Here is a 109,752-nt window from a genome sequence, read left to right as displayed (position 1 = left end):
AAATTGTAATAAACGCAAATTGACTTATTTCTGTGCAATTATGTTCCAGTTTTATTGCGTGTTTCCTCGCTTTAGTGAGGTGAAAAGTTATGTGTTACACACGGGATGCAAAGTTATTTTAACTCGTGTGTATTGCAACTCGCTTCGCTCATGATTCTATTTTCGAACCACTCGCTTCGCTCGTGGTTCAACCATAGAATTCATTCGCTCGCTCGTAGTTCAACCCTAGAATCCATTCGCTAGTTCGTGTTGCAATTCCACACTCGGTTAAAATACAACTTTGCTCCCTTGTATAACAAATAACTATTGCACCCGAGTGTAACACAAAACTTTTCCCCTCACTATAGCGAGGAAACTACAACGCAAAAATGCATTTATCACTGCTTCCAGTAGTTCCGCAGGTGGTAAATCATCTTTATTACTAGATTCACCTACTTTTATCAATTTTAAAGCAGTTAATTTTACTTTATTCAAGGTCAAATTACTTTACCCACTAGTGGATAAAATGCGTTTTTACCCGCTGTTATTAAAGGACAAAACACGTGTTTCCGAGCTAGTGAGGGGAAAATATTTTCTTAACATTGTCTTCAGTTACCGCAATAGTTACTCATGAAATAAAACTAATTAAAATTTTGAAAAACCTCCGATATAGTGGACCGATTACCATCAAACATGGCTAAGAACACTCCCGACTAATTCAGCTTTCAAACAAAAAAAACTAAATCAAAATCGGTTCATCCGTTCGAGAGCTACGATGCCACAGACAGACACACACACAGACAAACAGACAGACAGACAGACAGACAGACAGACAGACAGACAGACAGACAGACAGGCAGACAGACAGACAGACAGACACGTCAAACTTATAACCCCGTCGTTTTTGCGTCGGGGGTTACAAACTATGGAAACGGATTAAATCGCGTATAATGAATTTACAATTCATCCCGACGACGCTTCGAACACTTTGCAGCATTCGTGGTCAACGGGTGACTGAGGAAAATTACAATGTGCAAAAGCTACCCACATACAAGAAATATTAACGAACCATGACCATAAATAATATAGATTTTTAAGGCAGGTTCACACACTATTAATAAAGTTAGTTATACAATATTCAGTATGGGTTGTAAGAGTAATTATTTATTAATGCCTTATATTTTGATTTATCTTACTGTTATTTATGATGAAAGTATTAAATAATATCAATTGACTCATACTAGTCACTGGTTTCCGCCATGTTGGATTGTTATAAAAATGGCGGACATACAGTGACGGTGCCCAGTTCGAGTACAGACGAGTCGTAGTGAAGAAGTCTTGAATTATTTATTGTAAATTGGTTGTTAATATGTTTGTTATAAGCGAATAAAGTAAAGTGATGGTACAAGTAATAGTTTTCATCATCAACCCGGTAATGTCCCCAACAGGTCAGAAATGGGACGAAACAAGAATCTGTAAAGATTTTTGCCACGCCACACGAACGTAAGGTTTTCTTTCCTTTGGTTTTTTTTTGTGGAAGTACCATTATCTTACTTTACGAAACGTGCACTGAAATTGTTATGGTAAGTGAGACATTTATTTTTCTTTCTTTGGCGTTGTAGAACTGGTTTGATAATCTACCGTCATGACTATATTGCAAAATCTGATGGAATAAAATAATTGTGGTAAATTATATCAATAGATCAATAATACGCATAAAACAAAAGTATAATTATTGATAAAACGTGCAGTAGTCAATCACTTCTCATTATTTAACATTATTGTTAAAAAAAAAGATGTCATCATTACATTTACTTACCCTCAGTACTGTGTATTATTAAAAGTTATAACGATTTCTTATTTTTATGAATCCAAAATGGAACACAACTTGTTCAGAAAATTGCATATTATTTTACACATTAAGCGCTACGATATGCTGCAGCGGTCAATTTGTGACAGTATGTCTTTAAGAAATCGTGGAGTTATGAGTAAACTGGCACTTTGTCAATAGGAATAAACTCTTGATTAAACGATTTTTCCTTTGTATTAGCAATGCCTCGAGTTGTTAAAAACGGCTAACAAAATTTTGCTTCAAATTCACATCTCGGTTTTTGAAAAGTGGTGACATTTATTATACCAGTAAGAAAATAATCATGGGTCAAATACTTGTTACTTAATTATGATACGTATTCGAACTAATCAGGTTATACAGATCTGGAATACAATTTAAAATAAATATTTAATTATATAAGCTGTGTAAAAATATGTAATCATAAAATATTCTAATATTGCAATTTCTTGAGTCAAGGGACACAATATTGGTAAAAAAAAATATGTAGGTATACATATTATGACATGTTGATTTTAGTTCAAATTGAAAATTATAATACAGGGTTACTTGATATTTGATGCGTTAAGTACGATATTGATCATAGTATTTTTAATGTATACAAAAGTCATTTCCATCTGACACGTGGCATAATGCCGGACCGTGCCCAAATCCTGGACTAAGTTTTTAAATACTTTGTGTGAATCGAATCCATTACATTAATCGTTAAATCGAAGTTGTGTCACTGTCATTCAATTCTGTCACTGAATTTAAAATTTAATGAGATTAACTTTATTGTATTAAAATGCCGGATTGTATATCCATCTGTTTTAATAATGTGACTTCTTATTGTAAAAAGGAAGTCTTAAGCTTAATTATTTAACATTATTGTTAAAAAAAAAAGATGTCATCATTACATTTACTTACCCTCAGTACTGTGTATTATTAAAAGTTATAACGATTTCTTATTTTTATGAATCCAAAATGGAACACAACTTGTTCAGAAAATTGCATATTATTTTACACATTAAGCGCTACGATATGCTGCAGCGGTCAATTTGTGACAGTATGTCTTTAAGAAATCGTGGAGTTATGAGTAAACTGGCACTTTGTCAATAGGAATAAACTCTTGATTAAACGATTTTTCCTTTGTATTAGCAATGCCTCGAGTTGTTAAAAACGGCTAACAAAATTTTGCTTCAAATTCACATCTCGGTTTTTGAAAAGTGGTGACATTTATTATACCAGTAAGAAAATAATCATGGGTCAAATACTTGTTACTTAATTATGATACGTATTCGAACTAATCAGGTTATACAGATCTGGAATACAATTTAAAATAAATATTTAATTATATAAGCTGTGTAAAAATATGTAATCATAAAATATTCTAATATTGCAATTTCTTGAGTCAAGGGACACAATATTGGTAAAAAAAAATATGTAGGTATACATATTATGACATGTTGATTTTAGTTCAAATTGAAAATTATAATACAGGGTTACTTGATATTTGATGCGTTAAGTACGATATTGATCATAGTATTTTTAATGTATACAAAAGTCATTTCCATCTGACACGTGGCATAATGCCGGACCGTGCCCAAATCCTGGACTAAGTTTTTAAATACTTTGTGTGAATCGAATCCATTACATTAATCGTTAAATCGAAGTTGTGTCACTGTCATTCAATTCTGTCACTGAATTTAAAATTTAATGAGATTAACTTTATTGTATTAAAATGCCGGATTGTATATCCATCTGTTTTAATAATGTGACTTCTTATTGTAAAAAGGAAGTCTTAAGCTTAACCGTAACTAGAAAATTAAAGTTTTGCTATGTTTAATCTGATTGGCAAGAACATGATTGAATGTTACCATATAACGTTAATTTCCAATCAAACTAAGTTCTAAATCTTCATCTGTGAAGCATATGTTGTACGTCAAGTCGTTTTAAAAAACATGTTTATCGTTATAGCAGTGGTATCGTTACAGCAGTTGTCAATCTATAACAACAATCTAATAATATGATCGTTATCATTTCTTTTAAAAAGTTTGGTCACCTCTGGTTGTTCGTGAAATCATTTTCGGATATACGAGTAGTAACTCGTTATAAAACAAAACTGTTTTTCCTTATAAATCTCAAATATTTTAACTGTGTTATAGATTTTACAAAGTTTAATTCCATGAAAATTGAAGTGCTTGGTCTCCTCTTGCTTGTTGACGGCAGGCAAAAGGTTACATTTATTATTACTATTCTACAATGGCCAGTGATGGCGCAAGTATCTGATCAATGTATATCAAATCATTCTTCGTATATTACCATGATGATCATGGGTATGTATTCGATGGGAAATCGACAACTAACGTATAATGCTGTGAATTTAATCAATGATATCATTGTTTGTTTCTGAAATAACACTAATTCAATATTAATTGCAATGATGATTTATATATTGCAATGGTGATAATTCAGGCAAATATGTAGAGTCATATGTAGAGTCATATGTAGAGTCATATGTAGAGTCATATGTAGAGTCATATGTAGAGTCATATGTAGAGTCATATGTAGAGTCATAGATGTAGAGTCAGATGTAGAGTCAGATGTAGAGTCAGATGTAGAGTCAGATGTAAAGTCAGATGTAGAGTCAGATGTAGAGTCAGATGTAGAGTCAGATGTAGAGTCAGATGTAGAGTCAGATGTAGAGTCAGATGTAGAGTCAGATGTAGAGTCAGATGTAGAGTCAGATGTAGAGTCAGATGTAGAGTCAGATGTAGAGTCAGATGTAGAGTCAGATGTAGAGTCAGATGTAGAGTCAGATGTAGAGTCAGATGTAGAGTCAGATGTAGAGTCAGATGTAGAGTCAGATGTAGAGTCAGTCATTATCAAGAGTTATATTAATAGGTGTATTAATCATGTCGGTCAATATGTAGAGTTGGTCAAAATCATGTAAAAGAACGGTCAATATGTAGAGTTGGTGATACTCATGTAACAGAACGGTCAATATGTCGAGTTGGTCATAATCATGTAAAAGAACGGTCAATATGTAAGTTGGTCATAATCATGTAAAAGAACGGTTAATATGTAGAGTTGGTCATGATCAATTGATCATGTAATAAGTAATAACGCGTGAATAATAAAATTCGTCCGTAGTTACAGTACACTTTTTGTACGTTTGACTATTTTGATCACAGTACAAGGTATAATATGTAGATTTGGTCATAACTCATAATCATGTAATAAGTAATAACGCGTGAATAATAAAATATTTTGATCGTAGTACAAGGTATACAATTAACGCTATTATGGTACTTATTGGTAGATATCAACAAGGAGGATACCTATGGCACAATGTAACATGTATCTTATGGAATCAATGTTTGATGCACGTGGACGGACGTGTTAGTGTAAAGCACGTGGATGAACGTGCGAGTCTTTTAAGCGCGTGGATGGACGTGCGAGTATTTTAAGCGCGTGGATGAACGTGCGACTTTTGAAGCGCGTAGATGTACGTGCGAAGCTTTTAATTTTAATACACGATGATGAACGTGCTAACGTTTAATTTTAATCTTAATAAATAATACATTAAACAATAATATAAGTAGTAGAATTCTTACTGATATAAGCAATCGATTCAAAATAATCAACCAAAAATAATATTCTAATATTTCATTACATGCCTTACGTTAACAATCGGGATATGTAGTTGAGAAAACTTAAATAAAATGTTAGTCAATTACAGATAATTTGAGGCGCAATGCCATGTTCATGAGTGCTTTTATTATTTGAGTTAAAAATTTTACTATGTTCATAAATACCTACAAAAGCATCTAAAAAAAATTGTTTTATCAATGACATTATGAGAGTATATGCGTTATGTGATTTTAGTAACACGGGAAACCAACCTATTATTAGACGGACACGTAATCTCGCTTGCCCGTATTATATAAAAATTATTACCTTAATGATATGATAGATCATTTTGTCGACTTCTAATGAAAAAAAGATCTCCGTAAGTTCGATATTATTCAAGGCGATATAATGTGTTATTTAATTAAAAAAAAATAAAGGGTAACTATATATAATATTAATTGAACACAAGTACATCTCTATAATGCATGCATAAATTCTGGTCTCATGGCTTATAATATATATGCAGTTCTTGGTTTTTCTTCAGAAAGCTTAAATCGCTCAAACTACATTGCGATGATGTTTCATAAAGCGGTTATTAATTAGTTTTATTCACATTATACCGCGAATATCGCTGCATTAGATAAGTTTTGATTTATTTATTTCATTAATATAAAAGTACACTTCAATCTTTAATAATTTATATTATGATCGACAATGTCAAATATTACAATTATGGCGACTTTGTGATTGGTTAAGTAGTACAGTAATTACATTTTTCTCTTTTGGCTACCCGTATCTAGTTCTTTATGTGTAATATAACCTTGGGTGCTCATTCTCAAAAATAAAGTAACAAAGAACATTATGTTTTAAATTATTATGCTTGAATCAGAAGTAACAATAAATTTGAATAACATACGCAACTTATACTTATTACTTAGCATATTTTGTTGGTGATATATTTGGTACATACTAAAAGTCAAGTACATATACCTCGTATCGGTTATGAAGAGACCTATCCAAGTATCTGTTATGACTCTTCGTAAGACAAATATTCTGCGATATACTTACATTCGTTAAGAATAATATAAAAGGTTCAATGTATAAACCCATTTCATAGATATCAGGAATAAAACTAAAATGTAGAAACCCAACATAATATTCATTGTCTAAATTCGCAATAGCCTTTCATGGAAAATAAAGTTATACTTGATGTATATGTGGATAGACCTCTTGATAATTATATGAAAACCCCACAGCTTGAAAGCAGTACGAATAATGATTATTCATATACCTTATCTATGTCATTGCAGCCACATTGCTTATGTATATAATATCTAACGGCTGTCGCTATAATAAATAGCAATTCGAATAGCAATAGAAACATGTGACAATCATATTAACTTGTTGACAAAAATGAATTTCAAAAGTTCTTTGACAAAACCTTATTTTTACTACACCGTGTTTCACTTAACACTAAAAACCTGAAAACAGTTTGTTCAGAATCGAGAGTAGAATCGATTGAGCTATATCTTGATGGGGGTAATATTTTTATTTAAATTAGTATTATTAGTTATTTTTTACGTGCCCATTCTATTGTACTCGTAATACAACATTGTGTATATCGCATTGCTAGAGGTTGTTTATTTTTTTCAGTATTTAGGGGTATTAATACTGGCTGGTTACATGGACGATTATTTTTTCCGCTACTAGTTTGACGTTGTTTGTCAGTTCAATCTTAATGTTTATCATAAGACATAACAAATTCAACTCTTACCTAATTACAACCTTGTCATTTTGAATATTGAGTTTATTTGCTTACTGCGATTACCTGTCCAATTTGAAGTTTACTGTGACAAAGCTTTAAAGTGTTTTACAGTGACATCTTAGCTGTCTATTGGTAAACCTTATGTCGTTGCAGTAACGTACACAAATAAATAGTCTTATGGTTTATGATGGTAGTTAGCAATTATTTTATTGACTGTAGAGCTAAAAGTCAAGTAGAGCTGTACATAAATCTAAAAATTCAATTAAAAAAAAAGTAACCATCAGAATAAAACATGAATACTCTAGATGAGTTTAAAAAAATAAAAATCAGTTGGGGTGTCTGAGGTTTTGAGTGATACCGGAAACATCGTGTATAATCAGAAATACAGATCAATTTAATTCCACTTATATGGGCCTATAACCTAAATAAAATAACTTGGAATTAACTTACATTAATTATATCCCCAATATATAAAGAAGTTTTCTATTTCGACATACTATTGCATCAATCTTAACTAGAACCTAAAAAAAGTAATAATGATAACAGAATAAAAAATAAATAAAGACGTACACCGTGCACCATAGTCGTATTTGCGATGGTGCTTAAATAGTTGTTAAATATAATATGTATAATACGTTACAAATGGTAAATAAATAATTAGGCACGATATTTCATTAATCACGGGTTATTTGAGTATTTAAAGATTCTGCAGATGTGTATACTGCATAAATCAGAAAAATCTTAAATATAATTACTCAGTATAGCGATATATTAATAAGTGACGACAATAATTTATTTAATCATCACATTGGCATCACGACTATCAATACATTGTGACTTATTAAATTGATTACCGAACCATAATACTTTTACCATAATTTCGAAGACAGTCGAAATTTTATGTTTCTAAAGAAAGTGTTGCAAGTTTCAGATCAAGGACCCAGGAGCGTCCAGGTGAAAGGGCCAGGGTCTGGTATTCATTTACCACCCAGGAGTGCCCAGGTAGAGGGTCGGGGTGTAGATTCACTTCCGACCCAGGAGTGCCCAGGAGAGAGGGTCAGGGTAAAGATACCTCTTTCGATCGTCGACTGAGTCCTTAAATGCTGGCATGGTATGCGAGCTTGCGTCTGGCGGCGCAATATCCAGCGTCCATGATGAGCAGCTGCGGCAGCAGGCTGACAGAGCTTGGGTGGCCCATGATGCTATTGCCCCGTAGCGGCACGGGAATTCCGTTCAATCATGTGATGAGGTGGTGATATCATAAAATCGTGTAAATATGTTCTTTTTGCTTATGTTTCGCGAGTGAAGTGTGCAGTGAAGTGTTGCATTGTTTACTGAAATATGTTTATAACTTGTGAATGCCTTCTAATTAATTTAATCATCATAATTTAATTGGATGTAATGAATTCAATTGGATGTAATGAATTTAATTAAATGTAATGAATTTAATTGGATCTCAATAATTTAAATCGAAGTAAATCTTATTCATATATTTATTTTTCACAGGCCTATGTCTGATTAATGCTCTTTCTTTACACTTAATAAGGTTTATAGAAATATTTAAAAATCCATTTTTAGTATACGTAAGTTATAGTTTTATTATAATTGAGAATTACTTTTCCATAAATAAATAATATTCTGCTAACAGCATATCGTAATTATGTGGTAAAGGTATCGGTATGAAGTGTTATATGTTTTGTATTTCTATTGTTTAAGAATTATTTCAAATGCATATTATACTACACTTTTTTTGTTGTATAAACTGGTATTGTCTTTCTTTTGAATTATTTCACATTAAGCTTTGGCGAAGGGTCTCGCCTCGAACAGGATGGCCGAGCTGTAAGAGTAATTATTTATTAATGCCTTATATTTTGATTTATCTTACTGTTATTTATGATGAAAGTATTAAATAATATCAATTGACTCATACTAGTCACTGGTTTCCGCCATGTTGGATTGTTATAAAAATGGCGGACATACAGTGACGGTGCCCAGTTCGAGTACAGACGAGTCGTAGTGAAGAAGTCTTGAATTATTTATTGTAAATTGGTTGTTAATATGTTTGTTATAAGCGAATAAAGTAAAGTGATGGTACAAGTAATAGTTTTCATCATCAACCCGGTAATGTCCCCAACAGGGTGTCCCAATAGGCCCCGCCGGAAGTTTTTATTTTTATTTTTTCTTCCTTCCAAACTTTAAACTCACAATAATTATTAACAAGCACTAAACCGCCTGTCATAGCCAGATAGTTGTTAAATACCTACATAGTTATTACAGAATGTAATACAACCTCTTAAGTACCTACAGGAAGTTTGATATAAAATTTAAAAGATCCACCTACCTACCTAAATACTTTTACCGATACCCATATTGGACCTTGAATAAAAGGATTAAGTACTGAACATTTTATAAAATGTGTTGTGTACAACTGTTTAACTATATAGTTAGGTATAGGTAGGTACCTAAATTAAGTACATAGGTACCATTGACACCTTCGTCCACTCTTTTAAGAGGGGGCTAAAGCACAATCGCAGCAGCAATTATATTGAATTACTACCTACACGTTTTAATCGAGAGCAAATTCTATTAAACACCCGCGCGATTTAAATCTTACGCCACAAGTTCCACAGCTGTATCTTTGTTTTCCATTTAATTTCCTGCCCGCTTAGCTGATTATTATAATTCATAATTTTCATAAACCTTATTGCAATTTTAAGTTTATATGTTATATGCAGTGTCTAAAACAGCATGCACAATGTAACTATATTAGTCACACAACTAATAACTTTGCTACTAAGTATGGCTAACCGCAACGCCACCTTAAGTTCCTTTAAACCTTGCCTACGAAGAAAAGAATCTACATTAGTCAGATTTGTAAGTACTTTCTAGGCAAAAAGCACTTAGATATTGATGATCTAGGTCGTCGGTGGGTTTACGTTTACGACTGTTTTATTACAATATTTACTCATCTATACGTGCGAAGTAAACGCAGAAATATCTGCATTTTTATGTGCACAAACACGCGAAACTCTTGATTCCCAAATACAAACTTGAATGTGAAGTCGTGTCAGCTTCATCCCCAGTATTACTGGCTCCTGAAGCTTTTTAATCACGTTCATTGCCAAGGAGAAAGCCCTAATAACACAACAACTTTTGGTCGTATTGGTTTTGCAAGATTTATTTGGGAGCAAATCCCACGGTGATGAAAATCATCACCACACCACCTGCGCAGCGCGCTTTGGGTATCTTCAGGTCGTGTCGTAACCGTAACAGATATGCAATTGGTAGGTAGGTAGGTACTAAGTAAGCCTGTAACTACTATTTTACTTTCTGTTGTTTTTATACATTGTATGTTATGGTCCATAAGTACCCAAAGCCAATAGGTACATTAGAACTCTTCCCTATTCCCGCGAATCTAGGTTATATTGTGTAAGATTTTCCCATAATTTTATTTTAATTAAGGAATCGGACGGATCGCCTGATAAGATACACTTAGCAGCAGCATTGACAATAACAACCCAGTAATTTGTTAGCTATCGACTTCGGCTGAGTACTCCATGATATAATCTACTTACTACCCACAGTTACTACCGGTATTTATGTACCTACACTGTGGCATTGTGAAGTATTCGCTTGAGATCTGGTTAATAACTTTAATAACACGGTGCAAGTCGTAATTAATCGATCGAGCAACTAGGTATGCAGTGTTTATATCTACTTACATACAAATAGTATGTCGTACGTACATGTACCTACACCGTTGAACCATGATACATTTGTGTACTTCATTCATCATGCGAGATACATTATATTTTCAATGTTGTTTACTACCACGCAGTCAGTTAGACATATTTATCAAGTGCCACTCCCAACAAATCATAAGAATTTTATACGAACATCGATTATGACCCATAAAAAACAATTGCCCATTAACTTGATTAAATATTAAAAAAAAAAAAAACGACACCTAAGGTCAAATGCAGATGTTCTAAATTATTTCGAATCCAGTAGGTATAATTTGAATATGTCTACCTTGATCCTTTACCTACCACAAAATACAAGCCAGTTCTACAACTTTTGTCAAATTTTGTCGACTTTTAAGCTTACGTAACATACCTGCATTTTAAAAGTTCACGGATATTATAGAAAAGAACTATTCAAAGGCTTCAAGTGCCATTTTAGGGTTCCGTTGTCAACTAGGAACCCTTATAGTTTCGCCATGTCTGTCTGTCCGTCCGTCCGTCCGTCCGTCCGCGGATAATCTCAGTGACCGTTAGCACTAGAAAGCTGAAATTTGGTACCAATATGTATAGGTATCAATCACGCCGACAAAGTGCTAAAATAAAAAGTGAAAAAAAAAAAATGTTTTGTTAGGGTACCCCCCCTACATGGGGACTGATTTTTTTTTTCATTCCAACCCCAAAGTGTGATATATTGTTGGATAGGTATTTAAAAATGAATAAGGGTTTACTAAAATCGTTTTTTGATAATATTAACATTTTCGGAAATAATCGCTCCTAAAGGAAAAAAACCGGCCAAGAGCGTGTCGGGCCACGCTCAGTGTAGGGTTCCGTAGTTTTCCGTATTTTTCTCAAAAACTACTGAACCTATCAAGTTCAAAACAATTTTCCTAGAAAGTCTTTATAAAGTTCTACTTTTGTGATTTTTTTCATATTTTTTAAACATATGGTTCAAAAGTTAGAGGGGGGGGACGCACTTTTTTTTCCTTTAGGAGCGATTATTTCCGAAATTATTAATATTATCAGAAAACGATCTTAGTAAACCCTTATTCATTTTTAAATACCTATCCAACAATATATCACACGTTGGGGTTGGAGTGAAAACAAATATCAGCCCCCACTTTACATGTAGGGGGTGTACCCTAATAAAACATTTTTTTCCATTTTTTTATTTTTGCACTTTGTTTGCGTGATTGATATACATATTGGTACCAAATTTCAGATTTCTATTGCTAACGGTTACTGAGATTATCCGCGGACGGACGGACGGACGGACGGACGGACGGACGGACGGACGGACGGACGGACGGACGGACGGACGGACAGACAGACATGGCGAAACTATAAGGGTTCCTAGTTGACTACGGAACCCCAAAAAAGTGTCCCCCCCCCCCTCTAACTTTTGAACCATATATTTAAAAAATATGAAAAAAATCACAAAAGTAAAACTTTATACATACTTTCTAGGAAAATTATTTTGAACTTGATAGGTTTAGTAGTTTTTGAGAAAAATACAGAAAACTGCGGAACCCTACACTGAGCGTGGCCCGACACGCTCTTGGCCGGTTTTTATAAAAAAAAATATTAAACTAAAATAATAAGTAACGCTTGACCAAACTGACACACTTTTTATTTCAGTGGGTGTCCATGTCAATATAATATCTATTTCAGTTAATAAATTTGTATCAACATGGTATCAACCACCCTTAAGCTAGGAACATATTACGCGGACGTCCGCCGTCGCGCGACCGCAGACGCGGATCTAGACAATGAATATACACTTAACCGTGCAAACTATCGGTCGTCGGTCGTGGACGTGGCCTTGAGCGCACGGACGTCTGATCGAAATCTGGCTCTCTGGATGTTTTGGTCAGCCGAAGCCACGTCCCGAAGACCGTGCACACTGATCTGTCGCGGTCGCGCGACCGCGGACATCCGCGTAGTATGTTCCTAGCTTTAACGACCTGTTACCCGTGCGAGTCCAAATTACACTGGTTTGTCAAATTATGAACTGTCAGCAATATAATTTTTAAGAAAAAAAACCGCCGCTTTTGGGGTTCTGGTGAAAGGTACTTGCGAATCTTGAATTATGTAGAAATGTGTAGGTAATTTTTAAAAATGATTTTAATATAAATCTTTGATTATTTGATAGAAACACAAATTCCTTGAATATACGTATATCGTTAAGTTTTGAGAAGTTTCCTCAATTCCTCATGAATCTGATAACTGATTACATATAAGAAATCGAGCTTGACAGAATTTGACTTGAAAACTCAATATGTAATTGTAAGCATAACAAAGAGAACAAACCTCCTAACAAATAATTGTCACTAATCTGAACTTAAATGCATGCTGTTATTGTAAAAATACGAAAGTCACTATAAGTGTGCCGTTCAGATTTGAGGAGTTCCGTTCTGATCATCATCAGAAGTAGTTCAACTGCACCAAATGTCACTGTTCTGAAAGTAAATCACTATAATTAAGTGTGCCGTTCAGATTTGAGGAGTTCCGTTCTGACCATCATCAGCAGTTCCACTGCACCAAATGTCACTGTTCCGAACGTAAATGCATGCTGTTCTTATAAAAACACAAAAATCACTATATGTACCTATGCCTTTCAGATTTGAGGAGTTCCCTCGATTTCTCCAGGATACCATCATCAGACCTAGATTCTGAAATGGAACCAATCTGTATGCATACACATTCGATCAAAAAAAAATTCAAAATCGATCCGGTAACGAAGGAGATATCGTGAAACAAACATAAAAAAATACAGACGAATTGAGAACCACCTTCCTTGAGATTTGGGTGCGGCGGTTAAAAAAAAAGTAAATCTTCTGGTCTTGAGTACGGTCAGTCACACTATCCCTGAAGTTCGTATTTGCAAGGGTAGGTATACCGACCCACGAGGTATTAATAGCAGAGACCTTTAGTACACCGGTTTAATATTACCCTTCAAGGAGTAGGTCCTACATATACATATATAATTTAAGGACCCGGCAGGCAAGTATGGTCGCGCGATAAATGATAAAACATCAGGCCGTCCCTATCGCACCATTTGTAAGTGCGATAGGGACGGCTAGATGTTAGATGCGACCGCGACCATGCCTGCCTAAACAGCCTGTATAAACATACAGGTCCACGTGATCCCCACTATCCACGTGAAACCCCACTCGTTCAACTCACAGAAATAGGAACGCATGGAATATTTCTTTTTAGAATAATAAGTTAACTCTTGAGGATAACGGCCCGGCCACGACATTGGTCTACGCGACAGTACAGTAGTTGGAGGGAGACGCAGCGATGAGACCTTTCGTTCGCACCTATGGTCGCCTGACCAGTATCGGCGCCGGTCATGGGCGGGCAGTAAAATATTGCAGCCACAGACTACTAAGAAGATACAGTGCAATATATAATCAGGATTATCAGGAACACCCTCATTGTTGGTACAAAAGGCGGTAAATTTTAAAAAAAAGCTCGTGCACATTTTTGAACTCCTCCTGTAATAAAAACTATTTAAATTTTAGTTCCCTTTTCTGCTGAAGAACTATTTGTTTGTGTGTGCCAGAGTACGTACCTACAGTAGGTACCTAAGTTTTTTTTTTATTATGATGATACAGATGAACAACAGAAATAAATTTATAGGAACACTTGATAGGTACCAAACTTGACCACAAATGAAATCCCATTATCGTTTGTCGTCTTAGAACTGTAATAAAATTCGAAAACAGGATGCGCCTGACTAGGTACCTACCTTTTATTTATTTTACCAGTACCAGACGTGCTTGGAAAAAAATATTTGAAATCACAAGCGCGGATCCAGCTTCGTGCCCAGGGGGGGGGGTCACGTGGTAAAGGCCCGGGACCCCAGGGGCGGGTCACGTGGTCTATTTGTATGGCCAACTTAGGCTCCAGGGGGGGTCATGAGTGTCATGACCCCCATGACACCCCAGAGTGTAGCCAGAATTTTGTAATCTAATGTACCAAAATTATCGTTCGGGTCTCAATTATTGCTTTAGAAGTGGAACAACAGATTTTCTCAAACATTCAAAAAAAGTTCTAAGGGAAATTCAACAACAGTTACAAAATTAAATAGGTAGATGAGTAGGTATGCCACTTATCCACTAACACCCGAACCTGTTTAACGACTTCATTCATCAATTCTATTCAAACTAAATAAAACATAATCATGTAGTAGACATCTTACTACTTTTATGCAAATAGACTTACTTACATAAATATTTACATTGTTTTATGTAAATCGTAATCGTACCTGTTTTGGACTCATTTATGGCTTCCCGGTAGGCAGTTGTCAACGGGGTTTCCCGAAACGTTATACCCACAGAATATTTCTGCGAAAAAGTCGAACGTCAGTTCAGTTGTTATCAATTCAAGAGTCGCCTTAAGCGAAATTCCGCTATACTACGTCAATGGTGTTTGTTTAATATCCTAGACGGATTGGAAGAAAAGCTATTAGTCTGCGTCGGAAAGAAAAGTTGCCAAATATATACCTATAAGGGCATCATACATTTCACTTCGAGACTCTAACCATGACATTTTCATTGACGTCGAATTCGCTTGATGGCTAATAAGATGTCCTATCACCCTTTTCGTTTTAGGGACACCCCGGTATATTTTGTATAGCTATGGCTAGTATGGCTATTCACTTCGTGCACGACTGGTGCTGCCCCCATCGACTTTTCCATTTTAAATACTGTACGGTGTCAAAATTAGTTCCAACAACCGCCGCTAGCATTAAGTCCAAGTGGTCCAATGTTAATGCCATTAACATTGGACCACTTGGACATTTGTATGGCGGCCGAGCGTGTCAGATTGTGTACTGAAGTTGTTACTTGCCTGTGATTTTAAATATCTCTCAGGCCCTTGGAAGTGTTTATAATTTTTGTGATTTTGCAATTAAATATCACGTAACGAGGCATTTTTAATGTTCTTGTTGACTTCAACTTACAAAAATTGACGCCCGAAAGCTGCGAGCCTGCGATTATAGTCTGCCAACTCAGTGGATTTTATCGAGGTCATTTGACACGCTAAGTACCTACGTATTAGATACGTTTGCTTAATCTATGGTATATATGACATCTGGATGCTGGTACGCAATAATGTGTTATCCCACATGCATTTTGCAATAGATAGGATAGAATAGAGATGCAGTTTACGCCTAAAACTGAGGGTATCGAGCCCGACCATACCTGCTACAAAAAGTGACGGATACAGAAAAGGATAGTACCCGTACTGCTTTTTGTAGAGATGTCGAGCAAATTTTTTCAGCACTCTTTCAAGCAGAAGTTTATTCTGCTCAACCGGGTCCCATATTATTGAACAGTATTCGAGCTTACTTCGGACGTAGGCATTATAGAGAACTAATGGAACTAATGGAACGGTACGCATTACAAATCCTAGCATTTTATTTGCACTCTTTACTACTGAGTTTATATGGCTATGGAAGTCTAGTGCGGTGTCAAGCTCAAGACCTAAGTCACGAATAGTTTGGACGTGGTCAGTATCCTCTCCACCAAGCTGGTAGTTGTAGGCTAGTGCGGATTTACTTCTACTAAACGAGATTGTCTTGCACTTCTTACCATTAAACAACAAGTGGTTGGCCTGACTCCATTCCATAACTGCGTTAATGTCGCGCTGCAATGTCTCACAATCCGAAATGGAGTTAACAGAATGGAACAGTTTGAGGTCGTCAGCAAATAACAAGCATTTTAAGAACATTGCTGACAGCTAAAGGCAGGTCATTAATCATCACCAGGAAAAGCGTAGGCCCCAGCGTGCTATCCTGGCTCACTCCAGACCTGGTGAAATAATCCTCAATTGGTGGCCTGAAAGCTGCACGTACTGCCTGAGATCTCTCAAATAGCTTGCAAATAAAGTCAGTAAATTTGGCGAGAAACCAAATGCTGAAAGTTTGCTGAGGAGCATATCGTTATCAACTAGATTAGATCAAACGCTTTCTGGAAGTCGAAGTAGGTAACATCAACTTGTCGAGATTGATCCATTATGGTAAAGGGCGTAATCAACGAAGTTGACGTTGTTAGTTGCTGTTGACCTATTGATGCGACAGGCTCTGTTTCTCCATAAGATAATAAAATAAAACTACTAAAATAAACAGTCAACTACTTTATTACTCATGCTTCCATAGGCTGCACTTGTTTTGCCATCTTGGCCTGCTTTTTCTTCAAGTCCCTCATCTGCTTCCTTTCCTCCGGAGTCTTCTTCAAGCCCTTCATCTTGCGAGTCTGCAGGCGGTTGATGTCCTGCTTGCCCATATGGATGCGACCCAGTTTTGAACCAAAGGCATCTCTGGAAATGTTTTTCTTAGTGAGAGTCTTGGCTTCTCTGGGAACTCGGCAAGCTTCTTTGTATAAATCATCGGCTGCTAGCTTGGTTCTTCTTAGCTTGAAATCTATTGAAGGCCCTGAAATGAAACAATATTGATTATGTTTTAGTTATGTATAAAAGTTTAGATTCTATTTGTAAATGATACTTAAATACAGTGTAAACTCTATATAACGGCACTGAAGGGACTGTGCATATTATGGCGTTATAGGGAGTTGCCGTTAAGTGGAGAGAAGAAAAATCGGAATTAGAAAAAGAAAAAGTTTATTTCAGAAGTGTTAGTAGTAATATACGTTAGTCATGGTCAAAAACGGCCTACACATGGAAGCAATCCCAATTTGTAAACAAAAGAACCAATTTTTTAGAAAGTTCGGGACGCTTGATGCCGACGTCGAGTTTATTGCCGGCTAGGATAACAAAGCGACAAAAGAACGTACACAGCTGCGCAGTTTTTACTAATTTTAGCAACTTTAAAGGTACTTTTTATTACTTAATTGTTGCCGTTATTGCCGTTATTGAGAGTGGGTGTGATGCTATGTAGAGTGTATCATTGTATGGTAGACAAGCTAAACCAACCTAAGTCAATTGGTTTCGACGCTTTAGTAGTTAATCAAGTGATACCTACTAACAGTAGTATAATTTATCATGTTGAATGTTAGCTCTCAAATACACACCTAATTAAGTAAAGAGTAATAGACACAACAATAAAATTGAAATTTATTATAGCATACTTACTCTGTCTATTTTATTTATCCCAATAAAGGCAAAATTAGATTAACAGAGAAAGATGCTCACAAAACCGCAAATTGCAATCTTCGGTGTTTGCAATATGTATGTCAATATAAACTTCAAAGAAAATTAAGGCAGTAAAAGTGGACATAGAATTACCTGAACCCCTATTTTAGAGCTAGATTTCTCGGAAATGGGTACACTAACAATTGTCAAGATTGCTGCACGTATTTTACCACAACTAGTATAATTAAGTAACTTATAGACTAACCTATTTCTTCCAGCTCAATCCTAGGTGTGCGCTGGCCACTCTTCTTGAGCAGTATCCTGTAGGATCGCATGTAAATGTTGCCTTCGTCTGTGGCCGTGAAACTGATGGTATGTTCCAAACCCTGGAGCCTTATCGATTCAACCTGTAAATTACAAATACATTTTTCATACAAAACAAAATAATGAAAATGTATCCCAAGATTGAAGATATGTAGAAGATGCCTAATATTGTAATTGAATTGACATGTGAAAGTGAAATATATTATATGGCATGAGATGTAATGTATTTTTGAGTACTTTAATAATTCCAGATTAAGAAAAATCTCAACTGGGCCTTTCAAGGGTTAATAATCATTGTCACCTTCGCTGTGGCAATTAAGCTAATTCGTAAATAACCATACTTGTAAAAGGTCTAAAGATACAGCAGTGAATGCGTTAATGAAAATCACATGCAACAGATTCACTATTCCATTCCCTCAGATATTGATCACATCAAGCCTCTATTCCAAACACTCAAAGTAGGCAATCCAGTTAGGATAGTTAATAGTTTAAGGAGTATAAAAGTAACTTAGAATTTTCTCACCTTCTCTCTGTGAAAGAAGTCTGTCAGCAAAGACTTCAATCTTTTAAGCTCATCATTGAGTTCCCACCCTGGCCCATTGAATAGCAGGCATGGCTTTAACCCTGCCAGTACTTTCATGTTTTGGAACTCTGACATTGCTTTGAAGTTCTCGGCACCAAGTTCTATCATGTCCAATATACCATAGTCAAATGTTCTGCCTAGGATGATGTTGTGAGGACGCTTTTTATTGTGAGATCCTACGCCAAACAGTGATGCATCCTTCTTGTAGCACATTCTGAAAGAAATATATAAATTACATTTAAATATATGGTAGGAACACCTGTGTGCAGCACATCGCATTCTTTGTGTCACAAATGCATGAGAATATGTGACTCGTTAAAAAATTTTGATTATAAAATAGCATCACTATAAAAGATGTGAAATAAACTTACTTTTCAATGAGTGTAGCATCTTCAAAGGGAACGAAATCATTCTTGCGACGAAGATAAGCACCATCGGGTTTTTTCAAGTCGTATATATCTTTCAATAGTTGTTTTGTGCGCTCCGAGGGATTCCTCCCCTGCAGGAAAATGCATTGTTTGGGGCCTTCAGTGGGTTTTGGCTCCTTTGATTGCAAAACCTTCTTGCCTTTCCTGGTAGTCGGTTTTCTGAAAAATTACAATAAAACAACTAAATAAAAGTTACTGACATCTTTGAAAAGAACAAGGCATTATAAAAATATGGTTTCTTACTTTATTCTTTGCATTACAGCCATTATAATGTTAAAAACTATTTGATTTCGTCCACCACAAAATAAACACGTGGGGAAAGGGAATTAAGTGACAGTGGCACTGACAATAGTGACAATACTGACATTGACAATTAAAGTGACAGTCGTGACAGCGCATGGTACGTTCAGAAATCAGTAACAATATCGAACGAATTCGGTGATTCACTACTTGTTTTTCAATTATTTTTTTCTAGATTTCCATCATAACTAGACATTATAATTTGAACGTACTCTTACTTATGGAAAGGGCTTTACACATTTGCTACATTTTGGCCCAAAAGAAAAAGTGATGTCAAATAAGGCCCCCCCACAGACGGGAGACAAAACTGTTTTGTCTCCGTCGTCGTATTTGTATGAAAAGTTGCGTCGCCTCGTGTGCGCACCTTCATACTAGCCCATAGACCGAGCGACGGAGACAAAACAGTTTTGTCGCCCGTGTGCGCGGAGCCTAAGACAAAGCGTTTGTTAGGCCGGCAACAGACAGTCTTAATTTTCATAATCTTAAAAAATCATAATCCTATAAAATAAGATTGACTGCCTTGCCACACACATTCTTAAAATTCAAATTATTCGCAATATGTCAGATCAATCTGAAAAAAATCATAATCTTAAAAAATAAGACTGTGTGTGGACAGTTGCGAAATTGTATGGGAATTCGTGCACTCGATCTGATTTCATAAGATTATGATTTTTTAAGATTATGAAATTTAAGACTGTCTGTTGCCGGCCTTAGGCTCCCCACAGACAGTCTTAAAAATTCATAATCTTAAAAAAAACTTGTATGCAATCTGACAGTTCAGATCTGTCAGTGTCTTGTCAGTGTCAGTTTGAACTGTCAGATTGCATACAAGTTTTTTTTAAGATTATGAATTTTTAAGACTGTCTGTGGGGAGCCTTAGAATGAGAACACGTATCTCAGTCTATGCCTCCCCACAGACGAGTCTTAATTTTCATAATCTTAAAAAAAACTTGTATGCAATCTGACAGTTCAAACTGACACTGACAAGACACTGACAGATTTGAACTGTCAGATTGCATACAAGTTTTTTTTAAGATTATGAATTTTTAAGACTGTCTGTGGGAAGCCTATATGTCTGAAGTAAAAATCTATTGACCTAGAAAGAGGCACAAATTCCAATTCTGGCCATTTCTCAAAACTGATTGTTACAAGTTACAAGCAGGGGCCCGTTTCTCGAAAGGTACAGGCCTTGTATTACAAGTGCGTTAACTGTCAAATCGTATGGGTTGTCATGGAAACACACTTGTAATACAAGGCTGTACCTTTCGAGAAACGGGCCCCTCAGGAGTCTCTTTTCAACTTGTCACATTAGACAGCGACTTGTAACTTGTAGCTTCGAGAAATGGACCACAAATCTTGGCACTAAAAAATAACGCGAAATTCAAATTTTCTGTGGAATTAGACCTTCGCTCCTACCTGGCTCCTACATTTTTAATCAATATGGGGTTCGTTCTCAAAAAAGTGGCACCGTCAGGGTAAAGTGAATGAAAAAAAATGAAAATGGTTTTTTGTACCTTTTTGGATTTAAATATGTTTTTGAGTGCATCAATGATACGGAATTTGCAGGAGGGAACGAAATAGTCGTAAAAACGTAGAACTTATAGCGAGTTGAAATTTTAGACATACAGGAGAAAGTGAATAGACAGGGTAGCAGGGAAAACGTGGCAGGATAAAGAGAGTTTGAATAAAAAAACAAGTTTACCACTAATAATTCAACGGATATCGACTATTATGATTTCGTTGGGATTCGAATTTTTTTCTTTAAGTAGAAACAAAAGCAAAAAAAAGTCTTTTTTTAAACAATATCCATTATTTTTTATTCAAAACAGTTGAAGTACAGTAAGTGATATCTGAATATTATTTTCAGTCACGATGCCTGCAGTGTTTGACTGGTAGAGAATGCCTTAAGGCATTATGTACACCATTTTGTACTTTTTTATGTGCAATAAAGAATAAATAAATAAGTACCTACAATCACAGTCTTGTAAAACAACAAAGCACATATCATGATTCACAATGTGAGTTGTACTTGTGCATGTAATGCCTGCAATGGCTGCCCCAGTGGAAGAGTTGGTTCGTCTCCTTGATGTCTCCTTGGTAACAGATGTCGAGATAATGAGGTCAGTATTTAAAATGAGGGCCACTCTAGGGCCGGACGGTGTGCCTTTTGGCTCTTTAAACATCTTGGAAGTAGATTACGTGGCCACATTGACGACTGCCTCCGAGAGGGTATAAATTCTCGTTGGAAGGTGGGCAGACTGTGCCTTTCGAAAAAAGGGTAGTCCAGCTGACTGTCCCTTAGGTTACCGTCCCATTGCCCTCCTAGATGAAACTGGCACGATGTTGAGCGCATCATCGTAAGTCTCATCTACTGCTGTGCACGCATTTCGAAAGACACGTGCCCAAACATCAGAGATCGGGTTCTGGGAGGAGCGATAGACGCAATTGATGCGATGCATAAATACAGCGGTCTGGTAGCAGAGAAAAGGCAGGGAGCTATCGCAGTATCTCTTGACATTGCCAATTACTTCGGCTTTCTTCCTTATGTGGTAATAAAATAGGCGCATTGCTTCCACGATGCGCCTTTCTATTTGAAGATCATCATTCACCATAGGGCATTACCTTGCAGATAGAGTACTGCTCAATGAATCAGGAGGAAGATGCCTAGAAAGACGAATGGAGTGTGGTGTTCCTACCGGCTGCGCCATATAAACGTATAGGGACAGGTCAATGAGACTACGTGCTCAAATCAAGACTGACTTCTTTATTCTTCTTCTTACCCACATGCATATTCATAATAATCATAACCTACCCACAGTTTTCCACAGGGGTCGGTACTGGGCGCCTGCTCTGGAGCATTGGCTTTGACTTGGCTATCAGAGTAGTCCAACTTCTCCGCATGATCACCATTTGTTATGCCGATGACACAATAGTAGCCGTGAGGGGAAGAAAGTACCAGGATAATAAGGAGAGCCACAGTGGCAACTGAGCTCACAGTTAGGCGCATTAATTTGTTTGGGCTTGCGGTGTTACTTGCCACGACCGATGACGTGGTTTTCGAAGGAAAGGTTGGCTTCTGCCCGAAGAAAGTGATTGCTGCCGACCTAGCCAAAATGATAATCGTTGACGCTATACGCCGATCGAAATGCAATCTGGTTCTGTAATGCCTATATGCAAGAGCGATAGGGATGTTGCCTTGCCTATTGGCGGTGAGGCGGTCCCTCTTACGCCCCAAATTAAGTACTTGGGCTTAAATTCAAACCAAAATTGGTACTCCGAGGAACATTTTATCAAATTGGTTCCTAGCCTCGTCGGGACTGCTTCGGCGCTGAGCAGACTATTGCCCAATATCGCAGGACCCAATGCCCCATATCGACGCTTATATGCGAACGTCATCCGCAGCGTGTATACAAAATTTCAGCTGTCGGTTGAATATTTCTGCTTCAAATTGGGTTGCAAGATTTGACCTCAACATACATACAAACATACATACATACATACATTGCAAGTTAGTAAAAACCATGTCAAAATAGCTTTTTTTTACTTGTGTTTCTTTATCCTGTCAACAGTCACTTTACCCTGCAGAGTGATGGCAGGATAAAGTTACACAGGGTGTAGTGAAAATCCGATTAACTAGATATTATCTCCGAAACTGTTGATAATACAACTGTCATAATTTTAATATACATAGTTATACTTCAATACAACATTAAAATGTTATTGTTAAAAAAACTGCCGTATTAATATTTTAAAATAATCATGCCAGAATAAAGTGGACATACCTGTTACAAACTCCGGACGTCACACTTTGAAAACTTCTAACCACAAGACCGCAGCACCTCACACACAAACCTTTACACCGGTGGCTAGAACCATACTGGCTACGTGTTTTACGTATATTAGGGCCTCAATAAGACTTTCTGTGTGTGAGTGAGGTGCAATACCGCGGACGCACAGGATATGGAGAAAATATCGCTGGACAAACTTTGAAGGTGAAAATTAGTGTTCAAAAGTAATCGAAACATCCCGTGCATCGTATATTTAAGAATATAGTAGTCTATTCTCTACAAAAAACGATATTCTATTATCATAAAACTGCAATTTAATAATCTGTAGAGCGAAAACTTGAGCAGTGTCGCGTTGTGACAAGGCAGGGTACAGTAGAAAACGGTCTTCTTTATTTTTTTTTTACAAAAGTATTATATTTATAGAAAAAATATGTGTTGGCCTCGATGTGTCACGTTAATGCCTACTTACTAAAATTTTAATTATATGTGAAAATTATATATTTCGCATACTTTCTATTCAAAAACGTGATGGCAGGGTACGATGCCACTATTTTGAGAATTACCCACGGTTATGATGGCTCGTCGATGATACCGTCAAAGTCAAATTTTAGGAAAGCACGCGGTTTATGAAGACAATTCTGCCGTCCTAAGGTAAAAGGCAGCTATTCGACATTTTGCCGAAATTGACTTATTGTAATATTCGTAATGTACAGGTTAAGCTGCATCGACCACTTTTTTCCGTTTTTCGATATGTTGCCTAGTTTCCGAGAAAATTTCTTTAAAAAGGCAGTATTTGCACTAATTTTCCAAGATTTCCTAGCCAAAAAAGCAGCTATTTAACAAAACTAAGCTAAATCAACGTATATGCAGATATACGTTTTTTTACGCTCTGGTTAGGTTGACATGTTATCCAGTATTACTAGCCTAAAAGTATGTAAAAGTGAAAAACTAGGCTAAAAATACGTACAAGACGTTATACGTAGTTTTAGCGTAGGATTTTGATAAATTTTTTAAACTGATACTAGTCTAAAAAAGCGTATATACATTTTTTCTATAAAAAATGTCAAATACGCCATTTAAGCCTAGTATCGCTCGATTGTTTTACAACACAATATTAGTCTATAAAAACGAATAAGTGTTATACGTTCTTCTTATTTTGTATGGGTGTCATATTAAACGTAAAAAAACTTTTAAAATGGGTGAAAGTGCTGCAAACTAGCCTATAAAACAGTATATGCTCCAACCTTTGTCAATCCACCCGCCAGCCGAAAGATACTTTATGCTATGGAAAAGCCATCAGTGACGAGCTGCGAGCACCGGCGCAGCTTGTGACTGACAGTACGAGAGCGCAGCTGGCTTTTTTCGCGCGAAATATTGATCGAAACCAAACGAAGTTAGGAAAAATACTGAATGATTGCATTTTTGATACGTTTTAACAATAATAACTATTGTTTACATTTCCTACATCATTTCTATTGTCATTTTTATTCGAGATACAAACAATTTACTCGATTTTCAGATATTATTGCTCGAAAGCAAATACGTCTTTTTAGCGTAGTTTGCGGTGGGAAAGTTGTTCGTATGTAGTTTTTTTTGCCGCAAACACTATATGACGTATATTAATATTCCACGGTTTAAGTATTTAACGTTATCCTTTTTGGTTTAATTTACAGTAAAACAAGTAAATAATTTGCAATGAGAACGTTAGAGATGAATGTTGATATAGAGAGGGAGGGGTAAATCCAAACAACGATGAATGGATTATGTGAAATAGGATATTAGAGAGAAAGATATGAGTGTTGAGATGACGAAAGAGGAGAATGAAAGAGGAGAATGAAAGAGGAAGACCTGTTCTACCTACCCCACATAAAATGAGATAAGGGTATGAGGAATAAGAAGGAGAAGTATTGGCAGTAGTCTACATTTTCAACTATGTTTTATTTTACAAACATGGAATATTAATATGAATATAATAGGAAATTGAATATGAAAATAACCATATTTTTGATAACCAGTATCAAAAAGCATAGGCATGGTCGTGTGAAAGTTAGGCCTATATAATAAACTTACGGGGTCATCTGCCACTGTTTCCAGAAAATCCATTAAATGACTATTTTGTTGTAGTCGAATTCAATTTATAACTAATTATTTTGATTGACTTTGATTTTGATACTCACTACAAACTTTTGGATCGCAATTTTTGTATTGTAACATTGTTGAAGATTTTTATGGTTACTAATCCAGTCATTTCTGAATTGCTCGATGTTATCTGTTTCTTAGCTTAATTCATTTCAGGGTAGTTCGACGGATTTAATGTTTTCGCAACAAACTCGACATCATTCTTTTGATACCAGACCGGTACTTGGCGAGCGTAGTGAAAAGCAGCTTAATCGTACCAGAAGAATATTTGATCCCTGTACTTTCATATACTTAAGCAGAACCTGCTTATGAAGGCATTCCTTCTTGTAAATCTAGGAATGTAAGTTTCCTTAAACAAAAACGAATGGACAAATTAAATAAAAAATCATTTTATCGTAGGTATTTGAAACCTATCAGAGGATGAGGTACCTCTTGGTCGTTTAACTTCCGAGCTCGAGTTTTGACGGGTGATTCCTGAGTTTGGATGCGTTTTGGATGTATTTGTTTCATGTATATAACCAGCCGCAGTGAATGACGCTCTTTAGCTTACTGAACTATTGCTACATATTCGCACAATCTCTACTAGAAATTGGTAAAATTGTTTTTTGTTTGCAAACTGTTCGTCACATAATAATTATATTATCTTTTTCTCTAAATTTTTTTATAGAAAAGAGCCGGGTTTTTTAGAGCGACCATGAAATTCTTCTAAACTGTATGTATAATTCATGCGAAACCATTTGGTAGTAAGTAGTGTAAACTGCTTTCTAACTCACATCTTGTGCGGCCAATTTCATAGTCATCCAAATCCTTTGCAGACAGATTGGTCACAATTAAAACCCGTTGTTGTTTTACCTCTCATCTTGGCATTAAAATTACATAATTATAATTTATTTTGCCTCCAATTCTCAGAAGTGACGCGATAGATTGACATATGACATATGATATAAAAATTGACCTTTTTTTCAAAGCAAAATAACAAATTGACCTTTTTTATCATTACTTACTAACTTGTTTCCATTAGCAACGTAAGAAAGTTTCCACAAAACTCCGAATTAGTACACGTATGTTTAGTATACAGACGGCACTCTTATCATCTAGGCTTTGAGGAAAAATGACGATTAGATACTAATAATTGACTACTTACTGACTAACTTAAAAGAGCAGGTATTATTGTGTACTGTAAAAGTTTATTATATTATATTTATCACTATCCAAAAAGAATCGATAGATCTAGTTTTTTTTTAAGTAAATTGGCGGGTGAGCACTGGTGAGCTCTATTACGTGCCATTGTTGACCGTCGAGTGACCGTCTATATTTTTATATTTGCTGCCATTATCTACTGATAAGGTTGCTGCTCGGGTCGCTGTGTCACAGTATAGTGGACAAACGGAATCGTTATGGTTTCACGTGGTCAGTCAGTCAGGCGCGTGCAGACGCCTTTACAAGTTTTTGTAAACCTGTGTATGCAAAAATGTAACATTATAAAATAAACTTGAGAGTTCCATCATTTTATAGTTTGAGGATGGGTACAATTTGGCTTTGTCGTAGGTAAGTTTTTAAGTAGAGTAGGTAATACTACATAGGCTTAAAGAGTTTTTACGTATGGTGTTTTATTTTTCACACTAGTTCGCAAAGTAGTATATTACTTGTCATGTCGAAACTTTTAAAGGGCTATTATTTACTATAATGTACTCTAAACCGTCCTACGATACTTGTGCAAAGAGGAAGTTCGTAACTCGTATCGATCGTGTTTTAATCACCTCTCGTTTCGAATTTTGTTTTTCCGCACTTGTATCGTATGTACTATTACAAGTTTAAGTATAGTGTGATATGATAAATGAGAAATTAGGTAAGTAGGTATGCCTACTGAAAACATTTGCGTAGTAGGTACAATGACAACGCTTTATAACTGATAGTAAAAGTTTTTCAGTCGATAGGGTTCGAATTGTGATTTAATATTTTTTCTAGTTAATTATACGTTTTATACACATTTAATTTAATAACGAGAATGACCACTTTAAAACAATATCAACTGTATTCATAAGTTTATCTATAGTTATGTACGGTACCTTTAGTTACTTATTGATAGTCTTGAAAAATGGTGATTTAGTACTTCCTACAATTTTCAAATGATCATTATAAACCCAGATTAGATACGGTAATGGCCGAATGTCATGGTCAAGAAAACCCTTTGAATCATTGAGGAAAATTGTTCAAATAATATTTAATGGATTCAAACGCTCAGTTCACAAGATGCTTGGTTACCTATAATGCGTATGTAGGTACAGAACCGGTACAAAGCGGAACACGGACGATTGCAGAAACCCTACTCGTATGGGGAAAATCCCTTCGAATGCAATATCGTCACTTCGTATTTATAACTAATGTGCACATTTATTATGTTATGGGATACAAGAACATTGAATATACATATATGTATATGCAAAGGTATGCTCTGAGTATATATGTATTATATTGAGGTGTGTTGTGATAGTAGGTACGTGTGCGGAGGTAGGTACTACGTTCGTGCGGCAAGAAGGTGCGACTTAGAGCGACTGGCGATTATACAATTCACAGATGTAGTGCAAAAAGATTTGCCTTCGTATTGTCACGAAAACGTACGAACGTGTCATGCTATTTCAGTCAGTCTCAGTACAAGATGTATCCGGATCGCGCGGATCCAGCTTCGACCCCGGGTGGGAGGGGGGGCACTTGGTAAAGGCCCAGGCTCCAGGGGAGGGGTCATATGGTCTATTTGTATGGGCCAACCTAGGCTTCAGGGGGGGGGGTCATGTCCCCACTGGATCCGCGCATGCATAAATATAAATAACGTTTCCGGAAAAATACGAAAGAAACCCTTTTCGCACTACATCTGTACCTACCGATATTTACAAGTATTAGGTACTAGGAAATTGATGGTAGGTAATTGAATTGAGTAAATAGGAAAAATAAGTTATCTATTTATAATAATTATTGATATAAAGTGTTGAGCCAATCGAAGTGAGGCAAAAGGAAATTCATAATTTGCAGAATAACTCATTTGCATCACGAACTATTTTTAGATGTATATTATGGTATACTCGTAGATTAAAGTTAAGTGTTTGCTATCTTTGAGTACCTGCTCATAAATGTTTATGTACTATATTTACTTCAAATTACTTTCTATTTATGTCTCTACGCGTCCCAAACAAATGGCGTTCTTGAGATTTGCATGAAACCGCGGAACTGTATAGCTGGCACCAAGAGCACCAAAGAAGAAGTGTCGAAATCCTGGTAAAGCCTATTTACAGTAAATCTCAGATTAATTGTAATTAATTATTATAAGCTATCAATTTGTGTCTCAGTTAATAATTTAGTTAATGATATGTAGTATAGGTACTTACCTACTTAAATAGTAGTAGTTAGGTACCTATGAGGCAGATCAGAGTTAGTTCAAGCTAAGTTAGCAAACGATTTTCATAGCCCAGATAATGCAAGTTGTTATTTGGTGATTAAATTAAATATCTAAATCTATTTTCTTGCGTAAGACGACAGCAGATCACAGTGTAGATTTACAAACAAATAACATCTGTTCAACTCTAAACCCCTAACGTCACAGCAAAATACGTCTTCTAAGTTCGCGTATAAGTAAACTGCTTATAACTTAATATTAAGATAAGTCCGGTTTTTGGCGAATTTGCCGGAGGATATATACGTCGCTGCAGCCGCCGTCCCCTCAATGCGTATAGACACGCCGAGCCGCGCGACCACTTGCTGCCGACGTGTATTTTCGCATTTGTGAAGTTTTATTTTATTTAAAGTGAAGTGAAAATTTTTAAAAAGTAAGTGTGGGTTTTGGCTATCCTAGTTATTTAAATAAGTTGTGAGGTACCTACGCCATAGAAGTCCGGTTCTTAAGCTTGCTCATGCACTTTCAAAATTTTAAACTGCGTTTTAAATGCGTGTATGCGTGGATTCAAAATGACGTAGTACCTCCATCCATGTAGACTATGTGTTCATAAAAGTCTCCTTAATTAGTGTAAGAAAACGTAACAATTTTACTAGTTTTCTTTGGTACGGATACCTTACCTAAACAAACTAGGTATACGACCTACAAAATTCTAAATAATTTTAGTAGTTACTTATAAATACTTATTTTAACACTTTAGATATCTCAGTTAGTTTAATTAAAATAATTTTTAATATACAAAATTATAATTTGCGAATAGATAATTGAAAAAATTGTAAGAGGCCGGTAACTATTTTTCCTTTATAAATGCCAGGTAAGTTCATAATAAGTAGGTATTGAAATGTGTTTTTATGTAAATGAAAAATGCGTAAAATTAGGTTAGTCACCGGCAATAACATCGCACAAAAAGAACGCCGCAAAAATATCGGACACAATCTAATTTCTAGAGCCATACCTAATTAGCGTGTCAGATAAGTACCTAGCTTCTTTTTATACAATGGTTTTGCCGGCGACGGTACCTATTACTTTTAGATTAGGCACAACAGTGAGTAAACACTAGCTTTACCCTTAAAATTAGCTTCATGGGGCACGTATTTGAAACTTTAAAAAAAAAAATACTTTTTTTAAATTGCAAAAGGACTCCGGAGGATAAACATGAAGTTAAGTTTCAAATTCAAATTTTTTAAATTTGAAACTTAAATTCATGTTTATCCTCCGGAGTCCTTTTGCAATTTGAAAAAGTATTTGGTTTGTTACACCGCGCACCGGTCAAATCTTACACGAAAATCTGCTAAAAAAACAAAGTGTAATGTAAAGCTGTATTTTTAGTATATTATTTAGGGTTCTTGGAGGAATGTGAAACTATGTTTTGCAAGCAAAAAAAGGTGTGTTTTTTTTTTAATTTGCAAAAAACTGCAAAAAAATCGGACTTTTTTTAGTTTTCGCAATGTCATTTAAAAACTGGAGATTTTAGGCAATAAGTTGCTTTACAAAGTTGAAATTACATTAAATTTAAAATCATTTGAGTCTACTCGCAATGCCGTATCTCAAACAGTTTTTGAGATATGACCCTTCAAAAAAGGGTATTTTTTGTCCTCTCTATGAAAATTTTCGTTTTGCTAATATTTTGAGACTGATAAGAGCAATTATATACATTTTGCAAAATAAAGTTGCAGCAAATTTAATTAGCTTTCATTTAAGACTATGAGAGAGCCAGTTAGTCAAATAGTCAAATTTTAAACCTAAAAATAAAAGATTATATAGTATAAATCTAGTATAACTGGATCAGAAATGAGTGGTGGAGGTTAATGGCCAAACGGGATAGTTATCAAGATATATCTTTCAGGAAACGTAGCATAAAAAGCGTTATTATTATTTGAGGCCTGTTCAGAAATTACGTAACCCTATAGAGGGGGACATGGAGGGTGGGGGTCCAGGCGATGATTACGTAATCGTACAACTGGGCTTACCTTTGCTGACAGTGCCAATGGGAATGTGGGGAGGGTACTTATTATAAATCTTGTCTTTTATTTATTTTACTATACATGTTCGTACTTAATACTTGAACGGCCCCTTGTCCTTGACATACTCCCACTTGCTACTTCCCGCTATACATTTTGTATGGGGCATGGTATGTACAACAATTTATCAATATTATATTTGGTATGTTGCGTGGACAGTCAGGTATCTTAAAATATGTTTTTTTTTTATTTGTGTGTATTGCCTATGGTGTGTATATTCTGTCACGTATGCTTATTAAGTCTATATTAAATTTTAGGTGACTGCTGTATAGTGTGTGTACTCTCAAAAAAAGACCACGAACACAAGCGTCACAAAATATCAGTCATGCTTCGCCACTGAAATAGTGGAACTAAATAAAATTAAAGTGTCGATTTAATAATATTGCTAGATTTTGAATTTTGATGTCAGAGAGACCTGGCATATCGGTATCGCCGCCTGGCGAAAAAACGACTCAGGAAAACATCATTAGTATGATTAACACCCACACCAATGTGGCTCGACTATTTCAGTGTCACCACTCTCTCACTACTCAATTCTCATACAGTTATGCTAGATTTATGCTAAAATCTAATTTTTTTTAGGTTTAAAATTTGACTATTCGACTAACTGGCTCTCTCATGATCTTGAATGAAAGCTACTTAAATTTGCTACATCTTTATTTCGCAAAATATATAATACCTTGATATGTTTTGCTGAAATCTGTCTCAAAATATTGGCAAAACGAAAATTTTCATAAAGAGGGGAAAAAATACCCTTTTCTGAAGGGTCATATCTCAAAAACTGTTTGAGATACGGCTTTGCAAGTAGGCTCAAATGATTTTAAATTAAATGTACTTTCAACTTTGTAAAGCAACTTATTGCCTAAAACCTCCAGTTTTTAAATGACATTGCAAAAACTAAAAAAAGTAAGTACATTTTTTGTGCAGTTTTTTGCAAATAAAAAAAATTGCACACCTTTTTTTTGCTTGCAAAACATAGTGTCACATACCTCCAAGGACCCTAAATAATATATCAAAAATGCAGCTTTACATCACACTTTGTTTTTTTTTATTTCTTTTTTTGACCAGTCTACAGGTTAATACTCTATACTTAAAAGTTCAAAATACCTACAAGACATTGTACGAGGACTTAGAGGACTATAGCAGATCATTATAATTATTTATTTGTTTTGACATGGCTAACGATTCTAAATAATAAGCAAAACCTTATCAGAGTCCGAGTGGTCCGAGGCTGTCGCCTTGCACTCGCGGCGCGGGCTTCCGCACTCGGCTATCAGTACGTTCATGTCACCCTCTGGCATTGCCTTTTTGAGAAGCGCCTTGTATATGCCACAAGCAGTGTTGATTGATGCCTACGTGATTAGGTAATTTAGTTATAGGTTGCGTTGCGTTCCATTCCTAAAGGGTGTATGTTCCTTGTGCAAGAACCATTAGACCATACGAACCATAAGAACCATTTAGACGTGGAAAGTCACATTTTATCTTGCCTAACTTTGTTCATAAAACATGCTAAAGTATGTATGATGAATGGGTACCTATAGGTGAGAAAGAAATAAGCCATAGAATTCGCTTCACACTTATTTATATGTAAATGCGACAGAATTAGATGCAGAGTATATTGCAATCGGTTTCCAAAAAACTGATGTCTGATTTTTGAGATTAGGTCGCCGAACTCCTATGGATTATATATCTAACTAGTCGGCTATCATCAGCCTCATGCTTTATTATAATTATTATCTCCGTAATCGCGTGAATTGTTTAATTTCAATTTTCCTTGAAATAGTTGGGGCAAATTTCATCATGTTGACTTTTCTTTATCTCTTCCCATTTACATATATTCTACTTTTGAAAACAATAAAGTTTTTGTGCGCATCTCTACATATGCCTGCTTACCATGAGCATAAAGCATGAGCAATAAATGTTTATCTATAGAGATACATAAAAAATAAAAAAAGTACAATTAGTAAAATCTCTAAGGTCCACTTGCACCAAGTAGGTGCCACGCAAGTGGCCCTAAAAGTAGCACTTTCCATCATATTTACTTATGTACCTAATTAGGTACCTACTTAGGTAATTGGGGTTGACTGTATCTCTCTATTGTATATTAAAAACGATTTTCTGTTGGCATCATTAAATAATAGGCGGTGTCACTAAGTTTATGATTGATTAAACATTAGTAGGTCTGTATATTTTTAACCTAAGTATTCTTATTGCGACTCGTCTCGTCTTTGTGACTTTAATCGGTTAATAACGACTCTTTAATACATATTCGCGGCTACCCGATTTACGTCTACTTATGAGATAGTTCCTGATCCTTAATAAGAGTAGGGAGTAATATAATAGCCATTAAAACGTTAATTAATTGCATGAGCAACCGCACGAGTTCATACGTCTTCTTATGATCCTTTAATTACTAGTATACACAATGTCAATTAGTACATACTTACTAAGTCCATGGTTTCACATACGCCTCATACATTTACGCAGTAGGTATACTTATAAGTAATTAAATTTATCAACTTAGATTTTCTCCAATTTCACCCGAATTATCAGTTCGCCGCGCTCCGCTGGCATAAAATTGCTTTTGCGTTATCGTTAGCGTAAAATAATGCATAAATTCCAAGCATAATTTAATAAAACTTCTAATGAATACACCAAAAATTAGGTGCTTTATACTATACCAGCTTTTGCCCGCGACTTCGCTCGCGTTAGAAAGAGACAATAAAACCGGCCAAGAGCGTGTCGGGCCACGCTCAGTGTAGGGTTCCGTAGTTTTCCGTATTTTTCTCAAAAACTACTGAACCTATCAAGTTCAAAACAATTTTCCTAGTTCTACTTTTGTGATTTTTTTTCATATTTTTTAAACATATGGTTCAAAAGTTAGAGGTGGGGCGCACTTTTTTTTCCTTTAGGAGCGATTATTTCGGAAAATATTAATATTATCAAAAAACTATCTTAAGAAACCCTTATTCATTTTTAAATACGTATCCAACAATATATCACACGTTGGGGTTGGAATGAAAAAAAATATCAGCCCCCACTTTACATGTAGGGGGGGTACCCAAATAAAACATTTTTTTTCCATTTTTTATTTCTGCACTTTGTTGGCGTGATTGATATACATATTGGTACCAAATTTCAGTTTTCTAGTGCTAACGGTTACGCCGTGGCTTGCGTGGGCGACGGTCGCGCGATGGTCGCGCGACGGCGATGCGACGCACACGAAATCAAACCTTATCGATATGGAAGTATGAGACGCGACGGCGACGGTCGCGCGACGGTGCGACCGTCGCCCACGCAAGACACGGCGTTACTGAGATCATCCGCGGACGGACGGACAGACAGACATGGCGAAACTTTATAAGGGTTCCTAGTTGACTACGGAACCCTAAAAAGTAGCCTATGTCACTCTCCATCCCTTAAACTATCTCCACTTAAAAAAATCACGTCAATTCGTCGCTCCGTTTTGCCGTGATAGACGGACAAACAAACAGACACACACACTTTCCCATTTATAATATTAGTATGGATTAGTATGGATTTAATAATAATACGAGACGTTCTTCCCAAATATGTCAAGGCGCTTAAGGGTGAAAGAACTCTTAATGTAATTTTCCATCCGACTCAGAACTTGTTGCTGACATTCCGATAAGTAAAAATTTTTTTTTTCAAAATCGGTCCGGTCGGTAACGACGGAGATATCGAGTAACAAACATAAAAAAAAATACAGATGAATCGAGAATTGAGATCCCGTTCCTTGAGATTTTGGGCAGCGCGGTTAAAAAGTTGACTCCGGCTAGTTCAAAGTAAATACCCACCCACGTTAGCACAACATTTATAATAAAAACAAAAGCTAAATGGTGTCTCTATACTTGCTGGAGGAAAGCTAGAGGAGAAACAAATTAAACAATATCACATTTTATAACTTTATTAATTATAAATAAACTCTTGCCTTACAGAAAGGTTTTATTTAATGTTTCCCAAAATATTAGTATTTTGGGAAACATTAAATAAAACCTTCATATTTTATATGGTGTCGAATTTAGATTCGACACCATATAAAATATGAACTACGCTCAGTGGTAAAGCTGGGCCGCTTTAAGAGGGTCCAGGAAAAGGTTTCTTACAACCATTTATTCTACAAAAACTAAATATGAATTTATCTAAAGTTATGCACCAGAATTCTCAAAATAAATGAAATCAGAAATTACTTTACACAGAAATTAAAACCTGAATTACACAGCACTACCGGCAGGAAACGGGCAGGAGACACACCTTGTCAGGGATGAGCCGGCTGCTCCCCGGACTCCGGTGCTGACGCCCCCTCGCCACGTGGACAGGGCTGACCCTTCCATACGAAAACAAGGTCCAAAGACACCTTGCGCCAGTACGCCAAAGAAGTTTCCTTGCACATCAAAATTGTTAAAAGCTTTTACTTCTTTAATTCTCTACTTCTTTCCAATCAAACTCTCGTAAAAGCTGTTAAACCAGGGGCGGCTCACTCCGCGTTTCTTCCGTACATTTCGACGGCCGCGAGTTCGCGGCCCATAAAGTTTGACAACCTTCACGCTGCGCAATATAACCCAATGTCGCATGCAGTCCGTTGACAAGTTGTTGAGAGTGAGCCTTCTGTACTTGTACTTTTATAATATATTCTGTGGTTAAATAATGTTAAGAAACTGTCAGCTTAAATATATATATTTCGCAAATGGCTACTTTTTTGTTTGGTTTCTTTAAATAACTTTATTTTATTGTTGACAATAAAACACGCGGTTAGGGAAAAATTACATAAAAATACACTTAGCGAAACACGGTGCGAAAGTGTATTTTTGACGTAGATTTTCCCTAAACATTTAATAAAAAACCTAATCGCCGTAAAATATAATTTTATATCAATCAATAAGTGGAAATAACCTTCGTAAGTGAAAACCTATTATCGCGTTTATACGGTGTGGGTGGTTCACCACCCCGTATCTGGGGCTATAATGGATTAGTTGAAACTACCTACCTGTCATCAAAAGTTACTTAGTATTTAAGCCTGAAGCTTTATAGGTTCATTGTTATTAAGGCGTGATATAATAGTGTTGATATATAATATACATAGTGTTGATATATAATATACACCGTGTTTTTTTTTGTTTCCGTTAAATTCGACACCCAGTTAGGTTCATCATCAGGAACCACCCTGTATATCGCTTTTTGTTAAAGTCGAAAAAAAATTTGTTTTCGTTTCCATACATGATGAATAAATTAATTAGTGTGAGAAGACCTTAATCATAACATAATAAGTCATTTTCAAGTGTCTAACGGCACATGTCAAAACAAATAACATTAGGAATTGGTTAAGGATGCCATACACGTGTTCAGTAATATATATATTTTTAAATAATTCGATAACCGTAAGAGTTAAGATGCTAGTTTCTTAGAGAAATTGATTGTATTTGAACTAAAGAATCTTCCCTTAAATTTAACGGAATTCATTAAAAACAGGGTGTACTCGTATAGCAAACTTTATCTGCTATACAGTTGGCATCGGTAGGTAGGTACCTACCGTAGGTATACCGGTATCGGTAGGTAGGTATTTCAATCACAAGTGGGTACATGTGATTGAAATACCTACCTAATATATATAGGTCATAGTTAGGGTCAGTGTGCTACTTAGTTTCTGTTCACATACTCTAATTGTTATTATCCACACAGGAAACAGCAAAGAAGCAATTATTTTTAAAAAGTGCTACTAGAGCCATATATTGTATATTGTATATGTAGATAGTTATATATTGTTTAATATTATTGTTTCGACAACGCAGATATAAAGAAGCGCGGAATTAATTTTATTTGATATCGTTATGTAAATCATAGTAAATAATAGGTACAATGTAAAAAGCAAAAAAACAATCATATGCAATCGATTTTCATGATCTTGGAGTACCTACTTACATAAGTCTACACTACAATCTCTCTCTCTCTCTCTCTCTCTCTCTCTCTCTCTCTCTCTCTCTCTCTCTCTCTCTCTCTCTCTCTCTCTCTCTCTCTCTCTCTCTCTCTCTCTCTCTCTCTCTCTCTCTCTCTCTCTCTCTTTCTCTGTCTACACTACAATCATTAGAAAATATTAAATCATCACAAAACAACAACAAAAAAAAAAATTCTCTATTTTATATATGTATGTATATTTAGTTTATCTATGTGAAATGCATCGATTTAAACTTTCCTAGATACACTATCACCTACAAATTCGACACTCAAAAGTGTCCGATCGCTAAGTTGCAAATGTGTGCGTCTAGTTGACAAACGAAAACTTCGCAATGTAGTAAAAACTACTTTCATTTTTTTACAAAAACAACGTTATTTCTTAGTACTTAAAGTTCAATTTCAAATGCAAGCAATTGGCGGTTATGACATTAATGAATGTGATCATCGCGAAAGCCATAAAATTTTATTACCACAGATCGCAGGTGTGCATATTTTTAAACAAATCTACGTCTTATTGCAACCAACATAAGTTTAATTTCGTTCGCGCTGCAACAATCTAAACGCCATTTTTACATTGGGAACGAGGATGGACAGAGGCATCATGGGAGTCGCGCTATGAGATGAAAGGCGAGAATGAGGAAATTTGCGGTATTTTTGCGAAAAACTGTTTTAAAAAATCCTATTAGATAGAAAATTTCTTAAGGAACAAAACGTTTGGTATAACATTTTTCGAGATTTTGCGTATTTTAAGCAAAAAAAAATGAGTTTTTACTGTATGATATTTTTATTGATATTATCTCAAACAAAAAAATATATAAGGTACGGCGGGACAATTTGGACTGGGGGAAAATTGCAACTGATCAATATCTCCACGTTTTGCAATGTTTGCATTATTAAATAGAGTCAACTGAGGTATATACAGGGTGTCCCACGGCGATGCCACATGGAGGGAAAGTACCTTAAATATCGTAGATAGCATATTTTGCTGAAAGGAGACTTCATTTTATTTTCAAAACTTAGTAAAAGTGCATTCAATTTTTTTTTATTTTTACTATGAGGACTTATACAGGGTGCATTTTGATAGCGGGTCAGTAAGGCCGGTATGAGATCCCGTAGTCCTACATGAAAATAGTCTAAGGGGACCATCCATCAATTTCAAATTTATGAAAAATGGCATTTACAGATTTTGGAAAAAACATACAGGGTGCTAGAAAAAGGGCATTTTTGACAAACTTTTTTTTTGACGCCAATCGATCCCATTCCTATCCAGTATCAAAAGCTTGTATGGGACCAAAAAAAAATGTCTGGCTAGAAAAGTCACAAATCACGAAAAACTTTTCCCATACAATTTGTATGATTTTTTTTTTCCACATGGTATTTTTATGATGCCAATCGATTCCACTCCTATTCAGTATTAATAATTGCTTAGGAGTCAACTCAAGACAATGCACCAAAAAAAAAGTTTGTTAAAATGCCCTTTTTCTCGCCCCCTGTATATTTTTTCCAAAATCTGTAAATGCCATTTTTCATCAATTTGAAATTGATGGATGGTCCCCTTAGATTATTTTCATGTAGGACTACGGGATCTCATACCGGCTTTACTGACCCGCTATCAAAATACACCCTGTATAAGGCCTCATAGTAAAAATTAAAAAAAATTTGAATGCACTTTTACTAAGTTTTGAAAATAAAATAAAGTCTCCTTTCAGCAAAATATGCTATCTTAAGGTACTTTCCCTCCATGTGGCATCACCGTGGGACACCCTGTATATATATATATATATATATATATATATAAATACGTGTGTGTGTGTGTGTGTGTGCGTGTAGTGAGTGTATGTGTAGCGATTATGTGAAGGTAAACAGTTGAGGGATTGTATGTGGTGTGTGTGAGGGATGGTGCACTTGGAGAATATGAATTAAGTAGCTATTAAAACAAAGAAGAATTGAATGATGACATTAATTTATTATTCTACGTAATTTCTTTCAAAGATTTGTGTGGGTAAATCTTCTCTCCGCTCCTCAGCTATAATCTTGCGCCATTTTTCCCTTTCAACGTCTTGTTTTGGGAATCTGGAATAAAAACCTTTTTTATTACTTAAAAACGAATTTGCTATTCCCGGGTTGTTTCTTTTTATAATTAAAGTAATTTATAACATATGTATTAATGTTATTGAATTGAAATCATTTATTTCAGACTGATTGGTCCATAATAATAAATAAATACATACATTATTAATATGAAATAGGCTTCTTTTACAAAAAATATAAATTAGCGACTCCATCATTCCATTTTTAACTATGTTCCACTTCAATCATCTTTTGTCGCCGTCCGCTCATTACTAGTATAGCGCGAGAGAAAGAGACAAACTGCGTAAGACCAAATCAAGGAATTTACTTCAATTATTCTAGAAAATAAATGTTTTTAGTAAGTTAGGAAGCCATTTTGGCCACAAATGCATAACATTATAAAATTATTAACAATTACTTACCTGAAATACGATACGTCATCCTTTTTTAACGTATATAAGGTGTTATTTTTGCACTTTTTTACGGAGCACTTAGGCATGTTGCCGACACGGCGGATGAAGCGCTACTGACCGCACAATTGTGCTTAGAACATTTTCAAGCACAATTTGCTGCGGACACATTCTAAGCCGTGATGGTGCATCTAGGTAGTTTAGATCGATGGTGAAATGCTACGACGACTCGTATTCCATGTAAGTATTTATTTATATTAGAGTCAGAAGTGCTATAATTGGGCAGTCTCACGGATGTTTAATAAAGAGGTCATCGTGTGTTCTTTGCAGACGGCATTATTGCTGATAACTATTTGGAATCATTCCATACACATGTATTATCACAAGTATTTTTTAACAATAGTGTCATAGATTGCCATTATTATTACAACCTACTTCAATTTGCTATTGTTTGTTACATATTTTAGGTGAATCAAAACAAACATAAGTAATAAATAAATATTTTTCACCACACCAACTGCTAAAGGCTTTCTTTGCTATTCGAAAACAGATAGCAAAATTGCATTTTATCCACAAGGGGGCAAAGTAATTTCATACAAATTTTAACTCGATGTCTTAATCTGGCTGCTAGATTTTACCTATAAATGATGATTTTAAATCATTGATATTGAATAAATTGATGGATTTGATTTATTTTGATGTTTTATAGTCAATATTTTGCTCGTGTTGGTGTGGTGAAAAATTTTGTTTTACTCGGTGGCAAAGTATGTTTAACCTTCGTGCCTTGATACGAGGGTTCGTAACGCTTAAGATTCCACTTTTTGAACCACTCGCTACGCTCGCGGTTCAATATTGGAATCATTCGCTGGGTGCGTAGCCGAATGGCACAAACGCTCACGAAACGCTCACGAAACGAAACGTGTCAATATTGGCACGTGCGATTAAACAACTGCTTTGTGTTAATATTGGCACGTGCGATTAAACAACTCCTTTGCCCCCTTGTAAAAACAAATAACTATTTAACACATGTAGGTAGTACAGTCGACTACAAAGAAATGTATCCGTTTTTTCACTTTATTGCATTGTAACAATGTGAAAAAGTGGATACAACAATTCTGATAGCCGACCATTTTCCACAACAATATGGGACTTTTGACTACTAGCCATAATAAGCTTAAAGCCCCATACACACCGTTAGATCTTCGTTCAACGACGTCTATTCTATTATTTTATAGTGGTAGGTTACTTGTTTCTCTGCTGAATACCTAAAAACGCTGGTTGGACGCAGAAAAATCTAGCTAAATCTGGGACTCCGTCGAAACAGAGATAACATAGGCACATGTAAATCACATTACCTCGTGTAACGGTTCATGAAACTCTGGCATGTTGTCCATACTCGGAATTGATAAGCAGTATTAAGCACCTATTCGCTTTACAGAACAAAATAAACTTCTCAAACATACTTAATGAAAAACACTATATTGAATGCAACTAACGGTCCGTGACATAACTGTAATATTTTATTATCTCGTCGTTTTCTAGTGATAATCAGAAAGTCGTTTAATAATAATAAATTACATAGTTGCCAAACCACAATTTGTGCAATAGTTTAAGACGAAAGTAGACAACCTCTTCGAAACCATTTTCCATATAATAGTTATTTGTTATACAAGGGGGCAAAGTTGTATTTTAACGCCGAGTGTGGAATTGAAAAACGAGCAAGTGAAAGGATTCTATAGTTGAACCACGAGCGAAGCGAGTGGTTCGAGAATAGAATCCTGAAGTTGTGTGTTTTTTAACACACGAGAAGTAACATACATTCGCACCCGAGTGTAACACAAAACTTTTCCCCTCACTATTATCCTTTTCCCACTAGTTTCCTTGCTATAATAGCAAGGAAACTACAACGCAAAAAATGCGTTTATCACTGCTTCCAGTAGTTCACAGGTGAGAAATCATCTTTATTACTAGATTCACCTACTTTTATCAATTTTAAAGCAGGTAATTTGACTTTATTCAAAGTCAAATTACTTTACCCACTAGTGGATAAAATGCGTTTTTACCCGCTGGTATTAAAGGATAAAACACGTGTTTTCGAGCTAGTGAGGGGAAAACATAATTCCCGTTTCCTATCTGGATACCTATTAGTGCGTTTTCACATTATCCGATCCGATATCGGATGTAGGACCGATATCCCGTACAGTGCCCATACATTACAGGCGCCATTTTAGATTTTTTCCATTGAAATCCTTCCGACATCCGATATCGGTTCGGATAATGTGAAAACGGACTTATGGTCGTAGGTACTTTTCTAAGTATGATGAATCCATATCAATTGCAGACGGAGACGTGTCCATTTGTAAGATTCTAAATTAATATACCTACTTACAAATACTAATCATCCAAGAGTTCCATGACTCAGAAACAAATATTCTCATCACATCACGCAAAGAAATGCCTTTACCTGGATTCGAACCCATTACTATCGGCTGCATATGAAATGAAAGTCATCCCCACTAGGCCGGTCTGGCCTAATAGTCGTCAACTGTTATTATGTCCAAATATATCATAGCCATCATAGGATTGGTTTCGGAGGCTCGGCCCGCTATCTCACCGCCGCGACGTGCTGGCTCGACGTCTGACGACCTTATCGGGAGGTCACGACCCTTTCTTTAATTCTTGCTACACATCAATTATTTGAAGAGCAAAGTTCGTGCGATAATATGGCCATCGCCTAATTTTGATAACCTTAATTACTTTAAATGACGGTTGGTTAATTTAAGTTTGGTGTCGGTTTCTGGTTATAAGGAAAAGGTTTCTTAAAACAGTAACTATCCAACAACTCTGAACACTATTTGGCCTCCAGTCCTATTATAAAATTATAAAAGCATCGACTTGTACCTACCAGCAGTGTACTCGCAATGAACTTGATTTACCGAGCGAGCATGAAACATCTCCGTTTCAGCTTGGCCAAAAATGGTTTCCTAAAATTATCTCTATCAGCATCAGCTGTCCTGGTATTATTCTCTACGAGTTGAGGTTTTCATCATATTTTTCACTCGTAGTATTTATTAGAGGCTACAGCTACACTGTTTAGAATAACCGATGAGATGAGAGAGAAATAAACTATAACTTTAAATTCACGCTCCTATTCAATGACGTCAAAGGTTATCTCGCGGAAGCATTGAAGTCGGTTTTAATGTAAGAACAAGTGTCACTCTTATGAATGCACACATCATTTTATTGACGTGTGTATAACCAATGGCATTGCACCGCCAAGTTTGTAAATATTCCGTGGAACATCCCCGGTCGGCCGAGAAAACGTGCAACTGCCCTACTGACCTATATCGGTTCAGCTAAATGATAGCAAACTGATTACTCTAATTGCGAGAAGCTTCTTAGCAATTATAAAAAGGATTCCTTTAAGAGGTGCAACATGTACTGCTTTCATTTAGAGTTGGTCAAAGACGCAAAAGAAGACGTATTGAAGAGGCTAGGAACATTTTCGTCATGATGAAGTAGGTAGCCTAGGGGTTTATGGCATCCAGCGTTTCCATCCTTCGTCTTCCTTCGTGGTCTTCGACACGCTTTCTTCAATACCTCTAAAAAGGTGACGATGACGATACCTTTTTAAATTTGGCATACTTAGACTTCAAAAAACTATATCTCTAATCACCTCTTGTAATTTTCTGATGTCCAAGAATAGCAATGTTTGGTACTATAGTGTTAAATTTAACGCTCGCGCCCAGAATCACCAAGAGGTCGTTATCCAATTTTTAGTCAAACATTATCCAATATAGTGTGTTAGAGGGGGCACCCCTGCCACAAGAAAACACCTCCGTTCTTCAATTACTCCACTACGGAACTCGGTCCCGGACGGTCGGGCGCGGGGACCTTTTAAAATAAATGATTTAAAAATATCAGTCCAAGATGCCATCTAAAAGTGAGCCTGAGAAGATAAGTGAAATGAGTAAGTGAATATTATAAACTGAAAATGATAACTACTTATAGCTAGATATTTTTCTGCCATGAACGTCAAGTTGTTAGTGCTTGACAAAATAAAAACATCGACAGTCCTTTTATCGATAAATAGCCTTACATAAGGTTATTAATTAGCCCTAATAAGAATCTCTAAAATCTTGAATAATCATGTAAGAAATTATGTAATGTAAAATACCCTATAATGGACGGTGATGCCATTATGGACAAAAAAACACAAATCCTTAAAAATAAGTATCTAAAATTAGTTTCTAAAAACTGACGGCAATGTACCATAAACTAGAGTTGTAGAGCTGTTTAATTTTGAAGTTTCAATTAATTCGGTTATTTCTGAAGGATTTGGCGGCAAGGTAAAATTCACCAGTTTACTGAAAAAAATATCAAGACGAATTCTTAGTAATGTTGCTAAGAGAGTTGAGTTCATGTAAAAACTAATAAAAAAATAATACTCGGTGTAAACTTGAATAACTTTTACTTACTGCATTAAGCATGAGATAAGGTATAAAACATACTAGTTTGTTGCTCCAAAGATATAAAGAAATAGCGTTATTTTGCGAGTGTCCATTACTGGAACCGGAAAACTGCGTACCTCCTATGATGGACAAGGAACAATTTACAAAACCAAAATTTACAAGAAACAATCCTATGTTAAAATAACCCAAACTAATTTTATTAATGGCATATAAAATTGACTCATTGAGTATCAGTTGGCTTTAAAAGTAAAACTTTAAACTTATTTCACTATCCATAATGGGGGATCCATTACTGGAGAACTGCCGTCCATAATTGGAGAAAAAATACCTAGTTTTATTTGTTAACTATGAAGAAACCAATAGGAGTATTTATTCTGTAATATGCTTGAAATGTAAAAGAAGGATAGGACATTCAAGATTTAACACGCTTAGCGGTAGAATTTTTACATTTATCAGTGAAATATCAAAAACAATTTTTTCTTAAACTTACCATGATTGGGTCCGTTACCTTACCTCTATTACAATAGAGGTATAGTTCGTTTTATTATTATTGTCGACTTATTTTAAAACATGTGACATTTGTATAAAATATTAATGTTATATACACATAAATTCACGCTTATATTCCCTAAACGGGGTGGGCAGAGCACACGAAATTACTCAAAATGTAGTGCCAGTGCCACGACATAATTATAAGTTATCGATGAACTAAATATCGGAAGGAGTCGTGCTAGTGTCACTTAGTGTGCCAGATAAATATCTAGGTATAATGATAACAAATTGTAACTTTTTTTCAAAGTCACTTACGGTTCGATCACCATTAAGTAACATAACATTATTTATTTTTACGTTTAGGTATAATAGTAGGTACCTATATAGTAAAACAACCGACAGATTTAATCACTTCTTCAGGAATATATTTAAATTTTTATTTTAGTCGTTGCAGTGTTTTTTTTAATAGAAATATTAAAAATAGAAGTCCAATTTTCTTTCGGGAAATTTCTTTTTACTTAACCTAAATGTAATATAATAAAGATGACATGACAAACCACTGGAGATTCTTGAGAGAACGTTGCTCAATAATTGTATACTAGGTACTAGACGTGAGTAGGTAACTATAGAGAAAAAAAAACAGCTCTCAATCTGAAGCACAGAATACATATTAGTACAAGTATTAGGGGTCCATATTGGCTCATATAAAATTATTTGTTATAAAATTATTGCTTATACCGATTTGTGCTCCGAATGATCATTTCTCATAATTTTACTTATCATAATTTTGTTTTATTATTATCAATAGTACTAATATCACTGTTCATAATAATTATTTAGCCGAAAATTTTTAATCATAAATTCTATACAAATATTTAATAACATTCATAATTTTGTGTTTAAGAAAATCATTCATCATAAAATTATTTAAAAAGTTTTGGGGAAGTTCTATCAAAAAACTTGTGCCATTTATAGAAGTGCGCTTGGAGCTTTTACAGTGACGTCTACAATCTACATTGAAAAGTCGTTTCTGGTTTGCTCACGGTCAACTCGGACTACCAATAATCTATATACCAATTTTATATGAACTTTGGCGCACCCAAGTATTAGAATACTTATTAGTGTCTGAAGGGCGTTTTTTTTTTCTTCCCTTATCTTGCTAGCTTGCTCTTTGGCGTGATTCAAGACACGCAAGTTAAAATTGGCTTAAACACAAAATGTTTACTAGTAGGTACCTATGTACATTGTAGTACAGCAACTCATTTGTTTACAGGTAATATATGACAGTTTGTGTTCTAAAAAATAAAAAATAAATGATTTGCACCACACCATCTCCATAAAAATTGTAACTGAAATAGGTAATAGGTACCTATACAGCAAATAAAATCAAAAGAAATCAAACCGAAATAAACGTCTAGAAATATTTTGCATTCAAACCAAATTCATCATTTTAAGGTCAATTCTGCCTGTGAACTTGGAAACGTTAATAAGTTTTAGTTCTAGTAAATAACCGCTTGGGGGTGCTTTTTACTTTCTCTACAGGATGACTGGTAATTTGACCTATTCCTTCAAAGGGGTTATGAATGTCGTTTTCTGTGTCACTTACCCTATAAGGGCCACTTGCACCACCCGCTTATCACAAGGTTAGTGGGCTGTCAACTGTCAAATTCCATATAAAATGATGAGTTAACCTCGCCTTGGGTTAATCCTCCATTTTCGGTGGTGCAAGTGACCCTAATAGACATTGTTTCTGATGATATTTCAAGTGCACTGGATGCATAGTCTGAAATAGGAAGTGTTACTCCAATTGTTGAACGACTCCCAAGTAATAATAAAAATACCTATAACTAAATTGCATATACGTATTTCTATTTCAGTGGTGGAGAATGACGCCGAAAGTCAGAAGACGGGGCAAGACCCGCTAGAACGAGCTATCGGCGCCATCGGCAAATGGCAGATATGGGTCTGCTTCGTCGTGTTTCTCGTCAAATTCCCGGTGGCCTGGCACCAGATGAGCATCATCTTCCTCGCGCCCCCCATGAACTTCACCTGCGCCGAGGAATCTACCACTTTCGACAATGTTTGCCACGCCAACTGCACCAGCTACAAATACGACCACTCTACCTTCGAAGACACCATCGTCTCGCAATGGGATCTTGTCTGCGGACGACAATGGCTAAAAGATCTTACGCAAACCTTTTTCATGCTCGGCATCCTTGTTGGCAACATGGTCTTCGGCCACCTATCCGATCGGTGAGTTTCACGTGGGTGCCATAAGACTCATATGTGATATTTTAACAAGAAGTTATGTTCGTAGTTTTGCATAAATTGGCACATCCTGCTTCGGATTGGGCTCCGGAAACTATTACTTGGCATGCTGCAGTCTGCTGATTACCAGCCATTGACCTACTTTAAAAATTTATAGGTGCGAAATACAACAATCAGTTGATCCATATTACATCATACATGACATACATGTGTTATGCTAATGTGTTGGTATAATTGAATTATAATTGTATGTACGAGTATATCCAACTTTATCAATCTTTGAAATCATGTCTGTAGCTTTCATTGGGTAAAATATGAAAAGGACGTCTATGCGTATCTACTTATCTTGTGTTGATTTCCTTGACTTGAACTTAATTTTAATTACGTCAAACAATCACGTGAAAAACCAAACAGTTTAGATTGGTTACAATACATTAGACATACATAATATAAATATGACTCGAATATATATAAGTATGTACATTTGAGACTTCAGACTTAAAGAGTATAAAACAAACATTTGTGTGTAACTAGTGTAAGTGTATTTAAAACAAATACCTATGTAACTCCTTATACTTAGACGGATAAAATCTAAGAAAAAAACGTAGGTACCTCAAATCCATAGAGAAAAAGGTACGGTGGCCTAGATGGCGTTACACCTTTGGGGAACGCTTGGCTAGATGGCGCTAATATTAATATTTGACATTTTCACACATATCAAGCTAATAATATGGGCCGAATTGTCAAAACTGAGGCTTAAAAGTTTTAGGCCTGTGTCGAGAGATGGCAGTCTATGCACTGTGATTACACATTTTACTTTGACAGTAACTCTCTATAATACTCGATCCTCTTTGATGTAAACCAAGCAAAAGTTCAACGTGATCCTTTTCATATTCACGTCAAAGCAATCAGTAACAGCGACTCTTTAATAATCAATTTATCTTTGAAGTTGTTCAAACTATAAGCAAAGTGAAATAGGTATCGATGATTGTAATAAAGTAAGATTTTTATTGCGATGATGTAAGGTTTTAAAATAATTCCTTCATCGGTTACACAAACAAATGGTGCTTATGAAAATATTATATCATATGTACGAGTAATAGGATAGTCGCAATAACGAGTGAGTTATTTACCAGCTGGTAGTTTAGTTCTATAAGCGGAACTTATATGAATCTTTTCTATAGTACTAAAATACTACAATTACATTTTCCAGGTTCGGACGAAGAATGCCGTTCCTAGCAGCAGTGTTCCTGCAGCTGATATCAGGCGTAGCGACGGCATATTCCGTGAACTGGTACATGTTCACAGCGCTCCGCTTCATGCTGGCCGTGGCCACCGGCGGCACCATGGTCACCAGCTTCGTCCTCACCATGGAGCTCATCGGCGCCAGATACAGAGACACCGTCGGCATCATCTACCAGATACCCTTCAACCTTGGACACCTATCTCTAGCGGCCTTCGGCTACTACCTCAGAGACTGGGACAAATTCCAACTGGCTATCTCGCTGCCGTCGCTCATATTCCTGAGCTATTATTATTTGTTGCCTGAATCGCCTAGGTGGCTTATCACTGCTGGAAGGACTGATGAAGCTGTGAAGATTATGACTGGCGCTGCTAAAAGGTAAACTAAACGCGGTTTTTAAAACTAGAAATATAATAAATAAATTGTAAAATCGACGTAGTCCCGGCTTCTTGGAAGTCAGCTTTGGTGCACCCGATCCCTAAAAAAGGCGACCGCTCAAATCCGTCCAACTATAGGCCAATAGCTATAACTTCCCTCTTCTCGAAGATAATGGAATCCATCATCAACTGCCAGCTCTTACGGTACCTAGAGGACCACCAGCTGCTTAGTGACCAACAATATGGTTTCCGTAGAGGCCGCTCGCGCGGCTGGTGATCTTCTAGTTAACCTGACACATCGTTGGGCACAGGCAATCGAGATGAAGGGTGAGACATTGGCCGTTAGTTTGGACATCGCGAAAGCGTTTGATTGCGTTTGGCACAAAGCACTTCTTTCGAAGTTACCATCCTACGGGCTTCCCGAGAGATTATGTGTTTGGTTGGGTAGCTTCCTGGCAATCCTGGCAGACAGAAGCATAAAGGTGTTAGTTGACGGTAAATGCTTTGACTCCATGCCTGTGAAAGCTGGTGTTCCCCAAGGCTGTGTGCTATCACCTACGCTATTCCTTTTGCATATCAATGACATGCTGCAAACCAGCGGCATTCATTGTTATGCGGATGATAGTACGGTTGATGCTACTTACACCGACCGCACCAATATCTCTCAGGAAAACATTATCGAGATCCGGAACAAACTTGTGTCTGAAATTGAGACCTCCTTGAAAGAAGTCTCTGAATGGGGTCGACTTAACTTAGTCCGATTTAACCCCACCAAGACACAGGTTTGCGCGTTTACCACAAAAAAGTTAGTAGAGTTTGTCGCATCACCCTTTTTTGAGAGCACTCCCCTCACTGCCACAGCCAGTAAAGAAAGCCAGCCAGCCAGTCTTGCCGTTGACATTTCGAGTGCAGTCCAGTTTCGCGGTCATTTAGAAGGTAAGGCCAAACTAGCCTCAAAAAAGCTGTAGCAACAGATCGAGACAGAATTTCACACCGGCCCACCGCCTTCAGCTCTATAAGGCGCAGGTTCACCCACACATGGAGTACTGTTCTCATCTATGGGCAGGGGCACCTCAGTACCAGCTTCTCACCGTATCCAACGACGAGCGACTCGAATTGTCAACTGCCAGCATATCTTTGATCGGCTTGACCCCTTGGCGCTGCGTAGAGATGTGGCCTCGCTCTGCATTTTCTATCGCATGTATAACGGGGAGTGCTCCGAGGAATTGTTCGGATTAATCCCTACCGCTTCTTTCCGCCATCGCCCTACGCGACAACATATCCATCTCCATCATTTAGATGGCTGGCAGATGGCAGTCCTCAACTGTGCGTTTCTCCAGAAACTTCCTGCCCCGCACAGCTAAAGTGTGGAATGAATTGTCGCCTGCGGTATTTCCGGACCGATACGACCTTCAAATTTTCAAGAAAAGAGCGTACACCCATCTTAAAGGCCGGCAACGCACCTCCAACACCTCTGGTGTTTCGGGTGTCCATGGGCGGCAGTGATCGCTTAACATCAGGCGACCTGTCTGCTCGTTTGCCTCCTAACCCATAAAAAGAAACGTTACGCGAAATATTATGATGCTAAAATATACCTATATATCATGTCCGCGATTATGAGTGATTCTCCGCTCGTTTTTCCATTCATCAACGTTTCATTGTAACTTAAAAAGACCATACTGCAATTTAGATAAACATAATGTGTTCCTTACAAATTTTACAATAGCAATAAGATACAGCGGGTCAAGTCTCGACTGGGGGACAATTGTAACAAATCCATTTTTTCCATTATTACAGTATGATGATGAGTTCTACACGTGGAGACTCTATTTAATAATGCAAACATCGTAAAACATGGAAAAAATAGACCAGCTACATGTGCCCCCCAGTCGAGATATTATAGTAATAATTATGTGGGCTTGCTAAAGCTAATGACACCGGTTTAATTCCCAATTTATTTCAATTTGTATGTATGTCAAATAAAAAATTATCTTTCACGAGTCAAACGCTTCGAGCTTATTGAGTACTTTTAAGCAAGGAACAACTCGTGGGGACTCTCTTAACTTTGTTTTTAGAAGATACGAGTACCTGTCAGTTTTTAAATCAATTTATATCAAAATTTCCAGAAACGGCCGGCCAACAGAGAACATCGCCTCGACCACGCAGAAGCTAAGCGTGGACGTGAGCAAGCCGGAGCGCGCGTCGTTCCTGGCGCTGTTCGCGCACCCGCGCCTGCGCGTGCGCACGCTCGCCATCTGCTTCAACTGGTTCGTGTGCGGGCTCTGCTTCTTCGGCGTGTCCCAGTACATCGGACATGTCGGCGGGAATATATTCACTAATGTCGCTATATCTGCTGCTATACAGGTGAGCGCTGAAGAACTAAACTGTATAAGTACAGTCACGCACCAGGATTGTGGTGTCGTTTAAGGTTCTAAATTCAAGGGCTAGCTAGGGCATCTATATTTATATATTCATAAATATTTTGATTTATTGATTGATTGCATCTACCATCGCGTTGCATGATGGTACCTACAATCCACCTAGCGTTATATCGGCATTTAAGCCCGATTTCCAACATGGTCCAAAATTATTCGTAGCAAACAAAAATACCACTAAATATCAGAAATATCAGAATCATGGCGAGAGAATCATGGCGTATAACGTATTTATTTAAATATAACGTCTATATTGCCAAACATTAGATAGTTAAATAACGAAGTTTCTTTGTACAATAAAGTGTATTACTACTACTACTACTACAGTTAAATAACGAAGTTTCGGGTAAATTATCCCGAGGCGCCTAACGGATTGAGCGTTCGTTGAGATTACTTGAGATCTTGCCGCCATGCATGTTACTTCATTTCAGGCGTTTGAATATTTACGACCTGTGTAACGTCACATTACCAACATGCAAAAAAGGTTAGGTACCTTTTTTGCATGTTACTTTAAAAGTCCAACACCGAACTGTAAAACTTACCTAACATGAGGAGAAACTAACTAACTATAAATCACATCGAAAATATCACATATTAGTTTATGCTAACCTCAACTTTATTTTTAAATTACTTTATGCTTCTCGTATGGTGTACTACGTCGGACACCTAGGTATTAAATAGAGTAGGTATCTGCTTATGGGTACTTACAATCAGGGCCGGATTAAGGGTAGAGCGAGTGGAGCGGCCGCTCTAGGCGCCACATGGTAAGGGGGCGCCAAAATCGAGGATGTGGAAAAATCCATACAAAAAATAATACACTGTGTGGGCGCGCACATATCACAAAATGACGAGAGGAGTCGAGAATGAATCCAGATATTGAAAATCTAGATTTGGTTTCAGATTAAGTGGAAAGTTGGGCCACATTGCCAACATATACCAACATTCATAAGGGCGCTGTTGTTAGGGCGCCGTAAAAGCAGGATTCTAGCATTTCCAGCCCTTGACGAACCACATTGTTGTGCGGCCGATCGACAAAGTTACGTCGCTATCCAAATGCAAAAATATGAGTCTATCCGATAGTCCAAAGCATAGTTCCTCATAAAGCCAAAGGCGCAAAACGTCCCAGAGAGGCGCAATTTTGTGAGTCACATGCAGAAGATGATGAGCGAACTTCAAAACGCTAATAAGATCCCGAAGGGAACTTAGTGGCAAAATACCGAAATGGGCACCCCGACGGTGACGACCGAGTCCGGAGTAAATCTCTTAATTAACTCTTAATATATAAAAATAATAGTGATGGAGAAATATATGGCCTAAAAACCGGGAACATGCCGCCCTGTGAAGTCAAAATACCCCAAAATATGCCAACGACCGCAGCTTTGCAGGAGGTCAAAGCTTGGAAGTTCGGAAAAAAATCGCGCTCGCTTCGCTCGCGCTTACTATTATTCCACACTCGCGGCGGTCGCGTTTTCATTTCAAGTCTGCTTTCCTGACTTGGGCATTATAGTACTCCATTATTTTTTTTTTACACATTTTGTTATTTTATGTACATGTTGTGTGTCCATTTTGTTTGTTACATTATGTGGATTCACGTTCAACCCCACGTAACTATACTAGGGTGCAACTGAGAAAGTTCAACCTTTTGTCACATTCGTACTTTGTATGATGAAATCCCACAGGTGTGAAATCTACATGAAATTCATAAATTCTGTATTACGTTAATCTTCAAATTACGGCGTTACGGTGAAAAAAATTCCGCGCTCGCTACGCTCGCGATTTTTTTTCCTCCGTAGTGAAACTTCTTCCCAAGGGCGCTGAAACTCAAACTCGCTCTACCCTGATCGAGAGCACGGGCCGGCGCTGCTTACAATATTAGATTTTAGAATGCTGGTATTAGTAATTAGGTAGAGGTACATACAAAGAGTCTACAGCTTAAGTACTGCGCCGTAGGAACTGACAATACTACTGTCAGTTTATCTACACGTGCAAAACACGGCTTGATTGAAAGTTATCTATTTTTTAAAACTCCTTTAATAATAAGAAAACGCCTCGACACATTGGCCTACGAGAATTTTATTATTGACATTGTCTAAAGTTGTTACTATTTAAATGTGGAATTCTGTGGTACTTGACAAGTTGAAAACTTATCTCTCATTCAATACTAAATACACCTGACCCTTTAGCACAACTTCACTTGCCTTGTCGCGCGCGAGTCCATACATCAACCGCGACTTCAAGTATGGACTCGTGCGCGACAAGGCAAGTTGTGCTAGAGGGGCAGTTTAAATAAATAATCCCGGGAGCTAAGTACTGGATTAGAATTGTTAGTCATCACAACCATATCACATCTGTTATCGTCGTCATATACGAGAAGAACCATAAACTGTGGGTCTAGTGAAAAAGGGTATAACTCAAATTGACTCGGTGAAAAAGGGCACAAGTCCCACCTCGGACTTGTGACCTTTTTCAGCTAGTCAATTTGAGTTATATCCTTTTTCACTAGACCCACAGCATTACACGTGTGTGTAACTTTTTTTAGCTCAGTAGTTCACAAGTGCCTCGGCATCGTAGCAATTTGATCCCATTCATTCCTTGTTTAGACGTCGTATCTTAAACACCGTTGAACTGAACATTTTTGTAACAAGAAGCCTATAAAAATATCATGGTCACGTGACAAGCCCATTCATCGAATAATTACCTATTTAGATATTTGATATCAAGCGCAGTCAGCAGTCAAATGTTTTTCTATGCATTAGTAATAACAGTGTTGTTTATTTATTTCCAGGTCCCAGGCACTTTGATATCTATCTACGCGAACAGAGTTCTCGGACGGAAGATAACGCTTATCAGTTCCAACTGTATCACGGGGCTCAGCTGTCTACTCATAACCGTCGTCCCTCACTCGGGGGCTGGCCATCTCGCCCTCGGCTGCATTGGCCTCTGGGGCATGAGCATATCCTTCTCCACAGTATACTTGTACGCCGGGGAAATATTCCCCACAGTCGTCAGAAACTCCGGAGTAGGATTGTCGTCGACTGTAGCTAGAGTAGGTTCCATGGTGGCTCCGTTTGTAGCGACGATGTCTTCAGCCAGCCCCTGGTTGCCGCCTCTAGTGTTCGGCATCACGCCGCTCATCGGTGCTGGACTTTGTATACTTTTACCCGACACTAGGGGACGAAAATTGCCTGACACTATAGAAGAAGGTGAAGCGTGAGATGGATAACAATTTAATATCGATGAGTATTCTCTTCCTTCGTGCCTTTTATTTATACATATTATTATTGTTAGATAATCGTTTAGTGACGTACTCGTAAATAAGAGGCTTATATTGATTTTTGTACGGAAGTAATACAAGGTTGTATTGATGAGGACATTGTGAGATGGCAGGCGGGTAAGCTGATGACAGGTGACTGCAGGTGCAAATGGAAACATTTAAGAGTACTGACACTAGTCTGCTACAAGACTAAAGGTCTATTCTTTCATAGGCTGTGATAATTTGTGAAATGATGTGCATTATATTAAAGATTAAAAGAAAAACTTTATACTTTTATTATTTAGTATCCATTACATATATGTATTTCCTTTCTGTAATACATTTTTCTCCTCACTGGCTCGGAAACACGTGTTTTATCCTTTAATATCAACGGGTAAAAACGCATTTTATCCACTAGTGGATAAAGTAATTTGACCATGAATATAGTCAAATTTTGTACTTTAAAATTAATAAAAGTGGGTGAATCTAGTGATGAAGATGATTTACCACCTGTGGAACTACTGGAAGCAGTGATAAACGCGTTTTTTGCGTTGTACTTTCCTCGTACTTTAAAATTAATAAAAGTGATCTTAGTGATGAAATGATTTTGTGGAACTACTGGAAGCAGTTAAACGCGTTTTTTGCGTTGTACTTTCCTCGCTATAGTGAGGGGAAATGTTTTGTGTTACACACGGGTGCAAATGTATTTTACTTCTCGTGTGTTTAAAAACTCGGAAGTTCAGGATTCTATTCTGCTCTCTTCAACTATAGAATCCTTTCACTTGCTCGTTTTTCAATTTCACACTCAGCGTTAAAATACAACTTTGCACCCTTGTATAACAAATAACTATTTCAGTATAGATGGCGCTTTATTTACGCACTAGTGCGAGAAGTGGTTCGTTTAGTTCCTACTTACTTTTTAACCGACTTCAAAAAAGGAGGAGGTTCTCAATTCGACTGAATGTTTTTTTTTTTTTTTTTTTTTGTATGTATGTTCCTCGATATCTCCGAGAATTGTGGACCGATTTTCAAATTTTTTTTTTTGATCGAACGGGTATAACCCCGAGATGGTCCCATTGGCACCAAGTCAGGGTCTGATGATGGGATCCTGGAGAAATCGAGGGAACTCTTCAAATGTTATAGGCACATGTAATGTTTTTAGTGTATTTTTCAAAGGTAAACCAGTATTTACGCCTGATGGTAATAATTTTATGTGGCTGAGCTGATGATGGAAGGTCAACTCCTCAATGGTTAGGAGTTAAAGGATAATTCTTTCACTAGTGTACATGTATTCGGACTGATACGTATAATATCAATAGGAACCACTAAAAATCAACAAATAAATAAACTTTTTAACAAAAAATAAAACCGCCTTCAAAAATAAGCGCGTTACAAAACACGGAGAAACTAAAAAGCAAAAAATAATAAACCTTTGAATTCAGATTTCTTATCGTATTGCAATAATCTAAACATCCAAATTATAAACAAATCAATTATTTTTGGAGTCGGTGCCAGCCTGCGTATGGTTGGGTGGGGCAAACAGGCAATAGCAAGGCGACGAACAGGTCTGGTACCGACTGCAAAAATAATTGATTTGTTTATAATTTGGATGTTTAGATTATTGCAATACGATAAGAAATCTGAATTCAAAGGTTTATTATTTTTTGCTTTTTAGTTTCTCCGTGTTTTGTAACGCGCTTATTTTTGAAGGCGGTTTTATTTTTTGTTAATCTTCATTCTTAATTTATTCAGTACTACATATCTTCTAGTCTGCACTATAGTTCACAAAGTATAGTAGGTACGAGTGCATTACTTGTCATGTCGAAATTTTATATGTACCTCTACTGTAAAACTTCGTACGATACAATACGACGTGCGAAGAGGAGATTTGTAACTCGTGTCGATTTTAAAACTTTCTGGACTTGTATCGTAATACCCTACTATATAACTACCTAATTCGCAACTCGAGTCTATTTAAAACACTCTATTTGTTCGTGTTTTAATTTCCTGACTCCGTACCTGTAACCTAATATTGTAGTACCTACCTATCAAATCCAGCTGGCAATATTCACCACCTCAACGCTCACACTAAATTGTACAGAATCAATGTGTAAAGGTAAACCAGTTTATGTTGAGGTAGTGCCATTGTTGCAGAAGTTGGTAATGTTGGTATGTCCCTGAAACACGACATTACATTTTATGTCAGCGAATACTATGTGGGAGCACCCTTATAGAAAACATATAATAATACCTCAATCTGAGTGCATGACAATGTACTATTCCTATCCTATCTATAGTAATACCTACTGTCTCAAAATTGATAAGTATAAGTACAGAGTCAAGTGCAATCTAGAGACAGCCTCACTCGGTCAGCAGAGATAATAGAAAGGAACGCGCCTCTTTATAAGTCGATGTCCGAGATGTGGTAAATTCTGTCTCAAAATTGAACACTGCAACTAGATTGACAGCCTCACTCGGTCAACCAGAGCCCGTTTAATAAAGAAAATAAAGTGATGGTTAAATTTGCAAATAACACTAGTGATTGTGCCTACAACCTGCACTTACAAATAGTGCGATAGGGACGGCCTGCTATTTTATCGTCTATCGCGCGACCATGCTTCCCCTGGGCTCATAAAAATATAACTTCATAACAAGGACCATATATTATAATACCGAGACAGACAAAGCCCATACAAAAAAGAATACCCCTGAAATGTATGGGCCTTTTAGGCTTAAAACTAGATGGCGCTGTTTCGCAGCCTACAAGTGGCCAAAATCATATTTTCCAATGACATGCTTCTTTATTAAAATATCATGATATCACGTAGATACACATTTTGAAAAAAAAATTGTAGGCATCATCAGTGCAGTTATGATAGTATTTAATAGATGGCGCTAAAAAATGGAGGCACGATTCTTAGTATGAAGATTGTAATAAATCCTTGCTACATAATAACAAAGTTTTACAGTCGTCACCGCTCATGTATCCCTGCAAGCATTCGAGTAGAGTAGGTAGGTATGCTGCTCACAGACCCTCCTTGTCTGAATTGATATAATTGAATTCGAGTTAATCTGAAATACCAACAACTCACAGTCAAAAATGAGACTGCACATATATAAGATGATTAGTGATTATCACTCGACACTTACTTAAGCACCTAATACCTAACTAAGACACGTGAGGTATTAATTACGCTATTCCATACACAAACCACAAATTATATTATTACTAACAAATAGACATACATAGGTATATCTCTATTTACTTGTATACGTTACGTACATGATGCATCAAACACCTTTTATATGGTCAGATTACATTTAAGTATAGGTAGGTACAATAATTATAATCTGAAGTAGATTGTAAAGTTGGAGTGCACTCAGTACATTTGGCATTCAACCATCAATACGAGCGAGTCGCATAGTAAATAAAAACATTATTTACCAACAACATTTAGATTTTCATAAACTAGTTTTTCTTAGTAAATCCTTTCTTCTCTCAATACTTAAGTGAACTATGCATTTACCAAGTTATAATATAATACCCTACTCGACATTTATTTTATTTTACTAAAGTCTTAATGGCGCGCGGCCGCTCGTGGTCAGCAAAGGGTGCGTGATGCGCCGTAATTCTCCTTGGTTACTGGAGGGGGACTATCCCACAACATTTCGTGGTAAGCATACGTATACCTGAGCCGTACTATAATGAATGATACATTCTTCCATTCCGTCGTCTCGATGCTCGATAACAGTGTGCAGTGGGTCGGGCGAAGACGGTTGTTAGTTCGCTTCGCTTAACTATTTATCGCAATCGCGAACCCAGAATAAAAATATTCAGTTCTTTTCTACATAGCATACTTTTTGTATCACACGTGTTCCAAACCGTTGACGCATATGGAAAAACTTTGGTTAAAAATATTCAACTGTACCATAGTACAAACATTAAAAATAAATCATACTTAGGAAGTTTCAGTAAGTATTTTGCCATGTGTTTATTTAACGTGTATCACAGTGATGTTATTGTGTAGGCAAAGTGTTTTTGTGCGAACGATATTTTAATGGGACATTGAAAACCACATTTATAAAACGTAACGTAAATTAACAATTTCAGTTTGTATCCAAACCTTGTTCAATGACGAACTCTGTCGTTTTTACATATCAAAAGACCGTGTAATTACCTCCAAAATAATACCGTATTGTTGACTTTAAATTGCTGTAGTTATTTAAATGTATAATATTTAAATTTCAGCTGAAAAATGTCGTTCACCGAGGACCGCATTGAGCAAATTATTGGCAGATTTGGCAAATACCAAGTGTGGATATTATTTCTGGTGACTCTGGGACGGTATCCCGCCGAATTCCAGCTCGTGAACGTGGTGTTCATAGTTCCTGGCGTGGAGTTCGTGTGTAAAGACGCAGACGCCTTCAACGTGACCAACCACTGCCCTTGCCAACAACCGGAGTATGAACAGAGCACCATCCTCAGCTCGGTGACGACCGAATGGAACCTCATATGCAACAGGAGCCACCTCGCGAGTTTAGCGCAGTCTATACTCCAGATTGGTATTCTGGCTGGTAGTTTGGCATTTGGACACATTTCTGACAGGTTAGTTGAAATAGTTATTCGGAAACACGTGTTTTGTTATACAAGGGGGCAAAGTTGTATTTTAACGCCGAGTGTGGAATTCAAACCACACAAGGGGGCAAAAAACGCCGACGAGCAAGTGAAAGGATTCTATAGTTGAACCACGAGCGAAGCGAGTGGTTCGAGAATAGAATCCTGAACTTGCGAGTTTTTTAACACACGAGAAGTAAAATACATTTGCGCCCGAGTGTAACACAAAACTTTTCCCCTCACTATAGCGAGGAAACTACAACGCAAAAAATGCGTTTATCACTGCTTCCAGTAGTTTCACAGGTGGTAAATCATCTTTATTACTAGATTCACCTACTTTTATCAATTTTAAAGCAGTTATTTTGACTTTATTCAAGGCCAAATTACTTTACCCACTAGTGGATAAAATGCGTTTTTACCCGCTGGTATTAAACGACAAAACACGTGTTTCCGAGCTAGTGAGGGGAAAAATACTATTCTTATCCAGTATCTATATGGTATTGAGTGCTTAATGCTTATTGCAAGAAAAAGGTATATCGATTGTTCTGTTCGGCCTTGTATTTATAAACGCATATTTTCATGTTCATGGTCTAACCCTGCACATTCTATCAATCAATAATCATTAGGTATTATGTACATATATTATGGAACTCAGGCAGATTAGTAAATAAGTACTAAATACCATAAGATATGTATTTTATCTAAATAGCTACGTAAATACTTGTAGGTACTAGGCCTTTCACAGCAACTAAGTAAGATCATTTATAAGTAAATAACTAAGTACTTATTGTATATTCGCAATTGCGTCAAACTAAAGATAGTCTTCATCTGTATTCTGATATCAATTACCTATTTAAAATAATTTACCCGTAACATAATTGGAAAAAATATATAAAAATTGCGCGTTAGCACTTAGGTCCTTGTCATCTTAACTTTTCTTGCCAGAGTCTTCTTATTGCTGGCTCCACATAAGTTATCATATGTAATGAAACTATGGCTTTTACTTTATAAAATATATAATAGCCTCTAAGTTGACCTGAAGAATGTCTATTTAATATCTCCATTGACCGTCCAAAGTGAGTCCAAACCAATCGAACCTAACCCTGACTTTTAACTTGATTTACATAACATCATAAATATAGACAATATTATGCAAGATTATAATTCATTAAGAGAAAGTAATTTATTATATAATGGCCGTCTTAATATGTTAACAAATATTTTTTTAGATACGGACGTAAAATCGCTGTCGTGCTTGCACTGTTTCTTGAAGCAGTATTTGTCACACTTTCAGCGTTTGTGACCGATTACTGGATGTTCATGGTCAGCCGGTTCTTGATCGGCACAGCGCTCGGCGGGACCATGCTCTGCTGTTTTGTGCTCCTGGTTGAGCTGAGCGGGCGCACGATGAGGCCCTACATCATGGGGCTGTGCGAGGTTCCCTACGTGTCGGGGTACGTGGCGCTGCCGATAATAGCGTACTTCGTGAGGGAATGGCGGCCCCTGCAGCTGGTGACGGGCGCGCCCTGGTTGCTCACGCTCGCCTTCTACTGGATGCTGCCGGAGTCTCCCCGCTGGCTCATTACCGTCGGAAGGAAAAAGGAAGCCATAGAACTTCTTACTTATATAGCCAAAAAGTAAGCAATCAAAAATAAGTTCATGAATAAGTAGTTTAATTTGAAAACAAAATTAATGAGTCGTTCTATTTCAGAAACAATCGCCCGACTGACAATATCGAAACCATTGTTAATGAAGTGGAGAAGGAATCAATGTCGACAAATGAGAATAAACATGGCAGTTACATCGACCTCTTCAAAACCCCAAAGATCAGAAAATACACTATAATTTCTGCGTTAGTCTGGATGTGCTGCTCCCACACCTTTTTCGGGATAAACCAGTACGTGGGTTATCTTCAGGGCAATCTGTACGTAAACGTGATAGTGACAGCCGCCAGTAACGCCCCTGGAGTGATCATAGTAGTGATTGCTACAGTGTACTTCAAAAGAAGAGCGACTCTCATAGCGAGCTTCGCTATCGCTGGAGCATCGTTTGTAGTTTTCGTCTTAGTCCCGAGCCACTTACAGTGGGTCACCCTAATGTTTGCCATCATTGGCCAAATGGGTGTTTACACTGCGTTCATGCAAATATACATGTATTCATCGGAAATGTTTCCTACTGTAGTGAGAAACTCTGCACTGGGTTTCTCATCAGTATTCGCCAGACTTGGTGGATTCATAGCGCCATATGTGGTCAATATTGGCATAGAATGGGCGTCAATACTCATATTCAGTGCAGCGGCATTTGGAGCAGCGATCTTGTGTTGCTTCTTCCCAGAAACTAAAGGAGTTGTTTTGTCGAACGCAATAGATCAGGTGGAAGACAAAGACAAAAGCTCAACTGAAAAAATGTATCTTGCACCTCCATCACCAAATACGTAATATCTGATTACTCATAGTTAGCATAATAAATTATCAACGTAAGTATAATTTGACTTTAATCTCATATCATTTTATTGTGTGCCACCAAACCACCACACCATGCACATAACCTTAATATGAATGTAGGCTACAGTCGAGTTCGTCTACATCTACACATTTCGCTAAGATATTTTTGCTCTCGCAAGTGTGTAAATGTGAACGAACCCGACTGTCTATTGTACTTGGATACCCGCATATTCCTTCCAAGCGATTGAAATCAATTGTAAAGAATGAGGCGATTGTTATCATGCCAGTGATACCGGGAACTGGAATGATGCTTCAACTGGTTCTCTGTATGCCGACATTGCCGACGCTACGTTTTGTTTTATCACCTAAAGTGCAATCTCAGAAATTCAGGATAAAAACAGAATAAGCCTTTCTTTGATTATACGCAGAGGAACAAAGGAGGCAAATTTGTACGCTTTTCCAACAAACTCTGAGAAAGCAAAGGTTACCAGAAATTCGGGTAAGCTTAAAGTTTCTTCCTGTAGACTAGTAAAAACGAAAAAGTCCTTCTTGGGAAACTGTACAAAGTTCTACAATAAAATTCCACTAGAAATTTGTAATCTTACCGACGCAAAGTTTAAAGCCGTTGTAAAAGGGGCGCTCATTGCTAGGGCATACTATAAAGTTAAGGACTATATCACAGACCGGGATATATGGAAAATGTACTTAAGTGACAAACCAAAATAATGTATTTTGCTTTATATGCATAATTATTTAATTTAAATTGTATTTTCAGTTAGGATAATTCAGTGAGGCACACAAACAGGCGAATGTGATATCTAATTTTAGTGCCTTTGTAATCTTAAAATACGTAAGTAATAATAGAAATGATGATGTATACTCCTAAATAGTAGGTACAATCTTTGGCATTTTATGAGAATTCACAGAATATAATTTACCTACTTACAAGACTTTTCTTAATTTACATTACAAATATTTTAATACTTAGGTAGGTACCTAACGAAACTAGCTAGATTGATACCAAACTAAGTTGGCAGCAAGTTCCATAACGCCGCCGTTTTTATACAAATTTTAAAGTATAAGGTAACGGACCCAATTATGGACAGTTTAAGAAAAATTTCCACCTATTTTTGATATTTCACTCATAAATGTAAAAATTCTACCGCTAAGCTTGTTAATATTGAATGTCCTATCCTTCTTTTACATTTCAAGCGTATTGCAGAATGGATACTCCTATTAGTTTCTTCATAGTTAACAAATTAAAACTAGGTGTTTTTTCTCCAATTATGGACGGCAGTTCTCCAGTAATGGATCCCCCATTATGGACAGTGAAATAAGTTTAAAATTGTACTTTTAAAGCCAACTGATACTCAATGAGTCAATTTTATATACCATAAATACAATTAGTTTGAGTTATTTTAACATTGGATTGTTTCTTGTAAATTTTGGTTTTGTAAATTGTTCCATAGGAGGTAGGCAGTTTTTCGGTTCCAGTAATGGACACTCTCAAAATAACGCCATTTCTTTTATATCTTTGGAGCAACAAACTAGTATGTTTTATACCTTATCTAATGCTTAATGCAGTAAGTAAAACGCTTTGAAGTTTACACCGAGTATTATTTTTTTATTATTTTATACATGAACTCAACTCTCTTAGCAACATTACTAAGAATTCGTCTTGATATTTTTCAGTAAACTGATGAATTTTATCTTGTCGCCAGATCCTTCAGAAATAACCGAATTAATTGAAACTTCAAAATGAAACAGCTCTACAACTCTAGTTTATGGTACATAGCCGTCAGTTTTTAGAAACTAATTTTAGATACTTATTTTTAAGGATTTGTGTTTTTTTATCCATAATGGCATCACCGTCCATTTTGGGGTATTTCACGTTATGTAACAATGTTACATTGTAACATCTGCATCGGCGCGGCGGGGCTGTCAAAAACGTTGCCTACTTAGCTTGGCAAGACTACACGTTTAGACTCTCGGATAGTTTATATTGAATGTTCTGAAACCCGCCGAAGTACCACGTGACGAATATGAAGAGTAGTGTGTGGTAGAGGACCCAGAATCGGAAGAGGAGGCTGGTGAGAAGGGCGTAGGTGAACAGACAGTCGACCAGCAGCCAGAGGGTCAGCGCCAATAGCGCCTCGTGCAGGGACCGCGGCGGCCGCTCTGGGGGCGGCCTCTTGGTCGAACTGTCCACGAACTGCCCTGAAAATATAGCGAATTTACAGAAACTATACGAGAACAGTTAGACATAAAGGTAAGTATTCATCTTCGCGGCTAGGCGATAGCTAAGGGCTGATTTACACTTGTGGCTTTTGATCGGTCGGCTGAATTGGATGTAGGTGACCTCAATAGCCCGCAAAACGCTAGTAGAACGCTGCGTACGGCTTTGACCGCCGCGGTCAGACTGCCCGCTGTGTGCGTTGTTGCTATAGGTAGTCTCGGTACATTCTAAAGAACGCAGAACTCTGAACGTGAAACGCAGAACTCCAGACCGCTTTCTGTCTGCGCACGCTCCAAAATCGCATATGAGTTTGAGTTCTCCGTCTAAATGAGCCTTTTAAACTAATGCGAATGAATGAATGAATGAATGCTTTATTCATAAATGATACATTTACAAGTCAGGTCGTGGTGTGGTGTGGTGGTGCAGGATTCCAAATATGTAATAGTAGGTAATAGATTACATAAACCAAGGTGTATACTGTGTGTATACTATTTTTCTGTTCGACGGAGCCGAAAAGCGGTAACGGTAGCGGCAGCTGCAGCGTCCTGAAATTTAACGGCCGGAGGACAGAAAATAAACTTTACTTGGTTTTCTAACGACTGCGCCAGTAAGTAAATCGATTTTGTACCATAAATAACTTGTAAAGTGTGTATTACCTTTGCCTGAAGTAAAACTAGCTATTTATTATTGCTACAAAATTGAACTTGATCGCGTAATCAGGTTCATTGATTATTAAAATGACAAGGCCAGCGATCAGAAACAGATTACTGTAATAAGTGTAATAACACATGCGGAATAATAGATTATCTAGGTTCACTCAGTGAACATCGGGTGTTGCTGTAGTCGGTGTAGTAGGTACTCGATAATGCCTACTAGTAAAAGTCGACTCCTGATGTGGGACACCCAAGAGTTTAGATTAGATTAGATTAAGTAGATTTCTTTATTTCATGATAAAAATTACACTATAAATTTGTTACTGTATGCCAAAGTTATGTTTATCTTTTCATCATGATCGACGAAAGGATCATCCATAAATTACGTCACACTAAAAATCATGATTTTTGACCCCTCCCCCCTCCTTGTCACAGCTGGTCACATTTGTTAGACTCCCCCCTCCCTAGTGTGACGTCACATATTTACACGTAGCAATTATTGAATAAAAACAGCGGTTAGAAATCAATCTTATTTCCATTTATGTGCTTGAATTATTCTTTACCACACCAACAGGTAAAGGCTCTCTTGATACTTCAAAAAACGAATGACAAAGTTTCATTTTATCTACAAGAGTGCAAAGTAATTTCATAGTCATTTTAACTTGATGTCCACGGGTATGGCTAGTAGAATAAACGTTTAAATGATGATTTTGACTCTTAAATGTTAAAAAAATGAATCAAGCTAAATTGTTTGATGTTTTGCAGTTAATATTTTCCACCTGTTGGTGTGTGTGTGTGTGTGTGACAAATTTATATAACCTACGTGCTTTGAAACCCCTGCAAAACAATTGGTATCTTTTATAACAGGATGCGAAGCCGAAAATAGGTGATAGTCTAGTCCATTTAGATCATTTTTTAGCTATATGGTAGCTTAGACAAATTTTAGTTTATTTATCGACCCAAGTAATCACTCCAATCATTTTTTTTATGTTATTCAATTTTTAAATCACTGTAGTTTGTTTTTCTTTAGACACATATATTTCAAATTTATTTTATGGTATACGATAGACATTTTACAATACGAAATAAAACCAAAACAACTTAATACAGTAACAAGAGTACGCTTATCGATTTAGTCTGAAATTTTGGAGTTTTCACCGAAAAGTTAAAAAAAAAACGACGAATCAAATTTTGTCCAAGACATTTATAGCTAAAGAATGTTCTAAATGGCCTAGACTATCGCCTACTTTCGGCTTTTCATCCGGTTAACGAACTTCCTGTATTTGTAATTTTGTATATATGCTTATGAGGTTTTCATAAAGTAACAGTTTAAAGTTCGTGTTTTAACCCTTAGATTATGATAGATTTTGAAATGTGACGTCACGAACTTTAGGACCCCTCCCACCCCCATGTCACACATTGTCACACTTCGCCGACCCCCTCCCTCCCCCTTAACGTGTGACGTAATTTATGGATGATCCCTGTTCGTAGTAAAGTAGGGCCGATGACACGGGTTCTTTCTTGAAAGTGCCATGCGACGGGGGACTGTTCTCAACGGCCTGTAGCTCGAAGCTGTTTGCCCGGACAGGCAACGCGAGCAAATTGAGATATGTTTTGCCTAACAAATAACAGTATATCAAACATATATTGTGCGTAGTGCGTCATTATACGTTGAGAAATAAAGAGCTCTCTGCAAGGGTGCCTGTCTCTTACTCCAGCAAGTATACGTATTGCACGTTTCTGCATTATAAGGACTCTTATTGTATCTGATGAGTTTCCCCAGAGCAGCGATCCGTATGCCATGATAGAGTGGAAATGCGCAAAGTACACCTGCTTTAATGCTTTGCTTCTGCGGAGATAAGAGGCTTCAGCTTCCTCAACGCAAACGACGCACCACCCAATCGATCACATCACAAAGATTGTCAACATGGCACTTCCAATTCAGAGTGTTGTCTATCAGGAACCCTAAAAACTTACTCTGTTCGCACACGGGCATCGGAAAATTAGCCATGCATGATGGTGGTTGTACCTTTCGACCGGAAAATAACATTATATTTGATTTAGAAAAATTGAGTAAGAGACCATTTGCTGAAAACCATGCCTGCAATTGGTGGCAAGCATCATTAATTTTTAAAGCCAACTGGTCATAAGTACTTGCACCAACTATTACATTCGTGTCATCCGCAAACAATACAGGCAAGCCAGCTCCAATATTCGATGGTAGGTCGTTCACAAATAACAAAAACAAGGTATTTCCGAGGGACGAACCCTGATGAATACCAATATTTATGCATCCCACATCAGACTGGATTGACTTGCCGTCATTGAGTAATTTCACGACTTGCTTGCGGTCTGACAGGAATGAGGTATACAGTTCATGGGCAGTGCCTGTGATTCCATACATTTTCAATTTTTCCAGGAGTAATTCGTGGCTAATGACGTCAAATGCCTTTGACAAGTCGCACAGTATTGCGGCAATCTTATCCTTATCGTCTAACCCTGTCATTATAGAATCGAATATCTTATACGTCGCGGTGGTTGTTGTCATTTTTTGTCGGTATGCAAATTGGTTTTCCGTAAGTAGGTTATTCGATTCTATATGACTCATAAGGTGAGACGACAGGACCGATTCTACCATTTTAGAGATTGTGGGTACTATTTTAATAGGCCTATAGTTGTTTATTATATGTTATGACGTACCTAGGTATATTAAAATCAGTAACAAGGCGTGAAGGAAACTAGGTTTAATAAAAACCTTCATTTTCGAGGTAGCACTTCATGAATCAAAAACGTGACAGAATATACAGAATATTGCCGAGTAATTAAACCCATACTGATAACTCATATTTATTTTACGATAATAATAAACCTGTTGTCTCCTTCGGGCAATAAAGATTACTGCAATCATATCATTACAAAGATGTCTAGACTTAGCCACTTGATCCTTAAAATTATAAATCAAAGATTAAACAGGGTTCCTACCGTTTTTATGGAATTTCCGTAAACTGGTTTCCTTTTCGCGCCAACGATCATTCAGCCATGACTTGAGCATATCGTCTTCGAGCGGAAGATCTTCTATGGGATAACTGGAAATAAATATTTGTAAGTATTTTTAGGTTTATGCATGAGTACGTAATGTAAGGACAATCATTTCCGACATTCGAGGTTCTAATAGTAAGCTTATCTAGTGTCCTACTTAAACTGCTAGTTTTGAATTCCACTGTGCTGCGTGCCCCCAACGCAACGAGTGCATGTTAATTTGAAATTAATGCTTAACAATAAAGAATTAGGTACCTAGCCTATATGCGTTGAAGGCACTATAGGCTACTAGAAGCATACATAAGTCATAAGCATTTATTGCATACATATTAAGTCTTAATTAGGTACATATATATGGACCCTGCAAGGGCACAGCAATCTTAACCTAGGTACTTAACTACTACTATTAGGTACAATAGTTTAATTACTTAACTACTACTAGGTACAATAGCGAGATCGGATTATTTATCACATTACAATTGAATAGACAAATTGTGGTAGGTATATATTGTAATATGTATTTATAGACTATTGATGGATAGGTATGTCATCAAAAAATCCTAATACACCATTATTGTGATCACACAGATGCATTCTAGGTAGGTATTTACCGGCCTAAGGTACCGGCAGTGAGTACGACAATAGCTGATATCAGGTAAAGTTATTCGACCGATAAATAAAAAATAATAATGCTATTTACTAACAATGACTTTAACCTTTTCGCCGCCACTTCATTGAAATCATAAAAGTGTCATCAATATTATATTATATGTATGAAAATCATGACCTAAACAACAATATAACATGCATGCATATCAAGTATCGCGTGGGCCACGATAAGTGCTGACGCTATATCAAATGAACATCGGCGAAAAGGTTACGATGAAGGCGGGACTGTGAGCACGTGAGCAGCACAGTCCTTAGAACCAGGTTAGAACAAGTAGGCATCCTGACATACCGTTTAAAGTGGAAGTAGATGTGTCTGGGCATATGCCCTCGGAGCAGATCGGCTTCGGTCTGCGCGGGAACATCGTACGCCACGGTGGCGTCATACACCGACGCAAGCCCGGCGCCGCGGAGCCGTGAGCACAGCGCCGCGAACCCTGTGGTGCGGGGGTGGAGCACATACTCGTACAACTACAATAAAAATAACAAAGCAATCGTCATTCACAATGTATCTACTGAAAATATCAGGCCCCGTAACCGAATGGCATCTCTGCGACGCCAAACGCCGCAGGAATCAGGAATCAGGAATCTATTGCTCTTGCGTATCGGCGTGACAGAGCCACTACATTTCTGCGGCGTTTGGCGTCACAGAAATGCCATTTGGCTACGGGGCCAGAACTGAGAGTGGTTATTTGTTTGTGCAGTTTGCGGTATAACATTGTGAAATAAAACAAGATAATGTACTTAAGTATAGCAACAGTAAGGAAAACGAGTAAGTAGGTAGCACCTTTGTATTTACCGTATGCATCTGAAGGTTAGTTATCACGTTAAGCAGATGATGCAGGTCCAGGTTCAGGCAGACCATAAAAAGAGATGGCGGGATGCCCCACTTTTAGAAGCTACCTACAAATTACAAGTGTCGCTGTTTAATACGACAAGTTAAAAACAGAGTTTTTCTTGTAACTTGTGACTTTTAGCTTAGAGAAATGTGTCAATGGATGCAATTTATCCGAATTTGCAGGAATATACATTGAGCTGCAAAAGTGCATGGCGAATCTATCAATGAATTAATTCATAATTTCTCCATGTGGAAGAAGCGAGGGGAGGCCTTCGTTCAACAGTGGGATGTTGATATTAGGCCAATAGGCTTAACTGGACAATCAACTTGAAGTAATCAAACAGGACTCACTAGTAAGTTATGTGTAGTAGCGAATCTCTCGCTCCGTCTTTTGTTCTCCTCGCTCAAGTCCGTTCCCTCTGGGAACAGCACTACTCGACAGGGGCAGCCGAGTCTCTTGTAGTAGTCGACGAACTGCGCCAGGCTGAGCTGGTCCTCGCGCCAATTCCTCTTCACGTATAGGAAGAAGTTCAGCTGCATTATCCAGCCTAGAACAAGATAACTTGTAAGGTATTCGCTATGTGCACGACTGGTGGTGTCATCACTCATCACTTTGCAGGCTTGAATGTTAAATCTTATGGAGTCAAATTAGTTCCAACCTTTTCGGACGTTTCACATGCCCATAAGATTATGTGTATTAGTAACTAGCTTTTGCCCGCGGCTTCGCACGAGTTAGAAAGAGACAAAAAGTAGCCTATGTCACTCTCCATCTCTTCAACTATCTCCACTTAAAAAATCACGTCAATTCGTCGCTCCGTTTGGCCGTGAAAGACGAACAAACAAACAGAAACACACACTTTCCCTTTTCTGTAGTCATTAGTTGTCTGTAGATAACTACCATGCGCGGATCCCGGGGGGGGGGGGGGGGGGGGGGGTTCATGGCGGTCATGACCCCCCTGGAGCCTAAGTTGGCCATACAAATATACCACGTGACCCCCCCCTGGGCACGAAGCTGGATCCGCGCTTGATAACTACCTATACAAAATTACAGCGCGCCTTGTACAAAACATAAAGCAAAGAGACATATTGCACAGTTGCACACGTACTACTTCCACAATATGTATAACACTTATACTTACACTGGTTTCGCAGCGTCATATCCTTCCAATTATATTAATTATATGTATACCAACATCGCGTGGTAGAACTTATCTCCCATAACATTATTTATTTTTATTTTTACTTTTCATTTGGTTTAAATAAATCAGAATCTTAAAAGAGTAGACCCTTTAGCACAGCTTGCCTTGACGCGCACGAGTTCATACTTACTTAAAGTCGCGCTTAAAGTATGGACTTGGACTCGCGCGAGTCGCGCGCGACAACGCAAGTTGTGCTAAAGGGGCAGGATTGTTTTAGTGCAAGTATTGATTTTAATTCCTGAACATGCCCTACAGTTAAATAAAACACAAGCGGGTGTAATTTTAAATTTTTAACGTGGGACTCTAAGAATTATCATTCGTAATCCACTTATGAACCTACCCATGCCTGGAACTGCTTTCAGCTCATCCTTTAAAACGAACTTGGTCTTGGACCGTCCACCGACATCCAGTAGATGGCTCTCTGTAGTCTCTGCGTTAGGTTTCTTCTTACATACACATTCGACGCCGCTTTGAGTGGCATGGTACAACGCTATCCACACATAGTTCCAGTCCACTCGAGTACGATGGTTCATTACAATGATGGTCCTTTCATCCGGATTTACATAATCACCGTAGTGATGCATTTCCGCGTTAGAGCACCATTGGAAAAGCGCCTGAAAAATAAAATTAAATGTCTTGAAATTGTCTATAACTATATACAAGTCATACAATTTAAAAAAAATCACTGTCTTACCACTGGAAACAATTCCCATAACGCAAAAAGAACATCAACAAGCTTCCTATATAGTTTGTGATTGAAGAACATTAGATACATAACGGGACAGTACAAGATATAAAATCCTGAAACAAAGGGAACTAAACATTTTTTATACATCCGGAGATTCCGGAGGAATTCGCGATCTCTTGGAACACTACCGGATTAATTGCTTTTGTCAACTGAAACATGAAAATTTAAACAAATTTTCTCTTAATGCTTAAACTCTTAATGCTTATAAATATATGTATTTTATACCAACTCATTACACAACTTATGACTTACCAGCAAGTATGGTGTAATACCATGCCGCACAGAGTAGCAGTCCGGGCGCCATGGCGCCGCGAACTGGCTGTCCCGAACAGCCTATCCATTCATAGATGATCTCCTACCCAGGCCTTGCTTTCCAATATAACGAGATCCCGAAATCCGTCAACAATAGATAATATTAATAGATCAAACAGTTACGGACAAGTTGGTGAGTATGGGGTGCGTGAGCGTTGTTAATAAGGCCAGAAGCCCTGTCGGTGCATGTATTAGAACCCCTACATGACCCACTAAACCGTATTAGAAGACACCTCTTAAAAAACTTTAATCACTTGCACTGAGGCTGAAATAAGGATATATAATTGTATAGTTATAGTGTAACCGTTTTCAAAATTACAGAAGGGTCTTAAGTAATTTTTACCTTTTCTACGTTGATAATATATATCGTGGGCTAGAATGACCCGATATATTTTAAAGGCTTAGGTATTCTTGGCAGCATTTAAGTATTTTTCCCAACCCGTTATTTGCAAATAATGACCCTGTAACTTAAACAGCAGAAGTAGGTTTTTGGGAATACATGCAGGCTTCAAATTTAAATATGTAAATGTTTAGGTATATTCATTATTCATTGATTGTAATAGAACGGTTGAAATAAATACAATGACTTAATGGTCATCTAAAACTTTTGTAATCGTTATTATATGGCATCTGCAGGCCTAGGCCGCTGTGATGTACCTAGTGCTTCACCTTCTTCTATCGTTGTGAGTAACTCGCAGTTTTTTGTTTCTGGCAGTAGAAGACAGAGCCCGGCAGCTAACAGTGGTAGCACTCCAAACGCCACAGGGGCAGCCCACTTGTCGAACATCCTAAGGTTACACACGAACGGCGCGATCATTGCACCGAGCCGGGCCATCATCGACGAGATGCCGAGCGCAGCGTTACGCACAACAGTCGGAAACATCTCCGTGCAGTACAAGTAAACCACGATGAAAACAACGAAGGTAAAGAGAACTCCGATACATGCAAGCACCACGCTTATTATGCCCTGCGGTATACCCGCCAGCAAAAGCAAACTGATACCGCTTATGGCATTACTTATAACTACAATCGTCCTCCTCTTCATATATCGCATCATCGGAATCGCAAGAAAACAGCTGACAAGACAGAAAAATCCACTGAGGGCCACGTTCACAAATATGTCTTTAGTAAGCTGACTGATGTACTGAGCGATTCCGTAAAAACAATAACTGCAGGTGAACCAGGCGAACGACATCACCAGTATATTCCTGCGCAGATTTGGCGTACGAAACAGGTCAAGCGTAGATCCCTTTTTTGGCAAGTTCGTCCTGTGTTCCAATTCGTACAATTCCACCTTATCTTTAATGTCTTCCGTTGGCATGTTATTACTGAAAACAATTATTGGTAACTATAAGGTAGCTCGCTACAGCAGATTTTGTAAGCAGGTTGCATATTACCATCGGTCTTAAAGTTATTTTGCCTACGAATAAACTATGAATCTAACTGTCTTCTCCATAAAATAAGAAAGGTTCATGATTACAATCAGTCAGATCAGAGTCAGTTTGCATAAATATTTCTAAATACCTACATATCACATACCAATCGGCATATTCAACTCGAGAAATGACAACCGGTAATAACGCTGTCAATTGTACAACGCGAGAATGCTCTAAAGTACCTACTGGCGCCTACTAAGGTGCTGGCCCATAAGCTTTACCACTTTCAAAATTGTAAATCTTGAGAAATGAGTGCATTCACGTTAATACGATAAAGAAAACTGCAAGTTTATAAGGTATAAACTATTGATAGGCCATTTTAGACGCCACCGGCACCTTATTAGTACGCGACTATCGATTATATATGGAAAAAGTCGTCTATGTATAATACTTGTGTCGATTAACTTCAAAACTGGGTAAATCCATTCTGCTATAAGGTTGATTATTTTTCAGATCATATTATATTTTTTATATATTCAACCTTGAAGCAGAATGGATTTACCCAGGTTTGAAGTTAAGCGACACACTTATGAACCCAAATATTTTTTCCCCTCACTAGCTCGGAAACACGTGTTTTGTCCTTTAATACCAGCGGGTAAAAACGCATTTTATCCACTAGTGGGTAAACTAATTTGACCTTGAATAAAATCAAAATTAACTGCTTTAAAATTGATAAAAGTAGGTGAATCTAGTAATAAAGATGATTTACCACCTGTGGAACTACTGGAAGCAGTGATAAACGCATTTTTTGCGTTGTAGTTTCCTCGCTATAGTGAGGGGAAAAGTTTTGTGTTACACTCGGATGCAAATGTATTTTACTTCTCGTGTGTTAAAAAACTCGCAAGTTCCGGATTCTATCACTTGGATTCTAATGGATTCTAATCCTTTCACTTGCTCGTTTTTCAATTCCACACTCGGCGTTAAAATACAACTTTGCCCCCTTGTATAACAAATAACTATTGTCTTCTCATCGGCTGACATCTAGCTAACCTAAATGGCAATGTCATCAAGTCATCATGGTAATAGTTGAACTTACATCTTAGCAACGCATGTCAGTAACATAACTGCTTCGTCCGTCTTATTCTTAGCCATTAACCATCTCGGTGTTTCAGGTAGAAGGCATATATAAAGTAATAAATACACATTTGCTAATGAAATCGCCAGCTGAAAATGCGTGTAATCACGCAAATAATAACCAAAAGCGGCTAAAAGAATGTGGCCAAGTGTGAACGGAACTTGGTAAAGTGCCGATACCACGGCTCGTTTTTCATTTCCGACAAACTCCATGATTATGACGAATCCGACTACCATCACTCCTCCGATAGAAAACCCGAGAATCATCCGAATAATGGTGAAACTCCAGTAGTCAGGGACAAATGATGCTATCACACCCATAAATACTTCCAGTACAACGGAGGAAATCATCGCTTTTTTTCGTCCATACCTATGACAAAATCAAATATCTAATTATGATCAGATTAATCAAAGTAGATCAGAGCAGGCACTTAAGTATTTGTATTTATAAATTAGCACACTAACCTATCAGATGCCATACCGAACAATAAACTTCCCACAAGAACACCAAATTGAAATAGAGTTTGAGTAAAGTCCTTCAACCAAGAGTTCTCACAGATAAGATTCCATTCCATTACAATCGTGTTCTTAAAGATCGAGGTATCGTAGATCGGGTCTTCACAACAAGTGTTGTTCTGTGGACACCGATATGCCACTGGAGGAGCAAGAAATATGATCGCCATCTGATGCCATGCGATGCCAAATTTGTTAACGTATATTATAAAACATATCCACCACTGATACTTTCTGAATGTTCCGATAATATCGTTTATTAACACCATTATGTCTGACTACTATAGAAATATTTAATAGTGAAAGCTATATAAATCATTAGTAAAAGTAGACATTTATAAATATTTTTTGTGATGATACAACATAATTAATATCAAATTACATAATCAGGTTGGCTTTGATTTTAGTAAACGAATATTAGGTCGTGACACTAATTCATGAGGTAAGGTTAGGATAAAGTCACATTCACATCACAAAAGTTTGTAAAATACAAAATACTCAAATTGTAAGTTCTTCCTCTGTGTAGCAAAGCAAAAGTCGTAGGTGTGTATAAGTACAGTACTTACATTATTTTATTGAAAAAGCAAGTTAAAATTAAATATTGGAGAATGTCGGAGAACCTCAGATCTAGTGTGAACGGAACTTGGTAAAGTGCTGTTACCCATATATGCCCATAGGGTCGTTAAAATAAGTATGTATAATATGTAGTATTAAAATAATGAGACGGTCACCTCAAGGAGTAAATAAGGTAAAAAAAATAAGTGTAAGGTACCGGCCACATCAGAGCGTCGCGTGTCTCGGGGCGCGCAACGGACGTCCGCGCCACGCCACCTGAGTGTAATTCAAAAAACGTCTCCTCAGTACATTTTGTATAGGAAGGACGTAAGACGCGCCCCAGGTGGCGTGGCGGCGGCGTGGCGCGCCCCGAGACACGCGACGCTCTGATGTGGCCGGTCACTTAGGTAGACACATATGGGTTAAGAAGCTAAAGCCGACGGGTGTCTTGAATCTTGAGGAGAATGCAGAAGTAATACCTACCGAATTCGTACAGTTTTTGGCAACATATGAACGATGCCCAAAGAGACTCTTCCAAGACGCAGGGATAACCTCTATGTCCTCTATACCAAAGTGACGCGATCAGTTGGCTACGTGGTCTGCATGCAGACTTATGTTAAATATAATCTGTTAAAAGTATATTATACAAACGCGTATTGTAATAGCTACGACAAAATGTGAAAGAGGTTGACACAATTCACCCCGCCACTAAACGATTTGTTTACTTATAACAGGAACTGGCATGATAACAATTACAACATTCACAACGTGAATGTGAACAATAAGTACGGTGGCGTGTAGTGTAGGAATGGGAAGTCATTCTCTATCTATATTATTACGAAAATCGTTCTCACTTAACTCGTTGATAACAGTAAATGCGCCTGAAAGTATTTCTATAACAATAGAGTCACGTTCAGTTAAGTTTGCAACGATCTTGATAGCCTCGCCTGTGAAGGGTTGAGTAAATGTCATAATTACATCGAAGATTGACGTTTAATAGTTATTTGTTATACAAGGGAGCAAAGTTGTATTTTAACCATAACCGAGTGTGGAATTGCAACACGAACTAGCGAATGGATTCTAGGGTTGAACTACGAGCTAGCGAATGGATTCTATGGTTCGAAAATAGAATCCTGAGCGAAGCGAGTAGTTCAAAAATAGAATCCTGAGCGTAGAGAGTGTTGCAATACACACGAGGTAAAATAACTTTGCATCCCGTGTCACCCGTGTGTAACACATAACTTTTCACCTCACTAAAACGAGGAAACACGCAATAAAAACAACTGGAACATAATTGCACAGAAATTAGTCAATTTGCGTTTATTACAATTTCCACGATGCACCCACCCACGCACCCACCGACACCACAAAAGTTTCAAATTAAAGCTAGGAACACACTACGCGGACGTCCGTCGTAAGTCGACCGCGGACGGGAAGTACACATTCTATCGGTCGACGGACGCGGACGTGGCCTTGAGCGCACGGACGTCCGATCGAAATAGCTAGAATCAAGAAGAAAAATCTATTTGGGTGCGTTCCGTTTCACGCGTTTTGAGATTGCAATGTTACTTAAGGTGCGTTCTGAATAAGTACAGTGGAAAAGTCAAAAATACAATTGTACGATTTCAAGTGTTTTATGGTAAAATCATGTTATAAAATTGTATAAATTTAATGTTTTTAGTCGGATACAATTCGATATGAAATTATTTTTACGTTCAAATCACACGATTTGTTAAGACAATTTAAGCACAAGGAGAAAATTGTCTTGTCTGGGACATGCCTTTACAAGAAATTATATTTAAAAAAGTAACTAATGACACGTTCGGATTTCAAATATTCTTTGCACTCTTGTGGATAAAATTCGATTTTGCTATCTGTTTTTAACCCTTAATTTGGCAGAGACTCTGGTGACATAAATTTTCCGATTTTACTTAATATATTGAATAACGGGTGTTTTTAAAGCGTCCGAAAAATATTTAAAAAAATCTAGATTTATTAGTTTTGGAAAAAAAATATGTCCGCCACAGCGGACTCTGCCAAATATTGGGATAAATTAATATGTCCGCTGAGGCGGACACTGCCAAACATACGGTCATTTAAAATAAACAAGTATTTCTTAACATATATTTATTTTAAAAATTAACAAATATAATAATTTTGTATGAAAATCAAACTGACACATATTTATAGTCAAATATCATTATTTTAACTTTTTCCGACTTTTTGGCCAGGTTGCACAGGCCGTGATCATGACAGACTGATGTGACAGTGATGTCCCAGCAAAATGTCGTCGAAGATGTAAACAACACAAAACTACCCGAAATTAATTATATCAATGTTCGGGGCAGACAAAGAAATTATAAATTTTGATCTAACCGGTTTTCTTTAATGTTTATTGCCCATCGCGCGACATGTAACATTCACAATATCCGCGCACTACGTATACCTAAAAGTGCCAAAATTTTAACTGCTTGGTCCAGCACCACACGCTGTTGGATTAAATAAAAAATCTAAGCATAAAAGCAGGCCACCAAAACAAGAAAATCAAAATAATAAACAAAACAATATAATAATTTGTTACAACACGAGTCACCGCAACATTGGCATAGTCCGCCACGGCGGACAAATCGTATTTAGTATATATTTGGCACTGTCCGGTGCGGCGGACAACTTGTTTAGATGATGATTATGAGTATTAGAAATTGAGAAATAAATTGAAAACATAACCACTTGCAACTATTATGTAATACATTTTATTATTTATACAGCAGAAATACCCTGTTCTTACAAAAACCAAAAGAAAAACGCATAAATATTTTGCTAAAAACAGTTGACTTCTGATGCGGTGCCATCTTGAAGAGTAACTGTCAAACGAGTGTTGACAGTGGTCAAATATTATTTTTATACAAAGCATGTATCATAAAAGAGTCTCTTTCCATATGTTAAATTAAATAAAATTCTACCTAAAAAGCGAAATATTTTTTTTATCACCTGTCCGTCCCACCGGACTTTGCCAAATTAAGGGTTAAAGAATTTAGTCCTTTCCGAGCTAGTGAGGTGAAAAATTACATTTGCAGTGGTCCACCCTGCTAAAATCATTGCCTTCTTGGACTGATCCTACATACCTAGTACCTACTCTTATTACTCGTTCTTATTATATTGTTATAACCTCCTAGGTCCTCGTGTACCTTTTTTTTGACAAAGGTACCTATTCCAAAATTTATTTTGAACTTTTATTGGGTAACAAAGAGCTTCCAAATTCAAAAACAAAACACGGGTGCTTTCAAATATGGTTAAGCGTCAGACTGGACCGTAGTTTTATCTGGTACGCCAAAAATATATTTGAAAATACACAAATATTTTAACAAATTTTAACTCTCTAAATGAAGTCTATTAATACACTTCAAGGTCTGTAGTTTGAAGCTACTACATTTTTCTTTAAAAATGCTACACTTTGAAATTTATCATCATATGCTCTGCAAGCTCTTCTGATGAAACCGCAGACCGAACCGGAACAATAAGTAAAGAGCAGCCGATATTATTGCTGTAACGTAGGTGTCTAACAGATAATTCAAACAAATGAAGATATCTTCATTCCATGAATTTGTTAAATAATTTATACCTCTTATCAGCATACAGCTACAAGAATAATCTGCTTCAGCTAAAGTAAATAATCTCAAGGAAATTCTTTTATATTTTACCTAGGATTTTTGTTTGTAAGTATTGTAATTGTATCTCCTCCCTGCCTATTTGTTGTCATTTCCATATTAGTTTTAGGCTTCAATAACACTAAAGGAAAGTATTTCAATAAGCTTAGGGTACCTACCTTACATTTCATGATAATGCATGTAATGACCCTTAATCATCCAAGGCTCCAAGAGCGAGTACCTAATCGATGAGCTTTCTGCGACAGGCACGAAAGACAGTCGCTCCCGTGTAAATATTTCATTTCATTTCATTTATTCATAACAAAAAAATTGTGTTGAACATTAGCTTAAGATTAGAACTAGTACTAGTACATATAAATACAAATACAAGAGAGAACGAGCGATTTATACCTACAGCTCAACTAGGTATACTTTATTTACACAGAACAGGCAGACAATTATGGTCGTGCGATAAATGATAAAATAGCAGGCCGTCCCTATCGCACTATTAGTAAGTGCGATAGGGACGGCCTGATATTTTATCGTCTATCGCGCGACCATGCTTCCCGTGCAGAAGCGACTATCTTTTATTCGTTTCTATCGCCGATGCCCCGGCCCCGATCGCTGAATGCATTTCTGCGACGCGGAACGCCACCGAAACGCCGCAGAAATGTAGTCTGGCTTTGTCCCGCCAATATGCAAGAGTGATAGAGATAGATAGCTACGCTACGAAAGAGATATTTTCGTGAGCGTTTCGTGAGTGTTTGGGCTACGCACACAGGGTCCGGAACAGGTTACCAATAAAAGGGTATATTTTGATATAACTGTTTTGTCTAACGTCATTAAGACCATAAAGATCAGACGCCGCGATGGGCCACGTATGTACCAGGCCAGAGTACCCAAACGCCTTTGCCCGACCGGAGGGCAGCAGAGGTAAAGGCAAGCCCAAGTTTAGATGGCTAGACGGCCATCAGTACCACCACAATCATATCTGGGTGGCTAGCCGAATGGCACAATCGGTCACGAAACGCTCACGAAACGAAGCGCTAGTAGATATCTATCTCTATCGCGCTTGCGTATTGGCGCGACAGAGCCAGCGGCGTATCGCTTTCGTTTGGCGTCGGAGAAATGCCATTCGGCTACGGGGCCAGGACCTTAGGAGTGAGAAGTTGGAGAAAAAAGGCCACAAATAGATCGGACTGGAGAGACCTGCTTCACCCTGTCACATATTACTATGTGGGTAGATTTGTATGTAGGGTAGGCGGTAACGGCATGCAAGCGAAAATAATAAATCAGTCTATAATCAGCTGAGGTGGTTTCATTGTGTGTACCCAAATACTTTACATGGCGCAGTCGGAAAAAAGACTTATATAATGTAAAATTACGGATAAAGTGTAAAACTATGTACGGACTGTAATAAAATTGTGTGTCGCTACTTATTAATAAATACGTACTGAGTGATAGTGAGAATCGTGTATCGCTATAATGGAGTCAGTGCTGCAGCCGCCATTGCCGTTCAAATTCGAGAACAATCTAGTAAACGTTACATCGGGAAATTTATGTAAAGAATGGGAAAAATGGAAAAAAGCTTTTCTAATTTATTACGAAGCTTGCGAAATTTCGAAAAAATCACAAAAGGTCCAGATTAATATTTTACTTCATATAATAGGTGATAAATGCCGCGAGGTATATGACCAGTTTTCAGAAGAATCAAAGACAGTTGATGAGTTGTTAAAGAAATTTGACGTATTTTTTGAACCCAAAAAGAACCTCGCCGTAGAAAGGCACAGATTCTTCACACGGAACCAGCAGGAATTTGAATCTATTGAACAATATGTTTTTGAATTAAATGTTATGGCGGCAAAGTGTGACTTTAAAGATCTCTGCAGTGACCTCGTGAGGGATAGGTTAATATGTGGTATTCAGGAGACAACCTTACGAGAACGACTTTTACGAGAAAATGATTTGACGCTGCAAAAAGCTATAGAAATATGTAGGCTAGCCGAGATATCCCGTGCTCAAGCCGGTCATATAAAGCAGGAGAATGCGGAACATCATGTGCATGAAATCAACTCCAAACACAAAATCGCGATGGAACGCCAAGGTCGTCCGAGCTGTTGTAGACAAGAATATGAGGATACAGATGAGGATAAGGCGGTGCATGCGCTCAGCGCCAGAGGGCGCGGGCGGCGCCGTGGAGCGCGGCGAGGCGGGCGCCCCGCGCCGGCGCCGGCGCACGCGGCTCCCGGGCACGACAACCAGCCAGCGCGCGGCAGGTGGCAGCGGTCGTCACAGGTCAACAGGACTGGCGGCCATAGCTGTTCGAGATGTGGCTCCACACATAGAAGATTCCAGTGTCCGGCATTTGGTCAGCTGTGTGACAGGTGCCATGGACGAAATCACTACTCGAGAATGTGTCGCGTGTATGAAATAAGAGGGGAATCCACCGATGAGGTAAATAATAAACATAATTATGATAATGAATGGTCTGTCAATTTATCCATTAATAATAAGAATATTACGTTTGGACTGGACACGGGAGCTGAGGTAAATGTCTTGCCTGAGAGGTACTTGAAATTATTAGGTATAGACAAGCATTCGCTTAACACAACCTCATTAAGGATTTATGGTTATTCGAAAACCTTGATACCTATAGCGGGAAAGTGCAATTTAAAAGTTGTGTATAAAAATAATACTTACATTTTAGAGTTTATTATAGCCGACGTTGATTCGAATCCAGTAATAGGTAGGTACTCTTGTAGAGAAATGCGCTTAGTAAAAAGAGTCCATGAGCTATCGATAGGTAAACCAAATAATGTTGCCTCTGTACTAGATGAGTACCTTGATGTTTTTGATGGCATAGGGTGCCTACCGGGAGAATATAAAATACAATTACAAGACCATGCTCAACCGGTAATTCACGCCTAGAGTTTGCATTATCCGACGGATTTTTAATATTCGAATAATTCGGATAATACAATTTTTATTATTCGAATATTCGAATAATTCGGATAATTTCGGATAATTTATTAAATGGAACAAAATTAATGTTACAGGTGCGTATAAGCGTGGAATTGATAACGGCTGAGATAGATGAGCGCCATAATGCAAAATTTACCTACATTTTTATTCATTTTTTGCGTAAATCAGCAAACTGTAGAAATTAAAACACACCTAGCTCTCTATCTTTAGTTCTATGACTAGAATCTTGCAATAGTGAGCTGTCGATATAAGACAGTTAGTAGTAGTGATTAGTTAGGTGTTAGGTATAACGAGAAGTTTTTCTGACAACACCTTTACCTTGGAAATGGATGGTAGAGAGGATGGCTTGTGTAGAGTGGAACGTGAGACAACATCATTGGATATGATGATGGTTATAGGCGATACAGCGTTGTCATATTATCCGTTCCGATATCGGATATAGGAAGGATGTCAAAGGCAAAAATCAAAGATGGCGCCTTGAATGATTTCGAGAATGTGTAGGAGTTGGTCCTTCGCTCGATCGGATCGGATACTCATCTTATCTTAAATCTGCGGGGCCCTTCCGGATACACTTCGACCCATCGGGATCTTTTGTGCAATTACCCCCTTAGATCTTAAGATCCTTCAGCTATTCAGGATCTTCTCGACGATCTCCACGTATCGGATGATGAGGCTCATGGGTAGCTCTCTGATGTCCTTTGGTACTAGGTAGCCTGCTCCAAAGTTCTTCATTCTTTGTCTGGCGAGGGCGTGACATTCACACATTAGATGTCTGACGGTCTCTTCCTCTTCGCCGCACATGCGACAATCTGTGTAGTCAGCGTGTCCCATCTTGGCCAACATTCCTTTGATCCCGTAATGGCCTGTGAACACCCCCGTTATAATTTGGAGTTGTCTTTTGCCTAGCTTTCCTAGCTTTTTGCTCCATCCAGATTCTACCCTCCGCATAAAGAGCTTTGAATGCTTCAGACCTACCAGGGCATCCCACTCTTTTTGGTGATTAGCCTTTGTATGGTCCTTCATAGCCGTTTTAATGGTTCCTTGTGACGTTGTCTTCAGACCTGGCCTTGGCAAGTTCATCAGCATTTTCATTGCCAATGAAGCCTTCGTGCCCCGGTATCCATACCAGTTGCATCTTGTTTTGCCTTCCAAGCTTGTTAAGAGCTTGGATGCCGTTTAATACCAGTCAAGAGTCACCTCTGGGCGATGTGAAGGCTTTGAGTGCCGCCTGACTGTCGCTGAGTATAGATATCCTTTCCTTGGGTTTGTCTAACTATATTCTTATGTACACAGGTAATTATTGCGTATGTCTCGGCTTTAAACTTACTTTGACGACCGGTCTGGCTCAGTCGGTAGTGACCCTGCCTGCTGAGCCGCGGTCCCAGGTTCGAATCCCGGTAAGGGCATTTATTTGTGTGATGAGCACAGATATTTGTTCCTGAGTCATGGATGTTTTCTATGTATATAAGTATGTATTTATCTATTTAAGTATGTATATCGTCGCTTAGCACCTATAGTACAAGCTTTGCTTAGTTTGGGGCTAAGTTGATCTGTGTAAGATGTCCCCCAATATTTATTATTTTTATTATTTTATTAAAAAACAATGGCATAATTGCCCATGCCGATACTACCACTGTAGTCACTAGTCATTTGCATAAATGCCTACGCCCATACCAGATGCCATCTTAAACCGGATCGGATACTTAATATAAAAAGTTGAAAACTCTTTTCGTAGGCTCTAAACAAAAGCGTCCTGGTTAGGGTCTTAGAACAGGAATAAGCAACTGAGCATAGGTACTCGTTCAAAACAGAATAACCAAAAAAAGAGAAGACCAATTAGTCGAAGACACTTCCTATCCAGGTGTGGATCATTTTAGACCTTAGTTGCACAGTGGCTGGTACCAAAGTACCAATGGAAGGGGAGAGGCGATAAATAAGTATTGTACCACCAACATAAAATATACAAGACATAAAATTTAAAAAAATGAAGAAGGAGGAGGTACAAAGGCGAACTTATTTAAATATTCAAATCCAAAACGCCTCAAATTGCTCGGCAGTAATTTGATGGGTTTTAGTTTCCAAGCTGATCAGTAGATCGACTAAGATTTCAAAGTATAAGTAGTAATTAGACCGATTTTTGTGTATGAATGTAACTAAGGACTTAAAAGGAAAATGCCTTATATTTCTTAGTGAAGTGGAGGGAATTCTGGCGTACTAAATTGCCATGGAACTGATAACAGCTAAATTCGGAGTGAGGCGCTAAATTTCAATTTCAAAAAAACAAGGGACCAGGAAATCTAGGTATAAATCTCCCTTATTAAGTACGGTTTTACAGATAATCGTTACGTTACTTCACGTTAGCTATTAGCAGTAATGAAAGTAGGTTGGGGTAACGTTTTCATACTATAAAATAATACTTGAACGTTTTTCTGTTTTTTTAAATCATCCAATTAATCGAATATTTGATAAGAACTGAGTGCGTGGGGTGAGGCATTCTGCTTACTTCTTGTCCACGAATGCTTTCTTTGTTTTGTAAATATTAGTTTGATTTTGAAGATAAATAGGTGTTGACTTGTTAGCAATAACATTGTCCGTATTAAGAATTGATCGAAATTGGTTTCAGTGACGTCTATCTATTAAATATATTACTTATAAATAAAAAATAATGTTTATAGAAATTATCCGTTTATCCGGATAATTTCACTTGGATTATTCGAATATTTTCGGATAAAAATATTGGCGGATATTCGAATAATTCGGATATTCGAATATCCGGATTGCAAACCCTATTCACGCCCCTAGAAAATTGCCCCTTGTGTTAGTCGAACAAGTTAAGAATAAATTGAAAGAGATGCAGGATCAAGGCATCATCGTTAAGGTCGAAGGGCCTACCGACTGGGTAAACAGCATGACTGTCGTCAAAAAGCCGAACGGAGACCTTCGAATATGCCTTGATCCGAAAGATTTAAATAAAGTAATTAAGCGAGAGCATTTTAAGTTGCCCACTCTAGATGAAATTACTTCGAGTCTAGCGGGGGCAAAGTACTTTAGCACTCTTGATGCTAAGCAAGGGTTTTGGCAAGTTAAGTTGAGCCCAGCTAGTAGTGACCTTTGCACTTTCAACTCTGCCTTTGGTAGGTATAAATTTCTACGCATGCCGTATGGAATTTCCTCGGCGTCTGAAATTTTCCATAGGAAATTATATGAACATTTTGACGATATAGAAGGGGTAAAATTATTCATAGATGATCTGTTGATTTACGCCGACACCAAAGAATTACACGACATTAGACTAAGAAAAGTGTTACAAAGATGTAGGGAAATAAATATAAAACTAAACAGAGAGAAGTGCAAAATAGGCTTATCGGAGATAAAATATTTGGGTCACAAGATTACGCAACACGGAGTGAGTCCCGATGACTCACGCACTCGCGCTATAATGAACATGCCTACCCCTGCAAGTGTCAAAGACTTAGAAAGGTTTCTCGGATTAATAACATATGTAGGGAATTTTATACCTAACCTCTCCGAGAAAACTCATATTTTACGCGAGTTGTTAAAGAAAGACGTACACTGGCACTGGGACTCGAGGCATGATATTTGTTTTAATACTTTAAAAAAATGTTTGTGTAGTCCTCCTGTTCTGCAGTATTACGATGTTAAAAAACCAGTTACGATTTCGGTAGACGCAAGCAAGAATGGATTAGGTGGATGCCTACTGCAAGATGGATTACCTGTTTGTTATGTATCTAAATCGCTGACAAAAACAGAACAAGCCTACGCACAGATCGAAAAGGAATTATACGCTTGTGTTTTCGCCTGTGAAAGGTTTTATACATATATATATGGAAAAAATGATGTTACGATCGAAACCGATCACAAGCCTTTAGTAAGCATAATTAAAAAACCGTTAGTTAACACTCCCGCTCGATTACAAAGGATGTTGTTGAGATTACAGCCATACACATTTAATCTAGTATACAAGCCTGGCAGATACTTATATATAGCGGATGCGTTATCTCGTGCAGTACAGGTGGGCGTGCGCGACGATGAAAACACACGGGAGTGCGATCTCGACGTGCGCGCGCAGGTGTGTGCGATATCAGCAAGTAACCCGCTCACTGATACGCACTTCTTACAAATACAAAAATGTACTCAAGATGATGACGAATTAAAAGAACTAACTAAAACTATAAAAAGAGGATGGCCTAATCACAAAAAAGACGTTAATGATATATTAAAACCTTACTTTGCATATCAAAACGAACTATCAGTTGCTTATGGAATTGTTTGGAGAGGGGATCGTGTGGTCATACCTAAATGTATGCGGCCAGAAATGATGAAACGTGCACACAGTAGCCACTTAGGAATAGAAAAATGCATGCTACGAGCGCGCGACATCATGTTTTGGCCCCATATGAACTCACAGCTGCAAGATTACCTTTCGCATTGTCAAGCATGTTTGACGTTCAGAAAACAAAACGTTAAACAAACTTTAATGCAGCATGAACCTCCAAAAAGAGCCTGGTCAAAATTAGGTATAGATATATTTCATTTTAATGGGAAATCTTATCTGATAGTAATTGACTACTATAGCAAATTTGTAGAAGTAATGAAAGTGAAATCCCTCTGTTCTAGTGTGGTCATTAAGAAATTAAAAGAAGTGTTTAGACGTCAAGGCATACCGGAAATTATAGTTTCGGATAATGGGCCTGAATTTGCATCAACTGAATTTAAAACTTTTTCTAGAGAGTGGTTCTTCCAACATGTCACTTCCTCCCCCCACTACCCCCAGTCTAACGGTCAAGTTGAACGGTCAATTCAGACAATAAAAAAAATGTTAAAGAAAACCACATTCAACAAATCTGATTTTAACATAGCTTTTTTAGAATTTTTGAATACTCCGCTTGACAAAAATTTACCTTCACCCGCTGAATTATTGAATAATAGGAAACTACGCAGTTTTTTACCATGTTCTCCAAGATTACTAGCTCCTAAAATCCCGCAAAATGTCGAACACTACCTAAAATCGCGTCAAAGTAAACAAAAACATTATTACGATAAAGGAGCTAAGCACCTGCGAGAACTCCAAGCAGGCGAAAAAGTTAAAGTAAGATTAAACAATGAATGGAATAATGGAACTATACATGGAACTGTAGGTACGAGGTCTTATCTTATAAAAATGACATCTGGTAGAATTCTAAGACGTAATCGCAGACAGCTGATAATTGACTCACCTCAGCGCTCTGATCTACCTAGCGTACGTACTTACGATGATATAAATGTAACTATGTCCCGTCTGCCTGTGCCGCAAAGTCCCGTCGGCTCCCGGGGCCCAAGTCCAAACCGCGAACAAATGAATAATACTAATTATTATGTTACTCGCTTTGGCAGGATGGTGAGACCTCCTGATCGGTGGACCTACCCCGTTCCCGAATCTCGTCGAAATTAGATTAAGTACCTACTTACCAACTAACTTACCTTCCCAGATTGTAAACAATAAAAATATGAATGGATGTTATAAATATAATACATAAATCTCCTTAATGAACGCACATTATATACAATGTTTATATAATTGTCATAAATAAATTAAATAGTTTAAAAATAAAAAACCTGTCTATGTCATGTAATAGGTACGGTAAATAAGTGAATTATGTAATTAATTGCAAAATGCATGTATTCATATAATGTAATTAAATAATTATGCTTGTGATGTTATGAATGTAAGATAAAAACAAAAATGAGATCAATATATACTAGATATTAGATACACTTGCATGCGTTAGTTTATTCTTATCTAGACGAAAATAGAAAATTAAATAATTATATAAATGGTAAAATTGTTAAAATTAATTGGGTAAGAAATTTATCAAAGAAATATTTTTTGTAAGGAAGGAAAATGTGTGTAATTTGCATGGGTAAACTTACTATATTTTTGTTTTCTTTTTTCAAAGGGGAGTTGTCACATATTACTATGTGGGTAGATTTGTATGTAGGGTAGGCGGTAACGGCATGCAAGCGAAAATAATAAATCAGTCTATAATCAGCTGAGGTGGTTTCATTGTGTGTACCCAAATACTTTACACACCCTAAGCGCGTTTTCACATTATCCGATCCGATATCGGATGTCGGACCGATATCCTATACAAAACAGGCGCTATCTTGGATTTTTTCTATTGAAATCCTTCCGACATCCGATATCGGATCGGATAATGTGAAAACGGACTTAGGCCCACCCGCAGCAGTAATACCTCAGATTATGATGATGATGATCAATTCAGTAAGCATAATCTGTAATCTCACACCCAAACGAAAGTAACTAAACGAATACAGTTAGGTAATACTGGTAAGCGCTTACCATAATCAAAAACCCTGAATAGGGTTTCACTAATTTCACTATCAAGTGTTTTATTAAATGCGCCTAAGCTATTTTCAACTTTGTAACCCAATCATAGGGTTTATTACTGTGTAGTACCTTACGAGCGAATGGGTAATTAATTAACATTGCGGCTCTATAGTAATAAGGGAACCGTAACTTACCTAAGACTTTTTTGGGGTAACCGTATCGATTCAACACGTTAAAAACTCATGCTAGAGGCACAGTATAATAAAGGGTACTATCGTACAGTATGGCCTCCGTGGCCTGAAAGTGCCGCCCACCCGCTCTCGGTTACCTCACAGTTACCGCCTGTCAAAAACGCGAACAGTCGAGTCGAGTCGAATATCTCACTCATACAAGCACGGTACCTACACGAGCTTGTGTTCTAGGAACGCGCCTCTTTCATGTATTTGATCGCCAGTGTCCGAGATAGAGTGTGGTAGAGGGCTAGAGGCTCAGTTAGGTCAAAGTATGTTAGGTAGGGTAAATCGCCAGTAACTAACCCCCTTCCAGTTACTGGCCACCTTGTACTTGTTTTTGTGGTAAAAATAAACTCTGTATACCGATAAACATAATTTTAGCATAACGTGGTCAGTTACTGAAAGGTGGCCAGTAATAGAAATCCATACCCATATTATAAGGGTAAGTGTGCGTGTCTGTTTGTTTGTCCGTCTTTCACGGCAAAACGGAGCGACAAACTGACGTGATTTTTTAAGTCGAGATAGTTGAAGGGATGGAGAGTGACATATTAGGCTATACTTTTTGTCTCTGTCTAACGCGAGCGAAGCCGCGGACAAAAGCTAGTTTTATATAAAAAAAATTAGCTCTATTTATCATCATCATCATCCTCCTCAGGGTTATTAGGCACGTAGGTTAAACATAAACAATTTTCTACTCGTCGACTTTAATCAGTCAATTAGGACACCACGGACTAAACTATAATTAAGTGCTGACTTTTCAGTGTTGGATAATCTTTGACACTTAGTCAACTATAATATTTCATTACACTTCACTTTAGTTAACTGAAAAAAATTCAAAAATAGAACTTCATACAAGTTCTATACTAAACTCTGTCAAACAAGTCTGTCAGTAAATAAGAACAAAGAAAACTATAGGTATCCTTTTCTCTAGCACCCTAAAGAAAGAGATGAATATAGTTTTCTTTGTTCTTATTTACTGACAGACTTGTTTGACAGAGTATAATTTCCGATACCTGGCAAATTTTTCTGCATCTGAATTTCTGAAACACGTTTTTTTTAACACGCTTTTATTAGGTCGTCGTGTATGTAACTAACTATGTAATGGAATCTGCGGAGGCTAATTTAACCATCTTCCAAGGATCGTATCGTAATAGTGGGGACGTTTATCGACAAAAAGAGGCCAAACCTTTTTTTTCTTGACCAAAGCATGAAACTTTGCACAGTTGTTCCTTATATCAAAATAAGCCGATTAAGATCGGGAGCCTTCGGGAGCCTCCCCCCTGGGGCTCGGGAGGGGGGGTCAAAGTACCGCTTCACCCGGCTTGCTTTGAAAAATTCTAACATAGCCCGTTTAGTTCATAAGTCATGTTTGGTATCGTTTTCAAGTAAATCAATAACGTAGAATTAATTTTTGGTACTAAAATTATAATTTAATGGTAAAAAAAATTAAATAAAATAAAAGTTTTAAATTTTCATCTATGATTTACAAATTCAAGTCATCATAAATGTCAAACTGTTTGCTTTTTCTACAAATAAAAAATATGATATGAAAGCCTTTTTAATATAGATTATGAATAATATAACTTTTACCCACCTTTACTAACGTTAAGTTTCATAAAAAAAACATTAAGCCGCGCGGCGTCGAGACGCCGCGAGCGTAATTTTAAAATGCCTTTATTTTAAAAAACTCTATTAGAACCCGTTTAGCTATTAGGTCGTGTTTAGTATCGTTTTCGAGTAAATTAATAACGTGGAATTTAATTTTGGTACTAAAATTACCATTTAATGTTAAATGAAATTAAAAAAAAAAAAATCTGTGAGTTGCAAATTCAAGTCACCATAAATGTCAAACGGTTTGCTTTTTCTATAAATATAAAAATATGATATTAAAGCCTATTCACGAAGGATAGTACGCGTTCACCTACGCGAGCTTAGACTGTGTGCGGGGAACGTGCCTCTTTCATATATTTGATCGCCAGTGTCAGAGGTGTGTTAATGCATAAATAGAAAGACTCGGGTCGGACCACACGATCTAAAGACCGACTGTACCTGTTATTTATTCATTGTAGTGAATCCTGAAAGAAATTTATATAATAGTATTTTATACAATCGTGATATAATACAAAACTTTTCAGTCGAGTACCATGTGTAGTACGGTACGAGAGTGAAAAGCTTAATTATATCACTATTGTATACAATACTTTTTCTACGAGTCATCATCTTCATCATCAATGGACGGAAATATCACATGCAAGTTAAAATTAATGTCAATAGAGTCGTTCACCGTTGTATCAACATCGAATTACCTAGCAACCAATTGTTTGTAATAACCGTCTCTGATTGGTCGATAACGCGACAGATAAAAAAAATGTGTTTCAGGTGCAGGAAAATTTGCCAGGTATCGCAAATTAGTATAGAAATTGTACGAAGTTCTATTTTTGAAATTATTATAGTTAACTAAAGTCAATTATAATGAGCTTATTATAATTGAGTCGGAACTGCCATAGAGTATCCAACACTGAAAAGTTAGCAATTATAGTTTAGTCTGTGGTGTCCTAATTGACAGATTACTCATACTCATACTATACATTCCCTTCACAGAGACATAGCTGGGTACATATGGAACTTCATAAAGAAGACTCTACCCTCTTTATGCAGTTGCATCGGTTTTTGCAACCTGATTTACATTTACATCTTGTAACTTCTAAGCATATACTGGCCACTTCAGTGTTGTCTGACCAGTGTGGTACCCATTCGTCTCCTTCTTCCTTCCATCCCCAACAAGACGGACTTGGCAAATTTTGGTGTGGCACCAACGCCTGACTCCAAACAAGAACGCCCTGAGTTCCATTTCTCAAAACTGAAAGTTACAAGTTACAAGCGACATCGACAACCAGTTGAAAATTGTAACTTGTAGCTTCGAGAAATGGGCCCCTGGTACACTGTGCGCAGTATATGCTGATGCAAGGCAGCCTCTGAAGGAGGTATGTTCTCCAATTGTCGATCTTTTCTGGTACCTAAAGAGGTAGGTACTTCGACCACTCATTCACCGTTGCGCAACGACTTGGTCTGAAACAATATGTGCATTATCATTTTAGAGTCTACAACTATCAAATTTCAATTTTTTGGTGGATCACGTAACCTTCAGTATTACCCACTTATGTTACGTATCATACAAAATTATTACAAACTTTAGTAGAATCTGATTTGCCTCTGATATTGCTCCATCTTGGAATAGTTTGACACCTTGAGTGGCCTGGCTAAGCTTCAAAGCCAAAAGAAAACGTTTCTAGATTAGACATAGTATGGGATAGGTACGATAAACGCAGCTTGAAACGATCAACAAGGGAGAAACATGGCCACCCAAGGCTTCAAACTATTACGAGATGGAGCAATATCATAGATAGGCTAATCAGATTCTACTAAAGTTTGTAATTATTTTGCATGATAGGTAAGTGTGTAATAGTGAAGGTGATCCACCAAAATGTTGTAATTTGATAGTAGCAGAATCTGTTTAAATAAAATGACAATGCACATATTGTTTCAGATCAAGGGTCCTTACGCAACAGTGAATGAGTGCCGGAAGAACCTCTTTACTAGAAAAGATCGACACTTGGAGAACATACCTCCTTCCGAGGCTGCCTTATTTCATCATATACTGCCATTTGTCTAAGACGGGCTAAAGACATGCCAACCACACCCTTGCTGCCGACGCATTAGGACACCACGGACTCCACTGCCAGTTTATTGCTGGCCGAAGATTGTGACACGCTGCACTTAACGATTTAATCCGCAAGGCTCTAGGCACAGCGAACATACCGACAACCCTCGAACCTGTCGGCTTGTCAGCAGCAGACGGAAAGCGGCCTGATGGTTGCTCGCTTTTGCCTTGGTTTCTGGGACGCCCCTTGGCGTGGGGCGTGACCTGTGTGGATACCTTGGCTCCGTGCAACGTCTAACGCTCGGCCCAGAAACCAGGGACTGCTGCTGCAAAACGCCCAGTTTAAACGGGCAAATATGCATTTTTAAAAAACAACTACATATTTGCGGCAATTGCATTTGAAACATTTGGACCATGGTCATCAGACACCAAGCAGTTCGTGAAGGAAGTTTTCACCAAACTTGTCTGGGTGTTTGGTGACATACGCATAGGCTTTTAGAGTTTTTAAAATAGAGGTATTTTAAAATTACGCTCGCGGCGTCAAGACGCCGCGCGTTTTAAAGTAATTTGTTTGTGGAACTTAACGTTTGTGAAGGTGGATAAAAGTTATATTTTTTATAATCTATATTAAATAGGCTTTCATATCATATTTTTTATTTATAGAAAAAGCTAACAGTTTGTCATTTATGATGACTTGAATTTGTAAATCATGGATGAAAATTTGAAATTTTTAATTTTTTTTAAATTTTACTTACCATTAAATTATAATTTTAGTACCAAAAATGAATTCTACGTTATTGATTTACTCGAAAACGATATCAAACATGACCTAATAGCTAAACGGGGTCTAATAGAGTTTCTAAAATAAAGGCATTTTAAAATTACGCTCGCGGCGTACCGACGCCGCGCGTCTTAAAGTAATTTTTTTGTGGAACTTAACGTTAGTAAAGGTGGATAAAAGTTATATTTTTTATAATCTATATTAAATAGGCTATCATGTCATATTTTTTATTTATAGAAAAAGCAAACAGTTTATCATTTATGATGACTTGAATATGTAAATCATGGATGAAAATTTCAAATTTTTTATTTTTTTTTATTTTATTTACCATTAAATGACAATTTTAGTACTAAAAACGAATTCTACGTTATTGGTTTACTCGAAAACGATACCAAACATGACCTATTAACTAAACGGGGTAAGTTAGAATTTTTAAAACCAAGCCGGGTGAAGCGGTACTTTGACCCCCCCTCCCGGGCCCCAGGGGGGAGGCTCCCGAAGGCTCCCGATCTTAATCGGCTTATTTTGATATAAGGAACAACTGTTCCAAGTTTCATGCTTTGGTCAAAAAATTTAAGGTTTTTCAATAAACTCCCCAGCTATAATGAAAATTGGCAGCTATATGTAGTTCCGATGACAATACAATAATATGATACTGTTGAGCTGATCTGATGATGGAGTCGGAAGATATGAACTGGAACTACATGATGGAACATCGTATCATAGCCGTTTTTGGGTTTCTTAGAAAAGGCTTGTAATGAACTTTGACTACAATTAGGTTTCAAGGTCTGATGATGAAGCCGAAAGATATGAACTGGAACTACATGATGGAACATCGTATCATAGCTGTTTTTGGGTTTCTTAGAAAAGTCTTGTAATGAACTTTGACTACGATTAGGTTTCAAGGTCTGATGATGGAGCCGGAAGATATGAACTGGAACTACATGATGGAACATCGTATCATAGCTGTTTTTGGGCTTCTTAGGAAAGCCTTGTAATGAACTTTGACTACAATTAGGTTTCAAGGTCTGATGATGGAGCCGGAAGATATGAACTGGAACTACATGATGGAACATCGTGTCATAGCTGTTTTTGGGCTTCTTAGAAAAGTCTTGTAATGAATTTTGACTACGATTAGGTTTCAAGGTCTGATGATGGAGCCGGAAGGTATGAACTGGAACTACATGATGGAACATCGTATCATAGCTGTTTTTGGGCTTCTTAGAAAAGTCTTGTAATGAACTTTGACTACGATTAGGTTTCAAGGTCTGATAATGGAGCCGGAAGATATGAACTGGAACTACATGATGGAACATCGTATCATAGCTGTTTTTGGGCTTCTTAGAAAAGTCTTGTAATGAACTATAACTACGATTAGGTTTCAAGGCCTGATGATGGTGCCGGAAGATAAGAACAGAAAAAGGGGGGGGCTCGAGGGGGGAAGCATGAAAGAAAGATCAACGTAGTATTTAAAAAAAGTTGGGTTAGCGTTTTCTTGTGACCTTTCAAAGCAAACAAAGGGGGGCTCGGGGGGCGAAACCCCCCGCATGAAAGAAAGATCAACGTAGTATTTAAGATAAGTTGGGTAGGCGTTTTCTTGTGACCTTTAAGAGCAAACAAAGGGGGGCTCGGGGGGCGAAGCCCCCCGCATAAAAGAAAGATTAACGTAATATTTAAAATAAGTTGGGATAGCGTTTTCTTGTGACCTTTCAGAGCAAACAAAGGGGGCTCGGGGGCGAAGCCCCCGCATGAAAGAAAGATCAACGTAGTATTTAAGATAAGTTGGGTTAGCGTTTTCTTGTGACCTTTAAGAGTAAACAAAGGGGGGTTCGAGGGGCGAAGCCCCCCGCATAAAAGAAAGATTAACGTAGTATTTAAAATAAGTTGGGATAGCGTTTTCTTGTGACTTCAGAGCAAACAAAGAGGGGCTCGGGGGGCGAAGCCCACCGCATGAAAGAAAGATCAACGTAGTATTTAAGATAAGTTGGGTTAGCGTTTTCTTGTGACCTTTAAGAGCAAACAAAGGGGGGCTCGGGGGGCGAAGCCCCCACATAAAAGAAAAATAAACGTTGTATTTAAAATAAGTTGGGTTAGGGTTATCTTGTTACCCTTAAGAGTAACGAAAAGGGGCTCGGGGGCGAAGCCCCCCGCATAAAATCGAGATTAACGTAGTATTTAAAATAAGTTGGGTAAACGTTTTCTTGTGACCTTTAAGAGCAAACAAAGGGGGGCTCGGGGGGCGAAGCCCCCGCATAAAAGAAAGATCAACGTTGTATTTAAAATAAGTTGGGTTAAGGTTTTCTTGTGATCCTTAAGAGTAAAGAAAAGGGGGCCTCAGGGGGCGAAGCCCCCCGCATGAAAGAAAGATCAACGTAGTATTTAGAATAAGTTGGGATAGCGTTTTCTTGTGACCTTTAAGAGCAAACAAAGGGGGCTCGGGGGGCGAAGCCCCGCGCATAAAAGAAAGATCAACGTTGTATTTAAGATAAGTTGGGTTAGCGTTTTCTTGTAACCTTTAAGAGCAAACAAAGGGGGGCTCGGAGGGCGAAGCCCCCCGCATAAAAGAAATATTAACGTAGTATTTAAAATAAGTTGGGATAGCGTTTTCTTGTGACCTTTAAGAGCAAACAAAGGGGGGCTCGGGGGGCGAAGCCCCGCGCATAAAAGAAAGATCAACGTTGTATTTAAGATAAGTTGGGTTAGCGTTTTCTTGTAACCTTTAAGAGCAAACAAAGGGGGGCTCGGAGGGCGAAGCCCCCCGCATAAAAGAAAGATTAACGTAGTATTTAAAATAAGTTGGGTAAGCGTTTTTTTGTGACCTTTCAGAGTAAACAAAGGGGGGCTCGGGGGGCGAAGCCCCCCGCATAAAAGAAAGATCAACGTTGTATTTAAAATAAGTTGGGTTAGCGTTTTCTTGTGACCTTTAAGAGCAAACAAAGGGGGCTGGGGGGGCGAGGCCCCCGCATAAAAGAAAGATCAACGTTGTTTTTAAAATAAGTTGGGTTAAGTTTTCTTGTGATCCTTAAGAGTAAAGAAAAGGGGGCATCGGGGGGCGAAGCCCCTCGCATGAAAGAAAGATCAACGAAGTATTTAGAATAAGTTGGGTTAGCGTTTTCTTGTGACTTTTAAGAGCAAACAAAGGGGGGCTCGGGGGGCGAAGCCCCCGCATAAAAGAAAGATTAAGGTAGTATTTAAAATAAGTTGGGTTAGCGTTTTCTTGTGACATTTCAGAGCAAACAAAGGGGGGCTCGGGGGGCGAAGCCCCCCGCATAAAAGAATGATCAACGTTGTATTTAAGATAAGTTGGGTTAGCGTTTTCTTGTGACCTTTAAGAGCAAACAAAGGGGGGTTCGGGGGGCGAAGCCCCCCACATAAAAGAATGATTAACGTAGTATTTAAAATAAGTTGGGTTAGCGTTTTCTTGTGACCTTTCAGAGCAAAAAAGGGGGGCTCGGGGGGCGAAGCCCCCGCATGAAAGTGTAACAGAACAAGCGTCTATGACGAGGAAATGGACTCGTTATTACATATAAAACTTACGGCGAATCAACTTTTCCTTGACCAACTTTTTGGTGCATATTTCCTTCGGGATTTCATTGAATATTTTAACAAATAATATCTTTGATGGTTAATCACATGTTTAGTTACGTCATCACTGATAAAATTCACTATTATTTAATGTAAAACAGGTTGGAAAAACGTATTTATCAACAAACTACGTTCACATGGACGAAATACTGACATTGACAGTTGTCAACTGCATAGCGTTCCGATATTATGTCTTGGTTCCAATTACAAGTCAGAGAGGTAATAATGACTAATATTGATTATTATGCTTCCTGAATATATCATTCAATGTAACAATTAATAACAAATGTGATCTTTCATTGCGAAGTCACTTACTAAATTGATTTAAACAGTCTTTCACAAAATAATATTTACGTAAAAATATTTACGGAACACTCCACTATTGGACTACATAGGTATCAATACCAATAGCTCTGTCTCTCTCTAAAACAGCTGCAATCTGCACGTGTTGATAAGCGAACGTCCGCGTGATGATCGTGAACTTTATTACGTAGGGCGTATGACTTAGTAAACAAAGCATTTATGATCTTTTTCTTATGTGCGCGATTTAATAGCCGCCTAGTTGGAGATAAGTCGGAGATAGGTCGGATGTCGGAGATACGTCGGAGATAGGTCGGATGTCGGAGATAGGTCGGAGATAGGTCGGAGATATGTCGGATGTCGGAGATAGGTCGGAGATAGGTCGGAGATATGTCGGATGTCGGAGATAGGTCGGAGATAGGTCGGAGATATGTCGGATGTCGGAGATAGGTCGGAGATATGTCGGATGTCGGAGATAGGTCGGAGATAGGTCGGAGATATGTCGGATGTCGGAGATAGGTCGGATTTAGGTCGGAGATATGTCGGATGTCGGAGATAGGTCGGATTTAGGTCGGAGATATGTCGGATGTCGGAGATAGGTCGGATTTAGGTCGGAGATATGTCGGATGTCGGAGATAGGTCGGAGATATGTCGGATGTCGGATGTCGGATTTAAGTCGGAGATAGAGGCTATAAAAGGGTCGAAGCGAGCCGACGCGCGTCATTCTTAAAATATCTACAAGACTAACAGTGTCTCTGGCTTTCGTGTGTTATACTGGTGAGTGAAGTTGTTCTGCTATTATTTCTCTGTTTGTTTTTACTTGGAAATTATTCTAAGTGATTGTAAACATTGAAATTGTGTCTCTGTTTGATTGTGCGGGGACAATATCGTCGTACAGTTGGACTTAGACCTGTGGTGGAATTGCTTTACCGTCAGTTGTGAGGTTAATTTAGTGTTCTATTTATAGTGTAGTGTTACATTTCAATTAAGGTGTATAGTGAAGTTTTCTGTGCTTTGTTTCATGAGTGCCGTCAAGCAATACAAAGACTGGGTCGATGTATGGCTGGTGCTTGGAGATAAGTCTGTGTTTGGTTTTGTAGGGAGTAATTCTTGCAAAACTAAGCTTAGATTATAGCACGTAAAGGAAACTTCACTCGTTTGTTTAGTTGGTCAGTAAAATTGAATTTAGTAATTTTCCATGGGGTTATTTTGTGAAAGTTATAAGCCAGATCATTGTTTGTGACAGACTGTTGTCCGGCTAAGCGCTTTATACCTTGCGGCTGTTAAACATAAGGCGTTTAGGGGTCTTTTTGTTCCAAGTGGAGGCTTGGACGCTTTTTTATACTTACAAAAGCGTATTTTCTCACCGGTCTCAAAGAGTCCAACTGTTAGATGGAAGTGAGGACTTTCACGATTGACGAAAGACATTAGGAGTAATCCTTGCTCACTGAAGTCGGCAGTATTTGAGGCTGGGGTCCTATATATATATATATATATTTATTTACTCGGTGCTCTGGTTCATGCTGGCGTTGGTCGCTGGGGATTTCGGTTGTGATTGATCCATATCTAAGTAAAGTTTGATCGCAGCTGGGTCTCCCATGTGGCTGGTACTGGTGTGTCCTAGAATACTGGATATATACACGGATAGGGCGATCTACTCTCTGCTACCCTAGCCCGCGGGCAAAAGCAGAGGGGGGGATCAGAACTCAAGCCTATAGGTTGCCTATCTCAGCTTCGCTGGCTGAACTGTACAGTTCTAGTAGGGATACACTTGTACATATTCTGAACACAAGATCTATGGTAAGTGATGGTCTGTGTTTCAGATATGCTAGAGTAGGGAAAACGATAGGATTAGGGTAAAGTCACACACTATTTCTATGAAAGTAGAGTTCTTTTATGATTGGTCTTGGAATATAATTGGTCAACGTGTATTGTGGAGAAATAATTTAACTACTACTATTTATATGGTTTAAATGGACTTTAAATGTGGTGCTTACTATCTTAAAATACGTGGTAAAACTGGTAATTTATTAAAACTCTTATTACTTAATTTATTTGAGTGAAATTAATAATTGTGGTAGCAATTTCTGATTTTTCGGTGTGGCTTCGGGACACTTAGGCTTCCCACAGACAGTCTTAAAAATTCATAATCTTAAAAAAAACTTGTATGCAATCTGACAGTTCAAACTGACACTGACAAGACACTGACAGATCTGTCAGTGTCAATTTGCATACAAATTTTTTTTAAGATTATGAATTTTTAAGACTGTCTGTGGGAAGCCTTAGTGTTGCTAACTGGTTTTTCAAGGTAAATTCTATCGAGTTGGATAGGGAAACAAACTATTCTTTGGAATAAAAAGTATAGGTTTGTTATAGGGCCCAGTGGCATGCGAGCGCCGTCCACTGATGGAAAGTCTAAAGCTTAGAAAAGTTTGACTTACTTATTTCTTATAAAAGTTAGCAACTGCTCGGTGTTTCGATAAAACATTAGAAAGATCGAGAAGTTATGGTCTATTAGCAGTATTGGGGAACGGGGGGTTTAGCTAGGGACAAGAAACAAAACAAAAAGGGGGTTAGTTTGTAGATAGATAGCTCTTCAGGCTGTGTGATACTATACAGCACGACCACGGATGATTTTATTAATTCTGATGCGGTACAAATTCACGAAAAAAAATGTACTTTTTTGTACTGACGTTTAAAAAAAATGTACCCTTATGATTTTGGAGTTTCGACATAGGGCCCGGGGTCGTGCTAGGTAGGTACTCCCTGGCACGACCACACTATATTTAATGAGATTTTAAATTTCTGTTGCAGTACAAATTCACGAAAAAAAATGTACTTTTTTGTACTTACCTTTTAAAAAAAAATACCCTCATGGTTTCGGAGTTTTGACATGGGGTGTGGTCGTGCTAGATAGGTGGTACTTCCTGGCACGACCACACTATATTTATGTTTAATTTGATGGTCAAATGAATACTAAACAAGTGTTTTGAAATTGTACTATGTAAATTACTTCAAAAACTTAGTGCGGTCGTGGCAGGGAGTACCTATCGAGCACGACCACAACCCATGTCGAAACTCCGAAACCATGAGGGTACTTTTTATAAAAAGGTAAGTACAGAAAAGTACATTTTTTTTTCGTGAATTTGTACCACTACAGAAATTTAAAAAATCATTAAATATAGTGTGGTCATGCCAGGAAGTACCACCTATCTAGCACGACCACACCCCATGTCAAAACTCTGAAACCATGAGGGTATTTTTTTTTAAAGGGTAAGTACAAAAAAGTACATTTTTTTTCGTGAATTTGTACTGCAACAGAAATTTAACATCTCATTTAATATAGTGTGGTCGTGCCAGGGAGTACCTACCTAGCACGACCACGGGCCCTATGTCGAAACTCCAAAATCATAAGGGTACATTTTTTTTAAACGTCAGTACAAAAAAGTACATTTTTTTTCGTGAATTTGTACCGCATCAGAATTAATAAAATCATCCGTGGTCGTGCTGTATAGTATCACACTTCAGGCTTACTTGCTTAGGATGCCCGATAATGTGGTTTGATTGGGCCTAAGGATTCCAGACGGTATCGCAAGTTCTCACCCCAAACCGGAATCGAAAATAGAGCGTAGCCGATGTTTTCCAAAATATTTTTTAATATTTATTTCATGTATGTTTCACTCACTAACTTCTATGCTAAAAATTTTTTCATCACGTTATTAATTTTCTCACATATAACTTTCTAGGCCTAAATCTGATAATATACTCTTCTATAACACTATATTATTATGCTACAATAACCTTTTTTCTTCTTTAAAATATAAATAAATAAAAATTTAAATATTAGTCAAAAATACAGCTGATACTCATTAAAGGATCTAGGTTATCGCGGTTCACATCGAAGGGTTCTACTTATTCACGCTAGACGATCACAAGGCCAAATTTACGGGGTACTTTTAAAGGGGGGTTAGTTATAAGTATGTTTAGTCAAGTAAGTAAAAAAGTAAGGTGAGTGGAGGTTTAGTTACATTTTGGTTCCGTGACCAAGGGATCTAAGATGTGCTCTATAGAACACATCTTGGATACCAAGGTTTACAAATAAATAATAGCCTTACCAGGCTACATTTGTTGCTGTGAAGACGAGTGGGTGTGCTGTATTTCTGACTTATTTCATCTCTAAATAAAACTCATATACCTAATATTTTTATTCAATCGCTATTTCATAAAAACAAAAATAACTTTATTGTTAATAAACACGTCTGTAGTATTTTCTTCCATTGTTAATTCTTGCCGCGTTCCGAGCGAAGTTATGCATCGATGCAGAATCGATTGTATGTTCATCCCCTATCTTTGGTATCTTCTGAAACATAAAATAATAAAATTAAATTAGCATAGTAAACTATGACAAAATCTATTTCTAGGAAATTAGCTCATAATCGTAGTGGTTGAACTAAATATCGTCCCGATTAGGTGATTCGGGTTGCATTGCTACGTAGCAATTGTTGGCATTGGCACATCTTGACGTTCCTTTGCGTCTATGCATAGTACTATTATTTATTCTGTGTCTTAATGTATGTTTTTATAACTGTGGTGCTGTTCGCTCTCCGGGTGTTGTTCACATTTAAAAACTTTAAATGTGGTTTTTCAACGCATTTATTTGCCAGGGGCAGTAGACGATAATAAAAATATACAATTACATGTGGTTTGCGGTGGAGTGTCGTTCGCTGGTTTGCGTGTGGAACAGCGACATCTAGCGAATTATTCTGACATAAAAAAAAAACTGATAAGAACGCTTACACATTCTACGGCAACAAGGTGTTAGCCAGCTTGTCGAAGTGACAGCGACATCTAGCGAGCAATCTTATTATTAAATTAATATTAGGGTTTAACACTTTAATAAGGACTTTAGAAGAGTTTGCCACCTAGTGACCGGAATTGGAAACATAAGTGTGTGAACTATGTACAATAGCAATAGAATTTCATGTTAAAACAAATAGTTCTCTATATGTCTAGTACATTTTCATAGCAGGCTCTGCCATCTTCAGGGCTATTTTGAAAGCTCACATCACGTTTGCACTTCACACCGGAGATCGGATAGCTTCGATGCTGTCCTATATAGTCCATGAACACTTTTATATGTATGTTCCTGGCAGGCGTCTGTTATACAGAATTTCATTTATAGGCAGAATAACTACCTACTACTTAGGGGAGCAAGTAGGTCGCTAACATAAGTCTAGATGTAAGGTTATTTTCCTAAAATAATCCAGGATACCTAAGCCCTAGATTTAAGACCTAGTACAAGAAGATAGGCTTTAGTCTAATCGTTATGGGGGCGCGATTATTTATTGTCGCGCTGAAGTACAATATTATATGGGGCGTCCCGCCATTTTTCTATGAATACTGAATAGCTACACGCATGTGGTACTATGACAAGTACATCCTTCGATGGATGGTTTGTTTGCATTTCAGTTGTAACTCTTATAATCTACAAATTGGCTCACAGGATTTCATACATCATACGATAAGTTGACAAAGTCTTTATACTGAATATTTTCACTATGAGAACAAATGTCTGTCTGATAGGATATAGGTATTAATCATTTTAGGACTAATTTAAGTTCATTAACTTATAAGTTGTCATACATTTTCATACTACATCTTTGGTAAACAGGCATACATCCCGCTTGATGGTGAGCGGTCACTGTAGCCTATATCTGTCAATTATTTCAATAAATTAAATGCACTGTACGAATTTCAACTTTCTATAGGTATACATTTTTACTGTAGTAATACAAATAAGTATGTATGTATAAATAAGATTTTTAATAGCTCCATATGACATGAGTTCGTTACCTCACATGATAAGCTGTAGGCTAGTCTAAAATAGTAAGTGTAAAACCATACAATTATTATGTTCGGTAGATTGTGTACACAGTTTTTATACAATATTTCACAAGTCAGAAGTATGCCAACATACTGTACTTCATTACAACCATGTCAAACATATCCTACGAAATATTAGCATTACCAGCATCTGGGAGGTCGTACCTCGCCATACCTTAACTCCATCACTGCTTGCTCATTGTCACAATTGCTCAAATAATTTTATGAAAATTGATTGAAACTTGTAATATTCCTGTTAAGTAGGCATAGATAATAAGCACCATTACTACTATAAAACCATATTTTACTGAGGTTCAGAAATCGTATGTAGTATGTGGTACGCAGTAGGAATGTAAACTTACCTAACATGACCGGGTCCAGTCTGATTGTCGGATTACTTTGTTACTAGTAGTGCAGATTAGTGAGTCCTCAGTACACTGAAAGGAAATAGTCAGACATTAGAAATTTTCATATATTATAGAGTAAGAAAAGTGTTTTGTTTTAGAGATGGGTTCTGCCAAATAGGGTTCCATATTATTTCATTTATCTACTCACAGGGGCGCGTCGCTTAATTTTGGAACTAAGGCACGCCCGTGAGAAATATTGTGTCAGAAAAAACAACGCATACAACAAAATTTACAAAAGAAAAAAAATATATTAAAAAGTTGAGCTAGGACATAAATTAGTAATAAGTTTGCTTAGCCAATAAAATGATGATGAGTCAGTTAAGTTTGATTTTTATCCGGTCGCTCATGCCTCGCCGTTTTGCTTTACGCTTCACTTCAATTTTCTAGATAATGATGCCATGAGCTGTTCACTTTTAAATTTAATAATTAGAACGTGTTATTATAATAAAACATAAGTACCTTTCATTTATATGAAGTCAGTAGATATATGGAAGACGGTCCAACCTGAAGCGTGGCCTCTCGGGTAAAACCTGAAATTGTACATATTGAAAAATTTGTTAAAATAGGGTGTATGTATGTTTAAGGAATCTTATTTGTAAATATGTATCATTAAGATTGTTTATATTTATCTACTGCACTCACAGTTAGAAAAAAAAGGACCTACCATACCCATTTTTCTAAGTCATGTAAGATTTCCTGCCGAGTCGTTTTACTCACTAAGTAGGGTTAATCAAGCCTAAAAGTAGCCTTTGGTGGCAATAATTTTTTGTACTTACTTGGGAATTGTGCTAAGACAGAGTACAGTCCATAAAAGACACACCGGAAAATTCCTCAGTCCACCTGCACATTGTTGACAGCTAAGTGTTCAACGTCAAGCCTTATCTTTGAAAAATACAAAATTAAAGTAAGGACAAGACTCAAAGCATCCTACCCGTTTTTAGATGACACTACATTTATTTAAGTCCCTATAACTATTGCTTTCCATAATCCATAAGCTAGCGCCTTAGAAAAATAATTAAGTCATTTCATTGTTTGGAACCGCAAAAATTTTATAAATTCCAAGTACAGTTAGGTAGCCTAGGTCAAGTAAATTAATCGAAGATATATTTTTGATGTTTACTCTTTAAACGAGGTGTGTTCAGGAGTTTCGAGTAAAAACAAAAGCTTACCTTTGCTGTAAAGTTAAGTATCCAGTTTATTTACGTCCATTGCACTAGGCTAGATTTCACTAAGTCTACTGTACACCTAACACTTATTGCAATGAATTAAAATAACGCGTTTTCGCCTGATTTCCTAACGAATTTATAGGTTATAAAAATTAAAACTCACTTAGTGACACAAACATATTTTACATTGATCTGAAAGTTTATTCTTCGGACCACATTTGAAATATTAAATGGAAAACATTTGTTTTAAGTTATTACAGATTCATGTTGTAGGCAGTATAGCGCTAAAATGGTCCATTCATAAATAGATCTGTCATTTTTTCGCGGACAAAGCGGTTTAGTGGTAAACATGACAGATAGATTAAAGAAAATAATTGAGCCACAGATAACATATATATACGCTTTTCCCCGCCAAATGTATGCTTGATCGTCATACAATTTTGTAGCAGATGAGATTATGATAAGGTGTCACATGTTGTCCAATGGTTTGCGGTTAGTAAATACTTTATAAAATCAAATACTTTAAAAAGTAATTACTTTGTAAATGATGAATGTAGGACTTCTTATAAATAAAATGAAATTTTCTTTGCCTTCGAGTCAGGGTAGAGTGGGGTAAAATGGGATAGGTAAACTTTAAAAATTATTATCTAGTTTTTATTTCCATTTTTATTATTTATTTTGATTACTTTTAAAAGCGTTGGCTTTCTGTAAACAATCGAGTGAAAGCGTAATTGAGGAGGAATGAACGAGTGTATGTGTATAAGTTAGAGGTGATGAATGCTTATAGATGTATGAATGTTTGATAGATTGAATGGCTGGATATGACGGATGTAAGATATGAAAGTGTGTCTCGAATGTTTCTTTTATGGAATGAGTGGATTGATACAGACAGACAGCGCTGGAAAGTAGTCAAAACTAGTTTGGTCGGAATTTGCGGGGAACAAACAAGGGGGGGAATTTTGGGAACACATTAGTCATAAAATTCTTATTGGTTAGGTTAAAATCCAATGGATTCGACCCATTTCAAGGGTAGTTTTTTGTGACTACTACTACACAAGGTAATAAGACCCATACGAAAACCACACACCTCATCTTGAATGGGATGTATTTGACAATCGACATATTTAAGGGCCGATAACCGTCTAGTAAGAACGAGGCTCTTTTCAATATTTGTTTCCTTGTTATGTGTTCAAAGAATGTGAAGTTTAGTGTCATCAAATAATTTCTTCATTTGATCAAATCATGATATGGTACCAAGTTGAGGTACATGCTTATGTCATTTAAGGTTTGTTTTATAAAAAAAAAAAAAAACATCCAAACAAATCTTAAGTCAGTATTTTTTATTCAAGTATGAGACATGCGCCAAGACATGTGACTGGGAGTGATTAGGTAGAAAAATTGGTTCGAGTTCCGACAATGGAGATTGAAGGCTCTGGACTTAAAATGAGAGCTCAAAAGGTTTCTTCGTATTTGCGTGGGAAGTTATTGTGAACTCGTTGAAATTACTACGGTAATTATTCCGGTCCAACAGTGTGGATGGAATGAATATTCGCCGCGACCGGGGAACGAGCTAGCAAGAACGGGTTAGTAGGACCTATCAGATTCACAACCTGATATCCCTGGCGATGCGTGGACTCTGAGAAAGGGGTTATCATGGTTCATTGTCGAAATTCTGATGAGCTAATTTCAAAACTGAGTCGCTAGCAGTTGCATAGTATTGGAATACACACCACACGATTAGAAATGGGGGGATATTTCCGACTGATCTAGAGATATTTTTCTTTTATTCTTTTATTCAATTTTATTGTTTCTTTTGCTAAGTGAGATTGGATTTTTTTACAAACCACTTTGTATTTTATAAAAGAAATCCAATCTGGGGGCGAGTTGTAACAGAACAAGCGTCTATGACGAGGAAATGGACTCGTTATTACATATAAAACTTACGGCGAATCAACTTTTCCTTGACCAACTTTTTGGTGCATATTTCCTTCGGGATTTCATTGAATATTTTAACAAATAATATCTTTGATGGTTAATCACATGTTTAGTTACGTCATCACTGATAAAATTCACTATTATTTAATGTAAAACAGGTTGGAAAAACGTATTTTTCTACTCCCGTACTGTTATTCTTGAGTTACAAGGTCGTGCAGAGAACTTTAAAACCCTACATAAAAGATGACAGGACAAGTCTATCTAGTCTATACCCTGAAAACATTTAGTAGCAGTAGCACGATATAGCTGTTAAAGTTCAGTAAACACATTGCTACCAACTTAACAAACCAATCATTTCATCGTAGAAAATCAAAATGTTGCCAACCTTAGAATGTCAGATAAAGCCTGGCATTCGCAGAGTCGAGTCTCGTTCGTTTTTTGCTGCGTTCATTGGCGACGCATCGAATGATCGAATCGCATTCAAATGTATGAGAACTCGATTCAACTCGGCTCGATTCGTCTTAGTGGCCAGGCTTCAGAGAACCATACCATAGACAGTTTTATTTTCATGTTTGCACTCAAACTGCATATTCAAAATGGTAGGCGGTCCACTAGATAACTAAGATGACTGGAATTAGGTATTTGTTGAATTTATAATTTTCTTTCAAAGTAAGTGCTTGGTCGTAGAAAAAGTATTGTATGCAACGGTGTTTAACTGAGTCAAAAAATGCTCGTGGCGTCTTTATTAACAATTTTCGGCTTCGCCTCAAATTGTTACCCACGCCACTCACCTTTTTTGATCTCTTTTAACCACCAGTTGCATAAAATACTATTATCAACAAACTACGTTCACATGGACGAAATACTGACATTGACAGTTGTCAACTGCATAGCGTTCCGATATTATGTCTTGGTTCCAATTACAAGTCAGAGAGGTAATAATGACTAATATTGATTATTATACTTCCTGAATATATCATTCAATGTAACAATTAATAACAAATGTGATCTTTCATTGCGAAGTCACTTACTAAATTGATTTAAACAGTCTTTCACAAAATAATATTTACGTAAAAATATTTACGGAACACTCCACTATTGGACTACATAGGTATCAATACCAATAGCTCTGTCTCTCTCTAAAACAGCTGCAATCTGCACGTGTTGATAAGCGAACGTCCGCGTGATGATCGTGAACTTTATTACGTAGGGCGTATGACTTAGTAAACAAAGCATTTATGATCTTTTTCTTATGTGCGCGATTTAATAGCCGCCTAGTCGGAGATAAGTCGGAGATAGGTCGGATGTCGGAGATACGTCGGAGATAGGTCGGATGTCGGAGATAGGTCGGAGATAGGTCGGAGATATGTCGGATGTCGGAGATAGGTCGGAGATAGGTCGGAGATATGTCGGATGTCGGAGATAGGTCGGAGATAGGTCGGAGATATGTCGGATGTCGGAGATAGGTCGGAGATATGTCGGATGTCGGAGATAGGTCGGAGATATGTCGGATGTCGGAGATAGGTCGGATTTAGGTCGGAGATATGTCGGATGTCGGAGATAGGTCGGATTTAGGTCGGAGATATGTCGGATGTCGGAGATAGGTCGGATTTAGGTCGGAGATATGTCGGATGTCGGAGATAGGTCGGAGATATGTCGGATGTCGGATGTCGGATTTAAGTCGGAGATAGAGGCTATAAAAGGGTCGAAGCGAGCCGACGCGCGTCATTCTTAAAATATCTACAAGACTAACAGTGTCTCTGGCTTTCGTGTGTTATACTGGTGAGTGAAGTTGTTCTGCTATTATTTCTCTGTTTGTTTTTACTTGGAAATTATTCTAAGTGATTGTAAACATTGAAATTGTGTCTCTGTTTGATTGTGCGGGGACAATATCGTCGTACAGTTGGACTTAGACCTGTGGTGGAATTGCTTTACCGTCAGTTGTGAGGTTAATTTAGTGTTCTATTTATAGTGTAGTGTTACATTTCAATTAAGGTGTATAGTGAAGTTTTCTGTGCTTTGTTTCATGAGTGCCGTCAAGCAATACAAAGACTGGGTCGATGTATGGCTGGTGCTTGGAGATAAGTCTGTGTTTGGTTTTGTAGGGAGTAATTCTTGCAAAACTAAGCTTAGATTATAGCACGTAAAGGAAACTTCACTCGTTTGTTTAGTTGGTCAGTAAAATTGAATTTAGTAATTTTCCATGGGGTTATTTTGTGAAAGTTATAAGCCAGATCATTGTTTGTGACAGACTGTTGTCCGGCTAAGCGCTTTATACCTTGCGGCTGTTAAACATAAGGCGTTTAGGGGTCTTTTTGTTCCAAGTGGAGGCTTGGACGCTTTTTTATACTTACAAAAGCGTATTTTCTCACCGGTCTCAAAGAGTCCAACTGTTAGATGGAAGTGAGGACTTTCACGATTGACGAAAGACATTAGGAGTAATCCTTGCTCACTGAAGTCGGCAGTATTTGAGGCTGGGGTCCTATATATATATATATATTTATTTACTCGGTGCTCTGGTTCATGCTGGCGTTGGTCGCTGGGGATTTCGGTTGTGATTGATCCATATCTAAGTAAAGTTTGATCGCAGCTGGGTCTCCCATGTGGCTGGTACTGGTGTGTCCTAGAATACTGGATATATACACGGATAGGGCGATCTACTCTCTGCTACCCTAGCCCGCGGGCAAAAGCAGAGGGGGGGATCAGAACTCAAGCCTATAGGTTGCCTATCTCAGCTTCGCTGGCTGAACTGTACAGTTCTAGTAGGGATACACTTGTACATATTCTGAACACAAGATCTATGGTAAGTGATGGTCTGTGTTTCAGATATGCTAGAGTAGGGAAAACGATAGGATTAGGGTAGAGTCACACACTATTTCTATGAAAGTAGAGTTCTTTTATGATTGGTCTTGGAATATAATTGGTCAACGTGTATTGTGGAGAAATAATTTAACTACTACTATTTATATGGTTTAAATGGACTTTAAATGTGGTGCTTACTATCTTAAAATACGTGGTAAAACTGGTAATTTATTAAAACTCTTATTACTTAATTTATTTGAGTGAAATTAATAATTGTGGTAGCAATTTCTGATTTTTCGGTGTGGCTTCGGGACACTTAGTGTTGCTAACTGGTTTTTCAAGGTAAATTCTATCGAGTTGGATAGGGAAACAAACTATTCTTTGGAATAAAAAGTATAGGTTTGTTATAGGGCCCAGTGGCATGCGAGCGCCGTCCACTGATGGAAAGTCTAAAGCTTAGAAAAGTTTGACTTACTTATTTCTTATAAAAGTTAGCAACTGCTCGGTGTTTCGATAAAACATTAGAAAGATCGAGAAGTTATGGTCTATTAGCAGTATTGGGGAACGGGGGGTTTAGCTAGGGACAAGAAACAAAACAAAAAGGGGGTTAGTTTGTAGATAGATAGCTCTTCAGGCTTACTTGCTTAGGATGCCCGATAATGTGGTTTGATTGGGCCTAAGGATTCCAGACGGTATCGCAAGTTCTCACCCCAAACCGGAATCGAAAATAGAGCGTAGCCGATGTTTTCCAAAATATTTTTTAATATTTATTTCATGTATGTTTCACTCACTAACTTCTATGCTAAAAATTTCTTCATCACGTTATTAATTTTCTCACGTATAACTTTCTAGGCCTAAATCTGATAATATACTCTTCTATAACACTATATTATTATGCTACAATAACCTTTTTTCTTCTTTAAAATATAAATAAATAAAAATTTAAATATTAGTCAAAAATACAGCTGATACTCATTAAAGGATCTAGGTTATCGCGGTTCACATCGAAGGGTTCTACTTATTCACGCTAGACGATCACAAGGCCAAATTTACGGGGTACTTTTAAAGGGGGGTTAGTTATAAGTATGTTTAGTCAAGTAAGTAAGTAAAAAAGTAAGGTGAGTGGAGGTTTAGTTACAAAAGTAAGATCAACGTAGTATTTAAGATAAGTTGGGTTAGCGTTTTCTTGTGACCTTTAAGAGCAAACAAAGGGGGGCTCGGGGGGCGAAGCCCCCGCATAAAAGAAAGATAAACGTTGTATTTAAAATAAGTTGGGTTAGGGTTTTCTTGTTACCCTTAAGAGTAACGAAAAGGGGGGCTCGGGAGGCAAAGCCCCCCGCATAAAATCGAGATTAACGTAGTATTTAAAATAAGTTGGGTAAACGTTTTCTTGTGACCTTTAAGAGCAAACAAAGGGAGGCTCGGGGGGCGAAGCCCCTCGCATAAAAGAAAGATCAACGTTGTATTTAGAATAAGTTGGGATAGCGTTTTCTTGTGACCTTTAAGAGCAAACAAAGGGGGCTCGGGGGGCGAAGCCCCGCGCATAAAAGAAAGATCAACGTTGTATTTAAGATAAGTTGGGTTAGCGTTTTCTTGTAACCTTTAAGAGCAAACAAAGGGGGGCTC

The 109,752-nt window shown here is 37.4% G+C and overlaps 6 protein-coding genes and 1 long non-coding RNA gene across 15 annotated transcripts; 3 read left to right on the top strand and 4 right to left on the bottom strand.

Moving 5' to 3' along the window:
- Positions 1–17,074: 17,074 nt before the first annotated feature.
- On the bottom strand, positions 17,075–19,736 carry LOC125229552 (ribosome production factor 2 homolog). The gene is made up of 5 exons (XM_048134420.1): positions 19,622–19,736; positions 19,322–19,537; positions 18,891–19,164; positions 18,309–18,450; positions 17,075–17,387 (listed from the first exon to the last, which is right to left on the bottom strand). Exons 1-5 carry the CDS (start codon positions 19,642–19,644, stop codon positions 17,098–17,100), a joined length of 945 nt encoding a protein of 314 aa, XP_047990377.1. The 5' UTR covers positions 19,645–19,736; the 3' UTR covers positions 17,075–17,097.
- Positions 19,737–27,054: 7,318 nt separating this feature from the next.
- Positions 27,055–54,354, top strand: LOC125229513 (organic cation transporter protein-like). 6 transcript variants are annotated; one of them, XM_048134371.1, is made up of 5 exons: positions 27,055–27,153; positions 46,369–46,744; positions 47,973–48,380; positions 50,506–50,743; positions 53,600–54,354. In XM_048134371.1, the coding sequence occupies exons 2-5, from the start codon at positions 46,503–46,505 to the stop codon at positions 54,026–54,028; spliced, it is 1,317 nt and encodes a 438-aa protein (XP_047990328.1). In that variant the 5' UTR covers positions 27,055–27,153; positions 46,369–46,502; the 3' UTR covers positions 54,029–54,354. The 6 variants fall into 6 exon arrangements, with proteins under 6 accessions (XP_047990328.1, XP_047990324.1, XP_047990326.1 ...); XM_048134367.1 differs by lacking the exon at positions 27,055–27,153 and adding an exon at positions 29,290–29,426; XM_048134369.1 differs by lacking the exon at positions 27,055–27,153 and adding an exon at positions 36,800–36,805.
- A 3,108-nt stretch (positions 54,355–57,462) lies between these two features.
- On the top strand, positions 57,463–61,484 carry LOC125229741 (organic cation transporter protein-like). 3 transcript variants are annotated; one of them, XM_048134671.1, is made up of 4 exons: positions 57,463–57,741; positions 58,317–58,673; positions 59,912–60,319; positions 60,394–61,484. In XM_048134671.1, exons 2-4 carry the CDS (start codon positions 58,324–58,326, stop codon positions 61,118–61,120), a joined length of 1,485 nt encoding a protein of 494 aa, XP_047990628.1. In that variant the 5' UTR covers positions 57,463–57,741; positions 58,317–58,323; the 3' UTR covers positions 61,121–61,484. The 3 variants fall into 3 exon arrangements, with proteins under 3 accessions (XP_047990628.1, XP_047990627.1, XP_047990629.1); XM_048134670.1 differs by lacking the exon at positions 57,463–57,741 and adding an exon at positions 57,804–58,039; XM_048134672.1 differs by lacking the exon at positions 57,463–57,741 and adding an exon at positions 58,177–58,237.
- A 1,434-nt stretch (positions 61,485–62,918) lies between these two features.
- On the bottom strand, positions 62,919–71,233 carry LOC125229743 (lysocardiolipin acyltransferase 1-like). Its single transcript, XM_048134675.1, has 7 exons — positions 70,758–71,233; positions 70,452–70,558; positions 70,098–70,371; positions 68,910–69,106; positions 68,013–68,191; positions 66,998–67,101; positions 62,919–63,343 (listed from the first exon to the last, which is right to left on the bottom strand). The coding sequence occupies exons 1-7, from the start codon at positions 70,807–70,809 to the stop codon at positions 63,099–63,101; spliced, it is 1,158 nt and encodes a 385-aa protein (XP_047990632.1). The 5' UTR covers positions 70,810–71,233; the 3' UTR covers positions 62,919–63,098.
- Positions 71,234–71,404: 171 nt separating this feature from the next.
- Positions 71,405–74,172, bottom strand: LOC125229742 (organic cation transporter protein-like). Of its 2 annotated transcripts, none has more exons than XM_048134673.1 (3): positions 73,793–74,172; positions 73,290–73,697; positions 71,405–72,145 (listed from the first exon to the last, which is right to left on the bottom strand). In XM_048134673.1, the coding sequence occupies exons 1-3, from the start codon at positions 74,107–74,109 to the stop codon at positions 71,437–71,439; spliced, it is 1,434 nt and encodes a 477-aa protein (XP_047990630.1). In that variant the 5' UTR covers positions 74,110–74,172; the 3' UTR covers positions 71,405–71,436. The 2 variants fall into 2 exon arrangements, with proteins under 2 accessions (XP_047990630.1, XP_047990631.1); XM_048134674.1 differs by having other exon boundaries at positions 73,290–73,716; positions 73,793–73,930.
- A 5,961-nt stretch (positions 74,173–80,133) lies between these two features.
- LOC125229834 lies at positions 80,134–87,069 on the top strand. Its single transcript, XM_048134776.1, has 2 exons — positions 80,134–80,496; positions 86,419–87,069. The coding sequence occupies exons 1-2, from the start codon at positions 80,134–80,136 to the stop codon at positions 86,434–86,436; spliced, it is 381 nt and encodes a 126-aa protein (XP_047990733.1). The 3' UTR covers positions 86,437–87,069.
- A 13,024-nt stretch (positions 87,070–100,093) lies between these two features.
- On the bottom strand, positions 100,094–102,721 carry LOC125229744. The gene is made up of 3 exons (XR_007177444.1): positions 102,683–102,721; positions 102,179–102,253; positions 100,094–100,293 (listed from the first exon to the last, which is right to left on the bottom strand). It is a non-coding gene; the product is annotated as an uncharacterized LOC125229744 (long non-coding RNA).
- Positions 102,722–109,752: the final 7,031 nt, after the last annotated feature.

Source organism: Leguminivora glycinivorella, chromosome 9 (assembly GCF_023078275.1).
Source record: "Leguminivora glycinivorella isolate SPB_JAAS2020 chromosome 9, LegGlyc_1.1, whole genome shotgun sequence".
Taxonomy (NCBI): domain Eukaryota; kingdom Metazoa; phylum Arthropoda; class Insecta; order Lepidoptera; family Tortricidae; genus Leguminivora; species Leguminivora glycinivorella.
Note: the sequence above shows the minus strand (reverse complement) of the source record. Positions and strands in the feature narration are given on the sequence as shown.

Bases quoted from the DNA above. Each gene is read 5' to 3' on its own strand.
- LOC125229552 (XM_048134420.1), bottom strand. From the start codon at position 19,644: ATGGCTGTAATGCAAAGAATAAA. The intron at 19,165-19,321 runs GTAAGTTTATTT...TATTTCTTTCAG, and splicing joins GATGCTACACTCATTGAAAA to AATGTGCTACAAGAAGGATG. The intron at 17,388-18,308 runs GTTAGTCTATAA...GTTTCATTTCAG, and splicing joins GATTGAGCTGGAAGAAATAG to GGCCTTCAATAGATTTCAAG.
- LOC125229513 (XM_048134366.1), top strand. From the start codon at position 43,458: ATGCCATCTAAAAGTGAGCCTGAGAAGATAAGTGAAATGA. The intron at 43,498-46,368 runs GTAAGTGAATAT...TTTCTATTTCAG, and splicing joins TGAGAAGATAAGTGAAATGA to TGGTGGAGAATGACGCCGAA. The intron at 48,381-50,505 runs GTAAACTAAACG...CAAAATTTCCAG, and splicing joins ATGACTGGCGCTGCTAAAAG to AAACGGCCGGCCAACAGAGA.
- LOC125229741 (XM_048134671.1), top strand. From the start codon at position 58,324: ATGTCGTTCACCGAGGACCGCATTGAGCAAATTATTGGCAGATTTGGC. The intron at 58,674-59,911 runs GTTAGTTGAAAT...ATATTTTTTTAG, and splicing joins TTTGGACACATTTCTGACAG to ATACGGACGTAAAATCGCTG. The intron at 60,320-60,393 runs GTAAGCAATCAA...GTTCTATTTCAG, and splicing joins CTTACTTATATAGCCAAAAA to AAACAATCGCCCGACTGACA.
- LOC125229743 (XM_048134675.1), bottom strand. From the start codon at position 70,809: ATGGCGCCCGGACTGCTACTCTGTGCGGCATGGTATTACACCATACTT. The intron at 68,192-68,909 runs GTGAGTCCTGTT...TTTTTATTGTAG, and splicing joins CTACTACACATAACTTACTA to TTGTACGAGTATGTGCTCCA. The intron at 67,102-68,012 runs GTATGTCAGGAT...ATTTATTTCCAG, and splicing joins ATCTACTTCCACTTTAAACG to TTATCCCATAGAAGATCTTC.
- LOC125229742 (XM_048134673.1), bottom strand. From the start codon at position 74,109: ATGGTGTTAATAAACGATATTATCGGAACATTCAGAAAGTATCAGTGG. The intron at 73,698-73,792 runs GTTAGTGTGCTA...ATTTTGTCATAG, and splicing joins TTCGGTATGGCATCTGATAG to GTATGGACGAAAAAAAGCGA. The intron at 72,146-73,289 runs GTAAGTTCAACT...AATTGTTTTCAG, and splicing joins CTGACATGCGTTGCTAAGAT to TAATAACATGCCAACGGAAG.
- LOC125229834 (XM_048134776.1), top strand. From the start codon at position 80,134: ATGGAACGCCAAGGTCGTCCGAGCTGTTGTAGACAAGAATATGAGGAT.